Here is a 144,179-nt window from a genome sequence, read left to right as displayed (position 1 = left end):
CATAACGATACTAAAAAGTACAAGTAATGTGACGCATGCTAAAAGATGCTTTGTAAGGCATACAAGAATGTCTAATATTGTCTATTAAAACGCTATATATTGATGAATCCAACTTATGCAACACCTACACTCAACTTTTTTTGTCAGCGAAGAAGTTAATACAAGCGGTGGAGACATGGACTCTATGGTTAATTGATATATAAAAAGTGTTCGTTTTAACTTGGAGAGAGAAAGATGTGGTGGACTGCAAAGGCGAGCTTCACTTTGTAAGGAGATATAGAAGGACATATACAACAAGTAGGAGTAATACTCTTCAGAATAACAATTTAGAATTTAGCTTTAGAATTTGAGATTCTGTTGAATTAGAGAGTTTGTAAAGGTTTTAAAGTATTTTGTATGTTACATTGTTAGAAAGGAAATGTTATAAATTACTGGATTTAAGATTTCTTGGTCTGTGAAATACATGAAGATACAAATAAGAAGGAGAATTCAGAATTGTTTCTGTTTTTGTGCCCACATATTGAGCTTGCATACTCGAGTGTCTTTGAGTATCATATTTATCTAGCTGGTGTGATTATAGGTGGCATAAATAAACCAGTTATTGTGAATCCACATTACCTCATGTGTTCTGTGCGTTGCTATTGCCACATGGAAAGAAATGTTAGAGGGAACAGGGTAGGATCAGCATATTTGCACAACATCAATTCTCGGAAAAGCTGAACACCCATGAAATAATTTTCTCTGCCTGCTCCCTTCCTTCAAATATCATTAATTTATACTTTCATTTGTGGCTAGTAACAGCAAGAAGGGTCCATACTGTGATGTTTGTTGGGTTCTGAGATTACCAATTTATCTTGGGAAATTGTGGGATTTGACCCTTAGGTTGTAAATTTATTGAAAGATCTTCTTTTATTGGGAAATCAGCTGATTTATCTATAATTTTGCAGGTATGGGGCCAGTGTTGGGATATTTTAATGTCCTAGTAAGTAAAGCATTTAGACACATTGACTAATTTTTGCATTCTAGAAACAAACCTTTGGTCATGATATATTCTTTGATGCACTGATAGCTTTGATTTTTAACATTTTGTTTGTAATTTTTGCAACTGTTTTAAAAAGTCAGATAGTTCTGCATTTTTAAAAAATGATTCTCGGGCCTCCCTGGTGGCGCAGTGGTTGAGAGTCCGCCTGCTGATGCAGGGGACATGGGTTCATGCCCCGGTCCAGGAAGATCCCACATGCCGCAGAGCGGCTGGGCCTGTGAGCCATGGCCGCTGAGCCTGCACGTCCGGAGCCTGTGCTATAGGCATTGAATCATTTTGCATTCCCAAAAGTAATGTATTATACATATGTAGGAAACAATCTTATGCTTACCAGGGGGGAAAGGGGGGAGGAATAAATTGGGAGATTGGGATTGACATATACACACTGCTATTATATAAAATAGACAACTAACAAGGACCTACTGTACAGCACAGGGAACTCTACTCAATACTCTTTAATGACCTATATGGGGAAAGAATCTAAAAAAGCGTGGATATATGTGTATGTATAACTGATTCACTTTGTTGTACACCTGAAACTAACACGACATTGTAAATCAACTATACTCCAATAAATGTTTTTTTAAAAAGCAATGTATTATAAGAGTGCCAGTTTTCCCACAGCCCAGAAAGTGATGAGGGAGTTCCATCAGTTTTCATGAAAGGTATTCTAGGTGCTGCTCTGCAGCTGTTGCTGCAGTTGCTAAGGAGATAAATGGCACAGTTTCTAACCAGGTATTCTTCCTCCTGGGCCTGAGCAGAATAAGAAAATTTAAAAAGATGAGGGAGATGCTTTGTACTTAAATAGGACACTTTTCTCACACTGTGGGAGCAAAAGAGTAGAGATGTGTTTTGTCAGAAGTTTAATTTACCTGTGGAAAGAAAAGATTGGAAATCAGTTGGACCCTACAGTGATCAATTTTATAGAGAAATGATATATAGAGGGTGTTAAGCATTTTCTGTTATTTACAGTGTTTGCAACTTTTCTCTGATAAACATTTTATAACCGCTTTCTTTGGTGGGCTACGTTAGATAATTGAGCATAGATGAAGATGGGAAATAGACTAGGTTACTTTTTTGGCCTAATTAGTATTAAGAATGTACATTTCACTGATGTTTCCACTTTGATGTGTATATGTGCTTAGTGAATATACTGTGGCAGGGTTCAGGCATGTAGGATCTGACCAAACATCTATTTCATTACAAGATATGACCAAGAAGGGTCATCCCTCTTTCTTCTTGGAACTCTCTCTTCTTGGCTGTGGATCTACTTTTCTTTCCAGGTTTTCCTGTACTCTGACAGCTCAGTTTCTGTCTCTTCCTCTGATTCCTCTTCCTCTAACCCCTTTCTAGATATTTACAAACTCTGGGTTTTTCAAACTTCTTCTCACTCTGTACTTTCTCTGGGAATGGTTTCATCCCCTGTCCTGCATTTGAATCCTAAATGCTGTGTCTGTAGGTGTCTCTCCAAACCTGTATATCAAGCTAGATGTACCACAACCTGTCCCAAACTGCCTTCACTAACCCTTTCAACTTGGTTTTTTTTTTAAAAAATTGAAGTATAGTCGATTTACAATGTTTCAGGTGTACAGCAAAGTAATTCAGCTGTGTGTGTGTGTGTGTATGTGTGTGTGTGTGTGTGTGCATACTTTTTTTTTTTGCTCGCACCCACGCAGCATGAGGGATCTTCCCCGACTAGGGATTGAACCAGTGCCCCCCTGCAGGGGAAGCATGGAGTCCTAACCACTGGACTGCCAGGGAATTTCCTCTGCATTTTAATTTAATTATATCTGCAAATTCCCCTTTGCCATGCAACAGATATCAGGGATTAGGATGTGAACATCTTTGGTGAGACATTATTCTGCCTACCATACAATGAAAGGTGAGACGTTTCACCTTTGTGATTTGTGAGAGAAAGTATAAAGTATAGGACTTGGTAACTAACTAACTTACTAGTGAATAGAGTGAGGCATGACTCAGAATTATAAAAATGGGACAAGGAGAGTGGTGGTATCGTTCCATAAGCCAAATCTGTCCAAATGGAGGATACTATGGTTTGAGGCCATTAAACTTTTCAGACAGTTGTGTTTGAAATTATAGCACGTGGTGATGTCCTGCTGACTGTTAGAGGAGGTATTTGTCCCTATAACCTGTGATACTGATTGCATCAAATTGAATGCGGATTTCCCCTAGTATTAGTCTGTATGTCAAAGCTACATTTAACTAAGAAGTAGAAGACATGATTTTTTTCTTGGGACTGGCTACATATTAGATAAACGTTTCTCTGTTTGCAAGACCGGGCCCTCAGCCTTGTAGATTCAAAAATCAGACACTCCTTTTCATGTGTTTGTTGGCAATCTTTATATCTTCTTTGGAGAAATGTCTACTTAGGACTTCTGCCCATTTTTGGATTGGGTTGTTTGTTTCTTTTTGATATTGAGCTGCATGAGCTGCCTGTATAGTTTGGAGATTAATCCTTTGTCAGTTGCTTATTTGTAGTGAGGTGGATGGACCTAGACTCTGTCATACAGAGTGAAGTAAGTCAGAAAGAGAAAAACAAATACCGTATGCTAACACATATATATGGAATCTAAAAAAAAATGGTTCTGATGAACCTAGGGGCAGGACAGGAATAAAGCCCCATGTTCTGCTTTCTCCAGTATTCCCTATTTAAATTAATGGCATCAACATTCATAAGAGTTTTTCTTCTCTCCATTTATCCCACTCCTAGGTTTAATCAATCACCTAGTCTAGCTGATTTTACCTTCAAAATATATGGTAACTATGTGAGGTTATGGATATGCTAATTAGCATAATTGTGATTATTTCACGATGCATATGTATATCAAGTCATCAAGTTGTACATCTTAAATATATACAGTTTTTATTTGTCAATTATACCTCGATAAACTAGAAAAAATTATAAGTAAATAAATATGTACATACACAAATACATAAATAAATACACTTCTTACCATGTAATTCTCTTGCTTGATATCATTCAGTAACACCCCTTCACCCGCAGGGAGTATACAATTTGAGAGTCCCTAGCATAATTTGCAGTGTCATTTATGTCCTGAGTACCTCTGCAGGACGTGTCACACCACAATTGTATGAGCCTGTGTACTTTATATGGTTTTTGATCTTTAGTCTTTTTATTCTCTCTATCTGTAGTGTCTTTACCTATTTCAACTGAACAATTCCTAACAGTATTTGAAGATTCAGTGAAGGCACCACCAAGAAGCCTTGCGTGACTGCCTCTTCCAGCTAAATCTAGTAGATTTCCCTGTACTGAATTGCTGTAGTACCTGGCGCTTACCTTTATCCCAGCGCTTAACATGTTAACATAGGATAACTGTTTAGATGACTGTTTTTATCCTTGAAGGAAGGATAAATATTCTCTTCATCTCCACTTCTGCAATGCGTAAAGGACTCCCTGGCACATGTATACATTCAGTTAAATGTTTGACAAATGAATGAGTAATATAATGAATGTATTTAATGGAACTTCATTTACAGTTCTAAAGTACAAGTGTATGATAAAGGATAGCTGTTGAACCGGGGAAAAGAGGAATACCAAAGGCCCAGATGATAACAATAATGATGCAACTAGACCACCTAATGAAATACCTTATTATGCCAATATAATTACTCAGAGCTGTAGCAATTTCAGGCAGATTCAAGTATATATTGACTGATTCAGGGGGCTCAAGGGACAGTTTGATTGTGAATTCATCCTCTTCTTTAAATATACTTCATACTGGCTTAAATAACTTCAACTAAGAGCCCCACAGTGTGGCATGATGTCAGGCCAGGAGTCTGCTTCCATTTGTTCTGGATTCTGCTGAGCACTAATCAAAGGTGATCCTAATTGATGATGAAGACTCTTGATGTCAAGAACACAGTGTAACACTGAGTACTTGAACTATTAAACATCCATCATGCGTCAATCAATTGGGCTGCAGTTGGCTATTAAAGTATGTCTTCTGATAATTTCACTTATAGCAGCAGGAAGCCTTCTGTTCTGCGTTTGGAATAGTATTGTTTGAAAAGATGGCATTTAATAAGCTAGAATACCAAAAGAACTTGGCTTGGAGTTCAATAACGCTTAGTATGAATAAAATAAATCCAAATGTCTAATAGGGTTCAGTGTCAATTCATTAACGTTGTACAGCATAATAATTACTGATAGCATTTCAGATCCATTTTTAAGGTCAATGCAGCACAACAAAAAGTTTGGGTTTTACCCATGGAATGATTTTGAGCGATTCAACAATATTCTGTACTTGTGACTATACAATGGCATGGAATAGATCATAAAGTTATATCACGTATTTTCCATCAGCACCCTGACCACCTGCCTCTCAGATGTGGGCAGCTCAACAGGATGACTGAAATAATATGGTCGTCTCTATCTCATTTTGTTTCCTATCAGGCAAGTATTTATCTATTTTTGCTTTTGGTTCTAAAGCTAAGCCGTCACCCTATAGTGCTAAAAACAGCACCATTCACTGTCCATGCACCTCAAACATTGACTGGAATAACTGAACACATTGTGGAGGATTGGTGGGTGTTGTCCTTATGCAAATTTTAGGCTCTTTCCCCAAGTTCTTAATTTCTCTTGCCTGATTATTAAAAGCGAAATAATCATATGAAAGCCAGTGCTCTAAGCTAGGAGCAAGTGCTTAACTATTTCAATAGGCTTGTTAGATGTTAGGAGATCAAATTGTTAAGAGGCACATTTTTAAACACAGATGAAAGCACATTATTACTTTTTCACATGACTTTTATTATCAAATTCTTAAATGTCATTTGTCATGTTTATGACTAAAGGACTAGAATCCAGAAAACAAAAATGCTTCTAAAACTAAATACCTTGGTTAACTCTGCTGATAGATGCCTCCTAGTATGTAACATAAGACTATTACATTTTCTTATTTTACCTCTTGTGGGAACCTTAAAAACTTAACACTGGAATTTATAAGACCTTAGCTATAAAGCGACAAGAAAGTGCTTTTAGGTCTTCTCTAATGTGGAGGTGTATTTTTCTTTTCCCTGAATATTCTGGGGGAAATTATCACCTTAGAGTGAAAAGCATGGTGAACTTGGATTACAGCAACCTGATTCTTGTCCCCAGTTTGTTCTCTCGCCCCTGAGAAACTAGAGAACGTCATTTAAATTCTGTCAGCCTCTGTTATTCATCCTTAAAATGAAGAGACTGGGCTATTTCTTATTATAAAACTCAAGAAATATTTGTTGACATAAATGAATAAATTTATGAACAGATCTAATAATGATATGTAAAGTCCATTCTTTCCAGGATAATCTGTGGTTCTCTAGTTAGTCCTTTCATTGAACTTAACCAAGCAGAAGCTAAAACTTGTTATGAATGCTATCAGAGGAATTCTTGCATTGGACATAGGTTGAACTGGAGATCTCTTAGGTTTCTTCCACCTCTGCTAATCTATGGTGCTGTTTACATACAAGACAGTGTTCTTGGAGCTATTGTTAAACCATCCTGGTCAAAACTGTAGAAGGAAAGAGAGCACTCAAATGACATATAATATGACAAAAAAAATTAGCCTCACAAATAATTACAGAAAAATAAGTTGAAAAAATAACACAATATGACTTTTTGCCTAGCAAATTGGCATAGAGTTAACAATAAAATTATAGTATTGGCAAAGGTGTTAGGTACTCTCATATACTCCTTGTGGGAGTATAATTTTTTTTCTTTTTTTGGGAGTATAATTTGATCCAGATTTTCTGAAGGCTCTTCATCTGGTTGGCTGCTTCTTATGCTTCAGGTCTCAGCCTAGAAGGTAATTCATCAGACTTTCCTTGACCACAGAAGTAGATTCTCCTTCATCCCCCACTCAATACCATCCCTGCCAATTTTTCCCTTCATAGCATGTATTGCAATTTACAATTATACATTTATTTGTGTTTTTACTGACGTATCAGTCAAGACTCCAGATTCAAGAGAAAGAATCAATAAGAGTTTGTGTGTGTATCTCCTATTATGTATATATATACATATATGTATAGATGTATGTACACATACACACATATATGTGTATGCATATATCTATTTAGAGAAATTTGTTTTAAGGAATTGGCTCACATGACTGTGGATGGCTGGCAAGCTTGAAATCTTTAGGGCAGGCCAATAGGCTGGAATCCAGGCAGGACCTGATGCTATAGTTCTGAGGTGGAATTTCTTCTTCTCCAGGAACCTCAGTTTTGCTCTTAAGGTCCTAACTGATTAGATGAGACCCACCCACATTGTCAGGGGTTAGTTACTTTAAAGTCAGCTGATTGTAGATGGTAAGCACATTTACAAAATACCTTCAAAGCAACACCTGGATTAATTACTAACTAACTAATATAGCATTTCCAAGTTGACACATAAAAATAACCATCACAACAAGTTTGTTGATTGATTCTCCCACTAGATGATAAGCTATATAAAAGGACAGAGACCTTGGTTTTCTTGGTTACCTCTAGCACAGTGCCAGTCACACACTATGTGTTCAGTACATATAGTAGTTGCTTAAATATTTGCTGAATGAATACATGACTGTATGATATTTGTTGACTATTGACGCTCTCACATCTTATGGCTTGGTAGTCCAATGGTACTTTTTTGATCAAGATCATTTTCAGTACCTGGTCAGTTTGGGTATACCATAAAGAAGTATTGGAAAGTACAGTGTTTTAAAAAATTAGTATTTAAACACACAAACAGGCAACAAACAAATACATGAACAGTCAAATCATAAAATATAGAACTATTCAGAATGAATGCTCAGTTTGCCCTTCTCCTTATATGTTTGTATCTTAATTATGCTTTTAATTTCAGATAAACTTGGAGGACATCAGAGATCAATGAAAATCAATATCAATATTGCCCTTATGCAGTACTAATAACCAACTAGAAAATGTAATAAGGCAAAAAGATCTCACTCAAAATAGCAATGAACCTTTAAAGTACCTATGAATAAATCTAAAAATTAAATAAATTCAAGATCTTTGTCCAGAAATTATTGAGGACATAACTGGAAAGACCTGCTATACTCATTATAAAAATGTCAGTTCTCCACCAAATTAATCTATAAGTTAAATGCAATTCTAATAGAAATCCAATATATTTTTCTTGGAACTAAAAAAATGGATTCCAAAATTCATCTAGAAGAGTAAAATCCAAGAAATAAGGCAAACTGAAAAAGAAGACTATGATGGGGGAACAGGTGCTATAAGATTTCAGATGTATTTTAAAGCTGCAATAATTTAAAAATTGATGTATTGGCACAGAGATAGACAAATGACAAAAGGAACACACTAGTGCCCTGAAATATGTCTATGTATATAAGAAATTTTGGCAGGATGACAGATGTGGCATTGTAAATCTGTAGAAATGAATGCAGTTTGGTCATGATGTATTATTATCTTTCTCATACATTGCTGAATTTGGTAACACTTTCTCATAAAATTGTACCAGATTTTTTTTTTTCTTATATGGGAAATTTTTAAATTACTAATTTTGATTCTTTAAGTGGGATTATAGGAATATCCAGGAATACTTCTTCTTGAGTCAGTTAAGTAAGTTATAGTTTTTCTAGGTATTTTTCTATTTTACCTAGATTTTCAAATTTATTGACATAAAGATATTCTTAATTATCCTCTTGCTATTCCATTCCAGCTTTACTGAGATATAATTGACATCTAACATTATGTAAGTATAAGATGTACAATGTGTTGATGCGATAGACATATATTGCAAAATGATTACCACCGTAGGGCTTCCCTGGTGGCGCAGTGGTTGAGAGTCTGCCTGCCGATACAGCGGACGCGGGTTCGTGCCCCGCTCCGGGAAGATCCCACATGCTGCGGAGCAGCTGGGCCCGTGAGCCATGGCCGCTGAGCCTGTGCATCCGGAGCCTGTGCTCCGCAACGGGAGAGGCCACAGCAGTGAGAGGCCCGCGTACCGCAAAAAAAAAAGATTACCACCATAGCTTTAGCTAACACCTCCATCACATAACTATCATTTTTCTTGTGGTGAGAGCATTTAAGATTTACCCTCTTAGCAAATTTCAAGAATATAATGCAGTATTGTTAACTATAGTCACCATGTTATACATTAAATCCCCAGATTTATTCATCTTATAACTGGAAGTTTGTACCCTTTGGCCAACATCTCCTGTTTTCCCCACTCCGCAGTACCTGGTAACCTCTATTCTACTCTGTGTTTCTATGAGTTCAGCTTTTTTAGATTCCATATACAAGTGAGATCATACAGTGTTTGTCTTTCTCTGTCTGACATATCACTTAGCATAATGCCCTCAGTAATTTCCAAGAATGCTGATTGAAACCTTGTATTTAATTGTGAAAAAAATCAGATGCCCATAATCCAGAGAATGAATTAATTCATTTTGATACATTAATACAATGGAAAACAATACAGCAGTGAAAATGAATGAACCGAATCTACACATGTCAACATGGATAAACACCATAAACATAACAGTAAGTGAGAAAATTAAGTTCCAGAACTTTACATACAGTATGAAATCATTCTGTATATGATTTAGAATGAACACATATGCATATATGTTGAAAAAAATAAGAAAATATGGACTGCAGAGAAGGCAAATTCATGATGGGGATTGCCTCTGGGGAAAGGATTTGGGACTGCAGAGTAGAGCACAGGGAAATTCAACTTCGTAATGTTTTATTTCTTTAAAAAAGTCTCAAGTAAATATGAGCATCTATTCAAGAGGGATATTTTACTTTTATTAAAATTGTGATGATAATAATAATAAACAAAGGTTCTGACATGGAAAAGAGCTTTTCAAGTCTCATAAAGGTAGCAGTGTGACTAGAATGCAATTAAGAGGGATAGAGTGCTATGAGATGTGGTTTTAGAGGTAGACAATTGCCAATCGATGCAGCATTTTGAGGCCATGGTAAGAAGTTTGTGTTTTATTTGGTTTTACATAGAAGAACCATCTTTGCCAAAGGAATTATGAATAAAATCTCATGCTTAGTTGTACAAACAGTAGTGGAAATCTTGTCCATCATGGGGTAAGAGCATCTCAGTTTGATTCCTTGCCCATTCCTCTGCATGCTTCATTTTTGGGAGGCAGTGAAAGCTCTGCATGCAGTAACATTTTTTTCTATCTAATATACTTAGTGCCTAACATATAAAGACAAATGAATAAGTAGAATGAATGAATAAATAAATGGTTAAGGATATGGTCTCAGGAATCAAACACCCGGAGGCTGAATCTCAAATCTACTATTCACTGCTGTGTGACTTTGCACAAGTTAACTTAATTTTCTAAAATTGTTTTCCTCATCTGTTAATGGCAATAATAATAGTACCTACCTCACAGGATATTTTAAGTATGCTATTAGAAAGCCTATGTGAAAATGTCTGATATATTATTGGATACATAAGTACTCAAAAGATGCCTTATTATTAAGCTTATAGCTTATTATTTCTAAAAAAGGGGGGACAGAGTTCATTAGGTGGGATGGTATGGAATGGAGGAGGGAGACTGGGATAGCCAATAAAGGCTTTAATCAGGAGTTTACTTTTTTAAAAAATTGGGGTATAGTTGCTTTACAATGTTTTGTTAGATTCTGCTGTATGACGAAGTGAATCAGCTATATGTATACATATATCCCCTCCCTCTTGGACCTCCCTCCCATCCCCCCATCCCGCCCATCTAGGTCACCACAGAGCACGGAGCTGAGCTCCGTGTGCTATACAGCAGGTTCCCACCAGCTATCTGTTTTACACACGGTAGTGTATATATGTCAATCCCAATCTCCCAATTCATCTCACCCCCCTTTCCCCCCACCATGTCCACACATCCGTTCTCTATGTCTGCATCTCTATTCCTGCCCTAAAAATAGGTTCATCTGTACCATTTTTCTAGATTCCACATATATGCGTTAATATACAATATTTGTTTTGCTCTTTCTGACTTACTTCACTCTGTATGACAGACTCTAGGTCCATCCACCTCACTACAAATAACTCAGCTTTGTTCCTTTATATGGCTGAGTAATATTCCATTGTATATATGTGCCACATCTTCTTTATCCATTCATCTGTCGATGGACATTTAGTTTGCTTCCATGTCCTGGCTATTGTAAAGGAGTTTACATTTGAACTGAGTTATAATGGATTAAAAAGAGTTTGCTAGGCAGGAGGAAGTTGGGGGAGAGTAGTATTCTAGCAAACAGCATGTTTAAAAGCATGGAGGAATGGAAATGGTACAATGCTTCACTGGGCAGAGTGTACAGCTATATATGACAGAATATAAAAATAGAGAAAAAGATTTGCTCTAAATTGTGAAGAGCTTTTTATTATGTTGGAGTAAGGAGTTAAAATCTAACCCTGATTGCAACAGGGAGTCAATAGAAGTTTGTGAGCAGGAGAGTAACATAAGATTTTGAGAAGGGTGACTATTCCAAGGGGTATCCTTTAGTCAAGGGTAGGCCTAGGCAACATTGTGAAATAGGTAAAGTTTAAATTCTCCTCCAAACTTGCCCCTCTTCCCCTCTTTTATCATCCTCTTTCCAGACATGAATAGTGTTGCCATGCATCCTTAGATCCATCAAGTCTGTTTTCGCTGGGTCAGGATAGATGTTCTTATCATACGAACATTGGTACACAATATCTCTATTTAATTAATAGCCATGTTTACCAGCAGAGTAAGCTCCAGGAGACAAAGTATGACTTAGATGACTGTTATGTCCCCAGAATCTCACACAATACCTAGCATATCACATATTAGAGTCAGTGAATGTTCATGGCCTGTTAGATTAATGGATGAGTCAACAGCAGGAAGGACTCAATTCTTCTTTTTTTTGGCAATAAAATGTATGGTTAAGAGGTGAGTTGGTCTCCTCTCTGGTGATGACAAAATCAAAAATTGAAAGCTAGCCTGTGATCACTTGTGCAATCATGAGTTCATTGTCTTACAAGCAGGTCTTGGGTTTCAGGAAAAAAAAAAAAAGAGAGAGATGATTTTCTAAGTATCTTTTAAGGTTGTGTTGATAAACCAAGCCAGTATTCTCTATAAAGCCCTAACTGCCTCATAATCTCCCTCAGGCTCAAGTCATTCTAGGCTTTGTGTCCCAGCAAAGATATTTTCTGATAAAGCTGGATCCCATTCCACATCTGTGCATAGGGTTGTTTTAAAGCAAATTTGGTACTAGGCTTTTGACAGCTTAGGAATTGGTACTTTATTACAATAGTCTATAAAGTGGCTGTCATAAAAAGGACTATCCAATGTCCGTAGGAAAAAGGTACTGAAATTCTGTGCTTGTGCAGAGACCAAAATGGTCAGATAGGGGAGGATCATGGTTGGCTACAGGACTTCTACAGAACTAGCTTAGGAGCTCTGGCCTGGTGCTGGAAGGGACTGACTTTGTTCATAGCCCATTTCTCCTGAGCAAGTATATATAGCTTTGCAGAAGTGTGAAGGTAATGCTACTCTAGCTTGCTGAAATGGGTCAAAGACAGGAAAGAGTGGGAGATAAGGATAGTTGGGGAGAGATTAGAGAAGATAGAATTGAAAGAAATAAGTGGACATTTGTTGAGTTATAGGGGGAAGATGAACATCTTAAAAGTAATGAATACAATAGCCATGGGAAGTAATCTTCTGTGATGGCAGGAGCTTAGTATTTCTTGGCTCAGAGTAAGTGTGACATATTGGCCTCGGTCTCTTCAATTGTAAAATAAGGGGATCGTACTAGTGGCTATTTGCAGTCCCTTCCAGATCCAATATTCTGCAATTCTATGGTGGAAATGATGCAGCAGCAAATTACAGCTTGCCTGGTTCAAATGACAGAGAGGATGGAAGCTTGGAACTTGGTGATCAATACGACTTATTCACGTAAGTGAAGCCCCATTACATTGTCTCAGATGAATAGCTATATAACTGACCCAAAAGACATAGAGATTGCTGCTTTTTAGGGGCAACATATTTACCAAAGATAAATTAGTATATAAATAAGCAGAATGAAGGTTCATTACAAGTATCTTTCCCAGGACACAATAGTTTAAAACAACCATAAAAATGTTTTTGGATGAATGTGCCCAAGGTTTAAATGAAATGGATGGGACTCATAAGATCTCAGTTCTGCTGTTCCTTCTCTGGTAGGTGGAAAGAAAGGAATGATTTCAAGGTACTCCCTGTAGAGGGGTGTCCAGACAAACTATATATCTACCACCAATACTACCACCCACCCCTAACAAAACATATATTGGAAACCAATGAAATCAGATTAAAATGAGCATCAATAACAGATCCGAGGATAAAGTCAGAAAAAGACAGATACATTGTGGAAGGAGTGGGGAGAACCATGGATAGAAAGAGCCAGTCCTACCGTTTTACCTTAGTAATGATGTTGAGAGCAAAGTTATTGGATGAGTGTTTATGTAACAGCCCGTTGGCATTTTTAGCAATAGCTTGTGAGAATCACCTTTTCTTCTCTTACCATCTCCTTTTTCTGGGTCTCTGTTCAGTTCTGCCAGTATTAGGGCCCCAAGTTATGGCACTCAGGATATTCAGGAGACAGAAAGGCTGTCCCCATCTCTTCGGGTGGTGGGAGAATGCCAACAAAATTGGCTGAAACCTACATTCATCCACTTATTTGCTCATTTATTGAACCAAAGTTTGTGCTGGGCCTTGTGCTGGCCATTGCTGTAAAATTACAAACAAGACAGACATGGTCCCATGCCCTGTAAAGCTTATCTTCTAGATAATAGTAAAATAATAATAAAAAGGATCACGCAAGTACATGTATGCAAATTGTGATGTGTTTATAAAGGAAAAGAGCCTCTTAGACACCTTAACAGTAGTCTAATTTAGAAATGGGATGAGAAGAGAGTCAGGGGAAACTTTTCTGTTGAAGTGACATTTGCACTAAGATCTGACTGATGAGTAGGTGTTCATCTGGGCAAAGACTGGGTTAAAACATGAGGCAGTGGAAGCAACATACACAAGTGCCTCAAAGCAGGAAACGCTTGGAATATTCAAATAATCAAAAGAGGGTTGCTAGGGTGAAGAACAGTGCAAGAGTGTTATGGGGTTCAAGGGCCCAGCTTGACTCAGAAAATGAAGGTTTTGCAGTAAGTTCTGCTAGAGAGTGGGAAAGTCAAACTGGAGAAACTAAATGGGCCAAAAGGAGAAATACATTGGGAAAGGGTGAGAAATACAGCTCCGTGTCCCAGTGGAACTCAAGAATGGAAACAGGATCAAAATGGAGATGAGGTGAAAGTTTGTAGAATTTTAGCCAAGAATTGGGTGGTAGGGTGGGTGAGCTGTGTAATGGTTTTAGAAAAGGGAATGTCAGCATTGGGCCCTACTTCTGCTGCTCTGATAACTAGAGAAATGTCATTAAGGGCTGTTTTAGCTTTATCTACCCATGGAGGAATCAAGGGGGTTTGAAATGCCTAGTAACCCTTCCAGTGGGGGCAGTTTAGGATACTTAGCCAATGGAAAAACATGGGAAAAGCGCTTCTTTTCCCTGTTTATCAAGGGAACAGTAATGACTCTGGGAAGCCAGAAAGACTTCCATCATCTGTGAGCAAGGAGCAAAAAGAATAGATGGCTGGCTTTCAATAAAAGCTAATTGCTGAGCCACTCCCACTTTGACTTCAATTATAGAATGGACTCTTTTTTAAGGTTTCCAAATTGGGGTGACATTATTATTTATTAATTTTAGTTATTGTGGTAAAAAATATATAACATAAAATTTATGGTTTTAATCATTTTTAACTGTTCAGTGGCATTAAGTATATTCCCATTGTCGTTCAACCATCACCAGAACATTATCATCGTCCCATACTGAAAATCTTCACCCATTAAACCATAACTCCTTATTCACCTCTATTCCCAGCACTGGTAACCACTGGTCTACTTTATTTCTCTATGAATTTGGCTATTATGTGTGCCTAATATAAGTGGAATAATACAGTATTTGTCCTTTTGTGTTTAGCTTATTTCACTTAGTATCATGTTTTCAAGGTTCATCCATGTTGTAGCATGTATCAGAATGTCATTTCTTTTTACAGCTGAATAATATTCCACTGTATGCACTTAGCACAATTTGTTTAATCTATTCATCGGTCAAGGCATATTTGGATTGTTTCCACCTTTTGGCTTTGTGAGTAGTGTTGGTATGAACATGAGCACACAAATATCTGTTCAAGTGTCTGCTTTAAGTTCTTTTGTATATATACCCACAAGTGGAATTGCTAAATCATATAGTAATTCTATGTTTAAATTTTTGAGTAACTGTTATACTATTTTCCATAGTAGCCGCACCATTTTACACTCCCATCAGCAAAGCACAAGAGTCCAATTTCTCCACATCCTATCTAACACTTGTCTTTTGTGCTTGTTTTTACTAATAGCCATCCTAATGGGTGCAAAGTAGTTATCTAATTGTGGTTTTGATTTGTATTCCCCTAATGATTAGTGATGTTGAGCACCTTTTTACATGATTATTGGCCATTTGTATATTTTTGGAGAAAAGTCAATTCAAGTCCTTGGCCCATTTTTTACATTTTTAATTTTTTTTTTCTTTTGTTGACTTGTAGGAGTTCATTATATATTCTGGATATTAATCTTTTATCAGGTATATGATTTGCAAGTATTTTCCCTCATTCTGTTGTTGCCTTTTCACTCTGTTGATAATGTCCTTTGATGCACAAAAGTTTTTAATTCGATGAACACAAATTTATCTATTTTTTGTTCTGTTACCTGTACTGTTGCTGTTATATCCAAGAAATCATTACCCAATCTAATATCATAAGTCTTTTCCCCCATTTTTTTTTCCAAGAGTTTTAGAGTTTTAGCTCTTATGTTTAGGTTTTTGATTCATTTTGAGTTAATTTTTATATATGTGTAAGGTAATGGCCCAATTTCATTCTTTTGCACATGGATGTTTAGTTTTCTCAGCACCATTTGTTTTAAATGCTGTCCTTTCCTCCATCTGATGGTCTTGACACCCTTGTTAAAAATTATTTGACCATATATACAAGAGTTTATTTCTCAGCTCTGTATTCTATTCCATTTGTCAATATGTCTGTCCTTATGCCAGTGCCACATTGTTTTGATTTCTATAGACTTGCTGCAAGTTTTGAAATCAGAGAGTGTGAGTCCCCCAACTTTGTTTTTCTTTTTCGAGGTTGTTTTGGTTATTTAAGGTCCCATGAGCTTCCATATGAATTTCAGGGTGGATTTTTGTATTTCTGCAAAAAACATCATTGAGGTTTTGATAGGGATTGCATTGAATCTGTAGATCACTTTAGATAGTATTGACATCTTAACAATATTAAATTTTCCAATCCATGAATATAAGCTGCCTTTGCATTTACTCATGTCTTTCATTTCTTTCAACAATATTTTGTAATTTTCAGTATACAAGTGTTTCACCTCCTTGGTTAATTCCTAAGTATTTTATTTTTTTGATGATATTGTAAATGGAATTATCTTACTTTCCTTTGCAGGTTGCTCATTGTAAGTATAAAGAAACACAACTGATTTTTGTGTATTCATTTTGTATCCTGCAACTTCGCTGAATTCATTTATTAGTCCTAACAGATTCTTTGTGTGTGGAATCTTTAGGGTTTTCTCTATACAAGATCATGTCATAGATGAACAGAGATAATTTTACTTCTTTCTTTCCAATTTTCCAATTTAGATGCTTTTGATTTCTTTTTCTTGCCTAATTACTTAGACTATAACTCCCAAAAATAGAAGTGGTGAAAGTGGGAATCTTTGTCTTGTTCCTGATCTTAGAGGAAAAGTTTCAGGCTTTCATCGTTGAATATGATAGCTATAGGTAAGATGAACTATTGATATAGCAGCTTTTCAGGGGAGAATTCTGAATTAAATGATGACATTAAGTGATCACATTTATTATAAAACATATGCCAAATTCAGAACTGTTAAAATGTGAAAAAGTGCATCCTATAAGAATTATAAGGGACTACAGTTCTTTCTACTGTCACTGAATTGCTTCTCTAGATGTCCTATCAACAGTGTCTGAAACTAGACACATCCTCTTGCCTGCACACCAGTTTTTTTGTTACTCATGCTCTCAATTCATAGTGTATGCAGTCCTCCAATCCAGAAAAAAACTGGTAATCTTAGACTCCTCCTTCTCCTCCACCTTCTCCCTTCTTTCATCTGATTGGTTATGCAATTCTTTTGCTTTTACCACAGAAGTAGATAGCTCCCTTACTTGTCCACTGCTTTTAATCTCCACTGTCCACTTACTTCAGTACCTACTATTCTCAACTCTTTCCTTAGCTGTGGTAGCAACCTCTTAACTGGTCTCTTTGACACCAATCTCTCCCTCTTCAATATATCATTACATTACCAGTAGTTATCTTTCTATAACATAAATCTGACCATGTCTGGTAGAGCCAGAGATATCAGATGTAAAAGCAAGCATCAAGTGTTCATGCTTAAACGTCTTCCCATTTTCCTGCTATCGTTGCTTGTGTGTCCATATCCCCACATACTTCAAACATTCCCCTACTGATAAGATATAGGAAGTGGGGTGATGCAAAACGGTTTTTGAGGATATTAAAAATAGGAAGAAAAAGCAATAAAACATTCACCTCATGATCTCTTTTGGTGCTTAGTTCAGGCCAGATTCTGCCACGACATCTGTGACTTGGAGAGAGAGAATTACGGGCTTCAGTCACATACTCAAGATCAAGTTGGATATTTAACATGCTTTTCTGAATTAGATTTTGTAGCTCCTATTGGCCTCATGCCACATGTGGCTACCATGTGTAGGAATAAATATAGAAATATAATTACCACAAATGAGAAGTTTTCTGTGTCTCAAAGTTTAGACTTAGAAATCTACCAGGCACATTCATGGTACCTAAGTTGCCAGTCATCTTCAGGTGCAGCTCCAGGTGAGGTTGCTGAGGCAGTAAAACCAAGATCAGACAATATAGGGAAACCCTTCTACCATTAAAGCCATGCTTCTAAACCTCTTTTGGTTCCCAACTATCTACTGGATAAAGTCTAACTTCTTAGCTACACATCCAAAGCTCTTTATAATGTTTTCCCTACCAAACTCTCACACCTGACCGACTTGCACCTCTTCCCATATATTGTATGCTCCCATATATTGTATGTAACAAATGTCTCACCATTCTCTGAAGACTTCATACCCTTTTGCAACCCCATGCCTTTGCCCATCCTATTTATTCTACTTATAATACACTGCTACCTCTTTCATGATTAGCAAACTCTTCTGTCAATACCCACGAAATACAGGTCATATGTCACCACCTCTGTGAAACTTTCCCCACATCTTCTTGGTATTTATAGTTCATACATATAGTATTTATCAAATTTGTTTCCCCTCCCCTTAAGTATGAGTTTCTTAAAGGCAGAGGATTTATAATAGTACAATCCTAACGTTTACTGTAGTAGGTATTCCATAAATGGTTGTGGAATATAAAATGAATTGAAATGTACAATATCAGGAGTGAACCCTAACATAAACTATGGACTTTGGATGATTATGATATATCAATGTAGGTTCCTCTATTGTTAACAAATATACCAGTCTGGTGAGAGATGTTGATAATAGGGGAAACTACGCATGTGTGAGAGAAGAGGATATATGGGAAATACCTGTTCTTTCCTCTTAAATTTTTCTATGAACCTGAAACCACTCTAAAAAATAAAATCTTTAATAAAAAAGTTCATTGCGAGTGTGCATATTTTGTTCGACTTCCATCACAGTGGAGAGAGTTTTATTTATGTAGTATGACTTTGAGTGTGAAAGTTTTGTGCATGAGTTTGCTTATATACCCATACATAGGCACTCTACCTACCCAGGTAAAGCTACTAAGATTCTACTTGATACTGATCAATTTAAAGCACATGGCTGATCTTCAAATGAAGACAGAGGGAAGCTATGCAATTTCAGGTCAGAACACTAATAGACCTTCAGCAAGTTTTCTATGGAAAGCATCTGGTTAGAGGCATTTGATTATTCTGGGCACTCAGTCATTTCCATGTACTCCTTCAAGCTGCTTATGGATTGAGTTGATTTAGGGGAAATGTACTCTGAGAGGCTGAAGTGGTCACTGGAACCCAGATGGCTCTAAGATGATGTACCAGGTTATCTTTCCTCTCTCCTCAAATAATCTACTTTGAGGCATTCCCATTTATCACCCTAGAAGTGATATTTTCTAAGGTCAAGGTTTTATTCTAAGAAAAATTAGCTCTTGGACCACTGGAATGCAATGCAATGCTGTGGCTGGGAAGTATGCAGGTCTTTTTTTTTTTTTTTTTTTTTTTTTTTAAAGGAATCTCTAGTGTATCACTGGCTAAATCAGAAACAGGAAAGCAGGTGCTGAGACATCAGGAAGCCACTTAGCTTGTCATATCTCCATCCTGAGTCTTTTGCAATGACTTTATACTTACCTTCTCAGAGGAGATAAGCCAAATAGATGGCACACTATGTTTACAAATCCAGGAATTGCTTTAGAGCACTCTGTCTTCTCATTTATAAAGGGAAGGGGAACAGGGAGGGAGCCCTCTGAATAATGCATATTTATAAAAACAAAAACCTTAATCATCTGTCTACATCAGGCAAAATTTGGGTTGAATTATCTGAATAATTTCCTTATTACTTCATGTCATTATGTAGGTGAGACAATCAAATAAACCCATTTCCTTTCATTTAGCTTCCTTTCAGCTTGAGAAATGGTGTACTCAATTTAATGCACTGTTGGAAAGCAGAACAATCTCTTCTAATTTCCTGATTTCAACTCATTCAACAAACATTTATGGAGCACCTACTGTGTGCCAGGAACTGCATTTTAAAATTTAAATGAGTCAGATTTAATATGTCAGTAATGTATTTTCATGACTTTATAACTTTGTCAAACAATTATGAATGCACATATTTAGTTGAAAGGCTAATGGCATCGTAACAAGCAAGCAATTCTAGCCCAGCTGCATGACAATTTAAACTGAAGCTGATTTTGTCAAACTTGGCCCTTAGATGAGGATTGATTTTCACACTAGCTTGCGTGCCAGAACCGAAGCTACTAGCTTCAGCCTTCCCTTCCTCAGAAATCGCTGGATCCTAGGCCTTCTGTCTAAAGCTCTTGAGTCAACTTTACTATTGAATAAATAAAGCCAGATTTTTGTCTGCGTGCGCATGTGGGCATGTCGCAGCTAGCAAAAATAGATGCAGGAAGGCATATTGCTTGCTTGCCCTCCCTTAGTTGTTTGTGGTAGGCTTCAAACTTCTGAATAGTAAAAACCCTACACATTCCTAGTGTTTGTTGTTGCTTTCATTCCCTAGGGTCCCCACCTGCTGCTTGTTTTCTGCAATTTGGGGTTTATACCCTTCAGCAACCCTATGATTTTTGCCCCTAACCTTGACCCCAACTCATTGGGCATTCTGTCTAACTGGTTTCCTTTAGACACTGATCCTGGAACATTTTCCCAGATTAGGCCAGCACCTCACTGCTCTTCAATGCACAGTGTATCTATCACAGAGGGGCCCTTCTAAAACCTATTTCCTCCATTAAGATCTGAAGGCTAATAAATACCCCGTTCAATGAATGAGCATTGAAATATCCTTCCAATTCTTATTATACCACTTACAGGCAAGATGGTAAAGTCCACAAAGGTTCTTGGTGAGGTTCTCCCACTTCTCATTCTGGACCTCATTCCTTCCTGTCTTGGTTCATACTCAGACATACTTCTCCTTTCCCAAGTAGGTAAATGATAGTTTCATTCATACTCAAGTAACAGAGCCTTATATGACACATCTTTTAAGTAGATTTGCATTTTGAAAAAAAAATTTGGGGATAAGAAAATCCTCAAGAAACAGAACACATATTTAGTAGGAGAATTTCATCCATCAGGAGATGAGATAATTACGGATGGGGGTGCCGTCCAGATACTCCACAAATCGCAGTACAATGGCTCAGCAGCTTTCAGCTCTCTGACAAGACACTTAAGCCGGTGTTCAAAGACCACAGATAGAAGGAGTTGCCAGACCATGACTTTAGCAAGGCCATGACTCAGCCCAGTGGTCTCTGGTCTCCACGGACAAGAGACTTGCCTGGTGCATTATTTCTAGAACTGTCTTTTAACTTAGAATTCTCTTATTTTTATTATTAAATACAACAGATATATAAAATATATATGCATATATAGATAGATATAGATATAGATGATATAGATATAGATATAGATATAGTTATAGATATAGATTTTGGCCATGTCACATAGCTTGCAGGATCTTAGTTCCCTGACCAGGGATTGAACCTGGGCTCCGGCAGTGAAAGTGCTGAGTCCTAACTACTGGACTGCCAGGGAATTCCCTGCATATATTTAAAATAATAAAAATAAAAGAAACGTATGTATAACCACCACCAATCCTAAAAAATGAAACATTGCCAGTTTCTTTGATGTCCTATCTAAGCCCTTGCCTGTTTTCCCTCCCTCCCAAGTAAGAAACCAAATATCCTGAATTATATATTCATCATTCCAATGCTTTCCATCATAGTTTTTCCACGTATGTATGAACCTCTTAAAATTTGGATTTGTTCAATTGGTTAGGGCTCTAAAAAGATGCCCTCAGAGTTCTCTGCTTTTTCCTGTTTCAAATCACCCTGATGTATAAAATAAAAATGTATTCTACAGTGTTCCTCAAAAAAAAAAAATGTAGTTTAATTTTTTCATGTCTTTGATTTTATATAAACAGAATCACCCTGTGTGTATTCTTCCATGACCTGTTATAGTTGTTTCATTCATTTTCTCTGCTTTATTTATTTATTCTCCAATGTTTGGATGTGACATTTCTGTCTGCTTCTTTGACAGACTGTTTTTTAGCTATTTCAGCAACTTCTTTGGATATGTTTCCTGCACATTTCTAACAGTTTTTTTAGGGTCTAAAATAAAAGTGTAATTGGTAGGTCATATGCTAAGCGTAGGTACTACTCTACTGGGTAATGCTAAATGGTTTTCCACAGTGCTTGTACCAACTTACACTCCATTACAATGTAAAGAACTAAGTTCAGAGGGGTCTTTGTGGAAAACAAATACAACCAGTGGTAATTATACCACCCAACAGAGCCATTCATCAACAAAATAGACCACAACCCTCACTCATTTAGATATTTAAGTCCACACCCTATCTAGCTTTATATTTCATGGCTACAGCTTCAGGAAATACTCCATTCAGAAAATCACACAGTATAAAAGAGTTACTTGTAGTGAGGTGGATGGACCTAGAGACTGTCATACAGCGTGAAGTAAGTCAGAAGGAGAACAACAAATACCATATGCGAACACATACATATGGGATCTAAAGAAAAAAAAAATGGTTCTGAAGAACCTAGGGGCAGGACAGAAATAAAGATGCAGACATAGGGAATGGACTAGAGGACATGGGGAGGGGAGGGGTAAGCTGGGACGAAGTGAGAGAGTGGCATGGATATATACACACTACCAAATGTAAAATAGCTAGTGGGAAGCAGCCGCATAGCACAGGGAGATCAGCTCGGTGCTTTGTGACCACCTAGAGGGGTGGGATAGGGAGGGTGGGAGGGAGGCTCAATAGGGAGGGGATATGGGGATATATGTATACATATAGCTGATTCACCTTGTTATATAGCAGAAACTAACACAACAATGTAAAGCAATTATACTCCAATAAAGATGTTAAAAATAATAATAAAAAAGTAAATAAATAAAATCAGGTTGTTTATTTAAAAAAAAAAGCCCATGAAAAGGCATGATTTATGTTATGCACGATAACCCTGAAAAGGAAGAAGAAAAATGGTAGATGACTGAGAAGAAAGTAAACACAATATCGCACCATCCTGTTCCATCCACTCCATGGCTTGAGTTTTTATTTGTGTGTTTCTCATTTATGACAAAAAATTTGTATGTGTAAATAATGATTTTTAATGAAAAATTTCAAATAAACTACATAAAAGGAATAGATTGAACACCTGTGTATTCATCACCTAGATTTAACAAATGTTAACATTTTGCATATTTTCTTAAAGATAGATAGATAACAGTAAAATGATTCTATTACCAATTCTGACTTGGAGGGGAGTTTCTTATAATTCAACTCAATTCTGAAGCTACCTACTGGGAGATAGGATTAGATCCCACAGGTTAATTACTCAGTCCTACAAGACTGCCCCCTCACACCACATCAGATGCCAATTTCAAGTCCAGATTGTCACATGTGCTTCTGGCCTGCTGGCTATAGAGTGGCAGTTCCAAACCCTCCTTGGGTTTGATTAATTTGGTAGAGCAGCTCACAGATCTCAGAGAAACATTTTACTTACTAGTCTACCAGTTTAAAAACCAGATGGAAGAGATGCATCAGGTAAGGTGTGAAGGCATGAGCTCCCATGCCCTTTCCAAAGGCGCCACTCTGCCCAAACCTCCACGTGTTCACCAACCCAGAAGCTCTTTAAACCCTTGACCTTTCGAGTTTTTATGGGGACTTTGCTACATAAGCAAGCTGGATTGAATCATTAGTCTGGTGACTAAACTCAATCTCCAGTCCTTCTCCCCACCCTAGAAGTCAGTAGGGTGGGACTGAAAGTTTCAACCCCCTAGTCACACAGTTGGCTCTACTGCCAACCAGCCACCATCCTTAGGTGCTTTCCAAAAGTCACTTCATTAACAAAACTAAGATACCTTTATTGCTCTCATCACTTAGGAAATTCCAAGGGCTTTAGGACCTCTGTGACTGAAAAAAGACCAAATATATATTTGTTATTTTAAATCACAATATCACAGATAGATATGAAATAACATATTTCAATTAAAAGTGAGGCCCTTTGTAATCCTCTGCTATGCATTCCCCCCCACCTGTCTCCCCAGAAGTAACCTGTCTCTTAGAAGTTGTTGCGTATCTCTTCTTTTTATTTATAGGCCCAAATGTATGTGCCCATAAACTATATATAATTTTTTATTCACTTAAAAATTTTACATAAGTTGCATCATGTATTTGTCATTTGGGAATATATGTTTTAAATTTTTTATTTATTTTTTTATACAGCAGCTTCTTATTAGTTATCTATTTTATACATATTAGTGTACATATGTCAATCCCAATCTCCCAGTTCATCCCACAGGAATATAGTTTTTAATTCAACATTAGGTTTTGGACATTTGTCCATGTAGTATACCACTACCTCTTTAATTGTTACTCCCTATATGATTCCTTTATGTAAGGAGACCGTAATGTGTTTATTCATTCTGTTATTTACGTGGGGTTCTTTGCTCTTCTCATATCACATTTCACAATTGTGAGAAAAACTGCAATGAAGATACCAGCGCACTTCCTGAAGTTTTCAATGGTGTACCCAGAAGTGGAATAATAAGATTGCAGAGAGCAAACACTTTCTGCTTTATTATAGGTTGCCACTTCGCTCTCAACCCTGACTGTGCCAATGTACCCTTTCTCCAGAAGAGTATAAACATTCCTGCCTCCCTCTCCTCATAACACTTCCTTTCTCAGAGTGTAAATTAGGAGGGGATGGGGGAATAGTGGCCTGAGAAGAAACTAGAGAGTTGGCAAGGGCTAGATCATGAGGTGACTTACCGAACACCCTAGGGAGCTGGATCCTATTCTGAGAAGCCATTGAAGGGTTTCCATCAGGAGAATGTCACGATCATTTTTCCCTTTAGAAAGATCACAGGAGGCAGTATGGAGAATGGATTGGAGTGGGAAGGCAGGCTTTAGGAAAGGCCTTTGGAGTAGGGAGGGATTGAGGGCTACTCAAATTGTTTCTCAGTTCGCTAGATCTCTTTGTTTTGTTTTTCAATGCAAACGATAAATTCTCCTGCCCACATTAATTGATTTTCTCTAGTGGCCCTTCAAGGTCATGAAGCTCTAGCCTAAAGGAGAAGAGAACAGGTTTTGCCTCCATTGTCTGGCAGTTTTATAAAGGACACATACTGTGCAGAAGAGACACACAGCCTCTGTCAATTGCACGAACCAATAAACACACCTTTATTGCTAATTACCATTTTCTTTTTGTGCTACTGTTTGCCAAATGGCAATGAAAGCTGAAGCACAGATGCTCATTAACATCCTTCTTGATTTACTGACAATTCAGCACTGACAGTTTAATAAGCTTAGGACTCAACCCAAAGATTATTTGTCACATTTTTGGGGCAGTGTCTTTTCTCACCTCTTGAATGGAGTAGCCTGTCCACGTTTGTAACAATTGCACCAAAAATACTAACGTTTTAAATTTATGTTGTGTATTTTTAATGAAAAGCTCAAAACATGTCTCTGCTGTAGGGGAGCAATATTTACCAGCGCAATGTGTCTCTTTGGCAAGAGGATTCATTTAGGCTGATTATTTTTAAGGCCCAAAAGACTCAGGAAGAACCTTTGACCTTCCCCCTAACTGCCTAAAAGAATGTAGATGGAGGACCTGTTCCAGGAAGGGGTATCACCATAGATAACTATACTACGGACTAGCTGTGCTGACAGGGAGAAATCCAGCAAAGTCTGCTAATTAAAATTCCTCTCCGTGTCCCATTGTCTCTGCCTGGCCCAGTAAATATTTACCAAACATTTGCTTTTCCATCTCCATGTCAATGTCTTCCTCTCCTTTGAAGTACCAAACCTCTACCCCCAACATCCTCTTTTGTCTTTAGCTGAAGATGGCATTTAAGGTGAGGGTTTTGGCCATTTTGATGAATTACTCAGTTTTCCTGGGTCTCTCCCATGTGTATATGTTATTAAACTTTTGTTTGATTTTCTCCCGTTAATCTTTCTCACGTCAATTTAATTCTTAGACCAGCCAGAAGAACCTAGTAGGGGAAAATTTCTTCCTCCCCGACACCCCCCTTCTTTAATTTACCTTCACAATAAAATCTACGAACAAGAAAGAGGTTTTATGGACATCATTTCCCATAAGGAGAAACTGTGGGGAGGAGGGTATGCTCAAATGATGTTTAAACTTATTCAACCTATCTATAGCTGAATATAGAGAGCAAAAACTGCGTACTTCTTTGTCTGAGAGACAAGAGACTTCTTTTTTCCCCAGTTGTTTTGAGATATGATTGACCTATAACATTGTATTCGTTTCAGGTGTACAACATAATGATTAGATACATGTATACACTGAGAAATGATTAGCACAATAAGTTAATTAATATCCATCACTTCACATAGTTACAATAATTTTTCTTGTAATAAGAACTTTTAAGATCTACTCTCTTAGCGACTTTCAAATATACGTTACAGTACTGTTAGCTATAGTCACCATGCTGTACGTTACATCCCCAGAACTTATTCATGTTATAACTGGAAGTTTGTACCTTTTGACCACCTTCACCAATTTCCCTCACCCTCCACCCTCTACCTCTGGCAGCCATTAATCTGTAAGAGACTTCTGGAAAGTGGAGCTTTAACCTACTTGTGGATACCTGGGTGAGGAAACATTGAATGTAACAGAATAAACTCTTTTTGAACCCATCTTAAATGGCTGGTCTATGTAAGACCTTCCCATATATTCATCTGGGAGGAGGGATCCCAGAGCAAAATCAGGCCTCAGCAGATGTTGCTGAGATAATATGAAGCTCCAGCCAAAAACATTGCTTCCTTTACTCTGCACTTTTCTTGATAGTTCATTCTTTATGTTGGAGACAGGAGATATTTTCATATTGGCCAATTTATAAATCCTCTTACATTCAATAACCTCATATGAGGGAATATTTTAAAATATGTTTATTTTTCTTTTTGTCCACTGGATTCCCTTTCACACATATTCACTCAACGCATCATCTTTAATCTCTATTGGATTTGGTCAACATAGGATCGCTGCACACATTTCCCTGGTGTAGGATATACCAAGGCATATCCTTGGTTGGTTGTTTAATAGTCGTTAACATTTCCTAGTTGATGTTTTCATCTAAGATATTTTTTAAAAACACTAAATATAAGGCTTAAATGAGATAAGAGCTTATACATATCAGGGTAGGATTGTGGTGATAGTAGTGGTGGCCCACTTTTTACAGATTCTTTTCTACAACTAAAGACTTTCATTGGGACTTTGATTTGGGACTTTCCTTTTAACAAAGTTACTAGTAGATGCTAAGCCTTTTATAGTCTTTTCCTTGAATAAAACCATCATGGAATGGCAAAGAAGAGAGAAAGGCACCCTGTCTCTGAGAACTCTCAGACACACAAAAACTTGTATGCAAATGTTCATAGGAGCTTTATTGGTAATAGCCCAAAACTGGAAACAAACAAAATAACCTATAATGGATGAGTGGTTAAACAAACTGTGATACATCCATACCATGAAATTTTACTCAGCAATAAAAAGAAGAAGCTATTTATAGTATACAATAACTGGGATGGGTTTCAAATACATTATGCCAAGTGTAAAAAAAGCCAGTCTCAGAATGTTATATCTGGTATGATTTCATTTATAATATTCTTGAAATGACAAAATTATAGAGATGGAGAACACATGAGTAGTTGCTAGGGGTTAGCTATGGTAGTGGATGGTGTGGGGGAAGCGTGTAACTATAAAGGAGTTACACAAAGGATCTTTGTGGAGATGGGATAGTTTTTCTGGTTTTGATGCTATAATATGATTAACTAAGATGTAAACCATCTTAGGGAACTGGATGAAGCGTACCCTGGACCTTTCTTTACTATCTTTGTAACTTCCTTTGAGTCTATAATTATTTCAAAACAAAGAGTTAAGAAAATAAAACACAAATTTAAAAAATAAATGGATTCTAAAAAAATGTAAAACCGTTTCTCTAAAGCATTATGTTCGATCAAACTTTAGTTTTAACCAGACACAATAGAGTATTTAAAAGTCATAATAATTTCAAATGGAAAAATCTTATGTTCCAAAAATAATTATTCAATCATGGCTTAATCAATTGAATTTGCTTAAAGAATATTTTGGTTTTTTATTTTTATTATTTATTTATTTATTTATTTACTCTGCTACAGCAGTGTGAGTATTTTCTGATTTTTTTCACTTAGAACCATTCACACATAACCTGGTCTTCCTACTCTAATTGAGAATGAATAGAGCATGGATATTGATCAAGAACTCTTCCAAACTGGCAAAGGAATCCTACATATAGTAGGATGCAGGGGATTGGATCATAAATTTATGCTGAGTGGACAACATGATGTCACCAGGTGGCAGTAGAGTATTATGACCACTCTTGTAAGAACTGGATATTAGACTTAAAATATTTGCTAAGAAAAACTACTAAAACTCTGTATATTCCCCATATTCTCTAACAATTCCCCATATTCTCTAACATATTCTGTAACATATATTTCAATCCCATAAAATATATATACAAGTTTGAGCAGAGAATAACAGAGCCATGTTAAGATACATAAGCTTGGGAGAGAGCTTGGCTCACTCAAGCTAAGAGATGCACTGCCACATACTAACCTTGACGGGTGTGCCGTTCATGCCTCAGGAAAACTCATGCCTCAGTAAAATTACAGATTGTTGCATGCCATTAATATTTGGGTCTTCTGTGGATATCTGAAACTTTGAATTTTAAATCCTCAAATCCCAAAGATTTACTCTACTTAGCTTAGAGGAAAGCATTGGATTAAGAGATTATTTTTTCTCTTGTTTCAAGTATTAAAAATAGAATTCTGTATTAACCAGCTAAACTAACAACTTTAATCAGCAAAGTATATGTCTTTTAGAGAAAACACTTTTAAATGAATCAATGTTCATATACACTTATATAACTATTTCAGTAAACACAGTTATTAAAATGCTTATAGAATCATAAATTGCATTAATAATGATAACCCAGGGACCAATGAAGCCTATTGGTCAGATCATATGTCTGAATATTTTAAAAGGCTAACAGAAATTCATGCAGTTCAAGGAATTGAATTATTTTGTTCCAATTAAAAGTAAAGGAACATGTAATAGCAGACCTTAATTCTCCAGAAGGGACTTGCTTTGTGTTTTTCAAGAAGGTTGGAAGAGATGGAAGAAGCTACGGACGCAGATTTCAGGTCAGCCTAAGAGAAAACCTTTGAATGAATAGACCTTTGCTTTAATCAGTGGGATAGTCTGCAGCAGGAAATAGTAAAGTCCCTCCTTTTATGGGAGCTTTCAGCAGAGACTCAAACCCAGGTTTCCAGTCAGAGAGACTGTGATACTCAAATACTCAAGTTTTTATTTTATCTTTTTATGATCTCCTCTGCCTTATCCATACTTCGTAATAAAAATAGCTAACACTTCTGAGCACTTATCATCTGTCAGGCACTTTTCTACTTGCTTTTCGTGGCTTCACTTATCAGATATTTATTGAACAACTACAATGTGCCAGGAATAATTTTAGGTACTGGGGATATAGCAATGAAAAGAACAAACAAAGGGCCTCTCAAGTTGCTTACATTCTACTGAAGGAAGAAAGATGATAAATAATATATCAGATAGTGGTAAGTGCATTGAAGAAAAATGAAGCAAATCAACACACAGAGAATGACGTGGAAGGAAATTATCCTAGATTGAGAGGTTAAGGAAGTTCTCTCTGATTAGGCGATATTTGAGCATAGGCTACAATGAAGTGAGAGAGAGAGCCATGTGAAGTTTTGGAGGAGGCTGGAGCTTGCTTGGCATGTTCAAGGCACGGAAAGTTGGCTTTGATTTCTGGCTGATCTACCACCCCATCTTGCACACTCCCATTCTTGAAATACTTTGGCCATACTTGCTTCTGTGCAGTGTGGCAGTAAATAGTCTCTCTGGGCTTTTTCATGTGTGTATTCTTTGCCATAGGCACCATACTTAATAAAATGTAAATGCTATGTAAATAGTTGTCAGATAGGCAAATTCAAATTTTGATTTTGGAACTTTCTAGAATTTTTTCAATCCACAGTTGGTTGAATCAGTGCATGTGGCATCTATGGATGTGGAGGGCCGACTGAATATCTTGCTCATGTTTTTATACTGTAGGGACTGCTAAGGGTCTGGCGAAACATGGCTGCTTAATATATGTTTTACTCCATAAAAGAATGGATATAGTGGGATCCCTGAGAACACAGAGTTGATTCTGGGAACAATTTGTTCCTGTACTCCAGAAGCAGTTCATATGTATAGTAGCATATATCAATATTTTGTGTTTTCCTTTGGGTATATGGAGATTGAGCTTGGGGGATGTGTGGTGACGATTGTGACGTGTAGCCAGAAGAAAGAAGAAAGAGGACAACCTGGCTTGGGACATTTTTTTCTTTGCAAGTTTCTGCTGACAACTAACTCTATGTACTTGCAAGCCTCACTCTGAGAAACTTTCTTTGAAAAGAAAGACACCATGGAAATTTAAGGTATCAAAATTACTTTCACTTAAAGGAGCAATTTCACATCTGATACTAGAAATTACAGCCTATGATTTCCAGCCATTCTTTGAAATAAGATGTGAATTTTGGCCATTATTAACTTGATAAGATTTTCTCAAATATGTCTGACATTTTCAGAGGCTTTAGTAGTTGATCTGCCTTCCCTTTCTTTCTCTCGGAGTCTTTATATGCCCCCTTTCCACATATCAGATGTCTCCAAATCACTTTACTCAGATTGTTCTCCCCTCGACTTCGATTCAGCTGGATATTTTCTACCATCTGGTTTCAAGCTTTTAAATGGGTATCTGGAGGCTAATATTTCCACATTCTAGTAAGAAATGGTAATTAAAAAATATGTTGCTTTTATTACCCTGTGGTGACTGAAGGAAACCATAGGCAGACAGCGTTACATTTTCTCTTCTTTTAATGCAGCTGCATATCAATCAGATTGTCAGCTACTTGTGGATTTATTTTTTCTGCTAGGTTAATGCAAAATTAGATTTCCCAACAAACAGAATGTATAGCTTCCTACAAGTCACAAAAGCCGGGACAAATTTGTCAGCTCCCGTACTAAATCTTTCACTGGGTCTATGGCTCTCAAGGGAAGTTATTCTTCCTTTGGGATAGCAGGGAGAATGGCATGTTATGATCATTTGTCCTAACCAATAACGTAGGTATGATAAAAGCAATTATGTATATCTCTATTTATCTGAATATCTAAACAGCAACTGATATAATTTATGTACTGTTTTGACAATAACCACTTCAAAAATAATTACTACTTAAGGCAGTTAGGAAATGAAAATTAATGATTACATTATATGGCAATGAAGCTTAAGTCCTCCTCAGCTCTGAGATATTATAAACAGAATTAGATATTTGGCTAAACATCAGTAACATTAGTATCAATGATTTTCTAGAAGAAGCCAAAATAAACTTAAATTACACCACGAACAAGAAATGGATTTCACAACAATTGAGTAAGGAAAGGACAATCTCTTCAGTAGAACTTGTGGTATCTGTTCAGAGCCTTCTTCTGACAGAAGAAATCTCACAGTAGAACTTCTTTGTTTTAATTTTAAGGTTTAATCCATTTTCAAAAGGTAAATTCAGTTGGGAGGAGAAAACTATTGAGGATTACCAGCCTGTCACTCCTAAGTCTCAATGAACTTATCTCCTCACTTCTCGAAAACTAATGCTTCAGAACTAGGGAAGAATGTAAGAGAATGGTTTTGAGAATACTGATTGTACCACTGTGGAGAAAAGAAGACATGGAAAGGAGTGGCCAAAAGAACTAAACTCTTACTTGGTAAATTTCACTATTGTGCTGGTAAAGAGTCTATTCATTCATTCATTCAACAATTATTCACTAGGCACTGGGAGTACAAGATGGACAAACACAGATATGCCCTCATAGAGTTTAGAGTCTGGACTCTGGAAAGAAAATGCAGGCAATAATAACGATACAAATAAACAACTACAAACTAAGAGTGATACTAGGAAAAAGGAAAGGGTATCACAAAGGGATATGACTTGAGTTCTGCAGGATGACTTGGAGGGACATGGGATAAAATGTTCTAGGAAACAAGAGGTAGCATATGCAAAGGACTTGTGCTGTCAGGGAACAGGGCAAGAAAGCCCTGAAATGGAGGCAAAGGCCAGACTACACAGAGCGTTGTTGAAAATGTTAAGGAGTTTTAACCACATCCTAAGAGCAATTGTAAAACACTGAAAGAGTTTAAATTGAGAGAGGGACCACGATAAGATCTGCATTACAAATTTTGGCAGCCGTTGGAAGCAGATAGGAAAGGGGTAATAATGAATACAATAAGACAAAATTGGGAAGCTGTCATAGTCCATTCAGGAGACACTGCCTTCCATTAGGGTGTTGACAGTGGAGATGGAAAAAACTGGATAAATGAAGCAGATTTGGAAGGTAAAATCTATGAGCCAGTTCTGGATTAGCAATGGAGTAGGCATGAGGTGCCATCAAGGGTCCATTTTGATAAGGGGATCCTGGAAGAGGAGTGTATTTGGTGGGGTAGATGTGTGTGAATGTGTGTGTGTGTGTATGTGAGATGTGTTCATTGTTGGTCTGAGGTAACTTTAAAACAACTAAGGAAAGAACAAATACAACGAGTTGAATATTCTGTTATCCATTGAATATACTGCTTTGGATCACAGATGTCAGATGTCTGATATATATACACACACACAATACTTAACATAATGTATACACAATACTTAACGGTTATTACTTTTCTGTCTCTGTCTCTTTGTACTTTTTTTTTTTTTACTCACTTGGGTATATGTGCTAGTTGAAACCAGGGGGAAGACTATAGAATGAGAAACCAGTGGGGTTTATGAACAAACCTTGATGAATTCTAACATGTAACATAGATTGGCTGGTAGATCAGGATGAGCCTGCAAAGGAGCAGAGAAGGAATGGGCAGAGACACAGTTAAGTATTGTGTTGTAGATGGTAACAAAAAAGAGTGTTTCAAGAAGGTTTGGGTAGTTTAACAGTGAATGCTGCTGATGAGAGGTCAAATAAAACATGAACTGTATTTTATTTAGTGACACTGATGGCATCAAGCAGATCTGTTTTTATAGAGGGAGGGGGCAAAAAGTTAGATTGAACAGGGTGAGTGGAAGGTAAAGAAATGGAAACAGTGAGTATAAATAATGTGGAGAAATTAGTCTTAGAATAAAGGGCAGCCTCATTATCCTAATTGGAGAGAAGGATGATAAGCTGTTTGAAGTTTTTAAGTAAATGTGTGGATTTTGTACAGAGAAAATGAGAAACTTTCCTTCTGGAAGTTTCTTTCTACTATTCTCAAATTTTGGACCCCTTCTCCCTCTTTCTGCATCAGCACAGAAAGGGAGAGGGAGTCAGAGACTCAAGGATGGTAGAGAAGTTTTGAAATAGTGACTTAGAGAAAGATGGTGAGGATACTGAGTACCTTTGCAGTCTTACATAAAGTTAGTGAGTGTAATCTTACACTGGGGATACTGGCTGGGCATTACTGAAATGATGGGCCATGAAATCTACATTGATTTCCTCTGTGATTTCTTCAGTGATCACTTCGTTATTAAGTAGTGTATTGTTTAGCCTCCATGTGTTTGTATTTTTTACAGATATTTTCCTGTAATTGATATCTAGTCTCATAACATTGTGGTCAGAAATTATACTTGATACGATTTCAATTTTCTTAAATTTACCAAGGCTTGATTTGTGACCCAAGATATGATCTATCCTGGAGAATGTTCCATGAGCACTTGAGAAAAATGTGTATTCTGTTGTTTTTGGATGGAATATCCTATAAATATCAATTAAGTCCATGTTGTTTAATGTATCATTTGAAGCTTGTGTTTCCTTATTTATTTTCATTTTGAATGATCTGTCCATTGGTGAAAGTGGGATGTTAACATCCCCTACTATGATTGTGTTACTGTCAATTTCCCCTTTTATGGCTGTTAGCATTTGCCTTATGTATTGTGGTGCTCTGATGTTGGGTGCATAAATATTTACAATTGTTATATCTTCTTCTTGGATCGATCCCTTGATCATTATGTAGTGTCCTTCTTTGTCTCTTGTAATAGTCTTTATTTTAAAGTCTATTTTGTCTGATATGAAAATTGCTACTCCAGCTTTCTTTTGGTTTCCATTTGCATGGAATATCTTTTTCCATTCCCTCACTTTCAGTCTGTATGTGTCTCTAGGTCTGAAGTGGGTCTCTTGTAGACAGCATATATATGGGTCTTGTTTTTGTATCCATTCAGCCAGTCTGTGTCTTTTGGTGGGAGCATTTAATCCATTTACATTTAAGGTAATTATTGATATGTATGTTCCTATTCCCATTTTCTTAATTGTTTTTGGTTTGTTATTGTAGGTCTTTTCCTTCTCTTCTGTTTGTTGCCTAGAGAAGTTCCTTTAGCATTTGTAAAGCTGGTTTGGTGGTGCTGAACTCTCTCAGCTTTTGCTTGTCTGTAAAGGTTTTAATTTCTCCATCAAATCTGAATGAGATCCTTGCTGGGTAGAGTAATCTTGGTTGCAGGTTTTTCTCCTTCATCACTTTAAATATGTCCTGCCAGTCCCTTCTGGCTTGCAGAGATTCTGCTGAAAGATCAGCTGTTAACCTAATGGGGATTCCCTTGTGTGTTATTTGTTGTTTTTCCCTTGCTGCTTTTAATATGTTTTCTTTGTATTTAATTTTTGACAGTTTGATTACTATGTGCCTTGGCGTGTTTCTCCTTGGATTTATCCTGTATGGGACTCCCTGTGCTTCCTGGACTTGATTAAGTATTTCCTTTCCCATATTAGGGAAGTTTTCAACTATAATCTCTTCAAATATTTTCTCAGTCCCTTTCTTTTTTTTTTCTGTACGCGGGCCTCTCACTGTTGTGGCCTCTCCCGTTGCGGAGCACAGGCTCCAGACGCACAGGCTCAGCGGCCATGGCTCACGGGCCCAGCCGCTCCACGGCATGTGGGATCCTCCTGGACCGGGGCACGAACCCGCATTCCCTGCATCGGCAGGCGGACTCCCAACCACTGCGCCACCAGGGAAGCCCTCTCAGTCCCTTTCTTTTTCTCTTCTTCTTCTGGAACCCCTATAATTCGAATGTTGGTGTGTTTAATGTTGTCCCAGAGGTCTCTGAGACTGTCCTCAGTTCTTTTCATTCTTTTTCCTTTATTCTGCTCTGCAGTAGTTATTTCCACTATTTTATCTTCCAGGTCACTTATCCATTCTTCTGCCTCAGTTATTCTGCTATTGATCCCTTCTAGAGTATTTTTAATTTCATTTATTGTGTTATTCATCATTGCTTGTTTTATCTTTAGTTCTTCTAGGTCCTTGTTAAATGTTTCTTTCATTTTGTCTATTCTATTTCCAAGATTTTGGATCATCTTAACTATCATTGTTCTGAATTCTTTTTCAAGGGTAGACTGCCTATTTCCTCTTCATTTGTTAGGTCTGGTGGGTTTTTATCTTGCTCCTTCATCTGCTGTGTGTTTTTCTGTCTTCTCATTTTGCTTATCTTACTGTGTTTGGGGTCTCCTTTTCACGGGCTGCAGGTTCGTAGTTCCCATTGTTTTTTGTGTCTGTCCCCATTGCCTAAAGTTGGTTCAGTGGGTTGTGTAGGCTTCCTGGTGGAGGGGACTAGTGCCTGTGTTCTGGTGGATGAGGCTGTATCTTGTCTTTCTGGTGGGAGGTCCACGTCCGTTGGTGTGTTTTGGGGTGTCTGTGGAATTATTATGATTTTAGTCAGCCTCTCTTCTAATGGGTGGGTTTGTGTTCCTGTCTTGCTAGTTGTTTGGCATAGGGTGTCCAGCACTGTAGCTTGCTGGTTGTTGAGTGAAGCTGGGTGTTGGTGTTGAGATGGAGATCTCTGGGAGATTTTCGTCGTTTGTTATTATGTGGAGCTGGGAGGTCTCTTGTGGACCAGTGTCCTGTAGTTGGCTCTCCCACCTCAGAGGCACAGCACTGACTCCTGGCTGCAGCATCAAGAGCCTTTCATCCACATGGCTCAGAATAAAAGGGAGAAAAAGTAGAAAGAAAGAAAGAAGATAAAAGAAAATAAAATAAAGTAAGAAAAAATAAAATAAAGTTATTAAAATAAAAATAATTATTAAGAAAAAAATTTTTTTAAAAAGTAAAAAAAAACCCCAAAAAACAGATGGATAGAACCCTAGGAGAAATGGTGGAAGCAAAGCTATACAGACAAAATCTCACACAGAAGCATACACATACACACTCATAAAAAGAGGAAAAGGGAAAAAAATCATAAATCTTGCTCTCAAAGTCCACCTCCTCAATTTGGGATGATTCGTTGTCTATTCATGTATTCCACAGATGCAGGTACATCAAGTTGATTGTGGAGCTTTAATCGCTGATTCTGAGGCTTCTGGGAGAGATTTCCCTTTCTCTTCTTTGTTCTCACAGCTCCCAGGGGCTCAGCTTTGGATTTGGCCCCGCCTCTGCGTGTAGGCCGCCAGAGGGTGTCTGTTCTTTGCTCAGACAGGATGGCGTTAAAGGAGCCGCTGATTCGGGGGCTCTGGCTCACTCAGGCCGGGGGGAGGGAGGGGCATGGAGTGCGCGGCGAGCCTGAGGCAGCAGAGGCCAGCGTGACGTTGCACCAACCTGAGGCGCGCCATGCATTCTGCCGGGGAAGTTGTCCCTGGATCACGGGACCCTGGCCATGGTGGGCTGCACAGGCTCCCCGGAAGGGAGGTGTGGAGAGTGACATGTACTCGCACACAGGCTTCTTGGTGGCGGCAGCAGCAGCCTTAGCGTCTGATGCCCGTCTCTGGGGTCCGCGCTTTTAGCCGCCGCTCGCGCCCGTCTCTGGAGCTCCTTTAAGCAGCACTCTTAATCCCTTCTCCTCGCGCACCAGGAAACAAAGAGGGAAGAAAAAGTCTCTTGCCTCTTCGGCAGCTCCAGACTTTTCCCCAGACTCCCTCCCGGCTAGCCGTGGTGCACTAACCCCCTGCAGGCTGTGTTCACACTGCCAACCCCAGTCCTCTCCCGGCGCTCCGACCAAAGCCAGAGCCTCAGCTCCCAGCCCCGCCTGCCCCGGCGGGTGAGCCGACAAGCCTCTCGGCCTGGTGAGTGCTGGTCGGCACCGATCCTCTGTGTGGGAATCTCTCTGCTTTGCCCTCTGCACCCCTGTTGCTATGCTCTCCCCCGCGGCTCCGATGCTTCCCCCCTCCACCACCCGCAGTCTCCGCCCGCGAAGGGGCTCCTAGTGTGTGGAAACCTTTCCTCCTTCACATCTCCCTCCCACTGGTACAGGTCCCATCCCTATCCTTTTGTCTCTGTTTATTTTTTTTTCTTTTGCCCTACCCAGGTACGTGGGGAGTTTCTTGCCTTTTGGGAGGTCTGAGGTCTTCTGCCAGCGTTCAGTAGGTGTTCTGTAGGAGTTGTTCCACGTGTAGATGTATTTCTGGTGTATCTGTGGGGAGGAAGGTGATCTCCGCGTCTTACTCTTCTGCCATCTTCCCCCTCCACCATCATTCTTAAGTAAAGCTCCTCATCCTTATAATTCCTCTTAATTCCTCTTTCTTATTCCTATTTTCTTATTATCTTCTCTTATCTAAACTGAATCTCACTTCTTATCTTACCTTTGGTGCTTCTAGTTTTCCTTATCAATCTTATTCTTGCTTAGGCTTGTTGATTTTTGCATTTCTGGTGATTCTTTTTGCCCTGAAATCCTCTCTACTGCTTTGGGTGCAAACACCACAAGATATTCTTTTGTGTCCTCTATTCACTTGTCTCCATTTGTCCTTTTTCTCAGCATACAATGTGTTTAAAGAGTATCTGCCTTTTATGTTATTTTAAGTTCTATATTATTTTAAGTTCTTTGCTGTCAATATAAATTGAACAATTGAGAAAATCATTAAGATATTTCAAAGGAATATTCACTTTTGCAACAAATTCTTGTGAAAGGAGATTTTATTTTTCTGAGTTATCTGTACAGATAATCTGCTAACCACTTCATATGGCTCATCTGGACTGGTTCATTTACCTCCCATTAGAGATATTATACCCTAATATTTTTATTTTTTGTTTTGCTGATTCGTGGATTAAAAAAATTTATAAAATTATAGGATATAAGGCCTCAAATCACTAATGAATTCCTACTCAAGAAGTTAGAAAAAGTAAAACCAAAGCAAAGAGGAGGAAGGAGACAAACATAAGAACAGAAATCAATGAAATAAAAACAGGAAAACAATAGAGAAAATATGAGAAAGCTGGTTTTATGAAAACAATTAATAATATTGGTGAAACTTTAACAAGATTTGAAGAAAAAAGACACAAATCTCCAATATCAGAAATAAAATAGGAGATATCACTACAGATCTTACATCCATTAAAAAGATAATAAGACAATTCTGCAAACAGCTGTAGGATCATAATTTCAACAACTTAGAAGAAATTAACAAATTTCTTAAAAATCAAAAACTACCAAACTCAAAAAGATAAACAGACAATCTGAATAGCCCTCTAACCATTAAAGAAATTGAACGTGCAATTTAAAAGTTCTTGAAAAAGAAATCTCCAGGTTCAGATGGTTTCCCTGGAGAATTCTAACAAACAGTTCAAGAAGAATGCATACCACTTTTACACAATGTCTTGCTAATATTTTGTTGCAGTGTTTTGAGTCTAAGTTTATGACAGCTATTGGTCTGAAGTTTTCATACTTTTTACTGCCCTTGTCTGGTTTTGGTATCAAGGTAATACTGATCTCATAAAATATGTTGGAAAGTGTTCTATCCACTTCTTTTGCTTCCTGAAAGAGAATGTGTAAAATGTCGCACTAATTCTTCTTTAAATATACTCTCCCAGGCATGATGCCCCTAAGTGGAGACAGGAGACACTGGGCCTGATGGGACATGAGAACCACTCTTTGCCAAGTCACCTGGTGCTGGCGGAGTTCCCTCTTGATTCTTCCTGGTGCTGCCTGAAGGGGTAGGATATATTTCACTGGCCTACTGGGTACCACTAGGTCCTGTTGGGAGTAGCTGGGCCTGTGTAACAGAGAGTGCTTTCCAGGTCTCTTTTGGCTGTGTAGTGCCAGCAGGGCTACCAGTCTATCAAGGCACTGAGGCTGGCATGTTTTTTGTCTCTTGGAGAGTCAAGAAACTTTGGGCCTGGTTTTGCTTCTTCCCCTGGGAGGGTGGTCAAAAACTGGGTTGCTGTGTGTTCCCTCAAGTTCTGGGATTCCCTAGGCAGTCTGTTTTCTCTTTTTAACTCTTTAGGGTTATCCATGACTGTCCACTTTATTATTTCCAGGATTTTTATTTGTACTTAGTAGAGAGGAGCTGGGAGAGATGTGTCTATGCCATCTTGTCCCAAACCAGAGGCTGTTTTGTTCTCTTTTATAACCATATTTCTGGGTTGATTGTTTCCAGAGAGAAAGGGTTGGCAAGACTTCCTACTTCACTTTACCTCTGGAAATGGAAGTTATACATCCTTATATCCTTAGCCTAACATGTAAAGTTCTCCATAAATTTATTCTACATTCATATTATCTCCATAAATATATTTTTCATTCCTCATAATATTGCCCATCTCTCCAGTCAAATCACTATCATTAATACATCTTGCTCCCTCCTGCCACCATGCCTTTATTAATGCTACTGCCACTGTTTGGAATGTTCTCTATTTTTCTCAATCAATTTACATAAATTTGGTTAAGAGCAAAATTATAATCATCAGCCATTATGAAATTCTACTTCGCTGACTTTATTCTGTGCCCAATTCTTAGCATCCCCAGGGGATCTTTTAATCAACATTCCTTCAGCACTAAGCATGTAGTATTTCTCCTGATATATTTTGTCCTTCCTCATGAGCTATTTTTTATATATTCAAACCACCTGGAACAGTACTACACATTGAGGAAAAAGGCTTATAGTAGGAATTGAAGGGCAATTATTTTAACTATTTTGTTGAAAGCTTATCAAATACTTCTGCTCTGTATTTATGAATATTTCACACACCTTTTTCTGGATTTTATTTAAGTCTGGCAGTGCAGAGAGACTGAAGTCAGAATAATTTAGATAATAGGCTCTATTCTGCATTTTGATTTCCATTCGTAGACCTAAATTATGTGACCAGATGTCAAGAGAAAAACTGGAAACTCTCCCACCCTGTTAATGGATGATATTGTGTGAAAAGACAGATGGTAAAGAGCAGCAAACATTTTCCGGAATGTTTCTTGCTTTGAAAACTCCTGAAGTTTAAAATCTGGCCTTTAGTGAAGTTGCATAAAGGCATGTCTGTAAATTTCATATCTATGGTAGATTAGCTATACCGACTCATAGAAACAAAAGATAGAATAGTGGTAGTGAGGGGTGGGGGTAACTAGAGAGATGTTGGTCAAAGGGTAGAAAGTCTCAGTTATGCAGGATACATAAGTTTTGGAGATCTAATGTACAACATGGTGACTATATTTAATAATACTGTTTTGTACACTTGAAATTTTCTAAGAGAGTAGATCTTAAATGTTCTCATCACATACACAAAAAAATGGTTAGTATGTAAGATGATGGAAGTGCTAAATAGCCTGATTGTGGTAATCATTTCACAATGTATACATACATTTATCAAAATGTTGCACACCGGGGCTTCCCTGGTGGCGCAGTGGTTGAGAGTCCGCCTGCCGGTGCAGGGGACACGGGTTTGTGCCCCGGCCAGGGAGGATCCCACATGCCGCGGAGCGGCTGGGCCCGTGAGCCACGGCCGCTGGACCTGTGCGTCCAGAGCCTGTGCTCCGCAACGGGAGAGGCCACAGCAGTGAGAGGCCCGCGTACCGCAAAAAAAAAAAAAAAAAAAATGTTGCACACCTTAAATATATAAAACTGTTTATTTGTCAATTATACCTTAATGAAGCTGGAAAAAACCATATATGATCATTTAAACAAATGGAGAGACAGTCTATGTTCTTTGATGAAATGGCTTAATATTTATAAAGATGTTAATTCTTTCTTTTTTCTTTAACATCTTTATTGGAGTATAATTGCTTTACAATGGTGTGTTAGTTCCTGCTTTATAACAAAGTGAATCAGTTATACATATACATATGTTTCCATATCTCTTCCCTCTTGCATCTCCCTCCCTCCCACCCTCCCTATCCCACCCCTCTAGGTGGTCACAAAGCACCGAGCTGATCTCCCTGTAATTCTTTCTTTAAAAGACCATTAAATTCAGTGCATTCAAAATAAATTTCAATGTGATTTTTTGAGGAACTTTCTGAATTACTCCAAAATTCACGTGAAGGAATAATGGACTCTAAGGAGTTGAATTAGTCTTTAAAAAGAAAAATCAGGGCTTCCCTGGTGGGGCAGTGGTTGGGAGTTCACCTGCCAATGCAGGGGACATGGGTTCGAGCCCTGTTCCAGGAAGATCCCACATGCCATGGAGCGGCTAAGCCTGTGCGCCACAACTACTGAAGCCCACGCACCACAGCTACTGAAGCATGCGCGCCTAGAGCCCATGCTCCACTACAGGAGAAACCACTGCAGTGAGAAGCCCACGCGACGCAGTGAAGAGTAGCCCCCCCTCACCGCAACTGGAGAAGACGTGCTCACAGCACCGAAGACCCAACACAGCCAAAAATAAATAAAATACAAAATAATAATAAATTTAAAAAAAAAAAGAAAGAAAAATCAGAGGATTGCCTTACCAGTCACTGACATAATAAAATCACAGTAATAACACCAATGTGATGTTGATGAGTAAGTAGACCAGTGGAGCAGAAGAGAGCCCAAAAGTTCATATGTTTTTAAAAGGTTACCACAAATCAATGAGGCAATGAAAGACTTTAATTGATAATCTTGGGAAAACTGGTTCACTTTATGGAGAATGATGAAATTAGCTAACAAAACATAAAAATTTGGACTCTAGATGAATTATTGACATAAATGTGAAAGATAAAACTATAATGTTAGTAGATGGGAATGAAGGAGATATTTGTGTGCCCTAGGGGCAGGCAAAGAAAGGACTGTTAAAATGAAATTTTACCATTATAATTCATAAAGCAGAAAAATGACCCAATTAAATTAAAATTCAAGATTTATGTTCAACAAAAGACACAATAGACAAAGATAAGGGACAGTGACAGTAGAAATAAATATATTCAATGTTTAAAACTGCACAAATGATTAGTCTCGGTAAATCAATAAGATAAAGACAGGAACCCCAATAGAAAAATGGTCAATGAATACAAACAAGCTATTAACATAAGTGGAAACCTCAAAAGCTAGCAAGTATATGAAGAGATGCTCACACTCATTAGAAATGAGAGAAGTACAAATTAAAATAATGAAGAGCTATCACTTTAAATCTAACAGACTAGCAAAAATTAGGAGACTGGATAAGCCCATGTTGGTAAGGAAATAGGGCTGTGAGAACTATACCAGATGCTCTGGTGCCTTGACTCACACCTTTCTGTCTCATCTCTGATTTTAATCCTCCTGGTACAGTTCTATGAAGACTTGCATCTCATCTCATGCACATATCATGGATGTCCACTTTCCATGCTGAGCTCTTCCAATGTTTGGACAGCTATAGAAGCTCACTATTCTCAAGGGCATGCACAGATCAGAAGTGCAGGGAGCATAGGGGCTTGCATAGCTCAGAAGTGCAGGAACCAGAGAAGGAGAGGCGGGGTTAACACCACCAGGAACAAACATTGACCAGTGAGTGTCATAAACTGACAAATGCTTCTACCTTACGTCTTTTTGTCAAACATATCCAGGAATTATTCTGTATACTTTCAGGTGTTTCTAAAATCTAGGACAAAATCGAGTCCTCTTTGTTCCCATCAGGGACTAACTCATTAATGCACACATTATTGGCTTTCCTTCCTTCTCTGTCTCCCCAGTGGCTTATTCTGCTTCCTGAGATCACCTCCCCAATAAACCATCTGTACATAAATCCTTGTCTCATTCTTTTGGGGAAATTTAGCTAAGACATTCACCATCGTGTTCTTCTGGTAGGAATGTAATTGTGCAGTCCTCTATAGAGAAATCTGGCAATATTCATATAGGTAAATTACATATATGTGTATCCTATGGCCCATCAATTCCTTTCCTAGGTATATATCCCCAAATAATTATAATGTAGCTCCATAAAGGGATATATTCAAAGATATTTATTGAAAAATATTGTTATGGAGGAGAATAAGAGACAACTTAATCCTGATCACTGGTTAAATGTGGTCAGTGTACACTGGAGTATTTATTATGCAACACTTAAACGCATGCTTCAGATGTACATATAGCAACATGGACAGATCTTAAAAACACAATACTTGGTTCAAATAAATTAAAAACAGAATGATATAAGACAGTACCATTTACACAAATTAGAAAAACATGCACAAAGTAATACATGTTTTGCAAAACACTCATTCACATATGCAGATATACATTTAACATACTAAAATACTTGCCTATGATGTAGAAGGGAAAGGAAGTGGAGTATGAAGTTTAAAAAACGGAAAATAAATAAGAAGGACTTCTCTGACCAATAACGATAATATGTTATGAATTAAGAAATAAGACTACAGTAACTGAAACCTCTTTACTTGAGGTTCAAACAAAGAAAAAAAATTTCTATATGCATATGTATTGCTTCATTTTCATCCTTAAATTATACGCTTGTACTACTTATGGTTAGATTAATTCATTCCTCAGTCTTTCATTCCTTTATATATAAAATATTGAGTCTCTTACTATGTACCAGTCCTTTTCAAGGTACTTGTGATAAATCGATGAACAAAAAAATCAATCTTTGCCCTCATTAAGCTTACATTCTAGTTGAGAGAACAGGCAACAACAAACACAAGTAATTTTTTTTTAATATAAATCTATTTATTTATTTATTTATTTTTGGCTGTGTTGGGTCTTCGTTGCTGCATGAGGGCTTTCTCTAGTTGTAGCGAGGGGAGGCTACTCTTTGTTGCCGTGCACAGGCTTTTCATTGTGGTGGCTTCTCTTGTTGCGGATCACGGGCTGTAGGCGTGTGGGCTTCTGTAGTTGCAGCAGGCAGGCTCAGTAGTTGTGGTGCACGGGCTTAGTTGCTCTGCGGCATGTGGGATCTTCCTGGAGCAGGGCTCGAACCCGTGTCCCCTGCATTGGTAGACGGATTCTTATCCACCGTGCCACCAGGGAAGTCCAATACAAGTAACTTTTATGTTATGTTAGATTATTTTTATGGTACATTCGATGACTGTTAATGTTATGAGGAAAAATAGAGCAGAACAATGAGGGTAGGGATGTCAAATGGGGAATGGTTTACGATTTTAAACAACACGGAACGGGTAGGGCTCATGAAAAATTTAATGTACTTTAATTAATTTTCCACCATCTCTTCTATTTTAGTGGCTATTATTTGGGTTGTATTTTTTTACATTATGTTTCATTTTGTTTAAGAATATTTTTATATTTTCTTACTGATTGAAATTTTTATAAGGTTGATTCTGTAATTCAGTGTTTCTAGTAACATTGTACTTTGTGTCATGTTATTACTGACTTAATTATGTTCATTCTGGAACATTCCTACCTCCATTTTCATATGAATCTGTTGCATTCAACAGATTCAACATTCAAAATTTCTTTTATGGATTCATGATTTATTTAAATTTTATTGGAAGCAGGAAGCAGATGTTTTCTAAAAATTAATTCTGCTTACTCTAGTAAATAGTTTTAAAAGTGTTCTATTTTTTCTTTATTTTTTCAGATTAGAAAATAAGATAAGAATTTATTAATGGCATCAGATCATTTTCAAATAATAAAAATACCCCTAAAAGCTTCCTTTTACGTTTTTACATATTTCACATGTTTGCCGTTGGCAAATATGAATACCGGTGTCTGGGATTTGACAATATTTTGAAGAATATACTCTTGCAAAATATGGATTTCAGTAGCAGACTTTTTTTTTAAAAAAGGCAGTTACAGCTGTACTAAGCAAAAAGCTTCTAACCTATAACATGAGATTTACCCTCTTAACAATTATTAAGTGTACAATACAGTATTGTTAACAGTAAGCACAATGTACAATAGATCTGTGCAACTCTTTCATCTTGTGTGACTGAAACTTTGTACCCACTGAACAGCAACTCTCCTTTTTCTCTTCCTCCCAGTCCCTAGAAACCACGATTCTACTTTCTGCTTCAATGAGTTTGAGTATTTAGGTAGCTCATTTGTATAAATGGAATCATGCAGTATTTGTCCTTCTATGACTAGCTTTTATCACTCAGGCTTATGCCATCAAGGTTCATCCATTTTGCTGCATATGACAAGATTTCCTTCTTTTTTTATGGCTGAATAATATTTCATTGTATCATATACAGCTTTTTCTTTACCCATTCATCCTTTGATGGACATCTGGGTTGTTTCCATCTCCTGGTTATTGTGAATAATACTGCAGTGAACATAGGAGTGCAGATATCTTCGAGATACTGATTTTATTTCCTTTGAATAAATACCCAGAAAAGGATCATATGGTAGTTCTATTTTTAATTTTTTGAGGAGCCTCCATACCTTTTTTTAATAATAGTTGCATTACTTCCCATTAACAGTGCACAAACATTCCAATTTTTCCACATCCTCACAAACCTTGCTATTTTTTTTATAATGGCCATCTTAACAGATGTGAAGTGATATCTCATTTTGATTCTGATTTGCATTTCTCTGATGATTAGTGATGTTGAGCATCTTTTCATACATCTGTTGGCCATTTGTAGCAGTTATTTTTTTGCAGGGAGGGGAATGTCTATTCAAACATGGACTATTTGTTTTTGCCTTTTCACTTTGTTGTTTACTTTGTTTTCTACTATTTAAATCTCATGTTCATCTTTTTCTTTAGCAGAACATTTTCATAAGTCACATGCTGGTTTCACAAAGTAAGTGTTTATCTTTTAATTGGGGCAGGTCTATACTCAACTGGTCATTGACCCAAATTAGTGTATAAGGAGTTACCTTGGATTCCCTCACTGTGTCTGAATACTATTGGACTTAATGACTGAGAAGTTTTGCAGGACACCTGGGTTGATGTATATTTATGTCACCAAATTAGTGATACTGAAGCCTGAGTGGGGAAGAATTTGGAGTTTTGGGCCTGTCTTTTCAGGGAAAATTTGTCTCTGCACACTTCCTCTTCACCATGTGATGAATTGCTATTCCTTGATTTAAAATTTTGTGTCTAGGGATTTCCCTGGCGGTCCAGCTGTTAAGACTTGTGCTTCCAGTGCAGGGGATGCGTGTTCAATCCTTGGTTGGGGAACTAAGATCCCACATGTCGTGCAGCGCAGCCAAAAAAAAAAAAAAAATGTATTTTTCTCTGCTCTGCCTAAATTCTACTCCAGTTACATAATGTGGCTGAGTCAGGGTTTTTTCTTAGTGTTACTGTCAATTACTGCTAAGGTGGAAGCCAGGAGAAGGAAAGTCACAGCACCGTTAGGTTTTCTGTTAGACTTGACCTTGTGGTGCACTTGCAGCTGATTCCAAGTGGTGTGGATCTACAGTAATGAATTTGGTCAAAGTGCCTGTTCCACATTTGTCTCCATTTTTACCCAACTTCCAGCCCATATCTTCCAAATCAGGAGGTTCTGTTCGGCTTCTACTAGGCAGGGACTGCTCTAATTATTCACACACTATGAAAAGATATTTTGAGGCTTTTCAGAGCCTTTGATTAATCTTGTTCCATTTTTAAAGTGAATTTTTAAAAATTTATTTATTTTTAATTGATTTATTTATTATTGACTGCATTGGGTCTTCATTGCTGTGCACAGGCTTTCTCTAGTTGTGGTGAGTGGACTTCTCATTGTGGTGGCTTCTCTTGTTGCGGAGCAGGGCTCTAGGCACACGGGCTTCAGTAGTTGTGGCACATGGGCTCAGTAGTTGTGGCTCGAGGGCTCTAGAGCACAGGCTCAGTAGTTATGGTGCACGGGCTTAGTTGCTCCGCGGCATGTGGGATCTTCCTGGACCATGGCTTGAACCCCTATTCCCTGCGTTGGCAGAAGGATTCTTAACCACTGAGCCACCAGGGAAGCCCAATCTTGTTCGATTTTTTTTTTTTTTTTGCAGTACACGGGCCTCTCACTGTTGTGGCCTCTCCCGTTGCGGAGCACAGGCTCCGGACACGCAGGCTCAGCGGCCATGGCTCACAGGCCTAGCCGCTCCACGGCATGTGGGATCCTCCCGGACCAGGACACGAACCTGCATCCCCTGCATCGGCAGGTGGACTCTCAACCACTGCGCCACCAGGGAAGCCCCTTGTTCGATTTTTAAAATGAAACTACTCTGTTTCATGAAGGACACCACAGTGTGTGTGTGTGTGTGTGTGTGTGTGTGTGTGTGTGTGTTTATTTAATCAAACTCCATTACATTAGAGTTAGTGGAAATTCCTAATTTTGGCAAAGTTTCTCTGTAAACTTTAGTTTTCTGAAGAGTTGTGTATTTTATTTTTTTAAAAAAATGTATTTGGGTACTTTAGAGCACATTAGGAGAGGCTGTGAGAGCAGCTGCTGGTCATATATCATTTTTTAAAGCCACCCCTTTTTTGTGTGTGTGCCAAGGGCATATGAGAGGAAGAGCATTCCCTTTCTTTGATCAAAAAAAAGTTAAGCTTGTAAACACTCATTGACGAGAAACAATCTTTTATTATTTCCCTGACAGAACCCCTTTTCTTTAGTTTATGTTAAAATATTTTCTTTATTTTTGTGAAAATATATTTCATGCAGAAGATTAAAATATAAGCAATAATTTCATTCATATATAGTATCATGATTCTTCATGATTGCAAAGTCACTTATAGAAAAGAAAATGAATATAACAAAGGAAAATATTTTGTTAAACATAAAAGCCATGCCTTATAATCAGTCTATCCCAAATATCTAGTTTGCTAGGTGTGACTCGTTTCTATAACACATTATTACCTTGAATTTTATCTTTAAATGTTTCCAAATGAGCAAGTAAAATTCGCTTAAGTTTTAATGCAGCAGGTAAACAGAAATCCTCCTGCTGATTGTTTTTATGATGAATTTTAAGATTGTAAAAATGAACGTCTGAATATAATTTATTCTCTTTTTGGACATCTTAATAGCAAGAGTATATCTATCTATAGAATCATGTAACTGTATTTTCTTCAAGGGGAAGCAATTTATGAATACTGGTTTGCTGCCCTTTTCTTCAGGAAGGCTGCAAGAACATGGCGTCTGACTATAATTCTCTTTTAAGTACCCTGTGAGCATTTTCACACCTATGACAGGTGCACATCCTGTTCTTCTTAATTTCCAGAAATGAGATCATCTATGTGAAATGTTAAAGGTGCTAGATATATTGAAGTGGCACTATGATGGCTTTATTAGAATACTGAACATTTTTTTAAAAACTATAGGTTCATTCTCAAGTCTCATTAGTTCTGGGGGTAAAAGTTATTCTCAAGGTTTGAGGGGTTACCTGAGTGTCTTTTCTAATCAGATACAGATACTTCTCTTATGTTTTCAGCTTACAAGAATTTTTTTCAAATCCTGTTTGAAAACTTTGTTTACTTTGTGAATCTTTTTCAAATGTCAGTCTTGGTTTTATTGATATTCTTAAAAAGGTTTTGGTGGTGTCTCTAGTAGTTCAAATTTCTCTTATCTTTATTACTTTCTTCACTCTCTTGCCCATGCCTCTGGTTCTTTTCCTAGCTTATTTATTTCAATACTCTACTCAATTACTTTCAATATTTATAGTTTTTAGCTATGCATACTTAATGTTATATATTTACCTGTAAGTACCACTTCAGTTTTGATATGTAGAACTTTCATTGTCATATATTCTAAATATTTTGTTTCTATAACCCTCGAATTGTTTAGAAGTGACTTTTAAACCCACTAAACATGTTTTCCTATATTTAGATAATTTATTTCTCATTTAATGTTACACGTTCAGACTACCATTTGTATGATATTGATTCTTTGATATTTCCCCAAAATTCACTTAAATGCAGTACATCGCTTTTCCTTTTTTTTTAAACAATGTTTAATGTTTACTGGGAAAGATAGTATGTTTTCTGTTATACCTTAGATCAAGTTTATTTATGCTGTTGCTCAAAATCTCTATATCTTTAATTAAATCTTGTTTGTTTGATTGCTTTTATAGAAATGAGTTAAATATCTTCCACTTTTATTATGGATTTGTCAACTTGTACTTCTAATTCTGTCATTACACACACTAAATGGTATTAGATGCATATGGATTCATACTATTATTTCCTTTTGTTGGATTTTATTTTTATTATCATGTGGTAAAACTTTATCACTATTAATACTTTTTAACTCAAATTTTATACATGTTAGTGTTAATATTTTTGTGCCGTCTTTTTGGTTAGTATTTGCATAACATAGCATTTTCTTTGCCATCCTTAATTTTAATCTTCCTGTGACAGTTTATTTTGGTATTTCTCTTTATAGCAACAGATTTCTGGCTTTTAAAAAAGTTGAATCAATCTTTGTTTCCAATAAACATTTATTTTCAATATGGTTATATTTTGAATTATATTCTAACATTTTTCTTTGATTTTCATCCCCTTATTCTTTTTTATTCTCCATTCTTGCCTTTGCTTAGATTGAAAATGTTCTATGTGAACTCCTTTCCCTTTATTTGCTGGTATAGAAGCAATACGTTGTTTTATTATTACCTGTCCACTTGTTAGTTATAATGTACACTATGTACTACTTCTTTATCCCATCCCCGTCCTACCAAATGTAGTTACTATCCTGAATGTTATCATTTTTTTTGTTTCATTGTATGTGTATGTATGCTTAAACTTGTATCATTTTATACATTTGGGTTTTTATACATTTTAAAAGGTATAATAGTATATAAAATGTTGCATTATCACTCAACATTATATTACTAAAGATCATCCACTTTGTTGCATGTACCTCTAGAATATTATTACATGAATATACTATAATTTATCTATTCTTCAGTCACTAAGTATTTGAATATTTCATTTTTCATTTTACTTTTTTTACATGTAACAGTGTTGCTATTAACATTCTTATAAATGTGTGCCAGTTTTCATGTTATTGCCCTTTTGTAGAGTATGTGAATATTCATCTTTAGAAAAATGCCTAATTGTTTTTCTAAGTAGTTGTACCAATTTATACTCTCAACAGCGATATATAAGTGATCCTGTTGATTCAACACTGGATCCTCGTCAATACTTCTGACTTTTTGCTAATCAAAATGGGTACGTACTGTTAATCACATTGTGGTCTTGATTTATAGACCCTTACTTGTGAAGTTAAACATATATTTATTCCTCACAAATGTCTCTCTTTTACAAAATATTGGTTCGTGATTTGGTATGTTTCCTATTCTTTTATTTTCTTTCGAATTTATAAGAATTCTTGATGTATTCTCAAATAATCCTTTGCCAGCTATTTGTGCTGTAATACCTTCTCTGTTTCTAGATTGTCTTTTAATGGACAGAAGTTCATCCTTTTAATATAGTCAAATTTATCAAACTATTTAATTCTGGTGTTAATCATGGCTTGTTTTAGAAAGCCTCCCTTATCCTCAAGGTTAGAAAGATATTCACCATCCAGTAGAAGTTTATTTTCCTATATAGTGAGGCATAGCCATATGATTTAGTGTTTGGGAAAATAGATAACAAATGTTTTCAGCTCCATTTTAAAAATATTCTCTTTCCTTACTGATCTGCTAACTCATTTTAACAAAGTACTTGCATGAATTTAAACATGTTTGATGAGGGTACCTGAAGATCTCTCCTACCTTTAGTGAATAGTGTGCCACATTCCCAAACACTGGCTTTATAACGAGAGACTGCCATTGATCCCGTCTCATGTGGAACATGCTTAGTCTTCAACACACTTCAGTAGCCAAACTCCTGGCAGCTACTACATGCTCCAGAGACCAGCAGATTTCAGCTCCACCCACGGCCTTTTATTCTTGTTATATTTCTGGTTTCTATCTATTGCTAAATATTTAAAGCACAATTGGTGCACTAGGTAATAAAGTTACTAACTCGTTTTAACCAGACTTAACTAATAATTTTTTTATATTATAGAAACTAGGCTGTGAGATCTTAAAAAGCAGGCACTTTGTATTTAACCTCATATAATCCTCAACAAAAAATATATGTCTTGGCGTATATTAAATCCTCAACAAATGTTTGTTGAATAAATGAAACGAGTGACTGTATGATCATTTGTGACCATAGAAAACCTGGACGAAAAAAAATACGTATATGTGTAACAGCACATGTCACCTCTTTAGTTTCTGCTTTACTGAGATGTTTAAAATTTTTGTTTCTAGTGATTGAGTGGTTAAGCAATAAACAGTACATGTAGTTATCTGTTTGCTACTGTCATCACGACATCATTATGTTGTTGCTAGGAATTTGGGGTTTTATCTTGTGCTTGAGCAAAATATGCATGCAAATAACCCCAGCATATTTGTAAAACAATATTAAACTGCTTCTATAATGATTTAAAACTAGTTAGCACTCCATTGCAAAACACCTATTTAAGCAAACCCTTTTTATAAGGACTTAGTAATCATAAGGTAAAACAAAAACTCAATTATCACTGAAATTTTAACAGTGTGAGAATAATCTGTTTGCCTTATTCCTTTGTATGATCCAACACTATACAGGACCAGAATATTCTTTGTCCAGTGTTTTATACATTATCCATTTAGCAAACCAGCTATTCCTATTTATCAAATTCCCAACTGCACTGGCAGAGTTAAGATAAATGTTCTTTCTAGAAATTTATGAAGTTCAGTGTCTAGAGCCTTTCTAATAAAGATACTAATTAGTGTATCTCTCTGACTGCTCTTCCCCACTCTCTTCTATTTTATTTCAAATCACCAACAAATGTCTTAATGAACTTCTGTAGTAAACAAATTGTCACCATTAATATCACACCTCTGGATAATTTTCAAAGCTTCAGGAGAAATTTAACATGAGCCAGAATGGGTGTATTGAAGGCAATATATAAAAAATTATTGGCATTAATTTATTTCAGACCCATATGTTTAAGTCATATTGCATTTATTTTGTTCAAAGTAGCACAGAAATCAGGGTACTTATCCCATTTTATTGGGGTATACTTGATAACTATGTAAAATGTACTCTGTGAAGAACTAAGCTTAAAGAAATATTATCATATTTGTATGGGTAATGCCAATATCCACCCTGAAACAGGGAGAGTTTTGTGCTGTCTTGGGCTATGTCTAATTAATGCCTCGATTCAAACATTTTAATCAAGAGTCATATTGCATACTCATTTACCAGGCAGCAACTGACATGCTTCCAAGATGCTCAAATTCTATTTTGATATGCAAGTAAGCAACTTTATGGTTGATTCCATCAATATTAAATTAGTTCAATGTCCCTATCTTCTTCTATTCTTAATTAATTCAATTAATTAAATTCAATGTCCCTGCCTTCTTTCCTAAATAAGTTGTCAAGCATTAAATTTTTTCAGGTCAAGCATATAATAATTGGCTTAACTTTATGCTTGGGAAGAGTGTTTGGTTAGATTGCTGGACCCTAACCTAAATCTTTGAGATTATTTGAAGTTATGAGTGGATATTGAGCTAAACCCTAAAAGTGTGGATTGGACATAAGACTGCAAATTCCATGAGGAGAGGGGGATGTATATGATTTCTTTCTGGAGTTTACCCTCCTTGCTGAAAATCCTCAAACAGTTTATAAAAGGAGGCAGAACCATTGTCACCAACTTCAAGAATTGCTCAGTATTGAAAATAATTTTTAAAACAAATTTAAACCACATATAAGTACTATTGTAAATACATCTATAATATCATTTTATCTTCTCAATAATTCTATGAAATGGGTTATTATCCCTATATTGTAGATAATGAAATAAGGAAAAGAAAGTAAGTAGTAAGCATTTGATAGCTCTGATAGGAACTAATCATTTGGTTGGTGATCCTTGAACAAAAGCTTTGAGGTAATCAGGACCTAGTCAAAGATTTAATCATCTGTGGCACATTTTACCATTGCCCCATCTTATTTCTGTGTCACAAGTCTCTCTGCAAACAACCCCCTCACCAGAGAGACTAGTCAGGATAGTGTGGTTTGATCATTGAAGTCAATCTTATAGGAATACATACATTCAGTATCAACTGATGGTGAATTTTTTTTATTCACAAAAGCCTGAGTTCTCTTCATACAAATTTGATGAGTTCTGTTGGTATTTACCACACCTAGCAATCAGATATAGCAACCAACCAATCACATAACTTCTGAATCAAGGAAAAATGTGTTGTCTGCTTTTACATGGCTGGAAAACGGTCGAATCTCTTAAGCCTAAAAGTTTATTATTCAACAACTGACCACATGAGAAGCACTGGGGACACACAACAAGCAAAGAAATGATTCTTGCCATCGAAGAATTCACAATCCAGTGTGGAAGGCACACATGCCAACAATTCATTACAACACACAAGTGATTATGTGATAAGTATATGCATAAGATATTGACATCATGTTGACATAATATAATAGAGAAAATAACTCATTGAGGGGGATCGTGAAAAAAGAAAGGCTGCATAGGGAAAGTGATATCTGAGCATGGCTTTGAGAGATAAGGTGTTTACCATGAAGAAGAGAATAAAAAAAAAAACAAACAGTAAGAGACCATCATTGTTCAAATGTACACAACAGGATATTGCATGTCTTTGGCTTTTTGCAGAAAAATTATTTACCTGTAGTCTTAAGAATTGGGTCACACTACTTCATAAATAGTATAAGTAAAAACATTGTGCATTATTAGAGGGAAAGCAATCCAATTTGATGTGTTTTTTGAAGGGAGAATCTTTTGCCTGGCACTGTGCTACAGATTATGAGTGATATGTAATACTAAATTCTCAATAGGTCAGAAATGTCTCTTATTGACAACTTCCAGGACTTTTGTCAGTACAGTATTTCATTGTCACTGTCATTGCATTGCTCATAATAGTATATTTTATACATTGTGCTGAATTTGGATTGTAAGGATTGTTATTTGTGGTACCTGTAGATTGACAGATAATCACCTATAGTTGTATATTATGCATCATTTGTATCTGGCACACCTTTCCCATGACAGTCTTTAGCCACTGATAGAAGTGTCTCCTTCCACAGCATAATACCCCTCGCCAGTGATCCTGGAAATAGTTGCTAAATGGAAATGCAGAGTCATGCCCTGATTCCAGCTAGCACTCTCAATACAAGGGTACTTTCATAAAGATGTAATTTGCGGGGGAGGTGCAGGGAATAAGAGCAATAAATGACACATCCTTTAATTTCCTAAATTCTAAATCAATAGAGACATAGGACAAGATAGCCAGACAGACGACTATCAAAATATCAGCTATAATTTGATAAAGCGATACTAGAGAGCATGTGTTAGATTGCCTAGCAACAACTGACTTCCTATTAATGTGCCCTAGAAGGATCACAGGCACAGCTTAAATACCTCCAGACCACTCCCCACAGGTGTAGAGATTGGACCACTAACTTTACTACATGGGTTGAGAGCAGAGCAGGGTGTTCCTTCCCTGTAGTCAATCAGATCTCCCAAAGAGAAATATTAGAGCCAAAAAACATCCACTTCTTTCTCCTAAACTCACTAACCAGGTAAATCACTCCTCTTTCAGTAGAGGGGTGGAAGTATTACAGTAATTAATGACCATCCACATGGAAACCTGAAGTCAAGTAAAAGTAGGTCCTCTCCACATGAACAAACAGAAAAAAAAATATGTGACACAAATAAAACAATAGATATTATATCAATGCTAACAAGCCTCACAAAACTCCTGTATTCATTGAGGGTACATGATTTCTAGAAACTTAAAGGCATTAAAGAGAAAAGACTAAACAGTAGAGTTTTTTCTGACTTGGAAACTAGAGTGGCTGTGCTGCCTATACTGGATCAATTTCAATTCCTAGCGGGTGCCTTTTAATTAATCACTCCATTTTGGTTTTCTCCATAATAACAATCTTCTCCCACTGTGTTGCAAATTTTCTTATTCAACTTCACCCTGTTTTTTATTTTTCTTAAAGAAATACCTTTCTGAGTTCTTATTATATTTTAGGCATTAGAACCTACAAGAAGCCAAGCTGCCTCACATTTGCATTCAAAGAAATATCAATCAGGAATCTAAGTACAAATAAAAAGCAATTAAAATTTTTACTGCAGCCTTTTAATAACTGTCAGTGGGAGATTTTATTCATAATATGGCCATACAAATAGCAGCTGTCTTTCCTCCTTCCCAGCTCCACTGCATATCTGGTGAACCTCTCCGGCTTTACTCTGCCTTTCCTCATTTTTATAAATTATAACTAAATTATAACTGGCTAGTTAAAGGGAATTCATTCTCCTTAGAAATTAGACAAAGATAAAGGATGATTATTTTTTCCTTATCACACATATAAAACTTATTTAGTCTCAATGATAATTCTGCAAGTTAAGGATTATTATTATTTCCAATTTGTAGAAGAGGAAACAGGAGATTGGAGAGGTTAAATCAATTTCAATGTCTGCAGAACCAGTAAAAGTGGACGAACTTAGGTTTGAAACTAGGTCTTTTTTAAAAAAATAAACCTTGGAAATGTGTTCAAAAAATGAAATAAATAAACAAAAAGAAGGATTTAGAATAAAGTTCCATTCACCTAAAATGTTTAAATATTAGAGGAGAATTGTATACACTCAAAATATGCCTTGCAGATAGAGCAAAAACTCAGCCTTATGAACTACCAAATGCTTGAGTGAATATTCTCTTGAGGAATTTCTACCATCAAAGGATTTTTTTTTTCCTTTTGGTGGTATTACTTTAAAGAGGTGGACTTTGTGGAATTTGTTTTGTGGTGTTGGGAGAGGCTCTCAGTTCAGGACAAATTCTTGTGTTAATTTTCTGAAATTAATAGACTAGTTTTTAAACAGTTTTAGATTTACAGAGAAATCAAACAGATAGTACAGAGAGTTTCCATATACTACAGTTTTCCCTTTTATTAACTTTTTATGTTAGTATGGTACATTTGTTAATATTAATGAACCAATGTTTATATATTATTAAGTCCATACTTTATTCAAATTTCTTCACTATTTTATTACTGTTATTTTTCTATTTCACAATCCCATTAAGGATACCACATGACATTTAAATGTCGTATCTCCTTAGGCTCCTCTTAGCTGTGACAGTTAATCAGACTTTCCTTGTTTTTGACAATCTTGAGAGTCTGGCGGAGTACTGGTCAGGAATATTGTAGGAGGCTCCTCTATTGGAATTTGTCTGATGCTTTCCCTATGATTATGAGTTTTAGGGAGGAAGACCACATGGTTAAAGTGCCATTCTCATCACATCGTATCAAGAATACGGACTATCAACATGACAGATAACATTTGATGTTAACCTTGACTACCTGGCTGAGGTAGTGTTTGTTAGGTTTCTCCACTGTGAAGTTACCCTCCCCCCTTTCCATAATGTTCTCTTTGGAAGGAAGTCACAATGTGTAGCTCACATTTAAGGAATAGGGTGTTTTGCTCCATCTCCTTGAGGGCAGAGTATCTACATAAACTATTGGAATTATTCTGCATGGGGGATTTGTCTGTTCTGTCACTGATACATATTTTTGCCCATTATTCAGTAGAGTTGTTTGTTTTCTTATTATTGAGTTTTGAGTGTTCTTTGTTTATTTTAGATACAAGCCCTTTATCAGATATGTGTTTTGCAAATATTTTCTCCCAGGCTGTGGATTGAGTTTTCATTCTCTTAGCAGTGTCCTTTGCAGAGCACATTTTGAATTTTGATAAAGTCTAATTGGTCAGTTATTTCTTTAATGGCTCATGTTGTGAGTATTCTATCTAAAAACTCACCACTAAACCCAAGATCACATAGATTTTTTTCTATGTTTTCTTCTAGAAATATCATAGGTTTTTCCTTTTTCATATGGGCCTAAGATCCATTTTAAGTTCATTTTTATGTAAGGTAAGAGATCTACATCTAGGTTTTGTGTTTGTTTGTTTGTTTGCGGTACGCGGGCCTCTCACTGCTGTGGCCTCGCGTTACGGAGCACAGGCTCCGGACGCGCAGGCTCAGTGGCCATGGCTCATGGGCCTAGCCGCTCAGCGGCATGTGGGATCTTCCCTGACCGGGGCATGAACCCGTGTCCCCTGCATCGGCAGGCAGACTCTCAACCACTGCACCACCAGGGAAGCCTGTGTTTGTTTTTTGTTTGTTTTTGCATATGAGTGTCTAATTGTTTTACCACCATTTATTGAAAAGACTCTCCTTTCTCCATGGAATTGCTTTTCCATTTTGTCAAAGATCAGTTAACTATATTTGTATGAATCTATTTCTGGGCTCTTTCTTCTGTTCCATTGATCTATGTACCTATTCTTTCATCCAATATCATGCTGTCTTAATTACTGTAAACTTATAGTAAGTCTTGTAATCACATAGTGTGAGTCCTCTAACTCTGTTCTTTAATATTGTGTTGGCTATTCTAGGTCCTTTGTCTTACCATTTAAGCTATAGAATCAGTTTGTCAATAATTTAAAAATATTTTGCTGGGATTTTAAATCATATTATGTTGACTCTAAAGATCAAATTGAGGAGAATTTACATTTTAAGAATACTGAGTTTTCCAATCCACGAACATAGAATATTTCTCCATTAATTAGAGCTTCTTTGATTTTTTAAATCAATGTTTTGTAGTTTTCTGCATATAGTTCCTGTACACATTTTGCTAGATAAATACCTAATTATTTCATTTTGAGGGGGATGCTATTATATATCATACTGTTTTGTTAAATTTAAATTTCCAGTTTTTCATTGCTGGCATATAAGAAAGCAATTGACTTTAGTATATTAACCTTGTATCCTGCAACCTTGTTTTACACAGTAGTTCCAGAAATTTTTGGTCCTTTTTGGGGGGGGGATTTTCTACATAGTCAATTATGTTGTCTATGAATAGAGGTAGTTTTATTTCTTCCTTTCCAATCTGTATACATTTCATGTCCTTATTTGTCTTTTTGCACTAGCTAGGACTTTCATTATGATGCTGAATAGAGGTGGTGAGAAAAGACAATTTGCCTTGTTCTTGACCTTAGGGAAAAAGCGTACAGTTTCTCATGATTAATGATGGTAATATGTTTAAGCTTTCTGTAAATATCACTATAAAATTGAGAAATTTCCCCTCTATTCCTAGTTTGCTGAGAGTTATTACTATAAATCGGTGGTGAATTTTTCAAACGCTTTTTCTGCATTAATTAATGTGATCATATGATTCTCCTTCTTTAGTCTGTTAATGTGGTAGATTACATTCAGTGGTTAACTGATTTTTTTTTTAAGATTGCAATACATTTATTTAAGTTAAAAAGTATTTTAATATCAAAAGAATACTGGTACAAAATGAGAATTGGTTTTCTCTCTGTTAAAAGGACAAAGTTTTCTTGGACTTTTGGCCTGGTTTTGATAACAGATTGCAAAAGTTTCTTTACCTTTAAGGTAATCAGCCTGAACAGCAAAAATTTTGGTGTCTCACCAAAATAATTTACTGTGCTTCATACTATTTTTTATCAGAAGTCTTTGATTACTTAAGAAAACCCAGTCTTCTCAATATATCTTTTTTTAAGTTCAAAGATCATTATTTTGGTAGAAAAAATATATTTTACATCTTTATTGGAAGATAATTGCTTTACAATGGTGCGTTGGTTTCTGCTTTATAACAAAGTGAATCAGTTATACATATACATATGTTCCCATATCTCTTCCCTCTTGTGTCTCCCTCCCTCCCACCCTCCCTATCCCACCACTCCAGGCAGTCACAAAGCACCAAGCTGATCTCCCTGTGCTATGCGGCTGCTTCCCACGAGCTATCTACCTTACGTTTGGTAGTGTATATATGCCCATGCCTCTCTCTTGCTTTGTCACAGCTCACCCTTCCCCCTCCCCATATCCTCAAGTCCATTCTCTAGTAGGTCTGTGTCTTTATTCCTGTCTCACCCCAAGGTTCTTCATGACATTTTTTTTTCTTAAATTCCGTTTATATGTGTTAGCATACGGTATTTGTCTCTCTCTTTCTGACTTACTTCACTCTGTATGACAGACTCTAGGTCTATCCACCTCATTACAAATAGCTCAATTTCGTTTCTTTTTATGGCTGAGTAATATTCCATTGTATATATGTGCCACATCTTCTTTATCCATTCATCTGTCGATGGACACGTAGGTTGCTTCCATATCCTGGCTATTGTAAATAGAGCTGCAATGAACATTTTGGTACATGACTCTTTTTGAATTATGGTTTTCTCAGGGTATATTCCCAGTAGTGGGATTGCTGGGTCATATGGTAGTTCTATTTGTAGTTTTTTAAGGAACTTCCATACTGTTCTCTACAGTGGCTGTACCAATTCACATTCCCACCAACAGTGCAAGAGTGTTCCCTTTTCTCCACACCCTCTCCAGCATTTATTGTTTCTAGATTTTTTGATGATGGCCATTCTGACTGGTGTGAGATGATGTCTCATTGTAGTTTTGATTTGCATTTCTCTAATGATTAATGATGTTGAGCATTCTTTCATGTGTTTGTTGGCAGTCTGTCTATCTTCTTTGGAGAAATGTCTATTTAGGTCTTATGCCCATTTTTGGATTGGGTTGTTTGTTTTTTTGTTATTGAGCTGCATGAGCTGCTTATAAATTTTGGAGATTAATCCTTTGTCAGTTGCTTCATTTGCAAATATTTTCTCCCATTCTGAGGGTTGTCTTTTGCTTTTGTGTATGGTCTCCTTTGCTGTGCAAAAGCTTTGAAGTTTCATTAGGTCTCATTTGTTTACTTTTGCTTTTATTTCCATTTCTCTAGGAGGTGGGTCAAATAGGATCTTGCTGTGATTTATGTCATAGAGTGTTCTGCCTATGTTTTCCTCTAAGAGTTTGATAGTTTCTGGCCTTACATTTAGGTCTTTAATCCACTTTGAGCTTATTTTTGTGTATGGTGTTAGGGAGTGTTCTAATCTCATACTGTTACATGTACCTGTCCAGTTTTCCCAGCACCACTTATTGAAGAGGCTGTCCTTTCTCCACTGTACATTCCTGCCTCCTTTATCAAAGATAAGGTGACCATATGTGTGTGGGTTGATCTCTGGGCTTTCTATCCTGTTCCATTGATCTATCTTTCTGTTTTTGTGCCAGTACCATACTGTCTTGATTACTGTAGCTTTGTAGTATAGTCTGAAGTCAGGGAGCCTGATTCCTCCAGCTCTGTTTTTCGGTCTCAAGATTGCTTTTGCTATTTGGGGTATTTTGTGTTTCCATACAAATTGTGAAATTTTTTGTTCTAGTTCTCTGAAAAATGCCAGTGGTAGTTTGATAGGGATTGCATTGAATCTGTAGGTTGCTTTAGGTACTAGAGTCATTTTCAAAATGTTGATTCTTCAAATACAAGAACATGTTATATCTCTCTATCTATTTGTATCATCTTTAATTTCTTTCATCAGTGTCTTATAATTTTCTGCATACAGGTCTTTTGTCTCCTTAGGTAGGCTTATTCCTAGATATTTTATTCTTTTTGTTGCAATGGTAAATGGGAGTGTTTTCTTAATTTCACTTTCAGATTTTTCATCATTAGTGTATAGGAATGCTAGAGATTTCTGTGCATTAATTTTGTTTCCTGCTACTTTACCAAATTCATTGATCAGCTCTAGTAGTTTTCTGGTAGCATCTTTAGGATTCTCTACGTATAGTATCATGTCATCTGCAAACAGTGACAGCTTTACTTCTTCTTTTCTGATTTGGATTCCTTTTATTTCTTTCTCTTCTCTGATAGCTGTGGCTAAAACTTCCAAAACTATGTTGAATAAGAGTGGTGAGAGTGGGCAACCTTGTCTTGTTCCTGACCTTAGTGGAAATGCTTTCAGTTTTTCACCATTGAGGATGATGTTGGCTGTGGGTTTGTCATATATGGCCTTTATTATGTTGAGGAAAGTTCCCTCTATGCCTACTTTCTGCAGGATTTTTATCATAAATGGGTGTTGAATTTTGTCGAAAGCTTTCTCTGCATCTATTGAGACGATCATATGGTTTTTCTCCTTCAATTTGTTAATATGGTTTACCACATCGATTGATTTACATATATTGAAGAATCCTTGCATTCCTGGAATAAACCCCACTTGATCATGGTGTATGATCCTTTTTATGTGCTGTTGGATTCTGTTTGCTAGCATTTTGTTGAGGATTTTTGCATCTATGCTCATCAGTGATATTGGCCTGTAGTTTTCTTTCTTTGTGACGTCCTTGTCTGGTTTTGGTATCAAGGTGATGATGGCCTCATAGAATGAGTTTGGGAGTGTTCCTCCCTCTGCTATATTTTGCAAGAGTTTGAGAAGGATAGGTGTTAGCTCTTCTCTGAATGTTTGATAGAATTCACCTGTGAAGCCATCTGGTCCTGGGCTTTTGTTTGTTGGAAGATTTTTAATCACAGTTTCAATTTCAGTGCTTGAGATTAGTCTGTTCATATTTTCTATTGCTTCCTGATTCAGTCTTGGCAGGTTGTGCATTTCTAAGAATTTGTCCATTTCTTCCAGGTTGTCCATTTTATTGGCATAGAGTTTCTTGTAGTAACCTCTCATGATCTTGTGTATTTCTGCAGTGTCAGTTGTTACTTCTCCTTTTTCATTTCTAATTCTATTGATTTGAATCTTCTCCCATTTTTTCTTGATGAGTCTGGCTAGTGGTTTATCAATTTTATTTATCTTCTCAAAGAAGCAGCTTTTAGTTTTATTGATGTTTGCTATCGTTTCCTTCAGTCTTTTTCATTTATTTCTGATCTGATTTTTATGATTTCTTTCCTTCTGCTAACTTTGGGGGTTTTTTTTGTTTTTTTTTTCTCTAATTGCTTTAGGTGCAAGGTCAGGCTGTTTATTCAAGATGTTTCCTTTTTCTTAAGGTAGGACTGTATTGCTATAAACTTCCCTCTTAGAACTGCTTTTGCTGCATCCCATAGGTTTTGGGTCGTTATGTCTCCATTGTCGTTTGTTTCTAGGTATTTTTTTATTTCCCCTTTGATTTCTTGAGTGATCACTTCGTTATTAAGTAGTGTATTGTTTAGCCTCCATGTGTTTGTAGATTTTACAGGTCTTTTCCTGTAATTGATATCTAGTCTCATAACATTGTGGTCAGAAAAGATACTTGATACAATTTCAATTTTCTTAAATTTACCAAGGCTTGATTTGTGACCCAAGATATGATCTATCCTGGAGAATGTTCCATGAGCACTTGAGAAAAATGTGTATTCTGTTGTTTTTGAGTGGAATGTCCTATAAATATCAATTAAGTCCATCTTGTTTAATGTATCATTTAAAGCTTGTGTTTCCTTATTTATTTTCATTTTGAATGATCTGTCCATTGTTGAAAGTGGGGTGTTAAAGTCCCCTACTATCAATGTGTTACTGTTGATTTCCCCTTTTATGGCTGCTAGTATTTGCCTTATGTATTGAGGTGCTCCTATGTTGGGTACATAAATATTTACAATTGTTATATCTTCTTCTTGAATTGATCCCTTGATCATTATGTAGTGTCCTTCTTTGTCTCTTGTAATCGTCTTTATTTTAAAGTCTATTTTGTCTGATGTGAAAATTGCTACTCCAGGTTTCTTTTGGTTTTCATTTGCATGGAATATCTTTTTCCACCCCCTTACTTTCAGTCTGTATGTGTCTCTAGGACTGAAGTGGGTCTGTTGTAGACAGCATATATATGGGTCTTGGTTTTGTATCCATTCAGCCAATCTGTGTCTTTTGGTGGGAGCATTTAGTCCATTTACATTTAAGGTAATTATCGATATGTATGTTCCTATTCCCATTTTCTTCATTGTTTTGGGTTTGTTATTGTAGGTCTTTCCCTTCTCTTGTGTTTCTTGCCTAGTGAAGTTCCTTTAGCATTTGTTGTAAAGCTGGTTTGGTGGTGCTGAACTCTCTCAGCTTTTGCTTGTCTGTAAAGGTTTTAATTTCTCCATCAAATCTGAATGAGATCCTTGCTGGATAGAGTAATCTTGGTTGCAGGTTTTTCTCCTTCATCACTTTAAATATGTCCTGCCAGTCCCTTCTGGCTTGCAGAGTTTCTGCTGAAGGATCAGCAGTTCACCTTATGGGGACTCGCTTGTGTGTTATTTGTTGTTTTTCCCTTGCTGCTTTTAATATGTTTTCTTTGTATTTAATTTTTGACAGTTTGATTAATATGTGTCTTGGCCTATTTCTCCTTGGATTTATCCTGTATGGGACTCTCTGTGCTTCCTGGACTTGATTAAGTATTTCCTTTCCCATATAAGGGAAGTTTTCAACTATAATCTCTTCAAATATTTTCTCAGTCCCTTTCTTTTTCTCTTCTTCTTCTGGAACCCCTATAATTCGAATGTTGGTGTGTTTAATGTTGTCCCAGAGGTCTCTGAGACTGTCCTCAGTTCTTTTCATTCTTTTTTCTTTATTCTGCTCTTCAGTGGTTATTTCCACTATTTTATCTTCCAGGTCACTTATCCATTCTTCTGCCTCAATTATTCTGCTATTGATCCCTTCTAGAGTATTTTTAATTTCAATTATTGTGTTGTTCATCATTGTTTGTTTCATCTTTAGTTCTTCTAGGTCCTTGTTAAATGTTTCTTGCATTTTCTCTATTCTATTTCCAAGACTTTGGGTAATCTTCACTGTCATTATTCTGAATTCTTTTTCAGGTAGACTGCCTATTTCCTCTTCATTTGTTAGGTCTGGTGGGTTTTGATCTTACTCCTTCATCTGCTGTGTGTTTTTCTGTCTTCTCATTTTGCTTATCTTACTGTGTTTGGGGTCTCCTCTTTGCAGGCTGCTGTTTAGTAGTTCCCTTTATTCTAGGTGTCTGTCCCCAGTGGCTAAGGTTGGTTCCATGGGTTGTGTAGGCTTCCTGGTGGAGGGGACTAGTGCCTGTGTTCTGGTGGATCAGGCTTGATCTTGTCTTTCTGGTGGGCAGGTCCACATCTGGTGGTGTGTTTTGGGGTGTCTGTGAACTTATTATGATTTTAGTCAGCCTCTCTTCTAATGGGTGGGGTTGTGTTCCTGTCTTGCTAGTTGTTTGGCATAGTATGTCCAGCACTGTAGCTTGCTGGTCATTGAGTGAAGCTGGGTGCTGATGTTGAGATGGAGATCTCTGGGAGATTTTCAGCATTTGATATTATGTGGAGCTGGGAGGTCTCTTGTGGACCAGTGTCCTGAAGTTGGCCCTCTCACCTCAGAGGCACAGCACTGACTCCTGACTGCAGCACCAAGAGCCTTTCATCCACACAGCTCAGAATAAAAGGGAGAAAAAGTAGAAAGAAGGAATTAGTAGAAGTAGAAAGAAAGGAGGAATGAAAGAAAGATAGGAGGGAGGGAGGAAAGAAGGAAGGAATGAAGGAGGGAAGGAAGGAAAAACGAAAGAAAGAAAGAAGTTATATAAAATAATTTAAGGTAAAATATAATAAAGTTATTAAAATAAAAAATAATTATTAAGAAACAAAAATAATAATTAAAAAAAGGGACGGATAGAACCCTAGGACAAATGGTGGAAGCAAAGCTATACAGACAAAAATCTCACACAGAAGCATACACATACACACTCACAGAAAGAGGAAAAGGGGAAAAAAATCATAAATCTTGCTCTCAAAGTCCACCTCCTCAATTTGGGATGATTTGTTGTATAAAGGAGTGAAGGAGGGAAAGAAGGAAAGAAAGAAAAAAGGTAAAATAAAATAAAATAAAGTTATTAAAATAAAAAATAATTATTAAGAAAAAATTTAAAAAACAAAAAAACCAAAAACAAAACAAATAATGGACGGATAGAACCCTAGGCCTAATGGTGGAAGCAAAGCTATACAGACAAAATCTCACACAGAAGCATACACATACACACTCACGAAAATAGGAAATGGGGAAAAAATCATAAATCTTGCTCTCAAAGTCCACCTCCGTAATTTGGGAAGATTTGTTGTCTCTTCATGTATTCCACAGATGCAGGGTACATCAAGTTGATTGTGGAGCTTTAATCCGCTGCTTCTGAGGCTGCTGGGAGAGATTTCCCTCTCTCTTCTTTGTTCTCACAGCTCCCAGGGGCTCAGCTTTGGATTTGGCCCTGCCTCTGCGTGTATGTCACCAGAGGGCATCTGTTCTTCGCTCATACAGGTTGCGGTTAAAGGAGCCGCTGATTCGGGGGCTCTGGCTCACTCAGGCGGGGGGAGGGAGGGGTACAGATGCGGGGCAAGCCTGCGGTGGCAGAGGCCAGCGTGACGTTACACCAGCCTGAGGCGCGCCGTGTGTTCTATCGGGGAAGTTGTCCCTGGATCACAGGACCCTGGCAGTGGCGGGCTGCACAGGCTCCCCGGAAGGGTGGTGTGGATAGTGACCTGTGCTCGCACACAGGCTTCTTGGTGGCAGCAGCAGCAGCCTTAGCGTCTCATGCCCGTCTCTGGGGTCGGCGCTTTTAGCCGCGGGTCGCGCCCATCTCTGGAGCTCCTTTAAGCAGCGCTCTTAATCCTCTCTCCCAGGTACGTGGGGAGTTTCTTGCCTTTTGAGAGGTCTGAGGTCTTCTGCCAGCGTCCAGTAGGTGTTCTGTGGGAGTTGTTCCACGTGTAGATGTATTTCTGTGTATCTGTGGGGAGGAAGGTGATCTCTGCGACTTACTCTTCCGCCATCTTCCCTCAGCCTCGGTTAACTGATTTTAATGTTGGACCAGCCTCACAGAACAGTCACGGTGTATTTTTTTAGACATTGTTGGATTCATTTTGCTAAGGTTTTCTTAAGGATTTTTACATCTATGTTCATGCGAGATACTGATCTGCCATTTTTCTTCTTGTAATCTCTTTGCCTGGTTTTGGTATTAGAGTAATGCTGGCCTAATAGAATGAGTTAGGAAATATTCATTCTGCTTCTATTTTTTGTAAGAGACTGTGGAGAATTGGTATTATTTCTTCCTTAAAAGTTTGGTAGAATTAAATGGTGAAATCATCTGGGATGGTGTGTTAAGGCCATTAATATTTAAAGTAGTTATTGATATATTTGGATTAATATCATCCATGTTTGTAACTGTTTTCTAACTATTGTCAGAGGCTTTTTTTTTCAATCTTCTTTGGTTTTTACTAAGCGTTTTATATTTTCCATTTTATATCCTCCCTTAGTGTATCAATTATTCTTCTTTTGAAAATATTTTAGTAATTGCAATTTATACTAATCTAAGTCCACTTTAAATAAAATGTCTTGTGTAGTGCAGATATCTAATAACAAAGTATTCCCAATTCCTCTCTCCTGGCTTTTATGATATTGCTGCCATTCACTCATTTATTCATATGCTATAATCACTCAGTATACTGTGAATATTATTACTTTAAACAGTTATCTTTTAGATAATTTAAGAATATGAAAAAAGTAGATTTTATTTCACCTCTATTTTCTCCTTCTCTGATGCTCTTCCTTTCTTATGTAGATCTGAGTTTTATGACCTAAAACATTTTTCTTCTTCCTGGAGATTTTCTTTAAACATTTCTTGGAGGGCAGGTCTCTTGGCAGTGAATTCCTTGTTGGGGGGGAATGAGAGGGTCTGAAAAAGGCTTTTTTTCTCCTTCATATTTGAAGGATAATTTTACTGGATTGTGTGTTGTTTTTTTTTTTTTTCTTTTAACACTTTACATATCTCATGCCACTCTTCTTGCTTTTTATGATTCTTGATGAGAAGTCCACTGTAATTGTTATTCTTTTCCTTCTACAGAAAAGGTGTCCCCACTCTTGGCTTTTTTCAAGATATTTCTTTGTCTTTGTTTTTCTGTAGTTTAAATAGTATATTCCTAGGTATAGTTTTGTAATGTTTCTCCCATTTGGTATTCTCTGAGCTTCCTGGATCTATGGTTTGATGTCTATCATTAATTTTGGAAATTTCTCAGACATCATTACTTCAAACATTTCTTCTCTATTTTTTCTTTCTTCTCCTTCTGGTATTCCAATTATTTCCTTTGAAGTTGTTCCAAAGTCCTTGGATGTTCTGGTGGGGGAGGTTTCCCTTTTTTTTTTTTTCATTTCAACTTGGGACATTTCTATTGATCTATTGTCAAGCTCACTAATTTTTTCCTTGGCTATGTCTGGTCTATTGATAAACCCAACAGAAGCTTTCTTCATAACTGTTACAGAGTGTTTTTCGTCTATAATTTCCTTTTGATTTTTTCTTAGAAATTTTCCTCTGTGATTACATTACCCATTTCTTGAATGTTTAATTTTTTCATTAGAACCCTTAGCATGTTAATCATAGTTATTTGAAATTTCATATCTGATCATTCAAAATCTGTGTCATACCTGAGTCTGATTCTGATGCTTGCTTTGTCTCTTCAGAGTATGTTTTTTCTTCTTTCTTTTTAGCATGTCTGATATATATATATATATATATATATATATATATATATATATATATATGTGTGTGTATGTATTTGTTGTTCTTGTTAAAAACCAGACAGGATGCATGGGGTAACAGGAACTGAGATAAATAGGCCTATAGGGTGAGGACATATATTAATTTTTCTAAGAATTGCCCTGTGTTTAATGTTTTTTGTAACTATAGATATAGATACTGAAGGCATCAAATTCTTGTAGCATCTTCCTTTTTTTTCCTTTTTTGGCCATGCCATGCAACTTGTGGGATCTTAATTCCCCAACTAGGGATTGAACCCCAGGCCCCTGGCTCTGAGAGCACAGAGTCCCAATCACTGGGCCTCCAAGAACTTCCCTATAGTGTCTTTCTTTTTGTATCCTTGAGTTTGGGTTCCATAACTACTCCTTCTCAGAGAGATTCTGTGTCTTGTAGCTCTTTCAGCTGTAATCCACTGTTAGCATACTACAGACCTGTTAGTGTCATTGTAATATATAGGAGAAGCAGAGCTCTTGAAACCGTGTACAAGCCCCTGTGTCCTTGCCTTTTGAAGTATAATGCTGACTCAAGAGTTAACGATTGAGAAATGTGAAGTTGCAGAAACAAAGAATAGCTGTTGGGCTGGGGAACCGCTAACAATTTAGACTATAATTCTGCCACATCACAGAATCACTGAACTCCCAGTTCCCTGAAAGCTATAGATAAAGGCCTGACACACATTCCTAAGTTGTTTGTACAGGAAGCAGACCCCCACCAGATGAAAACCGCTGACCACAAGCACATACACCCTAGGCTGGTTGAAACCAGAAGGATGATGGTGCTTGAAACTTCACCTTGCTGCCAACCAATCCGAGAACTGTCCACAGGCTGATTACACCCTGCTCCTTGAACACTATAAAACTCCCCACTACCCTCTCCAGGGTGGGTCACACAGTCTTGAGGGCATTAGCCCACTGTGCCCCCTTTGCCTGGCAAAGCAATAAAAGGTACTCTTTTCTACTTCACCCGAAACTCTGTCTCCGCATTTCTATTCAGCACCAGTGAACAGAGGCATTTTTGGCAACACTTTCTACAATCTCCTGATTAAATATCAGTCCTCTAGTGGACTTATGTCTTTGGCCTATGACCTTCACAATTGTTTCTGAAGGTTAGAGGGGGCTGGAGTGGGAGAAATGTCATTCTCTCAGGCGGCATAAGGCTCCAGTAAAGTCTTTCCCCCTGGAGAATGGGACTTTCTTATGCAGAATGCTCTGGGCATACTTCAAAATGGTTACTTTCCCCCTACTTCTGCCACAGACATGAAGGGATTTTTCTTGGCTCTTTAATATGAGAAAGTAGTAGGATTTTTGCCTGTAAACCTCATGGAAGTGTGAGGGTCCTGCTAAGACCATGGATCCCGGTTGTTTCTCACTTTCATGCCCATCAACCTTCAACTTCCAACAACTCATTAGAATTACCATTCAAGTGTTCTTACCAATTTATGTCTCTGGCAGTTTCTACTCCAGAGAAGCAGATGTCAGCGATGGTTCTCTGGATTGCCTGTCTATTCATTATTTATGGAGTGGTTGTCCTCCAAACTAAGTTTTTTCTGGGTCTCTTTGATTTTCAGTTTGTCCATCTTTTCTCTTGTAAAGATGGGAGTGATGAATGGCAAGCTCTTTGCCTGTCAGAGCTCACTCCATAATGGATTTTGTTACTCTAGGCCAGGTTACTGATATGATTGTTAAGAGTATGTCTCATAAGCCAAATAAGAGAATTTTATTTGTGTTTATAGCAATTATTTCTGGGTTTGTTTATAATTGAATAAGTATGATTCATTTTTTTCCAGCTTGTGGACATGTCTGAAAGGAACTTATCAGAGTTCTGTCAATATTTGATAAATTTATTACTTAGGAAAGAAGTATAGGAGTCTTCTGTTTATTAAGTTTCCAAAACAAGCAACTGTGGGATGACTATTATGGCCATTATGTTTGAGAAAATATAATTTTGATGGGACTTATTCTTGACAGGAGTCTTTTATCCCATGATAGTACTGATCTGTTTGTTTTGATGTCTGTCTTTTAAGGGAACTGAACTGTCTCTATCTCAGATGTTTAGCTCCAAGTCTTGTTTGCTAAACCTCGGAGACTGGACTTTTAGATCTAGTCTCAGACTATTAGAGTTAAAAGAAATTGTAGTGACTAGCTTAAAAGTAATGTGATTTACCCAAAGTCACAAACTAATTTAGAGACAGTATTGGAACCGGAACTCAGGTCTACTGTCATGCAGCTCACGAATGAATGAATGAATAAATAAATAAATAAACTCAGCAAACATTTACTGCTGCTGCCAACCCCTGGTAATTCCCATTTCAGTCTCTGTTTCTATGAGTTTAACTTGTTTAGATTCCACATATAAGTGATATCATACAGTATTTATCTTTGTCTGCTTTGTTTTATGCTGAGAGTGTTTTTTTCATTATGGATGGATGTTGGATTTTGTCAAATTCTTTTTCTATGTCTCTTGAGATGATCATATGTTTGTTTGTTTTTCTTTTTTAGTTTGTTAACACGGTGAATTACATTGATTGATTTTGTTATATCATCTCTGCATTCCTGGGATAAACTTCACTTGGTCATGGTCTATTATCATTTTATATATTGTTGGATCCAATTTGCTAAAATTTATTTACATCTTTTTTTTTGCATCAATTTTCATGAGATATATTGGTCTGTAGTTACCTTATCTTGGAATGTTTTTGTCTACTTGTGCTATTAGGCTAATGCTGGCTTCATCAAATGAGTGGGAAGTATCCCTCTTCTGCAGTGTTTTGGAAGAGTATGTGTAGAAATCACATTATTTATTCCATAAGTGTTTGGCAAAATTCACTAGTGAAGTCATATGGGCCTGGAGATTTTTTTGTGGAAAGATTTCCAAGTAAAAATGTATTACCTTTAATAGATAGATTGTATATTTCTTTTTGATGTGATCTTGGTAGTTCATAGCTTTCAAGGAATTTGTCCATTTCATCTAAGTTGTTGAATTTGTAGGCATAAATTTGTTCATAATATTCATTTACTGTCACTTTATTTTTTAAGAATATGTAGTGATGTAACATCTCTCATCCTAATATAGGTAAATTGTGTCCTTTTTTTTTTTTCGTGATCAGTCTGGTTAGAGGTTTATAAATTTTATTAATCCTCTCAAACAACTAGTTTTTGGGTTTTATTGCTTTTCTGTTTTTTATTTTATTGAATTCTCCTTTAGCCTTTATTATTTCCATTTTCTGCTTATTTGGGACATAATTTGCTCTTCCTTTTAGGTTTTTAATGTGAAACAACTTTTTCTTCTCTAACATAGGCATTTAGTGCTATAAAATTCTCATTAATACTGCTTTAGCAGTATGCCACAAGTTTTCTGAATGCTTTAAATTTTTCTTTTTATCACTGGTTTAGAGTAACTTGATTACGAAGTGACTTGATATAGAATTCTGCATGTTCTTGCACATGAGATTTGTTGAGCTTCTCCAGATTGATCATTTTCATAAACCTGGGAAAGTTATTGACCATTATTTATTCAAATATATTTTGTGTCACCACCATCTCCAATAAGGAGTCTAATTACATGTATATTAGGTTACTTGAAGTAATCCCACAGATCATAGCTGCTCTTTTAATTTTATTGGATTATTTTTCCTCCGTGTGTTTAATTTTCAATAGTTTTTATTGTTACATCTTCATAACATAATCTTACCTTCTGTAATGTCTAATTTATTGTGAATCCCATTCAGTATATTTTTCATCTTATATATTTTAGTTTTCATCTCCAGATGTTTCATGTGAGTCAACTTTTTGAGCACATGCAACATAGTTACAATAACATTTAATATTTTATCTGCTAATTCTAACATCTGTGTCAATTCTGAGTCAGTTTTGATTGATTATTCTCCTTGTTATGGTATGCTTTCCTATTTCTTTGTATATCTGATAATCTTTGATTAGATGTTAGACATTGGTATTTTTACTTTTTTGGGTGCTGGATATGTTTGTATTCCTGTAAATATTCTTGAGCTTTATCTTGGCATGTTAAAATAATTGGAATCAGTTTGATCATTTTGAGTCTTTCTTTTATAAATTATTAGGAAGGATCAGAGCAGTGTTCAGTTTGGTGCCTATTATTCCTGTCTACTGACAGGAATACTCCACCCACTGCCACATGAATTATGTATTTTTCCCATCTAGTTGGTGAGAATAGGCATTATTACTGGCCCTATATGAGCATGGGCCACTCTTTTCAAATCCTTATGGACTATATTTTCCCCCTGGCCTCAAGTGATTTTTTTCATACATATGTGCTTATCAATTTTCAGCCAAATGCTATAGGGGTATTCTCTAAATATCTCTATGGTTCTCACTCTGTGCAACTCTCTCCTCTGTGGTACTCTGTCCTGTGAACTCTAGTCACCTTGTTCTCCCTGGACTTTCAGCTCCATTTCCTTACATCAGGGATACCGAGGGTGCTTCACCTGGATTATCCTGCTCTGCACAGAAGTCTGGAAACTCAGGCAGATAATCTGGGGCAAATCACAGTGCTCAGTTGATTCGTTTTCCCTTCTGTCTTGGATCACTTTCCTTCATTGTTTGATAGCCGGTGTTTTGAAACCTATTGTTTCATACATTTTGTCTATTTTGTTTATTTTTGTTTCAGGAGGGAGGATAAATCTGGTCCTTGTCATTCTATATTGGTCAGAAGTAGACCTCACCATTATTTGAATTTAACATAATCTGGACTAATATAGTATAGCGCTTTTTAAAAAAACATCTTCAGAGTCAGAAAGGCTTATGTTAGAATTCCAATTTCAACCCTAAACTTCTTTGTGACTTTGGGCAATCTACTTAACCTAAGATAGTGTCAGAGTCGATGAACAGTACAAATAAATGGTTAAGAAGCTCTGAAGTCACCAGCATATCTGGTGAACCTCAGGCCTCACTATGCAGGGGGATACCCTTTACCTCATGATATGGAGATAATGTGAAAACACATGTTCTCAGCTGGACAGTTAATCCAGTGCTGAGAGAAAAAGAGAAAAAAATGGTTTAATCATGCTCTCATGGTTTATTCTCCCAGGCTCTCCAATCAGTTAAGCCACTCTTCCTCTGGTGAGGAGAAAGGCCAGGAGCATTACTTTAGGGAAAGGACTTCCTATAGATCAAGTGGAGTAAAGAATAAGTAACCACTCATTTCCAAAAAAAATCATTCAGTTCTTGGAAAGAATAGACAGGTAAGAATTGCCTAGTGTTCATGTTGAATTTGAGACCTCATTTCCTAAGGGTTCCAAGTTCAATAAGAAGAGGAGATTATGAAAAAAAAATCTTTAAACCATATTTATACCAACTAGAATCTTTTAAGTAATTGAAAGTAAGTTTTTCTGTGGAAGATCTACTCTCAGATAATGTCACAGCCCTCATGTGGTCTTTTTTATGGATGAAAATCTGTGCCATGTACTTGAACTCCCAAAAATGAAACTATGAGAAAAGAAATTAGGGTATTGAGACAGATGCTCTTTCTGTGATTTACAAGAAATACCATTTCTTAAAAAGACATTGATTAGCGATCACTCTGCAGAAAACATCCTGTGTATTGAAGCATGTAATAAACTGTCAGGAAATAAATTGAACCAGTAACTAACCTTTTGAAAATTCCTCCTAAATTTATTTGATTTTTTTCATTAAAAAAGAAGGTGAAAGACAGTTATTTCTTAGCATGTTATTCTTGGTTTGGATGTAGGTCAAATATAAGCAGGAATTGTAATAAGAATGTGATATCTAGCATACATAAATGTGTTTCACCTACAGTTTAGTAACTAGGATTGTCTTTCTATTCTCTTTCCAGTTTCTTTTATTAGAAGGGTAAAACCTTTCATTTTATTGGTCTTAAAAATAGGAATTAACACACCAATAAAAAGAAAGAATTTTATTCCCTGAAAATAAGACTAACAGGGTTTTTTTTCATCGTTAGACCAAACTAAGCCACAATGCCAGGTCTTTCAACGTGTTTTGTCTTCAGTCTTGAGTTCCATTTAACTTAGAAAATCAACATCAATAAAAATCTTAAGCAGCATAAGTGGATTAAATTCCTACCATATGCTATACCTTGTAATGTTATAAGATTCAGCTTCTCACTCAAAGATTTTCCAGTCTAGTTAAAAACCCCAAACTATCAAATGCCTTTAGACCCAGCGTTCTCTGAAAGTCTGAGAAAAGAGTGATGAGTACAAGTTCTGGTGAATATGAAGGCTTTGTGTAGGAAATGTCCTTAAGGAATAGGTAGGAATTAGATAAGTAAAGGATAGGAGGGAGGATATTCCTAGATTTGCGAACAACATGGAAGTAGAAATGAGATTTATGTAAGAGAAGAAGAATTCATGCAGAAATTTCATGATGAGGAATTGGTGGAAATAGGAGTGAGGACATAGGGTAGATCCCAAACATGGAAATCATGCAGAAGTACTCAAGATTGATGGATTGACAAATGCACCATTAATGAGTACTGTGCAGAAGAACAATGTGCTCAAGTTTGCATTTTAGGGAATTAGAGGTTGCATGAGGAAAGGCAAGATACAGGAAGAGGCAACAGGCTGCTGTAGCCGTTTAGGCTTAAAATATAGAAGAAAATAGAATTACAAAGGAAAATAAACACATCCCTAATTATACCAGGAGATTTTAGCACAGATATTCCCCCCAGAAATTGATAAGATTACACAGACAAAACACAAATAAGGATACAAAATGTGTGAAAAACACAATTAACAAGCTTTATCTGGAGAAGATATATCTTCTCCCATTATTTAGATATTACACATTCACATAACACAGATATTGACCATGTATAGGCCACAAAGCAAGTCTAAAAATAGGATATAAAGCCCACTTTTGCTGAAGAATATGTGATAAAGTTAGAAATCAATAAAACAAGAGTAGCCTCCATGCATTAAGAAAATGAAAAACAAAAAATTCTACATAATTTGTGGTTCAAAGGAGAAGTCACTAGCTATCTCTTTTATACATGGTAGTGTATACATGTCAGTGGGAGCTCAGCTCAGTGCTCTATGATGACCTAGATGGGTGGGATGAGGGGGTGGGAGGGAGGTCCAAGAGGGAGGGGATATATGTATACATTTAGTTGATTCACTTCGTTGTACAGCAGAAATTAACACAACATTGTAAAGCAATTATACTCTAATAAGTAAAAAAAAAAAGAAGTCACAAAAGAAATAAGAAAACATTTGTAACTGAACAATAATGAAAACACTATATTTCAGATTGGAGATGAAGCTAAAATGGCACATGAAAGAAAATGTATATTCTTAAAATCTTCTTTTCCAATTTGGAATTTTAAGGATAATCATTACATTATAGCCAAATTAAGAAGGTGGAAAAAGTACAAAAGAGTCAACTCAAATAACTGGAAAAAGGAAATAATACAAAATAGATAGAAGAAAAGAATTTAATCCAAAAATGGTAACAAAATGAGAGAATAAGCAAAATCAAAAGATGGTTCTCTGAAAGGTTTAATAAAACCAACACACCTCTGTCAAGATTCAAACTCTCTAGGATAAGTTCCATGATGAGAGTGATTGCATGTGTTGTTTTTGGTGTTGTTGATCATGTTTTTACCACTGTATCCCTAGAACCTAATAAAGATCTTGGAACATCTTTTTTCTTGAATACTACATGGTAAGAGATGACATATTTGAATGATGAGCTGCCATCTAAATGGAAGGGTAACAGAATGACGTAAAAACAAAATAGCACTAATCTGAGAGCCAAGGCCTCCACACAAGTGTAGGTTCAGCTGTGTAATGTTGGGAAACTAACTTATCTTTGCTGGACCTTAAAAACAGAAATAGAAAATAGAACGGTTTGAAATTCATTCACATCCCTTCTAGCTCTCAGACTCTAAATCTGAATCTGTAATTTACTTTTCTCAATTAGAAATTACAGATTTATTGACTTGTTTATCTGTTTGCTGTGCATTTTTAACAACTAAGCTTCACTGGGTAACCTTATCTGTTTTACTTCAATGTATATGCAAGACCTAAAGCTGTCCCTGGCACTTACCAGTGCCTAATAAATGTTTGTTGGCTGACTGAATAAACACTACAATGGGATAGATTTAAGACAGACTTTGAAGAGAGACCTATAGGTCATGAGCAGTAAGATATACATGTATACAGCTTGGGTGAAAAGTCCGGGGAGAGTTTATAGCTTTGGGGAGGCATCAGAAAAAAGGTGGGAGCTGAAGCTGTGAGGAAAGGAATCATTAAAGAAAACAAAATGTGGGCCTTTCAATTTTTTTAATGGTATACAATTTTCTGTTTAAAAGGTAATGCAGAGTCACTGTACAGAATTTTTAAAATAGAGAAATGTACAAAGAGGAAAACAACACATTTTAAAAATGTGTTTGAAAATGCCTGTGATTCACTAAAAACTCTAGTTATAACAACAACATATATCAATTGTCTCTACTGTGGAAGGTTGTGCGTGGGTGGTTGGCAAAGGATTGGGGTTGTTATTAAGCAAGTAGAAAACATGGCCCCTGTCCTTAAAGAGCTCGCAATTGAATTGAAGGGACAAAAGAACCCCCATGAAATAATCAAGAATAATTCCAAAGTACTACATGATTAAGGACATAAACACAGAAAAATTAAAACTTGAATGTTGTGCTTAGAGCTAGAGGTGAAATCTGTGATCAGTGTGGGCTGGAGAATGGAGTTAGTCGGGTTTCACAATAGAGGTACGTTTTTGCTTAGGACATGGCAGATCTAGGGGCAGGTGGTGAGGGTGCTGTATTAGTGAAGGGAGACAGGTAAATAGGAGGGAGAGAACGCCTGCTGTTTGAATGAGGGCAGTTAAAGGTCTCCTTTCCTTTGCAGTTTTACAGAGGCAGCTCTTGTATAAAGCAATGGTCTGGGAGCAGTAAGACCTGGGATCTAGTTTCATCTCTGTCACTAATTTTATGCGAGCTCCTAGAGAAGTGGTTTCAAGCTCTGTACCTTAGTAGGACTCAGATTTCTTCTAGCTCTGATATTAAAGGAAATATCCATAAAAGCTGTCATTTAAATGACTGCTCACCCATTTTGTCTCTTTTGACTTTCAAAAATGCATGTCATTAATAAAGAATATAGGTTGATTTGAGAGGAAGAGCATTTATTTAGGCAAAACATCACTTCCCCAACTTTGATCATTTTTCCAGACTTGAGAATATTTTAAACCCGAGGCAGACCCAAAGGCAGATTTGCATAATGATTGATATAAAAGCTATGTCACTTCCCACTAGGCTATTCAGCCTGTACCCAGAATGCGAGAAGGCTCTGAAACACAAATTTACGGAATGCAAAACTTTCCCTAAGAAGTACCAAATTGAATACTTAAGTAGTTGTAACCAGGGATATGTTCACTGTTTTATAAGTACTGTGTAATTTTCAGAATCCGCAAGCAATTTGCCTCCTGTGGAGAAATCCTCCTCACTGACTACTAGATTCTCCTGCCAAAGGCAGACAAAACCCTGCAGTTCTACAGTCAGTGCCTTCTCCTTTTTCCCCTGACAGTTCTAACAGTTCTTTTCTTTCTTTTTCTTTCTCCCTTTCTCTCTCTCTCTCAATCTCCCTTCTTCTCTCCCTCCCTCCCTCCCTCCCTTCCTTCCTTTCTTCTTTCTGTCTTTCCCCCCTTCCTCTCCCTTCCTCTATGTCTCTGTCTCTCTTTCTGAGTTCCTCTCATTTTTCATCTATAAGGCAGCTTCACCCCCTCTCCCTTCCAATTATACATTAACATTAGATTTACCTTCATAACCTCTATTGGTAAAGGTTTTTCTGGGAATCTACATTCAGTCAGTTGAAGTCTTTCTTGTCGGCTTGAACTCCAGGAAAAGAATCAAAGGTGTGTTGCATATTAAAAAGAATAATGAAAATTCATGTCAACATGTCAGTAAAAAGCCCATGAAAGTAAGACCACACAGCACGTTGTTTATTAATATACCAGTTGAGTAAAAATGTGAAATCTGTCAGCTAGAGCAGCAGAAAATGAGAAGTCTCACTTAGTATTCAGAAGAGTGAACTCTTCATTGAGTTAATTAATTCTTGTATTTCTTTCTGGAAATGCAGGAGTTAGAATTTTCACAACGGTTTTCGTTCTATTCTGCAGATCTGTAACACACCCCCTTATCCTGTTGTTTCAGAAATAACTTTGCTATTGTTTAAATGTCATCGGTGGATACCTCTTGATCTCATTTTCCCCTCCTCTTTATATAATTCTTTCTTCCACACAGCTCCAAACACAAACCTTCAGCATATATACCAATCAAAGTCTGTTTTCCTTTTTTTATTTTGAGCTGCCTGGAGATGGTATTACAAAGGACATAATTTTTATGCTTTAAAGAACAATAAGATTATTCAGGACCAAAGTAGAGGCATTTATTTTCCTATCTTCAGTTGATTTCAATCAAAAGAATTGTCAAATGTAAGGCTGAAGGAAAATGAACATATAGTACTTATGATGTCCTATTTCTTTCTCTAGTAACAATCATTTTTGGGGTTTTCAGGTCATAAAAAACAACTAAAGCAACCAACAAAACAACCATGATCACCCAATAAATCTCTAGGTAGTTGCATGTTTTTATTTCTTGAGATTTATTGACTCTAAATTCACTTTATCATCATTGAGTTCTATTGGGCTTAAGTGGGTAATTCTGGTGATTTAGGGCACTTGTTTGTTCACCTAGTAGAGATCAAATACTTGTAACATTAATTAATTTATACATTTTGATCAGTTTTAGATGCACCTGTGGGTCCTCCGTTCACAATGGGGGGGGGAATATTTCTGCTCTGATTCTGTGCTCAGAAATGTAATTGACAAAGAATAAAAATCAGAAGAAAGGTTCAGACATGAAGGAGTCCTGAGCAAAATTGCAAAAGTTGTTTTGAACTTTGGCTGCCTCACTTGTAACTGCTCCAGAAAATCCATGACATACAGTTACTGTAATTATAAACTATCGACAGCCATTAGAGAAGTTTATAATTTTTAATCATTCATTAAGAAAAACATAATTACTATACCCCTATTGTTAGACAAGCTTTGTATTAAACTGTTGGTATAAAATACAGGCTCTATCTGCAAAGTATTCATAGGGCTTTTATTTTTAATCTTTTAGTCATGTTCAAAAGCATCATAGTTGAGGTCCTGAAACTGAAAATAACAGGATATGAATGGATCTCCATTCTATCTTATTGTTTCTTATAAGCTAAATTCTGAATAGACAGGAATAAAACTTCCTCCAGATACTTGTAGTACAGAAGCCCAAATTCATTGGGTATAATCACTGTAGATGACATAGATAGTTTTATCCTCAGAGAAAGCAATTTGTCAAGCATCATTTTATGAGGTAAAACTATAAAAAATAAAGATAATTTTTATTCTTACTGCCATTATCTTATGTCAGGTACTCATCATTCCTCACTGATGCTAATTGAATATCTCTTAATAGGTCTTAACCCCTTAAATCCATCCTCTACACTACGTACAGAGGGAGTTGTCTACAAATACAAATCATATCACTTCATTCCCTGAACAAAAAAATGTGGTTTGTTAACTATATCATTCAGATTAGATTCTGAAGACAGTATTTACATTCCTTAACCCACTAGTCTTGATGTACTTTTAAAAAAATCTCATCTCCAACTGCAGCCCTCTACACACTCAAGCCCCAGCCACACTGCCCTCAAAGTTTAACAAGCATGCAATATATGCTCCTATCTCCATGGCTTTACTCATGGCTACTGGCAGTACCTGAAATACATTTCCCACCTAACAAAATTCATTTTATTCACTGCAGCTCCCGTCAGCTCCACATTATTAAACTCACGCCAATTCTCTCAGCTGAAATTAACTACGCTTTTGTAAATACCACCCCCCAAGCACTTTGTTTAAACCCTTGTTATAGCATGTATCAATAGATCAGATAGATGCAGATTGAAGCAGCATCCTGTATCTTCTTGAGTAAGTTGCAGGAGCTTGTGTCTTTCTAAGAATTGGTCCACTTCTAGTTTAGTTTTGTTTTTGTTACTTAAAATAGGAATTGTTGATGATCAGTCAGAGGCAGACACACACACAGCATAACACCACGGAGAGGTGCGTGAAACTGAGAGAGATTTATTATACACACAACTCCTAAAGGTGAGAGGCACAGTATGCCAAACAGGTGGCCATATGAGAGGAGCTCCAAGGGAGCAGGCTCAACCAAGCAGGTGGAGAGCCTAGAGAGAATGCCCATGAGCAAGTGCCTTTATTGAGGGTCAGGGTGGAATACACAACTAAAGGATGTAGGAGAATGCCTTTGAATGCCAATATGTCACAGTCAGGGGAAGGCAAGACTGGTGACCGGAGACGGGGACCAGCCTTATCACACTGGTGCACCTTGCTGAGGCAAGGTGTTCACAGACTGTGAAGATGCTGAGGCATCAGGAAAATATGAATTTTAAAAATTGTACACTACCAGTGATTCCATGATGCCTCGTCATTAACAATACTAATTAAGCACTGATCCCTTTGGTTGTAGAGATGTTAAAGGTGAGTGGAACAGCTTGGCTAGGTGGCTGAAATTGGATCAGCCAGGGCAGGGGCCAGTCTCTGGGGGGCGCTGCTGCCCAGGCCACCTTGAAAGGACTGTTGGGGCTGGAGGGGGTCTGGGTGAGGGACAGTCCCTGGACAGCGCTACATCCAAGGCTGTCTTGGCCGGGCTGAAGCTGGAGTGGGCCTGGGCTGAGGGGAGTCCCACAGGGATTCAGTGACACTCGCTGTGCCTCTGACCCCAGAGAGGGCTTCAGCAGTTGCCTGCTCTTTGGCAGAAGCTCTAGGGTTAGTAAATGGATTTTCTTCCCTTAGAGCCTAGGTGTCCTTTAAGCTGCTGTTTCTTCACTGCGTCCCAGGGTGGGTGAGTCTGCAGTCAGGCCCCTCAGCACTATCCCTGCTTACTGCAGGTCGCTGAGTCAGGAGTGGGGTTCCCATGGATACTGTGTCTCCATCTTTCCTACCCATTTCTATGTGGTCCTTCTGTGTGCAGTAGTTGGTCAATCAGCCCTCAGGTCTTCTTCAGGAGGAATTGCTCTATATGTAGGTGTAGATTCAGTGTGTCTGTAGAGGAAGTGAGCTCACAGTCTTCCTAGGCAGCCATCTTGCCCTTCCCCCCAAATCTGGTAGGTTTTTAGCCATTGTTTCTCCAAATATTCTTTCTGCCCCTTTCTCTCTCTCCTGTCCCTTTGGGACTCCCATCATGTGGATGGAAGTGGATGTTCATGTGCCTGATGGTATTTCACAGGCCTCTTAGGATTTATTCACTTTTCTTCATTTTTTTCCTTTCTGCTCCTCAGCAGGTAATCGCAATGAACTTACCTTCAAGTTTGCTGATTCTTGCTTCAGCCTGCTCAAATCTGCTGTTGAGCCCCTAGAGTGAATGGTTAATTTCAGTTATTTTACCTTTCAGCTCCAGAATTTCTACTTCGTTACTTTTAATCACATCTATCTCCATATTTTATTCTCTATTTGGTAAGACTTTACCCTCCTGTTTTTGTTCGTTTGTTCTTTGTCCACAGTTTCTTTTATCTATTTGGGTATATTTAATTCAGTTGATTGAATTTATCCTAATATATCCAGTGCCAGAGGGCTTTTTCATTGACAGTTTTTATTGCATTTTTTTCATGTGAATGGGCCATACTTCCTCATTTCTTTGCATGTCCCATTATTTTTGTTGAAAATTGATCATTTTGAATATTATAATGGGGCAACTATAGAAATCATATTCTCCCCCTACATGGGGTTTGCTTTGCTGTTTCTTCTGGTTTGTTCTTGTTTGCTTGTTTAGTAACTTTTTAAAACTGCTTTGTAAAGTCTGTGTTCTTTGTCGTATGTGTCCACTGAAGTCTGTCTTCTGTTAGTTAAGTGGTCAGCCATTGTTTTGACAGTTAAAAAAAAGAAATACCTGGAGGGAAAAAAAAAAAAAAGGAACAGAGGAAGAAAGAAAGTCTCCCAGTCTTTTCAGACTGGATTTGTATTAGAACTCTTTTTCAGTGTTTAGCTAGGCCATTTATTACTCTGCCTTAACCTTTACTCCCTGCTTGCACTGAGTCTTTAGATCAGCCACAGGTGAAGTTTAGGTTTTCTCTGGACTTTTCTGAGTGTGTTGGCAGTCCTGATCATGAACATGGCCTTCTTGAATCCCTGATATATATGGGAACTTTTAGAATCCCTTAGCTCCCTTTACATCTTCTTTCCTAATCTCTTCCTTCCCAGGTTTTCTGATATGCCTATTCCTTGTTCCAACTCTTGTTCCTTGCCACAGTCTGCTATGGCTAAAACCTGTGCTTTTAAATGCTTTTGGAAAATGCCACCAGGAAGCCAACCCTGCTCTGGGAACATTCCTCATCAGGCAAAACAAGGGCAAGTTCATGTACTTGTTTCTCATGAGCCAATAAGCAGTTCAAAATGGACACACAATTCTTTATGAATAAGGTCCATATTGCTCACTCTGACAGCAGCAACCTTCACCATTACCTCATAGCCACACCCAGTGTAAGGACTGGTGGATTGTAGGTAGTCAGTCTAAAATGCTGCATTACTCTTGCTTCATCATGCCTTCTCCGGATTGTTGTAAGGTTTTAACTAGAGTCCAGAGTTCTGTAAAAGTTAATCCTGACAGTTTTTGCCAGCACATTAGCTGCTTTTGTGGTGAGATGGAATCCTGGAGTTTCCTACTCCATCAATTTCCAGAAGACATCTTTTAAAACCACTATATACTTCCTATATTGGGGTGTTCCATTTCTTTCCCCAAAAGATGATGTCAGTTTCTGCTTCTGGCCATAAGGAAGTAAAGGTGTATAGAATGAAGTTCCAGCCACATTAAAAAAAGTAGAAAACTGGGCCAAATATATGAAATGTCTGTTACTGGACAATGGGCAACAAAGGATTATGATCTTTGAGAAAAGAAAAAGGACTTAGTTGAGCCTTATAATTACCTGAATTTCTGTCTGGAGTAAATTTCCGGACTACTGAGCAGGGAGGGTAAATTCAAACAGAGCTTGGTGTTCCTACTGAGTTAAGTAAAGTGATATATGAGTTTTAAGAGAGCGAGACAACTAGAATTTGAGGGGCAGAATACTGAAAAAAAAAGGGAGCTACACAGAAAAATACATCCACTAATCTGCATGAGTGGTTGAAAGTCCATTTATATGCATATAAGGTAAAAGCCCCTTATGTCTGTCAAGGTACAATTTCCTGAGAAAAAATGATTACAGGATCTGTAAGCCAAGCCATCCCAGAGCTCATGCAGGGCAAGGGATCATTTGAATCCCTATTAGCCAGAATGAAGAGACCTCACTGACTATGCAGAGCATTCAGTATAGACCCTAGAAGGCTTATGACTTATTAGTGGGGCTAAATTAGCCCTAGTATAAAGGCTACTCTAGACTCACCACAACAAGCTATAGAACAAGCATACAAAGGAAGAAGGCTACTGTAAGCAACTGAAATGCTTACCATATGCTTAATATGTCCAAAGATTTAAAGAAAAATATGAGAAAACAGCAAATTATAAAAAGAAAAAAAATCTACAGATGAAAATGCAATATTGGAAATTAATAGTTTACTAAATAAGATTAACAGGAAATTAGACACTGTAGAAAAACAGATCTGCAAACTTGGAGATCTAGCAATAGAAATTATCCAATACCAAGCACAGTAAGAAAAAAGACTTTTTTTTTTTAACATCTTTATTGGAGTATAATTGCTTTACAATGGTGTGTTAGTTTCTGCTTTATAACAAAGTGAATCAGTTATACATATACATATGTTCCCATATCTCTTCCCTCTTGCGTCTCCCTCCCTCCCACCCTCCCTATCCCACGCCTCTAGGTGGTCACAAAGCAATGAGCCGATCTCCCTGTGCTATGCGGCTGCTTCCCACGAGCTATCTATTTTACGTTTGGTAGTGTATATATGTCCATGCCACTCTCTCACTTTGTCACAGCTTATCCTTCCCCCTCCCCATATCCTCAAGTCCATGCTCTAGTAGGTCTGTGTCTTTATTCCTGTCTTACCCCTAGGTTCTTTATGACATTTTTTTTTCCTTACATTCCATATATATGTGTTAGCATACGGTATTTGTTTTTCTCTTTCTGACTTACTTCACTCTGTATGACAGACACTAGGTCCATCCACCTCACTACAAATAATTCAATTTCATTTCTTTTTATGGCTGAGTAATATTCCATTATATATATGTGCCACATCTTCTTTATCCATTCATCTGTTGATGAACACTTAGGTTGCTTCCATGTCCTGGCTATTGTAAATAGAGCTGCAGTGAACATTTTGGTACATGACTCTTTTTGAATTGTGGTTTTCTCAGGATATATGCCCAGTAGAGTGATTGCTGGGTCATATGGTAGTTCTATTTGTAGTTTTTTAAGGAACCTCCATACTGTTCTCCATAGTGGCTGTATCAATTTACATTCCCACCAACAGTGCAAGAGTGTTCCCTTTTCTCCACACCCTCTCCAGCATTTATTGTTTGTAGATTTTTTGATGATGGCCATTCTGACCATGTGAGATGATGTCTCATTATAGTTTTGATTTGCATTTCTCTAATGATTAATGATGTTGAGCATTCTTTCATGTGTTTGCTGCAATCTGTATATCTTCTTTGGAGAAATGTCTATTTAGGTCTTCTGCCCATTTTTAGATTGGGTTGTTTGTTTTTTTGAAATTGAGCTGCATGAGCTGCTTGTAAATTTTGGAGATTAGTCCTTTGTCAGTTGCTTCATTTGCAAATATTTTCTCCCATTCTGAGGGTTGTCTTTTCATCTTGTTTATGGTTTCCTATGCTGTGCAAAAGCTTTTAAGTTTCATTAGGTCCCATTTGTTTATTTTTGTTTTTATTTCCATTTCTCTAGGAGGTGGGTCAAATAGGATCTTGCTGTGATTTATGTCATAGAGTGTTCTGCCTATGTTTTCCTCTAAGAGTTTGATAGTGTCTGGCCTTACTTTTAGGTCTTTTATCCGTTTTGAGTTTATTTTTGTGTGTGGTGTTAGGGAGTGTTCTAATTTCATACTTTTACATGTACATGTCCATTACCTGTCCCTAGCACCACTTATTGAAGAGGCTGTCTCTTCTCCACTGTATATTCTTGCCTCCTTTCTCAAAGAAAAGGTGACCATACGTGTGTGCGCTTATCTCTAGGCTTTCTATCCTGTTCCATTGATCTATCTTTCCGGTTTTGTGCCAGGACCATACTGTCTTGCTTACTGTAGCTTTGTAGTATAGTCTGAAGACTGGGAGCCTGATTCCTCCAGCTCCATTTTTCATTCTCAAGATTGCTTTGGCTACTTGGGGTCTTTTCTGTTTCCATACAAATTGTGAAATTTTTTGTTCTAGTTCTCTGAAAAATGCCAGTGGTAGTTTGATAGGGATTGCATTGAATCTGTAGATTGCTTTGAGTAGTAGAGTCATTTTCACAATGTTGATTCTTCCAATAGAAGAACATGGTATATCGCTCCACCTATTTGTATCATCTTTAATTTCTTTCATCAGTGTCTTATAATTTTCTGCATACAGGTCTTTTGTCTCCTTAGGTAGGTTTATTCCTAGATATTTTATTCTTTTTGTTGCAGTGGTAAATGGGAGTGTTTTCTTAGTTTTGCTTTCAGATTTTTCATTACTAGTGTATAAGAATGCCACAGATATCTGTACATTATTTTTGTATCCTGCTACTTTACCAAATTCATTGATTAGCTCTAGTAGTTTTCTGGTAGCATCCTTAGGATTCTATATGTATAGTATCATGTTATCTGCAAACAGGGACAGCTTTACTTCTTCTTTTCTGATTTGGATTCCTTTTATTTCTTTTTCTTCTCTGATTGCTGTGGCTAAAACTTCCAAAACTATGTTGAATAAGGGTGGTGAGAGTGGGCAACCTTGTCTTGTTCCTGATCCTAGTGGAAATGCTTTCAGTTTTTCACCATTCAGTATGATGTTGGCTGTAGGTTTGTCATATATGGCCTTTATTATGTTGAGGTAAGTTCCCTCTATGCCTACTTTCTGCAGGGTTTTTATCATAAATGGGTGTTGAATTTTGTCGAAGGCTTTCTCTACATCTATTGAGATGATCATATGGTTTTTCTCCTTCAATTTGTTAATATGGTATATCACGGTGATTGACTTGCATATATTGAAGAATCCTTGCATTCCTGGAATAAACCCCACTTGATCATGGTGTATGATCCTTTTAATGTGCTGCTGGATTCTGTTCGCTAGTATTTTGTGGAGGATTTTTGCATCTATGCTCATCAGTGATATTGGCCTGCAGTTTTCTTTCTTTGTGACATCTTTGTCTGGTTTTGGTATCAGGGTGATGGTGGCATTGTACAATGAGGTTGGGAGTGTTCCTCCATCTGCTATATTTTGGAAGATTTGAGAAGGGTAGGTGTTAGCTCTTCTCTAAATGTTTGATAGAATTTGCCTGTGAAGCCATCTGGTCCTGGGCTTTTGTTTGTTGGAAGATTTTTAATCATGGTTTCAATTTCAGTGCTTCTGATTGGTCTGTTCATATTTTCTATTTCTTCCTGGTTCAGTCTCAGCAGATTGTGCATTTCTAAGACTTTGTCTATTTCTTCCAGGTTGTCCATTTTATTGGCATAGAGTTGCTTGTAGGAATCTCTCATGATCCTTTGTATTTCTGCAGTGTCAGTTGTTACTTCTCCTTTTTCATTTCTAATTCTATTGATTTGAGTCTTCTCCCTTTTTTTCATGATGGGTCTGGCTAATGGTTTATCAATTTTGTTTCCCTTCTCAAAGAACCAGCTTTTAGTTTTATTGATCTTTGCTATCATTTCCTTCATTCCTTTTTCATTTATTTCTGATCTGATCTTTATGATTTCTTTCCTTCTGTTAACTTTGGGGTTTTTTTGTTCTTCTTTCTCTAATTGCTTTAGGTGCAAGGTTTGGTTTTTTTACTTGAGATGTTTCCTTTTTTTTTTTTTTTGCAGTACGTGGGCCTGTCACTGTTGTGGCCTCTCCCGTTGCGGAGAACAGGCTCCAGACGTGAAGGCTCAGCGGCCATGGCTCACGGGCCCAGCCTCTCCACGGCACGTGGGATCTTACCGGACCGGGGCACGAACCCGCATCCCCTGCATCGGCAGGCGGACCCCTAACCACGGCACCACCACGGAAGCCCTGTTTCCTGTTTCTTAAGGTAGAATTGTATTGCTATAAACTTCCCTCTTAAAACTGCTTTTGCTGCACCCCATAGATTTTGGGTCGTCGTGTCTCCATTGTCATTTGTTCCTAGGTATTTTTTGATTTCCTCTTTGATTTCTTCAGTGATCACTTCGTTATTAAGTAGTGTATTGTTTAGCCTCCATGTGTTTGTATTTTTTACAGATCTTTTCCCGTAATTGATATCCAGTCTCATAGCCTTGTGGTCGGAAAAGATACTCGATACGATTTCAATTTTCTTAAATATACCAAGGCTATATTTGTGACCCAAGATATGATCTATCCTGGAGAATGTTCCATGAGCACTTGAGAAAAATGTGTATTCCCTTGTTTTTGGATGGAATGTCCTATAAATATCAATTAAGTCCATCTTGTTTAATGTATCATTTAAAGCTTGTGTTTCCTTATTTATTTTCATTTTGGATGATCTGTCCATTGTTGAAAGTGGGCTGTTAAAGTCCCCTACTAAGAATGTGTTACTGTCGATGTCCCCTTCTATGGCTGTTAGCATTTGCCTTATGTATTGTGGTGCTCCTATGTTGGGTGCATAAATATTTACAATTGTTATATCTTCTTCTTGGATCGATCCCTTGATCATTATATAGTGTCCTTCGTTGTCTCTTGTAATGGTCTTTATTTTAAAGTCTATTTTGTCTGATATGAAAATTGCTACTCCAGCTTTCTTTTGGTTTCCATTTGCATGGAATATCTTTTTCCATTCCCTCACTTTCAGTCTGTATGTGTCTCTAGGTCTGAAGTGGGTCTCTTGTAGACAGCATATATATGGGTCTTGTTTATGTATCCATTCAGCCAATCTGTGTCTTTTGGTGGGAGCATTTAATCCATTTACATTTAAGGTAATTATCGATATGTATGTTCCTATTCCCATTTTCAAAATTGTTTCGGGTGCGTTATTGTAGGTCTTTCCCTTCTCTTGTGTTTCTTGCCTAGAGAAGTTCCTTTAGCATTTGTTGTAAAGCTGGTTTGGTGGTGCTGAACTCTCTCAGCTTTTGCTTGTCTATAAAGATTTTAATTTCTCCATTAAATCTGAATAAGATCCTTGCTGGGTAGAGTAATCTTGGTTGTAGGTTTTTCTCCTTCATCACTTTAAATATGTCCTGCCAGTCCCTTCTGGCTTGCAGAGTTTCTGCTGAAAGCTCAGCTGTTAACCTTATGGGGATTCCCTTGTGTGTTATTTGTTGTTTTTCCCTTGCTGCTTTTAATATGTTTTCTTTGTATTTAATTTTTGACAGTTTGATTAATATGTGTCTTGGCGTGTTTCTCCTTGGATTTATCCTGTATGGGACTCTCTGTGCTTCCTGGACTTGATTAACTATTTCCTTTCCCATATTAGGGAAGTTTTCAACTATAATCTCATCAAATATTTTCTCAGTCCCTTTCTTTTTCTCTTCTTCTTCTGGAACCCCTATAATTCGAATGTTGGTGTGTTTAATGTTGTCCCAGAGATCTCTGAGACTGTCCTCAGTTCTTTTCATTCTTTTTTCTTTATTCTGCTCTGCAGTAGTTATTTCCACTATTTTATCTTCCAGGTCACTTATCCGTTCTTCTACCTCAATTATTCTGGTATTGATCCCTTCTAGAGTATTTTTAATTTCATTTATTGTGTTCTTCATCATTGCTTGTTTCATCTTTAGTTCTTCTAGGTCCTTGTTAAATGTTTCTTTCATTTTGTCTATTCTATTTCCAAGATTTTGGATCATCTTTACTATCATTATTCTGAATTCTTTTTCAGGTAGACTGCCTACTTCCTCTTCATTTGTTAGGTCTGGTGGGTTTTGATCTTGCTCCTTCATCTGCTGTGTGTTTTTCTGTCTTCTCATTTTGCTTATCTTACTGAGTTTGGGGTCTCCTTTTCACAGGATGCAGGTTCGTAGTTCCCGTTGTTTTTGGTGTCTGTCCCCAGTGCCTAAAGTTGGTTCAGTGGGTTGTGTAGGCTTCCTGGTGGAGGGGACTAGTGCCTGTGTTCTGGTGGATGAGGCTGGATCTTGTCTTTCTGGTGGGCAGGTCCACGTCTGGTGGTGTGTTTTGGGGTGTCTGTGGAATTATTATGATATTAGGCAGCCTCTCTTCTAATGGGTGGGGTTGTGTTCCTGTCTTGCTAGTTGTTTGGCATAGGGTGTCCAGCACTGTAGCTTGCTGGTCGTTGAGTGAAGCTGGGTGTTGGTGTTGAGATGGAGATCTCTGGGAGATTTTTGCCATTTGATATTACGTGGAGCTGGGAGGTCTCTTGTGGACCAGTGTCCTGAACTTGGCTCTCCCACCTCTGAGGCACAGCCCTGATGCCTGGCTGGAGCACCCAGAGACTGTCCTCCACACAGCTCAGAATAAAAGGGAGAAAAAATAGAAAGAAGGAGAGTAAAATAAAATAACATAAGATAAAATAAAGTTATTAAAATAAAAAATAAGTATTAAGAAAAAAATTAAAAAGTAAAAAAAGAAAAGAACGCACGGACAGAACCCTAGGACAAATGGTGAAAGCAAAGCTATACAGACAAAATCTCACACAGAAGCATACACATACACACTCACAAAAAGAAGAAAAGGGGAAACAATAATCTAACTTGCTCCCAAAGTCTGCCTCCTCAATTTGGGATGATTCGTTGTCTATTCAGGTATTCCATAGATGCAGGGTACAAGTTGCTTGTGGAGCTTTAATCCGCTGCTTCTGAGGCTGCTGGGAGAAATTTCCCTTTCTCTTGTTTGTTCACACAGCTTCCGGGGTTCAGCTTTGGATTTGGCCCTGCCTCTGCGTGTAGGTCACCTGAGGGCGTCTGTTCTTCACTCAGACAGGACGGGGTTAAAGGAGCCGCTGATTCGGGGGCTCTGGCTCACTCAGGCCGGGGAGAGGGAGGGGCACGATGCAGGGCGAGCCTGTGGCGGCAGAGGTCAGCACCAGCCTGAGGCGTGCCGTGCATTCTCCCGGGGAAGTTGTCCCTGGATCACCGGACCCTGGCAGTGGTGGGCTCCACAGGCTCCTGGGAGGGGAGGTGGGGATAGTGACCTGTGCTTATAAAGCAAGGCAATATCAGTGAAAAATGACACAATATCAAATATTCTAACAGACACATAATTGGATTGCCAGAAGGAGTGGGGTAGCAATATACTTGAAGGAATAATGGCTGAAAAATTTCCAAATTTTTGAGAAATAAGAACCCACAAATCTACTAAGACTAATAAACGGCTGCCAAGAAGATTAAACATAAAGAAAACCAGTCAAAGGTACATCATATTCAAGTTGCTGAAAACCAATGTTAAAGAGAAAATCTTATAATCAACCAGAGGTAAGAAGCATGTTTCATACAGAAAACAATGATCAAACTTTGAACATACTTTTTTTTCAGAAACTCTGTAAGACAATAGAATCATTCCTTTAAAATGCTATGAGGGAAAAAAAGGTTATCTAAAATTCTATATACAAAGAAAATATATTTCTAATGTGAAATAAAAACAAAAATGAAAGAATTTGGTCTCAGTGGACTGGCAGTATAAGATATGCTAAAGGAACGTTTTTACACAGAAGGAAAATGATACCAGATGGAAGCACAGATATACAGAAGAAAATGCAAAGCATAAAAAAGAAGTATGTGAGTAAATATGAGAGGCGTTTTTTTGCATTTTTGATTTCTTTAAGAGATAATTCCTTAAAAATAATAACAATAATACATTGAGAGGTTTATCACAAATAACGAAATGAGATGTATGACAGCAATAACACATTAGTACAGAGGAAGGAAGAGGGCAAATGGAAGCCTACTTTTGAAAGGCTCTTATATTTGACATGAAGTAACATAGTATTATTTGAAGTTAGACAATGGTAAGGGAAAGATATATGTTGTAAAACTTAGAGCAATGACTAAAAGAGTAAAACACAGATGGTTAGTTAATAAGCCAAATGTGGAGATGAATAGAATCCTAAGTAAGTTAGTTATTCCAAATGAAGGCTGAAAATAGAAAAGGGAATAAAGAAGAGATGAATCAAAAGCAATGTTGGGAAACTTACACTGCTTAATTTCAGCATTTACTGAAAGTTACAGTAATGATACTGGCATAAAAATAGAAATACGGATAAATGTAATAGACTACAGAGTTCAGCACATTTATGGTCAATTTATTTTTGACAAAGGTGCCAAGGTAAATCAATAGGGGAAGGAAAGTCTTTTTAATAACTGGTGCTGAAACAATTGGCTATCCATATGAAAATAAAATAACTTTAATGATTACCTAACACCATATGCTAAAGTTATCTCAAATGTATCCTAAACCTTAATGTAAAAGCTCAAATTATAAGACTTCTGGATGAAAACATAGGAGAAAATCTTATTAGGGTAGGAAAAGTTTTCTTAAACAGGATTCAAAATGTAGGAACTTTGAAAGATAACTTGATAAATTGGACTTCATCAAAATGGAAAACTTTCGGTTTTCAAAAAACACATATTGAAAAGATAAACCCTAAAACACAATACTTACATCTGACAAAAGACCTGTATCTAACACATATAATCTTACACCTCAATAATAGGAAGATAAACTCATGATAACAGCTAAAGCAAAAAAAGGAATGGCAATGACAAGTGCTGAAGAATATGGAGCAAATGGAACTCCCATGCTGATGGTGGGGAGCATAAAGTAATACAACCACTTTTTAAAACAGTTTGACAGCTCCTTACAAGTACATCCCAGCAATTCTACTCTTAAGGAATCTACCCCAAAGCAATGAACTATGTATTCACACAAAGACCTGAACATGAATGTTCATGGAATCTTTGCTCATCCTAGCCAAAATCTGTGAACCAGCCAAATATCCATCAACTGGTGAATGGATTGGCAAGTAATGATCTAGATGACATGGAATACTACTGAGAAAAAAAAAGGAGTGACTGACACACAAAATAATATGAATGGATCTTGAAAGCATTATGCTAAGGGAAAGGAACCAGATAAAAACTAATATATATTCTATGATTCTATATTATATAAAACACTGGGAAAGTCCAAGTTTAATCTACAGTCACAGAAAGAACAGTGATTACCTGGGCTGGGAGTCAGAGAAGGGTAATGACTGGGAAGGGGCACAAGGCAATCTGTGATTATGGAAACACTGTATATCTTGATTGTGGAAATATATATATATATATATATATATATATATATATATATATATATACCTCAAACTGTAATCTTAAAATGGGTACATAATTTGTAAATAAATAATCTCTTAATAATGCTGATTAAGAAAAAGATGGTTTCTTAAAAATGAAAAATAAAACAGTATTTTATTGTCCTCTGTAATATTGTGGCTTTTCCCATTAATAAGAATGATCTATATATTTTCTGCTCTTTGAGGGACACTGATTATTCCTGCTCCTCCATTTACATTGGATCACATGACTTTACCCAGACCTAGACAATCTAAAACAATGACAATATTTAGAAAAGGAATTTTAACATATACAGCACAGCCATTTAGGCATGCTGCAGGTTTACACAAATTCAAAAAGCACATGAAATAAGGAAGGAAAGAATAAAGGAGGAAAGGAAGAAGGAAGAAATCACGATAGAAAACAGAGAACTTCAGGAGTCATAAGTCTCTGATCTAATCCTGGCTCCACAATTGTCTTAGTCTGTTTTGGCTGGTATAACAAAATACCACAGACTAGGTAGCTTATAAGCAACAAAAATTTATTTCTCACAATTCTGGAGGCTATAAGTCTGAGATCAGGATACCAGCATGATTGGATGAGGGCCCTCTTCCAGGTCACAAACTCCTCATTGTATTGTCACATGGTAGAAGGGGCTAGGGTGTTCTGTGGGGTCTCTTTTATATGAGCACTAATTCTATTCATAAAGACTCCACCTTCATGACTTAGGCACCTCCCAGAGGCCCCATTTTCCCATACCATCATATGGGGCATTAGGATTTCAACATATGAATTCTGGGGAACACAAACATTCAGACCATAGCAAACATCAAATATCTCCTTGCTTGAATTTAACCGTTTTTCCTCTCCATGTCTCAGTTTCCCTACTTGTAAAAGATCAGAGTGTAGAGGTGGACTCAATCATTTCTAAGTTCTATGCTCCTACATTTTATATATCTAAAAAAATGATGTATACATTCAAATCCAATCAAACAAATTGACTTATTTGGTTATATATTCTACTAGAGTTAGATTAGAACCCAGGGGAATACGCTCTGGAATCAGACTTGCTGGGTATGAATCCCTGCCCTACCACTGTTTTGTTGTGTGACCTGGAACAAATTACTTCACCTTAGTTTCTTTATCAGTAATACAGAGACAAATATAAAGTATCACACAGCTGTATCCCATGGCTGTAGGGCTGATGAAATGAGATGATACGTGTAAAATGCTTAGCATTGTGCTTGGCACACTGGACATTCCTCAACAAACTCTTGGTATCATGCAGTCAGTCAGATGGTAGGCTTTGTGACTCTAATGCCACACCTTATTATAGATACTCAAAGAAGGGCTAATCACAAAGGACGGTCCCTGAGATCACCATCAGTTTGGTCCAACTATAGAACAATATACACAAACTTATATCTTTTTTAAACATTTATAAGAAGGCAGTCTAGGTGGTTAGTTTCCTTTTTGTCAAAGATTTTTTTTTTCAAATTTTTATTGGAGTATAGTTGATTTACAATGTTGTGTTAGTTTCTGCTGTACAGCAAAGTGAATCAGTTATACATATACATATATCCACTCTTTTTTAGATTCTTTTCCCATATAGGACATTACAGAGTATTGAGTAGAGTTCCCTGTGCTATAGAGTAAGCCCTTATTAGTTATCTAATTTATATAAGAGATTCTTTTCCATGCTCTGCTCTGCCTCCTTTTCAGTGATGTCCTTATTAGGGGGGTCAGGCATCTTCCATAAAACGGCTTTCATTTTAATGGAGCTAGTTGATGCTCACATGGAAAATTGAAAACACTCCATTGTGTGGTCGTCAGTAGATTCATTTAATGATCTGGAACGCAGGTAGGTCAATAGAACATATAACTTTGCTGTTGGCTTGTAATTTTCTGCTGATGCTTTTTAGCATGGCATCTTCTCAGCTTTCTTCACGAAAAATAGCGATAGGTTGTTCAAGGCATCGAGGGAGAAATGGCTGTCAGTTATGTCTATAATATATAAACTGTGGTATTTTTAATGTTTCTTGGAAATATTGGGCAGTTTTTCTCAAAATGTTGACGAAGAAAAAAATTTTTTGTTTAAGAAAAAATTTGATTTAAAATTATTTGTCCTGGATTCATTAATCAAGTCCTAGATACAATAGCCTTAAAACAAAGCCAAGAGGGTGGAGTCAAGATGGTGGTGTGGGAAGATGCAGAGTTTGCATCTCCCCAAATTAGGGCACCTGCCAGAAGCTGGTGTGGGGACCCCGACACCCAAGGAGATGGGAAGAACTCCCAAGCAAACAGGTAGGACGTGTGGGGACTAAGGGGAGAGGAGAAGTGGAGGCCGAACAGGACCAGTGCCCCTGAAGGGTGGCTGGCGGGGGGGTGTTCCCACGCTTGCAGGGACCCTCAGGTGCTCAGATCAGGGGGGAGCGGGCCCAGCTTTTCCTCTGCCCAATTGGCTGGGGAAGTCTGCCCAGCTCTTGGGACGGGTCCTATGTCCTCAGAGGTTCCCTCCGGGCTGAGTTGGTCCTGGGGGCATAGGAGAGAGGCCAGGAGAGGCAGGCGGGAGGGGCCCTCCAGGACCAGAGGAGTGGGAAAGGAGCAGAGGACTTTTGCCCTGACCACTTGGGCACAGGGTGTCTGCTGAGCTTCCAGGCTGATCTCCCGCCCTCCAAAGCCCTCTCCAGGCCACGTGAGTCCTGGGGGCATAGAAGGGAGACCGGGGAGATCAGGAGAGGCAGACGAGAGGGACCCTCTGGAACTGGAGGAGCAGAGGGCATTTGCCCCACCCACTCGAGCCCAGGAAGCCTTCTGGGGTCCCAGGTGGGATTCCCTGCCCTCTGAGACCAGAGGTGGAGGCACGCCTGGACCCCTTCTGTTCTGTTGAGCTTAAGGAATCAGGCTCCCTGACTTCAGGCTATACTAGAAAGCTACAGTAATCAAGACAGTATGGTACTGGCACAAAAACAGAAATATAGATCAATGGTACAGGATAGAAACCCCAGAGATAAACCTTTGCACATACGGTCACCTAATATATGGCAGAGGAGGCAAGAACATACAATGGAGAAAAGACAGCCTCTTCAATAAGTGGTGCTGGAAAAACTGGACAGCTACATGTAAAAGAATGAAATTAGAACACTCCCTAACACCATACACAAAAATAAGCTCAAAATGGATTAAAGACCTAAATGTAAGACCAGACACTATCAAACTCTTAGAGGAAAACACAGGCAGAACACTCTATGACATAAATCACAGCAAGATCCCTTTTGACCCACCTCCTAGAGAAATGGAAATAAAAACAAAAATAAACAAATGGGACCTACTGAAACTTCAAAGCTTTTTCACAGCAAAGGAAACCATAAACAAGACCAAAAGACAACCCTCAGAATGGAAGAAAGTATTTGCAAATGAAGCAACTGACAAAGGATTAATCTCCAAAATTTACAAACAGTTCATGCAGCTCAATATCAAACAAACAACAGCCCAATCCATAAATGGGCAGAAGACCTAAATAGACATTTCTCCAAAGAAGATACACAGATTGCCAACAAACACATGAAAGGATGCTGAACATCACTAATCATTAGAGAAATGCAAATCAAAACTACAGTGAGGTATCACCTCACACTGGTCAGAATGGACATTATCAAAAAATCTAGAAACAATAAATGCTGGAAAGGGTGTGGTGAAAAAGGAACACTCCTGCACTGTTGGTGGGAATGTAAATTGACACAGCCACTATGGAGAACAGTATGGAGTTTCTTTAAAAAACTAAAACTAGAACTACCATATGACCCAGCAATCCCTCTACTGGGCATATACCCTGAGAAAACCATAATTCAAAAATAGTCATGTACCACAATGTTTATTGCAGCTCTATTTACGATAGCCAGGACATGGAGGCAACCTAAGTGTCCATTGGCAGATGAATGGATAAAGAAGATGTTACACATATATACAATGGGATATTCCTTATCCATAAAAAGAAACAAAATTGAGTTATTTGTAATGAGGTGAATGGACCTAGAGACTGTCATACAGAGTGAAGTAAGTCAGAAAGGGAAAAACAAATACCATATGCTAACACTTATATATGGAATCTAAAAAAAAAGAAAAGGTTCTGAAGAACCTAGGGGCATGATAGGAATAAAGATGCAGGTGTAGAGAATGGATCTGAGGACTCGGGGAGGGGAAAGGGTAAGCTGGGATGAAGTGAGAGAGCGGCATGGACTTATATATACTACCAAATGTAAAATAGACAGCTAGTGGGAAGCAGCCACATAGCACTGGGAGATCAGCTCAGTGCTTTGTGACCACCTAGAGGGGTGGGATAGGGAGGGTGGGAGGGAGATGCAAGAGGGAGGAGATATGGGGATGTATGTATATGTATAGCTGATTCACTTTGTTATAAAGTAGAAACTAACACACCATTGTAAAGCAATTATACGCCAATAAAGATCTATTAAAAAAAAAAAAAAGCCAATTCAGAGACAATGAGGAATGTTTTTGTCTTTCCCCAGAAACAAAGGTGTGAAATTAACAAGGCCTCTGCACTTCTGTCACCCTTCTATCACCATGAAGTCCTCATTGCCTTCAGGATGCATCCAGAGAACTTAACCACACCTCAGACATTTGCCTTCTTTGATCTCCTCTGTTTTCCGCCCCTCTCTTCCCCAAACTGACAACTCTTGCAATTAACCTTTTCCTCAAAGATTTTTCTAAGTGCATTTTTGCCAGTACATTGCTCTCAAAATGCCTTGACCCAAAATGATATAACAATTTTTGGCAGTAGGGCAAAACTTTAAGAAGGCTGGGGACATTTCCCTGTGCTTATTTTTTCTTGACAGACATGATTGAAACTGGAATGTTTTGAAGATAACTTTTTCTTTCCCCTAATAGTTTCCCTGAAATATTCTCTGGTAATATTAAAGGATTAAAGAAAAATAAGACATTCACTCTTCTGGTTGAGTTCTGGAAGTATTCCTTATGAGTGATGATCTGTATAGTCAACTGCATTTCTACATAAAGATTACAAGCCTAGGTTAAAGACATGCTAAATAGACAACAGAGAGAAAGTTGGCTACAGTGTCTGTGATAGTGCCTGTTCAATTCCCTGCTTCTGAAGATGGTTCTATGATAAGAAACAGCATAAAGCAGACGTTAGGAGCCCTGACTCTGACACTAGCTCACCATGTGATCCTGGAGCAAGTCTTTTCCATCCCCTGAGCATCCATTCCCTTATATACAAAATGAGGTAGTGACGAAAGCATTCCTTTTCTTTTTACAATTTTTATTGGAGTGTAGTTGATTTACAATGTTGGTTTAGTTTCAGATATACAGCAAAGTGAATCAGTTATACATATACATATATCTACTCTTTTTTAGATTCTTTTCCTATAAAGATCATTACAGAGTATTGAGTAGAATTCCCTGTGCTATAGAGTGGGTCCTTATTAGTTATCTATTTTATTTATAGTAGTGTGTATATGTCAGTCCCAATCTTCCAACTTATCCTTCCCCCCGGTAACCATAAGTTTGTTTTCTACATCTGTGACTCTATTTGTGTTTTATAAATAAGCTCATTTGTACCATTCTTTTTAGATTCCACATATAAGTGATATCATATGATATTTGTCTTTCGCTGTCTGACTTACTTCAGTTTTCTACCAGTTTTGAAATTTCATGACGGTAACTATTACTGCCCGTGATTATGCTTAGTTTCTGAATCCTGAAGAATCCAGTTTGTTTTGGTTGGATACTCAAGGTCATGCCCCAGTCAGCTTCTTGACAACAGCAGTGATTTCCTCTACCCTCATAGAAATCTCCTTGAAATAACTATTAGGCCTCCATCTCTTTCAGCTGCCAAACTGGCTTCCTGTGCTGTCCAGCCTCAGTTGGTGTTATTTTCCTAGTTATGCTTCACCTCTTTCCAAATAAGCTTTGAAGAAGGCTTAACCCACTTTATCCTGGTTCCCCACCATTTCCTGACTCACTGGTTTTGTCCCACACATCGGATTCCTATTATATTTTCCCCCTCTACTTTGCTCCTGTTCAATTATTATCTTGCTTCTTAGTCATAACTACGTACATTCGTAAACTTGCACACATGATTTGTATAGGATGGATCCTATTGGCAGCAAAAGGAGTACATTCAATATATACTTGGGGGGGAACTACAAAAGATCTTTACTAAGCTCTTTCCTTATGAATCCTTCTTTTGGTGTCTTACCTCTTTTTCAACAAGATGTGAATCCTTCTCTAGAGACTCCTAGAGAAAAAGACCTTGAATTGGCTGTATTGTTGGAATTTTCTTTAAAAAATGCAATGAAATATCCAGGAAGCTAGGGATTATCAGTTGTCTTGAGTGGTGTGTTATTTTGAATAAACCAATATCCGTGGATGGAAATTTTATGATTCTCTGTACTCCAGAGTATTATAAAATAGAAATACCATGTCACTCAAGACTTTCAAGTTACAAAGTTGCTCTTGATTTTTTGCTTCCCTTCGGTTTGTAGTTTTAATGTAACTTGGAAGAAGGACCTAAAGATAGAGCAATTAGATTTTTACCTTCTCCTCAACCATTATTTTCCACTGAATGCTAATCAGCCCTTAATAAGCCCTTTCTCTCCCCCCACCCCCAGCTTTAAATTTGAAACCAAATACTGCTGCTTTTCAAGCACTGGTGTCTATGCCTTATAGTACCGTCTCCTTAACTCCAAAGGAATTGACATTGTCAACAATTTGGTCAGCATATATAGCCAGAAAAATCAGGGCAACCCACATAACCATAACCACTTGCTAGGATCACTGTATTATAGGTGAAGACTATGGCTTCCCCACTGTCCTATAACTCTCTTCGTGGGTCTAGGCAAATGATAGAAGACATAGATCCACTCATTCATATGCTTTCATTCATAGGAGACCACTGATACCTATTATTTCTGCCTATAATAATGATTGACACTTATCAAGCACTTAATCTGCAACAAGCACTGTTTTAATTTTTTTTATTGAAGTATAGCTGATTTACAATGTTGTGTTAATTTCCGGTGTACAGCAAAGTGATTCATTTATATATATATATATATATATATATATATATATATATATACATTTTTTCATATTCTTTTCCATTGAATATAGTTCCCTGTGCTATACAGTAGGACCTTGTTGTTTATCTATTTTATATATAGTAGTTTGTATCTGCTAATCCCAAACTCCTATTCTTCCCCACCCCCTTTTCCCCTTTGGTAACCAGAAGTTTGTTTTCTATGTCCGTGAGTCTGTTTCTGTTTGGTAAATAAGTTCATTTGTGTCATATTTTAGATTCCACATATAAGTGATATCATATGGTATTTGTCTTTCGCATTCTGACTTACTTCACTTAGTATGATAATCTCTAGGTCCATCCATGTTGCTGCAAATATCATTATTTCATTCTCTTTTATGGCTGAATAGTATTCCATTGTGTATATGTACCATATCTTCTTTATCCATTCATCTGTTGATGGACATTTAGGTTGCTTCCAAGTTTTGGCTCTTGTAAATAGGACAAGCACTGTTTTAAATGCTCTACACACATTATCTAATTTAATCTCTTTCCCTGGATTATTCAATAAGTGCTATTTTTGTCTTTATATTAAAAATGGGGAAATTAAAGTACAAGGAAGTTAAGTAACTTGCAAGGTCACAGAGTTAGCAACTGACAGACTCATGATTTGAACACAGCAGTCTGGCCCCAACATTAAACATATCCTTACAGGAAATATGGATGTTCTCTGGTGCTTATAAGAGTCTGGACAGAATTGGTCCTTTTGAAGGATGAAATAGGCAGTCTTCTAGCTGGTGTAAATGAGGGAGTCCAGAAATGTTCCCTCCAAGTCTAAAATTGTCTCCTCACCACCCAAGTACAATTCTTGGATGCATATATGATTTTTTAACTTTGAATACGGTGAGGAAAGCTGCTTTTAAAGCCAGAATTTTACCCAGGAATGGTACTATATTAAGCCATTGACATCCATTACCAAGTTGGTGTTCATCAAATTAAGGAACACTCATATAACACTAATCTAACAGAGAGCAAAGGACACAGAATATGGTTCCCAAACTGTGCACCAAGTTACCCCAGGAAGACACAGTGAACTTCACAGGGGTGCTGTGGGATATTTTAAAATTTAAAGGGGAAGAGTATGATATTTGATTTATGTCAGACACCACATGGACTATTAGCTCAAGATATTTCACAGTCTGAACACTAGACTGTACTACACTATTTTTGACAACATCATGCGTTTGCTAAATTGGAATTTGGGCAGTTCCTGTATTTAAAAAGCAAATGCCATGTAAAAACCATTGTGGAACAGGAAATGGTGATGCCCAATTTGATTCCAAAAATTTAAGAAGTTGTACAGGCACATGTATCCCATTAGTAAGTAATTATGATTATTTGAGAATAAAATTAAAATATTTTTTCTTCCAATTTATGTGTATAATTTTTTAATTAGCCACTAGGTTAGTAGGACATACATACTTACTAATTTGTTTGCAATTAACTATTTAATATATTGAAATAGTCTTTTGGACTGGGGGCACAATGAATACTATTACTGAGACATTAAAAGATCTGTGAACAGAGAAATTTGGGGAACCTCTGCAAAAAGATTATATCATATATTTATTTTTTGTGTAGGGGGTAGAAAGCAGGACAGCCTTATATTTAGGCTGGCAGGTGGTGCACCACGAAAGTACTGGGCATCTGAACGGGAGTAAAGTGCTACCAAAAGGACATGGAGCCATTCTGAAAGAAAACTGTAGACACAAATACCCCATGAGTCTGTTAGACATCAAACTCTGAGGATAGGGCCCATGTGAAACTAATTCTCCTGTGGTTTCTCGATTCCCAGTATATTATCTGGCAGGGCAAATATTTTCTGAAAGAACAATGAATGACATCAACTTCCAGCATTACCACAATAGTTCAGTTTGTCCAGCTGGCAAATAAAGTCAATAATTGAACTCATTCTCTCTAGCAATCTAAAATGGAAAGATTTTATTTGATTATATCACAACTCACCTACAGACACTACTCTCTTAGGCAACAATGACTACTTCTTGGGAGTTAGTAACACCCCTATACTGATACTACTTCCCATCTAATCTGGAGGTACATAAATAACTCTGCTGGGAACTAAATTCAGTATCAGGCTCAAGCTTTGATGAATTAGGAACACTGATGTTAGGTACATCTACCATTGATTCATTGAAACTTTCTTGCCTTGGTTAACTGTAAGTATAATTAAGAGTTCTTACCTCAGTCTTTACATGCTGATCAATGGTTTTTAGCTTATTTCTGACCCCTGGTGATTTGGGGAGCCATATTATTCACACTTGAGAAATACAAAGGAATAAAAGCAAATTTCCTCAATCTAATATAAAGTATTTAAGAAAAACCTATACAACAGGTCAGACATTATGGTGAAATGCTGGTAGTATTTGCTTTAAGATCAGGAACAGGATAGTATAACTCACTACCAGAATTTCTATTAACTGTGGGCCACAGATCCTAGCAGTGAGGAAACAATAAAAAACCCCAAAAGTGTAAGTTTTGGAAAGCTTGAAACAAAAATTTATTTACACATGATAAAAATGGTCTATGTAGAAAACTGAAGTAACCACAGATAAATTATCAGAACTATTTTAGGAAAATAAGGTTGCTGGATGTAATAGTAAAACACTACATTTCATTTCTATATACCAACATAAAAAAATTAGAAAATACAATTTAAAATGAAACAACTCATAAGAGAAACTTTAAAGATTAAGTTTCATTTTCTGCTTCTAGCATGATGAAATAACATGGAGTAGTCCCTCCTAAAAAACTAGAAAATTGGGCAAAACATTATAAAACTGTTCACAGATATTAGACAATAGAAAGTGAATGACTGAGGTCCTAGATAGAAGGGAAAACAATGAGATGATTTCTGTAATTCCCTTGGCTCCCTTCCTGGAGACACTTTCTGGACCAAAAGTATGAGGAGGGAAACCTGAGCAGAGAAAAGAGATCTTATTAATTTGAGAAGATAGATACTGGCATTTGCAAAGGCTGAGGTGTCTAAAATTGGTGAACAAGAGAAAACTATTCAAAAAAAAGTTCTAGAATATTCATAGGTGACCCCTTGAGTTTGTTGCAGAATATCAAGACATCCATGAGGAAGGTGAAAACCCTGGTAAAGGAAAATAAGATAGCTCTAAAACGGACAATTTCCAGAGCTTTCCCAGGGCTGTGAGAGATTCTAATTCTAAGCAACCAGGATGAAGTGTTGTTGTCGTGCACCTAAATAATGCAGTAGAATCCCATAAGAGTCACACCTTAGCAATACAACTAAACTAGCCCTAGAGTAAATGTCACTCTAGACTCATGCCACAAAGCCTAAAACAGGCTTCAAAAGAATCAAGCTGATCCAAAAGTACATTTAGTGCCAGTCATAACACAATCCAACACTGAATAAGGCAAGATAACAAATTCCAGTACTTGGCAATGTAAACTTCACCCTGTTCAAGCATCCAATCCATATTAATAGACATGTGAAGAAGGAAAATGTGACCTATAACTTGAATGGAAATAAGTCAGTCAGGAAAGACCCAGAAATTAGAGAGATGATAGAATTTACAGACAAACATTTTAAACGGATGTTATAAATACGTCCAAGGAATTAAGGAAACACATGAAAATAATTAGGAGAGGAATCAGTGCTATGAACAGATTTTCTAGAGCTGAATGATATATTATTTAGAATAAAAAATTCACTGGTTGAGAAAAGCAGCAAGCTAAATATTGAGGAATAAAGGATAGACTCTTTAATACCCAGAAATAGAAACTATCCAAACTTAGCTACAGTGAGAGATAATAATGAACAAAGTTAGCAGAATATCAGGGAATCTGGCTAACATATGTATAACTGGAATATCAGAAGTGAAAGAGAGCAAAAAAAAAAAAAACGAATGGCTGCAATTTTCCAAGTTTGATGAAAAGTAAAAACACACATCTAAGACTCTCAGCAAGCATCAAGTAGAAAAAAACAGAAAACAAACAAAAGAAACATATCCTGATCAAACAACTGAAAACCAGTAGCAAAGAGAAAATCATTTAATCGACCAAAGAAAAGATGCACAATACAGAGAGAAAAATTTTTTAAAGACTGCAGATATTTTATTAGGAAAAAAATACATGCCAGAAGACAGTGAGACTTTTGGTATAAGTGCTGAAAGAAAAAACAAATATGTTAGCCTAGAATTCTATGCCAGTGAAAATACTCTCAAAAAAACAGGCAAAATAAAACTAAAAGAAAAAAAAAAGTAAAAAAAAAAAAAAGATAATTCAGTATAAATGTTCATTCATTACAAAAAATAGTTTAAGGAAGTTCTTCAGGTCAAAGGAAAAAAATTACACCAGATCAAAATTTAAAACTCAATAAAAGAATATAGAGCAATAAACATGGAAAATATATGGGCAAATATAAGAGTTACCTTTATCATTACCTTACTACCTGAAACAACAAATAAACCACCCAAAGCATATTAAAATTAGTTTTCCAAACACTGGATATTGGGCAATGGTGAACAGTGATCCTCAAGATTCAGGGAACAAATAATTTGTTCTATAATATTGCCTAAGTATAATAGGGAAGAACAAATCTGACTCCATACCGGACCTGTTTCTTTTACTTTAACCTTTGTATTCTATTGCTTTTGCTACAAATTAATCACTAAAATGATGTCGCCTATAGCTTAAAGTATACTTAATGGCCCATCTCCAGGAACCCTGCCTCCCATGCCTGAGTGTTAAGTTAAAATACCTTTGTTTAAGCTCACAGGAAACATCCTGACCAAGCCCACCTGTGAATGGCTGGAGGAAAGAAGAAATTAACACATCCCCTATGGACTGTGGCCAGAATCAGGAAATATTTACAACAACTTACCACCATTTTTACTTTACCTCCTCACCTCCCCGCTCTGCTCTATAAAAGAAACCAGCATCCAAACCTGGGAAAATGGTTCTTTGGGACACTAGTCCAAAGAACTTGGTCTGCTACCTTTCCAAGTAAAGTTGCTTTTCCTTGCTCCAACAACTTGTCTCTCAATTTATTGGCCTGTCATGTGGCAAGCAGTAGGAGCTCAGACTCGGTAACATAAGTACTTCCTGGAATAAATCCCCAGGCTATAGCATAGGATGGGGAAGTGGGGCTCAGGTGGAATATCACAGTCTCCCTGAGTTGAGGAGATAGAGCTGGAAGTCTGGGGAGGCCAGAGTCACTAAAGTTCAAAGTGAAACATAGTGATGAAGAGAGAACTGCACAAAGAGAGAACTTGGAGATCTGTAAAGCAATATCCTAGAGTATTTAGCTGAGTACTGATGAGTGCATATGTCTGAGATATCTACCTGAGACTATGGAAAGAATCACACAGAAAAATTACAGGAAACAATTCCTAGAGCTTATAGAAGTCTAGGCATAAAGCCTGTTCCCAGCATACAAAGTGAATAATCTCATAATTTAGAGCACTGGGTAGCATACTCAGAAGTTTTTACCTCATTAGCAGGAAAAGTTAAACACTAGATTAAACACTGCCCTAGTATCACCTAGCAAAGATAAAACTAATATCCAAAAGGATCAAACTTTTTCCATGTAACTCAGTATGTCCCAGAACAAAGCTCAAGAATATTTTTAATAATGTGAACATATCCATCAGTAAACAAGATAAAATTCACAATGCCTGTTATCTAATCAAAATTAAGAGGCATGCAAAGAATAAAGAACATAGTAACATAATGACAAGAAACATATATCAGTCATAAATGACCCTGAACTGAAATATTATAGATTTAGTACTCAAGGACATTAAAATAGTCATTATTACAGTATTCCATATTTGCAAGAAGCTAGGGGAAAATTGAATATACTGTGTTACACAAAGACATGGAAGATATAAATAGGTCCTAATAGAATTCCTACAGATAAAAATCCCAATATCTAAGATAAAAAAATATACTGAATGGTATTTACAGCAGAGCAGACATTGCAGAATAAATGATTAGTGAATGTAAATGCTACAGTAGAAACTATCTGAAATGAAGCACAGAGAGGAAAAGTGAATAGGGCACAAGTACACTGTAAAAAAGAAAATCAAGCTCTGTGGGGAGTCCCTGAAGGAGAGGAAAAAATGAGAAAATATAAGGAATATTTAAGGAAGCAATGGCTATTTTCAAAATTTGATGAAAATAATTCACTTTACAGTTTAAAGAAACTCAATGAACTCTAAGCACAAGAAAAATGAAGAAAATGACTCTAAGATATGTTATAATCCAATTACTTAAAACCATCAATAAATAGAAAATCTTAAAAGGTTTTAGAGGAAAGACAAATCTTATTATCTATACCTGAACAAACATAAGAATACAGTACATTTCTTATGGAAAATAATGAAGCTAGAACACCGTGGAGCACAATTTCTTTACTCAGCAAAAATAGCTTTCAAAAATGAAGGTGAAGAAACTAGAGGGGAAAGAAACTTCCAGAATGGCTGAGTGAGGAGCTTGGCAAATCCTATCCTGAGAAAGCAACAATGAAAATGGGCAAAATTATTTTTAAAAAATTCAAAGACTCAAGCTTTTAACAATTTGAGAAGTGTTTATTCAAGAAAATTTATTGAATCTTGATGAGAACAGTGGAAGTTTATGGTGTTTTAATTTGGAGGTGCTCCCCTCACAACCATTCCCCTACCTCCATGTTGCAGAAATACGTCCCCGGGCAATGAGTGGCTAATGTTATTTGGAGCAGAGTGTAGAAAATTCTAGATCCAGTGGTGTTGTCTTCCAGCTGGGGCCTCAAGTACAATGGAGCAGAGAAAAGACATCCCCACTTTTCCCCTGTCTGAATTCCTGACCCATGAAATCGATGAGTCATGATAAATGATTGTTTTACATCATAAATGTTGGGCTCATTTGTCACACAGCCATACTAACTGGAAGATATTTGTAACATGGACATGGGATGCTGCCATAAAACAAAAACCTAATATGGCAGTGTTTTGAGGAACAAGATGTTAGGCCTAAATTGGATGAGCCTTCTTCTTTCTTAGGAGAATGTATGGAAGACTATCTTCACGATCTCAGATAAAAATGAATTGCTTTACAAATATACAAAATGCAAATTCCGTAAAGGAAAAGACAGATGCATTTGATTGCATTAAACTTGAGATATCTGTTCATCAAAAAACAGAATGTTTAAAGACAAGCCAAACATTTAAGGAATATATTTTCAACACATATAACTGCAAAAGGATTGATAGGCATAATAAATAACCCCTATGATTTAATATAGAGAAAAACACGAATGACTCAATAGAAAAATGGACTAACTATAGGAATTGAATTTCACATAAAACAAAGCTCGAAAATCGTATTAATAGATACTAATTTTCATTAGTAATCAAGGAATTGAAAATTAAAGCCATATGAAATGCAGTTTTATGCCTTCCAAATTTCAAAAATTAAAAGCCTGAGTCTTCCAAGTGGTTTTCAAGATATGAAGTAATGGGAACTCATATACTTCTGTTGCGATTCAAAACGGGAAAGCTACTTTAGAAAATTAATTTGGCATTATCTTGCAAATTCAAAAATGCCCATACCTAGGAATCCCACTCCTATGTCTATACCATAGAAAGATTCTTGAATATGAGTGCCAGGAGACAGGTACAGGATTGTTTAACTACTCTTCGCAGTAGCCAGAGAGGAGAAACAACCCAAATATACATCAGCAGGAGAATGGGTAAATTATGGCATACTAAATACATATGAATGAAAAGAAAGCAACTCTGGCAGCACTCATAAACATGGATGATTTCAGATTCCTAATGTTCAATGAAAAGACCAAGTCATAGATCAGTGCATACAGTATGTTACTGCTTATATGTTGAAAAATGAAACTAAATAATATATTGTTAATGATATGTTCTGTGCATGTAAGTGTATTAGCCACTTGGCGCCAATCCTCCCAAATGAAATTGGGAGCTGTGTTTTCAAGAATCCTCTCCTCTCTATGGTTCTGCATTTGAGTTGGCTGTATAATATTTGGGAGGCAGAAGTGAAACACTAGGAAATTTGTCAAAGTGAGATATAGTGATGGACAGATATAGACAAGTTTAGAGAGCCCTACCTTGTCCCTGCTCTTCTGTTCCATTCCTAGTTCATCTTTCCAACTAATGCCCTTACCAGTCAACAGCAGGCTCAAGCCCATCACCAAGTGCTTAGTAGAAGTAGCAGTTTCCACTTAAGGAACAGCTTTTGCAGGGATGGCAATTTCCACAACAATCTCCATTAAATCTTTCATGGTACAACCTTGGCAGTCACTTGTGCTCAGTTTCTCAGATTTTCCCACATTCTCTGACTTGTTCACCCTCATTAGTGGTTCAGGTGGATGTAAGATCTGATCACTATAACAAATGGCTTTTTGTTATTGTATTAGTTTGCTACAGCTGCCATAACAAAATACCACATACCGGGTGGCTTAAACAACTGAGAGATGTTTTCTTACAGTTTGGTCCATAACAACCATAATATCTGTGTGCTCCTGTTTTCCTGATACATCTACACATATAATAACGCCATAATAAGAAGCAATGAAATTGTAAACACACAAATAAGAATAGTAGTGACTATGGGATATAATATTTCCTTTAGCATCTCTTTAGCAAATCTGCATTTCCTGAGAGGTCTTTGCTCAAGAAAACTGTTCAGTTAATATTCTTCTATGTGACTTTGGAAGCTTCATAGACCATTGCCAACTCATCACTTTTTTTTTCCTTGCTATCTTCAAAACCATCCTTTCATTTCCATTCCTTACTTCTTTCATTTCACAAATCTCTCAACTATAATATAGAACAGAAGTTGCAAAGTGGTGACCCCAGCTCACATCCTGGCTACAGATATATTTTACTTAGTACAAAATCTTAAAAATGGTTAAACATATTCTGAATTAACTGCCAACATTTTAAAATTGGGAAATTTTACACAATGATCTGGACTTCTGACTTCTCTTCAAGTTGGAAGATCTAGTAATATTGACCGCACATACTCCTGCACCGTCTTGTCTAACCTTCAGCCAGCTTCCTTCACTTGTTGTATCTATTTCTTCACTGTTGGCATTTGAGCTGGCGACCAAAATTCCCAGTAAGAAATTTAGCATATATAATATTTTCCTCATTTTCAGTCTCCCTGACCCCAAAACACTCTATTGTTCATTCTCTCCTGATCCCTACTCTCATGAGAAAATACAATTGATTCTAGCAATTTAAATTAAGGAATGAATAATTTACAACCAATTAGTAGTCAGCTATCCCAGAGTATTTTCACTTTTAAAGAGGCAACCTAAAGAAAGGAAGACATTTCTGCTATGCACCCCACTGCTCCCTGTGCTTTGCTTTTCATAACACTCAACTTATTTGTCATTATTTGTTCAGTGTTATTTTCTGCAGTAGATGATAAGTTCTATGAGGGCAGAAACCGTGTCTGTTCTTTTCATTGCTGTCTTCCCAGGACTAGCTCAATCTATGTCACTGAGTAAATCCCAAATAAATATTTTTTAATAAATAAAGGGATAAATGAGTGTTTTATCCCTGCTTTTCCTAGTGATCTTGGTTTAAAGCAAGCCTGATGTTTAGCTCTTTGCTGTCCAGCTAAGCCTTATTTGATGGTAGCTACCCCAGAGGACCAAGTCTATGGAGCTGGTTTTGTACCCTTATGTACTACTGATAATAGCCCTGATCCAAGATTAAATAAGGTAATCTTCTGCCATATCACAGAAATTATACCTTTTAATAACCAGTTTGTGGGAGGAGCATAAAAGCTAAAAGGATTTCTAATGCCTTTGTGACCAGTCCAAGCCCTTTTTAAAAGTGTGTCTGTGTGTCTGTGTGTGTGTGTGTGTGTGTGTGTGTGAGAGAGAGAGAGAGAGAGTCATTGGTTCTATCCTCTGTGCTATTAAACACCTAAACAAAACACATAGGAGAGAGACAAGCTCCACCAAACTAGAGACTAGGGAGCAAAACAAAGACAATTTTCAAGAACCAGAGAGAAGATACAGAGCAGGGCTTAGAAATATTAGAAGATGTGAATTTATAAGTTTGGCCTAAGTGCACTTTCAACTTGGACGATCTATTGATTTAGTGTCTCAATAAATTAAATCAAAATTGCATTTCTCATTTCAAAAAGTCTTTTTCCACTTATCCAAACAAGCATGACCTTATTTTAAATACGTTTTATCCATTATAGGCTGGTGTAATGTAATTTACAGATTGGTCTCAGAGAGCAGGATTGGAATGGTGAACTATTTAAGGCATTTGAATATTTCATTTGAGACCAAAGATCCTTTTCATATTCATCATTAGAGGAGCAATTCAAGGAATATACAAGGAACTCATTCAACTCAATAGCAAAAAACAAACAAAAAACCAAAGTAACACAATTTTAAAAAGGGGAAAGGACCTGAATAGACACTGTTCCAAAGAAGGCATGCAAATGGTCAACATGTACATGAAGAGGCTCCTACCATCACTAATCATCAGGGAAATGCAAATCAAAACCACAATGAGATATCATCTCACACCTGTTAGGATGGCTATCATCAAAAACACAAGAAATAAGAAGTGTTGGCGAGGATGTGGAAAAAGAGAGCCCTGGTACACTGAATTGGCTTTACTTTTTAAGATAACTCATAGGAACTAGTTTAATTACACATTTTCTCAGGGAAAACCCAATATGGCAGTAAGGAATAGTAATGTATTGTGCATGTCCTTTCTACTCATCAACACAGACATCAAGAAAGCACTGTCTCTGAAGTAAGTCAGAAAGAGAAAAACAAATACCGTATGCTAACACATGTATACGGAATCTAAATAAATAAATAAATAAATGGTTCCAAAGAACCTAGGGGTAGGGCACGAATAAAGACGCAGACATAGAGAATGGACTTGAGGACACGGGGAGGGGGAAGGGTAAGCTGGGACGAAGTGAGAGAGTGGCATGGACATACATACACTACCAAATGTAAAATAGATAGCTAATGGGAAGCAGCCGCATAGCAGAGGGAGATCAGCTAGGTGCTTTGTGACCACCTAGAGGGGTGGGATAGGGAGGGTGGGAGGGAGAGGCAAGAGGGAGGAGATATGGGGATATATGTATATGTATAGATGATTCACTTTGTTATAAAGCAGAAACTAGCACACCATTGTAAAGCAATTATACTCCAATAAAGATGTTAAAAAAAAAAAAGCACTGTATCAAAGGCTAGCTGAAGTTATTTTCCATGTTTTCTTCTCCAGGAAAATACTGAGCCTTTTATTTAAGTTCCAGTGCATACATACTTATTTTATATCATAATGAAGTCACAAAACTTGGTTTCAAGTATTAGCTTCACCATTTGCTAGACTTAAGCCAAAGTGATCAAGCTTAAATAATCATTGAAGAGAGATTAGAGGAAACAGAAGGGACTTTGTAGGGGGGTCACAGCCAAGAGCCTTGGGCAGAGAAAAGGGAGGTATAAGATAAAGGCTAAGCTGCTATAACAAAGAGATCCAAAAATACAATGGCTAATATAAGATAGAAATTTCTTTCTCACATAAATTTTTCCCATGAAAAAAATCCTGGGTAGGTAAATGGACTCTGCTTCACAAACTGATTCTAGTAGTCCAGATCAGCAGGGAAGTTTTGCCATCCTCAATAAGTGTTTTTTAACATTATTACTCCAACCTTCAAATTTTCCAGTCAGCAGGAAGGAAAAGTGATAGCAATCCCAAGAGCAATCTTCATTTTTAAAAAGTGACACTCAAATTGCACGGATCACTTCCATGCCTATCCCTCTGAGGAGAGCTTAGTCATTTAGTCACTCCTAGCCATGAGGGATGCTGAGTAATATAGCTTAGCTAGGCAATCTAGTGTCCAGCTACAGCTCAATTGCTGTAGAAGATGTAGAAAATGGAATTTGATGGACAAGAAGCAGTCTTTGCTACAGGGAGTATAATAGAGCTGAGGCTCTAGACTGGCAAACATCTTCTGTAGTGGGTCAAATAATAAATATTTTAGTCTGCTTGCCTATGACAAGTTTTCCTATGACATATATCCTCTGTTGCAAACTCTTTTTTTTTTTTTACAACCTTTTAAAATGTGAAAACATTCTTAGTTTGAGGGTCACACAAACACAGGGTGGAAGCTCACAATCAATAACTTTCTGGCCCCTGCCCTAAGGTATAGCTGATTCAGTCGCTCAGTCACCTATTTGCTGTTAGACGTTGGAGAAGTCACTGAACCTACCTAAACCTCAGACTCCTTATTTGTCTTTCCCCAATGATGTGTTGGTAAATATTTAATAACTGGCTGGGAGGTGGAGACTGGTAAGTATTTGTGGTGTTTGTCCATTTGCGTGGTTTTAATACTCCTGTTATGGTCAATTTCAAGCAAATAACACGACATCTCTGAACACCGATTTGGGAAAAGATGCACAAAATTGGCTCCTGCAAGCTGATGTAAATCAGTGCACTGGCACCATTTCCCTTGCCTACTTCACTGGATTGTTTTAAGAATCTAAATGAAAAAATGCTTTGAAAATGGAAAGTATCTGTGAACCAAAGAAGTGATAATTATTACATGAAGAAACTTATTACAAGATGGAAGAATCTTGTTAGAAAATTCTGTCTCCAATGAAACCAAATTTAACATACTAAAATTTTGAACCACTGGTACGAGCTGTGCTCTCCTGAGCCAAACAGAATAATTTTAATCTCTCTTTCACATGGCAGCCATTCAATATCTGAAAGCTGCCATCCTATATCTCCTAAGACTTCTATTTCCCTAGTACTAAGCTTTAAGATTTACTTAAATGATGATACTATTTCAATTATTTGGATTAGATTCTGTAGACCATGAGTAATTTTTTAATACTCCTTTATCTGACAATGGGGAATTACTGAGCAGAGGCATTTATTACACCTGAATCACTCACGTACCCTCCAAACCAGAATACAATTTGTAAACTTTTTACACATTTGAATATACCCTTTAAATGAGGTGTATGGAAAACAAATATTTTGTACATTGAATGGTGTCCCTTGGACTTCCATCATAATTTCAGAGATGAGTCCTGACAGAAATAAATATTGAGTCTATATTTAATAAAAATCATAATAAAAAATTCCGACATTCAGTTCAGGGAGCAATATGTCTTTGTCAGAGGCATTTTGTTTTCTGCAGTAGGTTGTTCAAAAGGACAATCTTCTCACACACTCTTTGGCACATTGATTCAAGGCACATATTTAGTATGACTATGAATCAAGGAGAAAATATATTAACCACTGTCCTAAAAATTTTGTATTTATCAAATGGGAAACTTTGCAACAATTACCTTAGAATGTTCTGCCTTGATTCTCAGCTGCACAGCACTGAAAACCAACCCCCTGCCCATGATTGAACTTCTTTGAAAGTTCTTGCTGTCTCCTGGTGACCCTAAAGAGAAATAATTTTGTTCTGACGCCTTGTATTTAGAGAGTAAGATCCTTTGACCTCCGTATGCCATTTCAGAACCCAAGCAGAGCCCAGAGGATTCTCTGAGATGAGGAGATGGAGCTGAGAGTGTGGGGAGACCAAAGCAGCTAGACAAGACAAGATACCAGAGTGGAGAGAGCTACACAGAGAGAAAAATCAGAAGATCTCAAGGGACCCCTTGCTAGCATTTAGCTGAGAACTGGTAAGTTTATGCATGTGAGAAAACTACCTGAGACTGGGAAAATAATTTTCCTAAAGGATTAGCAATAACAGTGCCTGGTATTCAGACAAGGACAGGAATAATTTGTTCCCACCAAAAAGATGAGAAAACCTCATGATTCATGAGACCTTAGGTAGAGTGTACATGAAGATCTTGACTCAGTAACTGGGAATAATTAACCCTAGACTGAATACTTCTATAGTCCCACCTAACAAAGCCTAACAGTAAGATGCAAAAGGATAAAGCAGATTACCAGTAAATTCACTGTGTCCCAGAAAAAGCTTAAGAATATTTATAGGAATACAAATTATCCAGCCCCTGACAAGGTAAAATCCACAATGCCTGGCTTTCAATCAAAGATTACCAGGTGTACAAAAAGCCAAGAAAATTTCAATGATAATGAGGAAAATAGTCAGTTAAAAACCACTCCAGAACTGACACAGATGTTAGAATTAACATAGAAAGACATTTAAAAACTTGTTACAACTATTTTTCATATTTTCAAAAAATAAGATATGGAAGATTTTTTTTAAAGACCCAAATCAAAGTTCCAGAAATAAAAATGACAATGTATGAGATGAAAAATACACTGAATAGATTAATGACTAATTAGATATTGGAGAAGAATAGATTAGTAAACTAGAAGACACAGTGATAGAAGAAAAAATTCAAAACAAAACACAGAAAAAAGAATTCCAAACAATGAAAATGGTCTCAGTAAGATGAGGGACAACTTCAAGCAGCTTAATATACATGGAATTGGAGTTTCCAAAAGAGGGGAGGCACAGAAAAAATATTTCAAGAAATAATGTCTATAATGATCATCTATGTATGATCATCTATTTTGTAAGATCTACAACAAAGCTGATAGAAATAATGAGTGAGTTTAGCAAGGTTGTAGGATATAAGATTAACATACAAAACCCAATTTTATTTCTACATACTAGCAATGAACAATCATAAGTTGAAATAAAAACCAATACCATTTAAAATAGCATCAAGAATATGAAATACTTAGTGATAAACTTGACAAAAGACTTGAAAACTATACACTATAAACCATAAAATTTTGCTGAGGGAAGTTAAAGAAGGCATAAATAAATGGAGAGATATAGTTTGTTCATTTATTGGAAAACGTAGTATTCAATATCAATTCTCAAATTAATTTATAGACAATATAATCCCAATCAAAATCCCATTCTTTTTTTTCTGGAAAGTGACAAACATTTTAAAATTTATATGAAAGTGCAAAGAAGCTGGACTAGCCAAAACAACTTTGGAAAAGAACAAATTTTGAGGACTAATGCTACATAATTTCCAGACATACTGTAAAGCTACAGTAATCAAAGCAGTGTGGTATTGATACAAACACAGGCAAATAGGCCGATAGAAGATAACTGATTATCCAGAAGTAGACTCCCATGTATACTGACAACTGATTTTTGATACAGGTGCAAATGTACTTCAATAGAGGAAGAATAGTTCCACAAATGATGTTGGAAAATTAGATATTCATTTGTTTAATAAAAGGAACTTCAATTCATACCTCAAACCATTAATCCAATATGGATCATAGACCTTAATGTAAACCCTAAAACTATACAAATTACAGAAGAATGCATAGGGGAAGATTTTTGTGTGTGATCTTGCATTAAGACAAAGATTTTTTTAGATTCAACACCAATAGCACAGCCATAATAGAATGAATTGATACATTTTACTTCCTCAAAATGAAAAACTCTTGTCTCCAAAAAACACTGTTAAGAGAATGAAAACACAAACCACAGACTAAGATAAAATATTTCTGAATCATGTATTTGACACAGGACTTATATTCAGAATACACTGTATACTCTCAAAACTCAATAATAAGAAAATAATTTAAAAATAAGTAAAATATTTTACAGACACTTTACAAAACAACTTTTTGAATGACAAGCACATGTAAATTGATCAACATCAATAGTCATTAAGAAATGCATTTAAAAAAACCACAATGCAATACCATTATAAATATATTAGAACTGCTATAACTAAAATGACTGACTATAGTTAGTTTTATAGACTGCTGGTATGAATGAAAAATGATACAACCACATTAGAAAATAGTTTTGCAAAACTGTTTTCAGTTAGATTTACACCTACCATATGATCCAGTCTTTTTTTCTCAGGTATTTGCCCAAGAGAAATAAAGGCACATGTCCATACAAAAACTGATACGTAAATGTTTATAGCAGGTTCATTTATAATAGCCCCAAATTGGAAATAATCCAAGTGTTCATCAATTGGTGAATCAATAAACAATCCATGGTACAGTCACATAATGGAATACTACTAAGCAATACAAAGTAATAAACTATTGATACAACAACATGGTTTAATCTCAAAATAATTATGCTGAGTGAAAAAAACCCATAAAAGAGTACATACAATATAATTAAATTTATATAAAATTCTAGAAAATGCAGATTAAAGTATTATGACAGAAAGCCTCAGGCCAGAATGGGTGGTAACTGGGCGTGGGAGGAAAGTATGGGATTGTGGACTGAACTGTATCCCTGCAAAATTCATATGTGAAGCTCTAATGCCCAACGTAATGGTACAGTGTTTGGAGAGGGGGCCTTTGGCAAGTTATTAGGTTTAGTTGAGGTCAACAGGGTGGAGCTCTCATGATGGGATAAGTGCCCTTATAAAAAGATACCCAGACATCTTGTTTTCTCTTTGTCTCTGTTCTTAATCCAACATCCTGTGCTGCTTTCTCCCTGTTCATTTGTTGATTAATAAACAATAGGGGCAGAAAGTGGTAAAAAGCAGTCAAACAGAGCTAGGGAGACAAAAATAGGAGTTTCAGGTTATCAAATGTTAGGATTTATAAGACCAAAATTGAGAAGAGAAAAAGTGCACAATGAAGTGAGCCAGACATTCTGAACTGTTTTTCTTCTCCAGGCAGTCAACAATTTATAAGCGGCATAGGACAAGAAGGAGAAAAGCCAACCAGAAAGCAGGTGCTAACAAACTGAGAAGGTAAGCAGAACTGTTGACAGTCTTCACAAGGCTTAAGAGAAAACAAAATGGTAATTAAGGAGCATGAAGGTTCATGGGCTTTGAGAAATACTCCAGGCTATCAGGTGGGACCCCAGAGGACTATATAGAGGAGTGGGGTGGGCTGGAAATACATCAGGCCTTATAACTAAACTCCTCCTCAAATTACCTCAATCCCTTTTAGATTAAGATAATCTGATCCTTTTCTAGCTGCTTGCTAGAACCTAAAGAAAACCCTGCCTGGAGAAAGATTTTCCCATAAGAAACAATTTCAAAATTGGATATGGACATTTTTTTTAAATTTTATTTTATTATTTTTTGAATTAATTTTTATTGGAGTATAGTTGCTTTACAATGTGTTAGTTTCTACTGTACAGCAGAATGAATCATCTATACATATACATATATCCCCTCTTTTTTGGATTTCCTTCCCATTTAAGTCAACACAGTGCATTAAGTAGAGTTCTCTGTGCTATATAGTATGCTCTTATTTGTTGTCTATTTTATACATAGTATCAATAGCGTATATGTGTCAGTCCCAATCTCCCAGTTCCTCCCACCCCCCATCCCCCTTGGTATCCATACATTTGTTCTCTACATTTGTGTCTCTATTTCTGCTTTGCAAATAAAATCATCTATACCATTTTTCTAGATTCCACATGTAAGTATTAATATACCATATTTGCTTTTCTCTTTCTGACTTACTTCACTCTGTATGACAGTCTCTAGGTCCATCCACGTCTCTACATATGACCCAATTTCATTCCTTTATATGGCTGAGTAATATTCTGTTGCATATATGTGCCATATCTTCTTTACCATTCTTCTGTCAATGGACATTTAGGTTGCTTCCATGCCCTGGCTATTGTAAATAGTGCTGCAATGAACATTGGGGTACATGTGTCTTTTTGAATTATGGTTTTCTCTGGGTATATGCCCAGTAGTGGGATTGCTGGGTCATATGGTAATTCTATTTTTAGTTTTTTAAGGAACCTCCATACTGTTCTCCATAGTGGCTGTATCAATTTACATTCCCACCAACAGTGCAAGAGGGTTCCCCTTTCTCCACACCCTCTCCAACATTTATTGTTTGTAGATGTTCTGATGATGCCCATTCTAACCAGTGTGAGGTGATACCTCCTTGTAGTTTTGATTTGCATTTCTCTAATAATTAGTGATGTTGAACATCAGTTCTATCAGTGTACAGGAAAAATAATGTAAGGATATCTGGAATGGTAGAGTGAGGGCCTCTGTGAAGTTGCTCCTCTATAAAAGCAATGAATCTAAAAAAAAAAAAAAAGGTTCTGAAGAACCTAGGGGCAGGACAGGAATAAAGACACAGACGTAGAGAATGGACTTGAGGACATGGGGAGGGGGAAGTGTAAGCTGGGACAAAGTGAAAGAGTGGCATGGACTTATATATACTACCAAATGTAAAATAGATAGCTAGTGAGAAGCAGCCACACAGCACAGGGAGATCAGCTCTGTGCTTTGTGACCACCTAGAGGGGTGGCATAGGGAGGGTGGGAGGGAGACGCAAGAAGGAGGAGATATGGGGATATATGTATATGTATAGATGATTCACTTTGTTATAAAGTAGAAACTAACACACCATTGTAAAGCAATTATACTCCAATAAAGATGTTAAAAAAATAAATAAAAATTTAAAAATAAAAGCAATGAAAACACTAACAAAAAAATTGTCTAAATCAACTTTTTCAGAACTCTAGAAATTAACAAAAGGCTTTCAAAAATCCAAAACACATTTTTTCAAGAAAACACCTGAACCTCTGGAAAAACAGTAAAATTTGGGATGTTTTGACAAACTATACCAAAAAATCTCTCCTCAGCTCAATGACAACCTTCAAAAAAACAGCCTCCCATCTATTGTTCCACAGTTGCTATAAAAACCAGCAGTCTTGCAGCCATTAAGGGGGGCTGACTTGATTTGGAGTCCCTTGAAAAGCCCCATCCACAGAGAATTGTTTTTATTTGACCTGTCTCACATCTCCCTGGAAAAGCCCCAGTCACAGGGCCTTGTCATTATTTGAGCTGACTCAGTGTTCACTTCTTGGGAAAAGCCTTATCATAGGGATTTGGTGAAAACAACCAGGGGCAATTACGTAACCCTGCACCTGGGACAAACAAAAGCCTAACCAGAACCCTAAAAGGAAGATCTGAGGAATGACACGTCCATAAAGACCTTTGAAAAGCTTAGGTGCATTCCCGGAAATCTAAAAGGCTACATACATATGTAAGATTGGGCATGTGCCTTAGAAAGTGCTGAGAAGACCCTAAAACCTTACCTCTGGCTGAACTTGGGGCCCTGCAAAATTTTGTGAAAGTAAATGAAGAGCAACCAAATGAGAACAAGTAAATGCTGTTTGTTCAAAGCTTGTTATAGCAACAGAATCAGCTACCATTGCTTTCGTTTTGGTAGGGACTCAAAGTCAGGCAGAGGAGTGGGACAGCTTTACAGTAGAAAAAAGGAAAGGCTCCAGTTATGCCCTGATTGAAAGCTGTGACATGGGGAAGCTGGAGGGCGGGCTAAACTAGAAGCCGGGCATCATACGTGATTGCTTAGGAAAGTATATTTGGCTTTCTCTGGTTGGTTCTAACTTGGAAGTGGGGACAAAAATTAAGGGAGCTATTGGTTATTAATCAAATCCTGGCTGTTTGGGGCCAATTGTTACAGGAATTATTTGGCTTCCTGAACTGGTTGCTAGAGATCATGGCCTGACTTCCTACAAGTCTGACTTTTAGATGGCGTGCTGGCTCCTGGGTTGATTACTGTAGAGGATGTGTTGGTTTCCTGGGCTGGTTGCTGCAGACTGTGGGTCAGAGTTCTGTTTCTATATATGGTCTGGCTATTGCCCATTTGTATAGTCAGTCTATCATATTTCAGTGAAAAGTTTTAATATTTTGTAAATAAACATGTAATGGACTTAAAGAAGGGGAAAAAAGAAGAATGAAATTAAGGAACAAATACTGGTTAGAAATATAACTTAAGGGTACACTCTGTAGAGAAAATAAGCAAATCCATGAGCCTGAATGCACTTTCCAAGACAGAGACAGATTGGTTAAAATACAGTTTTGTTGCTAAGGTCAGAGATTCCTGAAAGGGGCTACTTATCCCTAGTCCTTTTAAATTGCAGAAAAAGACCAACACAGTCTTTTGGATGATGAACCTAAAAATCTCAGTTATTAAGTGGAAGTATATATCACATGTAAGACTAATTACCACAGAGAGGAATATGTTGGTAGAAAGGAATGAGAATCAGAAAGTAGAATTAAGAGAGAGAGAGAGGATGAGAGAGATGGAGAGAGAGAGAGAAATAAACAGAGAGAGAGACAGAGAACAGTGAGAGAGCGAGAGAGATAGGCCAAAGAAGACAAATAAGAAAACCAGAACACACAAGAAGAATGAGTTAGAGGGAACAAGCATAAGGAACTATGGTTGGACTTTATACAATTTATACAGTTGTCTCCAGCAAATTCCATCTTGAAAGTAGGATCTTCACAAAATTCTTTACTTTAGAAAAAATGGATAAGAAAAGGTTTCTTTGGTATAGAAGGCACACAAGGTGTTTTCTTCCTAAGATGAGCTTGACCCTCATGGAAGGAGCAGCTCATACAGAAATTGACAGTGCATGCAGCTGCCTAGAAGGAAACTTGATTGCCAAGAGTACAGTGGATTTGATTCTGCTGGGGGTGATGTGCCTTCAGATTGAAAGTAAGGCCCTCCTGTGTTTGGTAGAAGGATGGGCTAAAGAAAACAATCTATTCATAAGGAGGATCTTGCCCAAATACATGAAAAGTCATAGCAGAAAAGAACTCAGATTTTCTTTCTTTCTTTTTCTTTCTTTTTCTTTCTTTCTTTCTTTCTTTCCTTTCTTTCTTTCTTTCTTTCTTTCTTTTTCTTTTTTTCTTTCTTTTTCTTTCTTTCTCTCTTTCTTTCTCTCTTTCTTCTTTCTCTCTCTCTTTTTTTCATTTTGCTCCACTCCCATCTCAGACAATCCATCTGTAATATGTAATTTAAATAAATGGATCTGTCCTAAAGTTACATGAATTCCAAAGAAAATAAACCATCTGAAATTCTTACTCCTATAATTCAATATCTGTTGTTTTTCTTTTCACTTTTTCTCAAATACAGGAAAAATTTCACTCCTGGGCTGAATGGAACATTTCATACCAAATTTTTATAGAAGGATGTTTTAATACTTGAGTGATTGGACTATAAAATGAGAAATTCTAAATTAATTTGGGATGATGCCAAAATGTATCACTTCATTTCTCCCATCTTTTCTTAGAAAATAGCTTCAATGACCTTGCCTTCAGTATTCCATGGTCCTCCTTCTTTAGTGTTCCCAAAAATGTTTAGCTTGGCTACTGAAATGTGGGGTTAAATTTGTGAGCCTTGCTTGATTACTAATCTACATTTGGAACGCAAATTTAAATATAGATATGACATTTGGGGCCAAGAGGTTAGGAGAGATGGCAGGGAGAAAAGGAAAGTGGGATATATTCTGGGTAAAATATATGATCTTTCAGAAAGCATAATAGAAAATCATAATTGTCCCCCAAATTCCTACTGTATGTATTTAATACCACTTATATGGTATTTTAAAAATATATTGTTTGGTATTGTCGCTAATTGTATACTTTGCTAATCTCTCCACCAGTCAACAAATTCCAAGAAAGAAAGCTCTCGTACACTGTACCTACAATATTATCCAGCACAAAAAAAGAAGCTCAGCAAATGTTTGTTGAATGAATATAGAAAGAAGGGAGAAAGAAAAGAAGGGAAAGAGAAAAGGAGGCAGAAAGAGAAGGAGGAAGGTAGGTAGGGAGGCTATGCAAGGAAATGGCAGGTATCACTACATGGAGATAAAATGCTTTATATAATATGAAGTCCTCCAAATAAAAGCATAAACTGAAGGTGCAAGATGAAATTATTTCACTTTCCTAGATTTTTTTGGTCTCCAACATCTGCCACTTTTGCCATTCAACAAACAAGCAAGTAATCAAAGAATACAACGAACAGATAGTGGCAAACCAACATTCCCTTTCAAAACATCAGTAACTTTGTGTTATGGAATTGCTTTTAATACAATGATCCTTAGCTTAAGTTGCACTTTCCCTCCTGTCTACATCAGCCCACACTGAACTCTTTCTACTTCGATAGCCTTAATACTTTACACCGTATAGTTACACTTATATGAACTTTGTATTCCATTTTATGCCACTATGTTCAATCTAGCTAAATATATTGTAAACATCTAGAGGGATTGGACATGACTGAGCATTCTTGAATTTCTTCATATCGCCTAGCGTGCTGCTTTGCATTCAGTAGTCACTCAGTAGATAAGTTTGTTAATTAAAATAATATAGAATGGAACTTCTGTTTCTGCTAAAGTGGAGTATCCTTATTCCTCCCATGTCCTCCATCTTACTATTAAAAGACTTTGGATATAGCACAGTAAACAATCACAGGGAGATTCTGAAAGGTGGAAAAAGTAGATGGGCTGCTTAGGGACATTGGGGTTTGAGGAATGACATGGTTATTAGTTCTCTGGGTTTCCTTATTCCCTCCCATATATCAAGGACAAGGTCCTATAGAATCCTCCAACCTGGAACTGCCATCAGGTACAGACAAAAAAATGATCCAAGAAACACCTGTTCCTTTTAGCAAAAGGACCAGAAAACGTATGGCCTAATAACAGAAAAGCTTTTGGAATGCTCACAGTATTCCAGCCAAACACCAACAGAAAACTCACATACTACTCCCCTGTGGTTTCAGCAGGGCTGGGTGGGCAGCAGTTGATTTTCCACCCTATTCCCAACCCTGACAGAAGTAGGTAGCAGCGTTCTCATTCCCCAGCCAGTGGTAACTGCAGAGTCAAGCAAGAAGCTAAACTTGCATCTCCCATCTGGCAGAGATAGCGGTGCTCTAATTCCCAAGCCACACAGTTTCAACAGTCTCAATGGGCAACAAAGAGACTTAAAAAGGTAATGCGAAGTGGGGTAGTCACCACTGTACTTCACCCCCTCCACTCTCATATCAGCAGGGCCCAGAAGCAAGCTGAACCTCCACCCTCAACTGGAATCAGTAAGTCTGAACGAGACTGTGTGAGCAGAGGCTAATAGGGATTCCTATGCCCCCTCCATCCCCATGTCAGCTAAGCCCAGGCAGGAGCTGAGCCTCCATACCTACCAGACATCAGCAAGGCAGAACAAAGTGGTGTGAGCCAGGGGAGTTGAAATTCTTTCTCCACCCTGCACCCCGCCATGCCACAACCCCTGTTTTCAGCAAGGTCCAGTGGGAAGCTGAGCTTACACCTTCACTCTGAGGCAACATGACAGTGCAAGTTGATGTCCCACTTTACTAGGGTTTAAGGCAGAGCTAAACTTCCACTTTACTTATTTTCAATCTGGAAGTGTGAGTCAGTGATCTACTTTTCCCAAGTAGGAAGCCAAGTAGGAGGCTGAACATACACATTCGCTTGGCCCTCAGCTATACCTCAACAAAGTAACTACCTGCTAAAATAGATATAAAATCAAATAAATAAGATCTAGAGTCTCATAATATAATATGCAAAATATCCAGGATACAATCGAAAATCACATGTAATACAAAGATCCAGGAGAACAGCAATATGAATGAGTAAAGCCAATAAATAGACACCAACACTGAGATGAATTAGATGTAGGAATTTTCTGACAAGAATTTTAAAGCCCCCATTATAAAAATGTTTCAACAAACAGTGATTTTTCAGTAGACTTTATTTTTTAGAACAGTTTTATGTTCACAAAATTATTGAGCAGAATGTACAGAGATTTCCTGTATATACTTTACCCCTGCATATGCACAGCTTCATCCATTATCAACATCCCACACCAGAGTGGTTCACTTGTTACAACTGATGAACCTACACTGACACATCCTTATCACCCATAGTCCATAACTGACATTAGCATTCATTCTTGGTGTTCTAAATTCTATGAGTTTGGACAAATGTATAATGACATGTATTTACCATTATAGTATCATACACAGTAGTTTTGCTTCCCTAAAAATATTCTGTGCTCTGCCTATTTATCCTTTTCTTCCCCCTAGCCCTTGGTAATCACTGATCTTTTTGCTGTCTCCATAATTTTGCCTTTTCCAGTATGTCATGTAATTGGAATCATACAGTATGTAGCCTTTTCAGATTGGCTCCTTTCACTTAGTAATACGCATTTAAGATTCCTCCATGTCTTTTCAGGGCTTGATACCTTATTTCTTTTTAGTACTGAATACTATTTCTTTGTCTGGATATGCCACAGTTTGTTTATCCATTCACCTACTGAAGGACATCTTGGTTGCTTCCAACTTTTGGACATTTTGAATAAAGCTGCTGTAAACATTTATGAGCAGGTTTTTGTGCAGACATAGGTTCTCAGCTCCTTTGGATAGATACCAAGAAGTGTGATTGCTGGATCATACATATGGTAAGGGTATGTTTAGTTTTTTTTCAGAAACTCCCAAACTGTCTTCCAAAGTAGTTGTGCTATTTTGCAATTCCACCAGCGATGAATGAGAATTCCTGTTGCTCCACATCCTTGCCAACATTTGGTGTTTTCAGTGTTCTGGATTTTGACCATTCTAATAGGTGTGCAATGGTATCTCATTGTTATTTTAATTTGCAATTCCCTAATAACATTACGGATAAAATATTACTTAATAAAATTTAAAAGATAGTGTGGAACATGTTTTCATATGCTTATTTACCATTGTCTATCTTTTGGGTTAGGTGTCTGTTAAGGTCTTTGTTCCATTTTTTAATTGGGTTGTTTTCTTTTTGTTGAGTGTTAATAGTTCTTTGTATGTTTTGGATAACAGTCCTTTGTCAGACATGTCTTTTGCAAATATTTTCTCCCTTATCTTATCTTTTGATTCTCTTAACAGTGTCTTTTGCAGAGCAGAAACAATTAATGTTTAGGAAGTCCAGCTTATCAATACTTTCTTTTATAGGTCATGCCTTTGGTGTTTATCTAGAATGTCATCACCAAACTCAAGATTGTCTAGATTTTCTCCTATGTTGCCTGCTCAGAGATTTATAATTTTGCATTTTACACGTAGATAAACAACAACCAATAAGAAAACTATGAAAAGTGATGCATCCCTAAAACACTATAAATAAATCAAGACTGAAGCCTTAAAAAAAATGGTCAAAACTCCACATGAAAACAAGAAAAGAGCAACAGAGAAATGACAAAGAGAAAAAAATAACAATATGGCAGACTTAAGTTTTAACGTATCACCTAAAATGGAAATAGTCTAGATATACCAACTAAAGGCAGAGATTGGCTGAGTGGATTAAAAATACACTCCAACTATATGTTGCAAACATTAATTTAAAAAGTAGGAGTGGCTATATTAATATCAGATAAAGTAGACTTTGGTATAAAGAAAATTTGGCTCAATCTACCAGGAAGACATAATTATCTCAAATATGTATGAACCATAGAACAGAGCCTCAAAATACATCAAGCAAAAAATGAAAGAACTGAAAGAAGAAATAGACAAATCCACAATTATAGTTGGAGACATTACCACCCTCCTATAAGTAACTGATAGAACTACTCTAGAGAAAAACCTAACAGTAGAAAACTTCTAAGAAAAAAAAAAGAAAATATTCATGACCTAACACTACACAAATAATTCTTGGAATTGAAATTTAAAAGTTGTTCGTAAAAAGGAAAACTAATAAAATCGAACCTCATCAAAATTTAAAACTTTTGCTCTTTGAAAGACCCTGTTAAGAGAATTAAAAAGCAAAATAAGATTGGGAGAAAATATTTGCAAATAACCTATCTGACAAATAATTTGTATCTAAAATATCAGAGTAATTCTCAAAATGTAACAATTTTTAAAAATCCATCAACTTTGACAGGAACAGAGCTTGGAAGTATTCATTCCCGTTGTTACAATAAAAAAAGAAAACAACAACTAAAGAAACTAAAGGTCAATTACTTTTCTTGGAACCATCAGAGAACTGAAGTAGTAAGGCATACTGCCACCTCAAAATCCAGAGACGCAGATGAATGGAAAAGAGTTACAGCTGAGGTATGCTTACCAATCCTTCTCAAAATCTTCCTCAAAATTGACAAGGAAGGAACATTTTCTAAATCATTTTATAAGGTCAGCATTATCCAGATAACAAAGCCAAATAAAAATATCACAAGAAAATAAAATAACAGTTTAACATTCTTATGAATATAGATGCAAAAATTCTAAGCAAAATATTAACATATTGAACTCAATGGTATATTTAAAAGAATATTTACCATGACCAAGTGGGGAGGACAAATGTTGTATGATTCCATTTATATGAGGTACCTAGAATAGGCAAATTTATAGAGACAAAAAGTACAATAAGGGATGCCAGGGGGTGGGGGAAGGAAAGAAGAGGGAGTTATTGTTTAATGGGCACAGAGTCATTGTTCAATGAAAAAGTTTTGGGTATAGACAGTGCTGCTAAGGGACATAACACTGTGAATGTAATCAATAACACTGAACTGTACACTTACAAAGGGTTAAAATGATAAATATTATGATATTTATATTTTATCACAATAAAGAATAAGTTAAAAAAACAATCAAGTGAAGTAAAAATATACATAAGTCGGACTTCATCTAAATTAAAAACTTTGGAGTAAGATAGCAGACTAGGGATCCCTGGACCCTCTTTCCCACAACAAACACACTGATTCAGCAACAATTCATGGATAAATTCCCTATATGAGAAATCAGAAACTAACTGAATGGCTCCTGCACCCTGGAGAACACAAAACCAGACTCACCAAAGCCAGTAGGGAAATTCAGGACACTCTCTTACCGGAGACCTTGTCCCTAGCATAGTGCCATGTAACCCCCAGCTTCATCCAGGGGAGGGAAGGTGTTGGCTCATGGGTCTTGTGCCCCAACTTTTCCAAGGAGGCTTCCCAGAGGACTGGCTTCTGTCTTGCCAGACTTGGAGCTCTGATGGGTCCAGTGCAGTCTAGCCACCTGGAAGAGTATGGAGTCAATGTCTTGGGCTGGTAGGTGCCATTAATTTGCCCCTCCATTCAATGTAGAGCAAATGGCTGAAAAATTTCAGCTCTCAGCTTCCCCCTGGGGAGGGAAAGAGTAAATCCACTATCAGTGCTCTAACTTTTCTGGTGCTTCCAAAAGAAGAAACATCTGTCTGGCTAGTCCTGGAGCTCTGACAGGTCTAACACAGTCTAGTCACTTGGGGAGAATAGAGGTGGCAGCTAGAGCAGGTAAATGTCATAGCTCTCCCCCACCCGCTAGCTCAGCCCAGAGTGGGCAGTTGCCTGTTTCTCCCTGAGTGTGGGGTGGGGAAGAATTGGTTGAGGTCTCCAGAATCTCTGACTGGGCTGATTGGTGGGGAACTTCTCTATGAGGCCAGTATGCAAAGCCTACTTTGTCTACTGTGCAGACACCAACACAGAGAGTCAAGGAAAATACATAATCAGGCAAAGATGTTCCAAGAAAAAGTTGTGGAAGGAGATGGGACATAGCATGGTACTGACAAGGTTAGCTTTGGGTTAGGGAAGAGACAGTGATTCCTCTAAAATTGGAAGAAAGGACAATAGAATACACAGGGTATAAAAAGTGGCATATGGCTCTCTGTTGGAAATTGAAATTCATTCTTAATGGATATTTTTCTGTAATAAGTAGGAGTTAAAGTCCTCTACTGAGAGTGAGGAGAAAGGATATTGAGTAGGACGCCGAAAGAAAGTAACAAAGGTTATAGTAATTGTGTGGGTTAACTAAAAGAGGAAATGATTAACGAAACGTAAGGAGATTGATAAGCAGCTCTGATGTCTCAGCTATTATTGCCAATAATATTTTGCAGCAAAACTAATCTGGACATTCACACATCTATCAACAAATAAGCTTCGATATATGAGCAAAGAGGGCTACTTTTAAGATTGTTCCAAATTCCAAATTTAGTGATCGGTAATGTAGGCACAATGAAAAGGAAAAGGTGAGAAGGAACTAAGGGTGCTAGCCGGAAAATACTTCAGTGATTGACCATTGGATCCAGGCTGGGAGAGAGTATATACACTGAGTTCAGAGCTAATGAACTAAGAGAAAGTTGAAGAATCATTTGACAGAAAATCACAATAGCTTCAAAGAGCAGGTGTAAAGGAAGAGAATGAGCTGGAAAAATGAAAAGTTTTGGTCAGTTAGTAGGATCAGAAGCCTCAATGTAGCCATGGGAATGAAATCCAGTACATGTGAATGTTTGGAGAGTCATGGGTCTGCAAGTTGGTTTATGGATTTTAAAGTCATCCAAGAAAATGAAAGGATTAGGAATGGAATAGAAAGTTGGTAAATGAGAAAGAATGTTCTTTAGATTGACAGATATCATCATCATCTGGCAAACATTAATGTAACTCTTACTAAATAGGGACTTTTCTAACCACTCGACATATATTATGTTATATAATCCTCACAACCTCCCTTTCAGGAAGATATTATTGATACTTTACAGATGAGAAAACTGAGACACAGGGATATTAAGTAACTTGCCTAGTTGCACTGTTAAATAGGTAAAAGAACTGGGATTGAAGTACGGTTTGGTTCCAGAGTCCATATTCTTTACTACTACACCATGGTACCTGGACATTGGTTGAAGAGGGAGAGACGGTGGAATAAATAGGTTACTAACAATATAAGACATAAAACCTGTGGCCATGGGATTAATAGCATCTGCTTGAGAAGGCTGCAAGTAAAATAGTGTTCTTCGAAAAGATCTGGGTTTCAACGAAGGCAAGGAATTTGTATCAGAGAAGGTTGGTGCCCCACCCATATCCATTGGGTACTCACCATTCCCTTATATGCCAAGAGACTTCTCCTGCAAGTAGCTGTAACTCTCTTCCTTAGGACTTTCTGTGGCAGGGAGCCTGGGGATTTAATCACTGGAGACCAAACCATTTGGTAGGCAAGATAATACTCCCTCCCCACCAAAGATGCCCATGTCTTAATTCTAGGAACCTGTGAATATGTTAGGTAACACAAATAAGGAAAAATAAGACTTCTAATCAGCTAACCTTGAGAGGGGAAGATTATCCTGGATTATCTGGATAAGGTAATCACACAAGAGTTCTTATAAGTGGAGGAGAGAAGCAGAAGAGAGAGAAACAGAGAGATGGCAGCATGAAAAGGATTTAGCCAACGTTGCTGGTTTTGAAGGTGGAGGAAGTGCGCTCTGAGCAAAGGAAAGCCTTTCGAACTGGAAAATGAAAGGAAATGTTCCCTGGAGCCTCCAGAAGGAAATGCAGCCAGGCTGACATTTTGTTTTAGCTCACTGAGAGCCAGTGGACTTCTGACCTACAGAATCGTAAGATGATCAATAACAGCAACAACAATAATAATAACAATACATTTGTGCTGTTTTAAGCCACTAAATTAGTGGTGATTTGTTAAATTAGCCATGGAAAACTAATAGAGCCATAGCCAGTGAGGGACAGGGATTGGAAGATGAACACCCCAGCTCCTCTTCCTTGAGTGGAACAACTGAAATGGGCTGTTCCCAGAGGTCCCTAGCAAGACTGAGCACCAGTTACCTACACCCTGACCTGCTAATTAAAACAATATATTGAGTTTCTTCCTTCCCCCATCTCACATCTCATCTCCTTTACTGCTACTTCCTGGGATCACTTCTCTAATAAACTACTGCATACTAATCCATGAGACTGCTTCTGTGGGATCTCAAACGAGGACAGAGATTTCTTTAAAAATTCTATGAAATTCAGGAGGATTTAGGGGACATTTTTTCTTATGAAATGAGTATTTCCAATAGAATGTATCTGCAAGGAGGACTGCAGACAGATAATGAGCCATAGTTCTAGGATATTCAGAATGATACAAGTTTTGATCAAATTTTTCAGGCACATAGATGGTGCTTATTCATTTATTAAAATATAATTATTCAAATGGAATTAGTTTCTTAAATATATTAATATAATTTTGTCTCATCTGTTAAACATCATTGAAATGGTCATAATGTAATTTTATTGAAAATAAATTAAATTTATTTTTAATTAAACTGTTCTTTTGAACTTTGCAAACTGCAATGGGAAGTGTATTGTGTTATTAATATTTCAATTAACCATCTTTCTAACTTCTATTTAATTATATAATTCCTAATTTAGGATAGTACCTTCAAGTTGAAACTATACACACATCTGATATTTTAGTTGAAAAACTGAAGATTATACCCATTCTGTACCATGCAGTCAGTTATCCTTTTTGATTTATATCAATAAACACATTCTAATAAGTTAATTTCACCACTCCAGAGGCCATCTAAAAGCTTTGGTTAGTGTGAAACTCAAGTTACAGTATCTGTGTTGGGGAGCAAAATTTGCCACCCTAAATTTTCTTTGGCATGAGGATTATTTTGAGCTGAAAACAATCAAAGTCCAAAAGATCAGGAAGAACCCTTGACCTTCCTCCTAACTGCCTAAAAGAATGTTGAATAATTTAGGCAAACTTTGCTCTTCTACAGAATTAACACTGAAATTAGCAGTGTACAATACAAGACACTGCTTAATTCTCTGGAATAAATTTTGCATCTCAAAGAAAATTGAAACTGACCTGAACTTCAAAGAATGTGTAGGATTTGAATGAGGAAGAAAAGGAAGAAGAGACAATGTATTTTAAGGGATTACAGTCTAGCAGAGTACTAACTTCAGGGTGTGGGAAACAGAACTCAAAAAATGTTTGTAGAATGTGTATTAGGCGGGGAGGTAGAATAGAGGAACATGGTTAGAAAATACAACCCAACTAAGAATTTTCCTGATTGTTGACACTATTTGCAGCCACTTTACAACTATCTAGACTTTAGATGGCTTTTTTTTTTTTTAGATTATAGGTCTGTGTCATAATGCAACCAGCCCTATGATCTATCTTGGGATGACTTATACTATCATCTTATTTTGGGATCATTTTTTAACATAACTGGAACTAAAATTATGAAATTAGGGAAAACATATTATTAATGCCCTAGTCTTACTTTTCTTTTACCCATTTTACCAATCCCTTTACTCCACCCTACATATCATAGCCTCTTCCTGGTACTCTCATGTTGCCCAACCCATATTTCATGTCAGAGGAAATAAATCTTATCAAACCACACACTATTAGGAATAATTATGGGACTCCTTTCATTTTTAAAAAGATTTTTATGTAAGTGACAAGATAACATTTAATACTGAATTGCTAGTGTGGATTTTTTTTCTGCACTGCTAGATGGAGACTATTTTGGGTGAATTGTATGAATCACACCATGTGGGTAATTAATTATTGACTATATCTACCTTTGAGGCTAGCCCTGTTCATGCATCAGAGTTGTGACTCGTTCCATCGTGTAAATAACAAGATTTTTCTCTGTTCTTTGCCTCCTATGCTAATCCTAGAATATGAAATTTATCCATGGCTAAACTTTCATATTTCAATGTAAAAATCATAAAACCTCAAGTGTGGGCATTTTTACTAATTTCTTTACTTGTACCAAAGGGCAAGCACTCAGAGTGTCCCCAGTATTACCAGTTGTGCTTCTAAATAATCAGCTTATCTGTGTCTCTGATTTTATGCAAGTTGATATTGACAAAAGAATTTATGTTTGTATATCCTGGTTCTGTGGTGCTTAAACATGCAAATGAACTTTCTATTTACATATGCTTTAACAATTCCATTGATGCCTTTTAGAATTCAAAAGTAAAAAAAAATCACATGGAGGACCCTACATGAAATTGTATCAAATATATATAGAAATGAACAGAACAAAGGCAAAGCCAAGTGGCCCTGATGGAAGACAATAACTCCCCTAAAATTAATTTCTGCTTCCTTAAGCAAATAAAAGCACAAATAAATCTGTTTATCATTTAGAAACGATATGGAATGCATTTAGTTAAAAAGGCGGAATCAACCCAAGCCAGACTGACCAGAAGATTCTGCAATTTTGACTTCTACTGTAAATGAATTTGACTCATCAGTAGAAATATAGAAATTCTGAACTAAACTCTTTAGGTGACATTTTACATTTTTTAATTAATTATTAAGTCGTAATTAAAAAGTAAATACTTCTACAAGGCTAATTATGAAATTCGGGGTATAAATATAATTAAATTAGATTCACAACTGATCCATTAATTGAGAATAATTTCACATCCTTCCTGTTACAAGTTTTATTTCCCTAAATTCCTTTTGTCTCCCTTTTAAAAATGTGTATACTTATGACTAATTCTCCAAAAGTGTAAATTTCCTCTCAATACATACAAATACCATTGGTAATCGATTTTATCTCTTTCTTGGAGATAGCTTTCCTAGAGCCCTCCATCATTCTATTTCAATTTGGACCATTTGTTATCTAAGCCTTCATTTCTTTCATCAATTCCCTCTTTCTGGATCCCATTTATTTGTTTCTTGCTTTCCTCCCTTATTTTGGTGGAATGCATTTATCACTTACTTAAAAGGGATGTAATGGAAGCAAATTATTTGAGATACTGTACATCTGGAAATTCTATACTTTTGATTAGTTGATAAAGAATTCAAGGTTGGAAATAATTTTTCCTCAAAATATTGAAGAACTTGCTTCCAGACAGAGCTGCTTTGAGGAAGTCTGGTGCCATCCTGATTGAATTGCCCTATCCTGAACTTTCTCTACTTCTGAAAGCTCACTCTTATGTGTTGTAACCAGAAGTTTGCATAGAATGCCAAGTGCAAACTGACTATGATTTCATGCAAGTTTAGTATTTTGTTCTCTGGTATTCCCAGGAGTGGTAGGTGGGTGGAGGGATGCCGAGGTTGAGGAGTGTGGGAGAGTATCATAAAATTTCCAAAACCAAATTATTTTTTATTTTCTTTACTCCTATATCTGTCTTTTATACTTTAGAACAAAACAAAAGGTCAGATTGGAACCCAGCAGAACCCTACAGGGCCCCCCAAGTACAAAACTGAGCAGTTAATGATTAGGAAAATAGAGTCACAGACTCAGTGTCTGATGCACATTCCTGAGTTGTTTTATAGATACTATAACTGCAACCAGAGGAGAAAACAAGCTCACTGCATGATGACCAGACTATAGACATGACATAAGCTGATCCATCTTGAGCAGTACTGAATCTATGGCTAGCACAATTCCAAGCACCGGCCACAAGAGAATGGGATTAACATTATTGCTCATAATAATCTATATCTTTGTGGGCATCAAAATAATTGTAGCTTGCTCTGCTCATATATATAATCAGGCAACTAAAATTGCCAGCAAAGATGCTACAGACCCATGTTGACATCTTCCACTCTAAGAATATGGTACCCTATGTCAGCCTGAAGAAGTTACAGAGGATAGACCTTCACCCCTAATCCCATAGAAATGGAATGATGTTTGACGGTGGGGAATTGAAAGCAGCTCTTTACCTCTTTCCTGTTTGCCCCTTTCTGTTCCCCTCTAACCTTGAAAGAACGTAATTAACCTGTTGATTCAGAAGAATTAAGTAAAGATTGACTAGCTCTCTACCCCCAGCAACCCCTTTAGCAATCCTGCAGGCAGATCGCGTGAGCAAGAACAACATCTAAAGAGAGTCGGTCAGCCTGCACTCAGTGGAGAATGATGCAGAATCCAAACTCCTGCCTTGATAATTCACTGAGATTCTACCCCTCCCCCTTTTTCCCTTTAAAAACTGCCATGGCTGAGCAGAATTCTGGGAGTTGGTCTCCCCAGATTGCCAGCTTTTCTGATTAAAGAATCTTTCCTTTCTATTGACACTTGCCTCTCCGTTATTGGCTTTTGAACAGAGAACAGCCAAACCTGAGTTCAGTAAAAAGGTGATGCCATTGGTGTAAAAAGTTTTTCTTTTAATCAATTGTACCAAATTACTACATTATCATTAAAGATGCATTTTGCACCCATATCATACTGATGAGTTCCCTGGGAAAACAAATTGTTTAAAATCAGATGTTTATTGTAGCATTATTTAGATACTTTTATCATCTTAATGGGCCACCATTTAGGCTACCTACTTGTCTGTTTTCCAACGACTAAATCTTAGCCATAAACTATTATAAAGTGTTGGTAGTCTTAACATTTTATTTATTTTTGTGTAAGAAAAATTATGCAGTATGATATTGTATAGAAAACACTGTTCCTATACACAAATATTTCATTGGCTCACCTTCATGGACAGGTAGAATAGAATTCTTCTTAAGCAAAAGGATACAGCCACAACTTTAGTGTTTAAAGTTTATGAAACCTATCTATACTTAGCAACATACAGTCCTTGCCCACATGGCTTTTAGGGAACTGTCTGCTACTGTCTGAAGGACATGAAGTATAGCAACTCTATTGTATAATCAGAATGTAGACTGTGGGCATAACAATTTAATAATACTCACAATAATAGGAACAGTAATGATAATAGCAGCTGTCTTTTCTTGGGCTGTGTCCAACATGTTTCGCATTTTTTAATCTCATGTAGAACTTGAAATGTACCTATGAATTAGTAATATAATTCCAGTTCTATAAACAAGAGAGCTGAGGTTCATTGTGCTTGAGTAATTTGCCCTTAATAGTGTAAGACTGGAATTTGAAACTGGGTCTGTTTGACTCTAAATTAGGTGTGCAAACAAGTGTGAGCCTGTTGGTTTATCTTGAGGAAAGTGACTTGGTAAAATCTGATAGTGTAAATTTAGAAATTTGGAGAGGACGCATAGTACTGCACATTCAATTTCATGTTTTGGGGTTTGTCAACGAGGATCCTTAAGGCAAGTCTTCAGACCGTGGGCAGTTTTACGTCACCCCTAGGTAGGGGCAGAAAAATAATTTTCCCTGTACCATCTTAGCTGAGGTCCCCTCTGTAATTCAAGACATTAACAGGAGAAAAATAAACGTAAGTTTAACAACGTGTAAAACAAAGAATGTTACTCACCATCTGGTTCTACAAAGATTATTAGCCACTGCAGTCACTGACCGACTGTGCACCCTGAAAAGATTTCAGGATGAAAAAAACAGGATAAAGCACTCTGTGCTTTGGAAAAACAGACCCTTGGATAGTTAGGTATATCTCTGGAAAAAGTTTAACCCATATTCTTGCATTTTTCCATACATAGAAAAGCACAGATATCTGATCCTTGTGACTAACCTTTTTACTGAGATGTATGCTTGACTGTACATATTCCCTAGCCAAAATCATATATACACTGGCTTCTCTCCCTATTTCCTCAGAGAAGTTTCTCAGAGCAACTGAGAGGCTGTCTCCTTGGCTATAGTCCTCAGTAAGACCCTGAATAAAACTCAACACACAGCTCTTACATTGTTCATTTTCCTTTCCATCAACACATGCATACCTCCAGGAAAACTGAGTAACTCTGTGAAATAGCCCAAGCATCACCTTAAATACCATTTCCAGCTAAAGACAAAAGAAGATTTGGAGGTGGGTGTGGTATCAGTTATGGGAGGTTACCAGGAAAAATACAGTAAACAAGAGCATGATTGTTATACAGATTTAAATTTTTGCCTTTTCCATTGATAAAATTTTCTAGAGATTTAGTCATCCTCCTCTTCCTGGTACACAGAGGGAGACACCCTTAAAATGGAGATTTCCCTTATAAATGTAAATGTGTCTTGCAAAAAGGTAACTTCTATTCAGTTTTCAGAGCTTCTCCTGTATCCAGCTCAAGATAATCCTTATGCCCAAGAGGAATATTTTAGGGTAGTGTATTTTGCTCCCTATAGATTCCAAATGATAGAGATAAGAGTTTACTAATGACTATTTTTAATTTGAAGTCTTACTTTCTCTTTTTTTCCTAGCCTGCTCTTTATCTGTATTTCTCCTTCTCTCAGGCTAAATACAACCATAGAAGAACGTAAAACTACCAATAAACTTAATCTTTCCAACTTGTGAATTATCCAGCAGACTGCCTTCAGGCTTCATCTGCATTGTCAGCTCTCCTGGGTCTCCAGTTGGCTGGCCCACACTGCAGATTTTGTATTCACCATCCTCCATAATCCCATGAACCAATTCCTTATAATAAATATAATAAATCTCTTTATATATTTTTGACCTAAAAAAATAAACTACCTGATATTTCTCCAGCAAAGATGGGATCAGCAAAGAATTGTGATTCAGGGTCTGCAACCACGGTGAGCCATGTGCAAGTCCCTGCACAGCAAGGGAAGAACACTTTTATAGAGAGGAAAAGGAAGTTGGGAGGGTATACTAAACAAAGAGTCCATGGCTTTTAATTGGCTGAGTCCTTGGCAGGAAAGAAGAGGAGTCTTCCTTCTTCCTGTTGGGATCTGCTATCATTACAGGGCATGAGAGCTCCCCCTTCTGGTGTCTTCAGTCTATTTAATTCAGGTTTCTGTTTATTAATTATATATAACTATATATATACATAAATCTGTTAATCTGTTTTATATCTATTTAATTATTAGACCAGCCAAAGAAACTAGAAGAGAAGAAGAGAAAATTTTTCCACTCTTACATATGTATGATGTTTGGAGATGGGGATTCCACAAGGCTCATATACTCATCAAAAACTGTAACAACCAGTATGCAGCTTCATGTTTAATTCTTCCATGCTGCTTGTTTACTCCTTTCTCTGTGAGTCTTTTTTTTTTTAATTTTATTGGAGTATAGTTGATTTACAATGTTGTGTGAGTTTCAGGTGTACAGGAAAGTGATTCAATTATACATATACATATATTCATTCTTTTTTAGATTCTCTGTTAGTCTTTATTCTCATCATATATCCTTAAAAATTATTTTAAGAGCAGTATCTTCAATTCTGCATTTTTTATGGTCAAGTGTGAGAAAGAAAAAAGTAGCCCCTGACCTCTGGGTACTGGTCTGATGCTTAAAGCTAGGCCTGAGGGCTTTTTGGAAGCTGGCCCGGCACTCACAGCTTGTCCATGTTGTTCTTCTGTTGGACATAAACAATCTCAGAGAACACCAACATCAGACAAGGTCACTCTGAGACCATGACAGAGTGAGACAAAAGAAGGCCACTCATAATTTTGTTTAAGCACAGACCAAAACAAGGTCACTGTGTCACATATAAGATATCATATATATGCTCTCAGACAAAATGTTACTTCTTTACCAAATATAGTTTCATCCTTGGACTCCCTTTAAAGAAGATTTATTGCAACACACAATCATAGGATTGCCCCTGATTTTTGACAACATCCAATCTTCCAAATCACCTAATCAAAGCTGAAATCCCTTAATAAGTTCTTTCTAACACTCTTTTACTAAGATGCACCGTGGTTCCCCAGGGTGTGCATCCTCCCTCACTACAATGAGTAGTAAATCCAACTGGTTCAACTACAGGTGTGTTCCTTGGCAGTCTTTGGCTAGAGGGCAAAGAATCTCTGAGGGAATATATCATAGTCTACTTGTTGTTTCAAATCATTTCTAGAGACAACATATAAAACAATTGATCCTTACACATCCATTATTAATCAAGTGAAAACCTATTCAAGTGAATGCTTTTATGGACTAACTTACCTGCTGTTGCATAATACAAGTACAGTGTTTTATTTTATTTTTAATCACAGAAATAAGTGTGTGTCTAGCATAACACCATGATAATCAGTTCATTCAGTCATTTAAAAAAATCTAAGCATGCACACACATACACACACACACACCCAAACTGAACAAAGATCAATCAAGTCTAGTGCTTGACAGAATGGATTGGTCGACTAGTCCTAACTGCACCTTTATTTCAACAACCATTTGAAAATATACATCCTGACATTTGTGATTTTGCCATTTTTTCCTAAAGCATCCAAATTCATAATGTCATCCACACTAGGCAGCCCCAGGCCCAGATGCAGAAACCATCTTTAACGTTATAGGCTAGATGTGTTTTATCAACAGGAAAACAGGAAGCCACAAAAGCCCGCAGCAAAACCAGACCAAACCAGCTTGATCCAAAATGGCCCACAAAGTAGGCTAAAGTTCACCGCTTTTCTCATTATACACACATTATAACACATTATCATGCTAAGATCTGCTCACCTCCTGCACCATTGCTGGGTGGTCCTGACCATGTAATGATAGAAAGGAGTGGACCCCATTCTTGAAACTCCCTGCCTTTTCTGAGAATTAAGATGATGTCAGATTCCACCTGGCTCCCTACCCTTAACCCCTTTCCTGTAAAAACTTTCCCCTGACCTTTGGTTGGGGAGAAGATACTTTTAGAACAAGAGCTCGTTTTCTGCATTCTCTGCCCACTGGATAAAAGCCTGTCTCTCTTGCACCAAATTGTTTTCTTATAGGCAGCAAGTACCTGAGCAGAAAAGAACTCACTGACAGAGCCAGGGGGCTTCAGTTCAGATAGGGCCCCAAGAGGCAGGTGTCACATCTAATTCAGTAACAATAAAATGTAAGTTCTCTTTATTCCTTCACTGTCAGTGTTGGTGTTTTGAATCTAATAGTGGAATGGGACTTGCTCAGTGGAAAGTGCATGTAGATGCTTTCAACACATGAAATATCCTTAACTTTTTTTTTTTTGTAGGGATGGGGAGATAAAGTAAACATTGTTCTTATTTCAGAAGGCAATTTTCCTTACTTTACATTATATTCCTGAGTTTTACTTTATGAGATTTAGATTAAGCCAATAAACTAACTTTATAGCTTTGGTGCATTTCTTTAATTTGGAAGAATTTTTAAAATTCTATTTAAATTAACACATTCTTTAACTTCAGTTGTTTTGATTTCCAGTTTACTACTTTTCTGAGTTAAAAAAATTGAAATATTCACATTAATGGCTGCATGATTATATCATAAAAAGGGACCTATAAGTGTACAGTTAACTGGTAGAAATTTTATAATCTAATAAAAGCCTTGCAATTATGCAGGACAGAGAAAAAAGCCATTGTCCTAGTTGCCTGAGATATTTTTTCCCTAGGTACATGCCAAGGCTAGGTATACATTTTAGTTCCCAGCTAGTTCTTTAGAAAAGATTCCTGAACTTCCCTATTTCTGGATACTGATGGGAAAATGTTGGGTTATGACACAGAGTTAAAAGCAGTTAAAAACAGAGTATAAGGATGGGTATAATTTACAAAAGTATACACAGATACAACTGTCACCTGAAATGAGATGTAAAATACTTCCAGAATCCCAGGCAGTTCCTCATGCCTTTTTCTAGTCAGCACTTTCCAGAGGGAACAGTTGATCTGATTTCTGTCATCACCACATAATTTTGTTTTTTATGGAATTTCATATACTTTGACTAATACAGTCCATACTCTTTTATAACTGGCTTATTTTGCTCAATATTATATCTGTGAGATGTATGCTGTTGTTGTTTGTATCAGTAGTTTGGTCCTTTTGATTGCAGAGTAATATTCTGTTATTTGAATATAATACCTTTTTATAAACCATTCTCCTGTTGATAGACATGTGCATTGTTTTCAATTTCTTGCTTTTATGACTAGACATGCAATGAACAATATTGTACAAATCTTTTGGAGTACTTATGTTTTAATTTCTTTTGGGTAAATACTTAGGGGTGAAACTGCTAGATCATAGGACAGGTATATGCTTAGCTTTATAAGAAACAGTCAAACAGCTAAATGGTCCTCCAAAGTGGTTGCACTATTTTGGAGAAATAGTGATGCCATTTTTAATAGATATGATCTTATTCAGATTTTCTGTTTGTTCTTGGGTCTTTCAAGGAATTTGTTAATTTAATCTGATTGTCAACACTATTGGCATAAAGTTTTTCATAATGTTTCTTTAATTTGCTTTTGTGTATGTGGGATTTGTTGTGATGTACCCTTTTGCATTGCTCATATGGGTAATTTGTGTTATCTCTCTCTCTCTCATCAGATAACTTAGAGGTTTATCATCTTTACTGATCTTTTAAAATAACTATCTTTGATTTCTTTGATTTTCCTCTAATTTTTGTTCATTTTTTCAACTAACTTTTTCTTTTATGGAAAAACTCACAGAACATAAAATAAACCATTTTAAAGTGCACAGTTTAGTAGCATTCAGAACATTCACAATGTTGAGGGGCCATCACCTCTAGCTGGTTCCAAATCTTTTTCATCACCCCAAAGGGAAATTCTCATACCCATGAAGCAGTCATTCCCTGTTTCCCCCTCCCCCCAGCTCCTGCAAACCACTAATTTTCTTTCTGTCTCTATGGTTTTGCCTATTATGGAAATTTCATGCAGGTGTAATTATACAATTTGTGACATTTTGTGTCTGACTTCTTTCTCTTAGCATAAGGTTTTAAAGTTTCCTCCATGTTGTAGCATGTATTAGTACTTTATTCTTTTTTATAACATAAAAATATTCTATTGCATGGATATAACATAACTTGTCTATCCATTCATTAGTGAACATTTGGGTCTTATCCACCTATTGGCTATTGTGACTAGCTAGTGCTTCTATGAACATTTGTGTACAAATTTTGAATACTCATTTTCAATTCTTTTGGTATATACCAGGAATGGAATTTCTGGGTCAAATAATTCTGTCTAACTTTGTGAGGAACTGCCAAACCCTCTTTCACAGTTGCTGTGCTGTTTTACATTTCTGCCACTAATTATGGAAATTTGTACATTTTATATTCCTGCCACTAATAGGAGGAGTCCAATATCTGCACCTCCTTTGTTAATCTTTGTTGTTTTCCATTTTAAAAAAATATTATTATTATAACCACCCTAGTGGGTAAGAAGCAATATCTTCTGGTTTTGATTTGCATGTCTCTGACAGCTAATGATGTTTTGAGTAACTTTTCATGTATTTTTGAAGATTTGCATATCTCCTTTGAACAAATGTATATTCAGAATTTTTGCCCATTTTTAAAATTGGGATGTTTGTCTTTGTATTGTTGAACTGCAGGCCGCTCACTGTTGTGGCCTCTCCCGTTGTGGAGCACAGACTCCAGACGTGCAGGCTCAGCGGCCATGGCTCACGGGCCCAGCCGCTCCACGGCATGTGGGATCTTCCCGGACCAGGGCACGAACCCGTGTCCCCTGCATCGGCAGGCGGACTCTCAACCACTGCGCCACCAGGGAAGCCCTCAATAGCGTCTTTTGATGCAAAGAAGTTTTTAGTTTTGATGAAGTCCAATTTATATTTTTCTTTTGCTGCTTGTACTTTTGTTGTCATATTTAAGAGTTTCTAAGTCTAACAGCATAAAGATTCCTTGGTATGTTTCTTTCTAAGAGTTTTATATAGATTAACTCTTAAGTTTAGGCCTTTGGTTCATTTTTAGTTAATTTTTGTATATGGTATATGGTATGGTCCAGCCTCATACTTTTGCATGTGGATATCCAGCATCATTGTTGAAAAGTCCATGATTTCCCCATTAATTGGTTTTGTCACATTTGTAAAAAATTAGCTGGACATAGACGTATGAGTTTATTTGTGGACTCAGTTCTATTCCACTGTTCTATATGTCTGAATGCTAGTACTATAGAGTAGGATTGTAGTAAGTTTTGAAATGCGGAACTGTGAGTCCTACAACTTTTTCTTTTTCAAGATTGTCTTGGTTATTTGGGGTCACTTGCAATTCTGTGTGTTTGTTGAGGGTTTTTGTTGTTTGTTTGCTTAGTGACTTTTCTAAACCATTTTTGTAAAATCTTTATTGTTTGTCCTATGTGCCACTGGAGTCTATGTTCTATTAACTATTGGTCATCTAGCATTTTGACAAAGTTTTCTTAAATTCCTTGAGCAAATAAAAAGAAAAAAAATGAAAAGAAACATAAAGAATAAAAGAGAAACAAAACCAAAAAAAGTATTTTCCGAGGTATTACAGATTGCTTCTGTTTGGGGGAACTTTTTCAACGCTTAGCCAGGCCATTTACAACTCCGCCTTGGCCTTCACTTTATGCTTGTCCGATGCTAGAGGTCAGCTGGAGGTGAAAACTAGGGTTTCTCAGGCCTTTTCTGTGCATGCATCCAGCCCTGAGCGTGCTGTTGGCCTTTTCTATTCCCCAATATATGTGAGAGCTTTTAACAACCATATTCCCCCATGTATCTCCTTTCTCGACCTCTCCCCCTCAGGCTTTCTAGACTCTCTGTTGCTTATCCTGGCTTTTATTCCCTTGCCCCAAGTTGTTGTGGCCAATATTGTAAAACACCACCTGACAGCAAACACCACGTGGGAAGTCACCACAGTCCTGGGAATCCTCTTTACTTGTTTAAAGAAAAAAGAGAGAGAGAGAAAAGAAAAAAGCAAGTCCTTGTGTTGGTTCCTCAGAGAGCCATGAGGTAGAGCAGCCCAACCACAATTCTTTGGGACTATGGTCCGCATTGCCTCTCTGCACTAACAATCTGACCCAGGCAGGCAGGTTCCCCCCCTTTACAGCCATAACAGATCTGGGGAATGGGAGATGGAAGGTAGGCGACTTAAAATGCCACAGTGCAGCAGATTCTTCCTTCACTAAGGTTTCCCTTGGTGGTTGTAAGTTTTTGACTAGATTCCAGATTCTGCGAAAGTTGATTTTGATAGTTTTTACTAGCATTTTAGTTGTTGTTGTCTTTGGAGAGACAGAGCTCTGGAGTAGGGCATGGCCCTACTTTGACATTTTTTGTGCCATTACTTTCATTCATTTTTATTTTGTTATTATCCATCTGTTATGGCCTGAATTGTGTACTCCCCCCTGTCAACCAAACAAACAAAAAATGCAGAAGATTGCAAATAAGAAAAGGGGTCTTAAGAATTGTCATTTGGGAGATACAGATTTGAGTAAAACCAGAAGAATGTTCTGGGGAAGAAGAGTCAGGGGTTTATAAAAGCAAAAGCCATGAGACTGTACTCCAATGTTACCAAACCAAAACTTGGGTCTGCTCGCCTGCACAGTAAAGCCAATCTACTGAGACCAGGTTGTAGTGAAGGAAAGTGCAGCGTTTATTGTAAGGTGCCAGACAAGAAGTCCAGGACAGCTAGTGCTCAAAAAGGCCAAACTCCCTGATGTGGTTCAGGAAAACATTTTTTAAAGGCCAGGTGAGGGAGGGGGGTGTCACAGGGTATGTGATCAGCTGGTGCACAATTCTGTGATTGGTTGATGGTGAGGTAACAGGGCGCTGTCACAGGGGTTAACATTATCAATCCTCAGGCTCCAGTAGGCCTGGGGACTATGTGGTCAGGGTCATCAAGTAGTTAACATCATCCATTCTGTGGGGGTTTTAGCATCTGTAAAACAACTCAGGAAATGTACACCAGATACTGTTAACTATTACTTCAGAGAGGAGCTAATGCAGAGGATATGGGGGAAGGGCCTGCCTCAGGAAGACACCATAGGGTCCTGCTTGGGTACATTTAGATCATTGATTTTAAAACTTTAAACTTTTAATGTAGGCATTTAAAATTTCAGTTTTTTTTTATGGTTTGCATTAACTACATCCTACAAATATTGATAGGTTTTCATTGCTTCTTTGACCCCTAGGTTCTTTAGAATTACAGTAATTTCTTTACAAATATTCACAGATCTTCCAGTTCCCTCTCTGTCACTTGCTTCTATTTTAATTCATTTGTGGTCATAGAACTAATTTTGTGTGATTCAAATTATTTTAAAATTTTTCATACTTGTTTTACAGCTTACAATATGGTCTATCTTGGAAAATGTTCCATGTGCACTTGAAGAGTATGTATATTTTGGTGTTGTTGGGTGAAGTGATTTATAGACATCAGATCATGTTGGTTGATTGTAATGTTCAGGCCTTCTACATTCTTACTGATTTTCCATCTACTTTGTTCTGTAAATTACTGAGAGATAGAAGTTAAAATTTCTGCTTCTAATCACAGATTGTCTATTTAACCTTCAAGTTCTACCAAATTTTGTTTAGTGTATTTTAGGTACAGTATTAGTTTTACAGTTGTTAGGAAGATATTAATAATACTTTAATTTGAAATATTTATCTGCTAAATACAACATTTAGGTACACTTGGAGTCATTTTAACTTATTTAATTTTTAGAGAACCAATATTTATCTATTTATTATTTATTTTCTAGCTTTTTTGAGATATAACTGACATATTACATTGTATAAGTTTAAGGTGTACAATGTAGTAAGTTGATATATGTATCTAGTGCACAGTGATTACCACAGTAAGATTAGTTAACACATCCATCACCTCACATATTTGTAATCTTTTTTTGTGGTGAGAACTTTAAAAATCTACTCTCTTAGCAGCTTTCAAATATACAATTTAGTATTGTTAACCATAGTCACCATGCTGTACATTACCTGCCCAGAATTTATTCATTTTATAACTGGATGTTTCCACCCTTTGACCACTTTCACTCATCTTCTCCCCTCACCTCCCATCCTCTGTTCCAGGAAACCACTCTGGTAGTTTTCTTCACTTTTATTTTTTCTTCACTTCCATTTTACCTTGATATTATAGCCAATCCTGCTTCTTTGATTAACATTTGTAAGATATCTTTTCCCATCCTTTTAATTTTAACCCACATATAACATTGCATTTGAAGTGAGTTTCTTGTAAAGAGCATAAAATTTGGTTCTCTTATTTTTTCATCCACTTTGCAAATCTTTGTCTTTTAACTGATGTCTTTAATCTTTACATATATGCAATTATTGGTTTGATAAGATTTAAATCTGCCATTTTATTTTCTGTTTTCTGTTTTTTCTCTCTGTTTTCATTTCTCTGTTTTTCCCCCCACCTTCCTGTGGGTTACATCAACATTTTTCGACCATTTTGATGCATGTATTGTTTTATCTTTGTATAGGTATAGCTTTTTTAGTAGTTTCTCTAGGTATTATATGTTATAGCCATAACTTAGCACAGTTTACTTTTGCCATCATTTTCCCAGTTTAACTTATGTGTAGAAACCTCATCTTTCTTGATGTCTCTTTACCTTCCCTCTATTATAATTGTCTTAAATAATTCCCCTACATACATTTAGAACCACATTAGACTGTGTTGTAATTTTTACTTCAACTAACATAATTTAAGAAATTGAAGAGCAGAAGGGAAGCCATTGTATTTATTCATTTTTTGCTCTCTGTATTTGTTCTTCCTAATGCTCCAAAATTCCTTTTTTTAAAAAATTCTTTCCTTTCTGTTTAGGGAAATTTCTTTAACCATTCTTTTAGAGTAGGTCTGCTGGTGACAAATTCTCTTATTTTCCTTCATTTGAGAATGGCTTGATTTTTCCTCTGACTCCTGAAGAATATTTTCACTAGACATAAAATTCTGGATAAACACTTCTTTTCTTCCAACTCCTGAATAATATTGTGTTTCTTCATATTGCTATTTATAGTTTCATATTATAAACTGTTTGTCATTTGAATTTATTTCCCCTATGGGTAAAATGTCACTTCTCTCTCACTGTTTTCAAGATTTTCTCTTTGTCTTTAGTTTCTGGAAATTTAACTGTGATGTATCTTGGCATGGATTTCTTTCAGTT

The sequence above is a fragment of the Monodon monoceros genome, unplaced genomic scaffold (genome assembly GCF_005190385.1).
Source record: "Monodon monoceros isolate NGI ecotype Baffin Bay Population unplaced genomic scaffold, NGI_Narwhal_1 Super_Scaffold_22, whole genome shotgun sequence".
NCBI lineage: Eukaryota > Metazoa > Chordata > Mammalia > Artiodactyla > Monodontidae > Monodon > Monodon monoceros.
Note: the sequence above shows the minus strand (reverse complement) of the source record.